We start from the raw sequence: 119,851 nt of genomic DNA, 5'->3' as shown, positions 1-119,851 counted from the left end.
TATATATATATATATATAATTTTATTAAATTTAAATTAGTTTTTAATCCGAAAAAAAAATAATTAGTTATACATACAAATTGATATTATTTTCGACACTTGAAGTTTCATCTATGAATTTGACTGACATTATGTTAATTATTTTTTTTAAATAGAAATAAATAAATAAAATTATTAATAATTTTTTACTCAAAAAAATTAACAAAATTTACACTATATTATGATTAAACAATGTATATAACATTAATTTTTATGTTTAATAGTTTGATATTTCTTTCTAAAATATTCAGTAAGTTTTAAATAAATGAAATTTTTTTAACAAAACTTTTTATTATATATATAAAAAATATTTATTATTTATGTGTTGTTTTATCATTTAGGTGTTAAATGAGTTCTCAAATCAAACACCTGATATATATAATGTATAATAAAATCTTAGGTAATATTTTTCATATAATAATCCATAATTAATAACAATTGTTTTAATAATTATCTATACTATACTAAATATAAGTAGTATAAAATTATACAATATATTATTTATAATATTAATGTACTGTTATCTAAACATATACTGATATCATAAAAATATCAAATAATTATTAAAACAATGAGTTCTCTTATCTATCAAAAAAAACAAACATTATTTTCTGTGTCTATTTCTGGTATATTTTTTATGTGTATTATTTTTCTTATATTATTATATTATCATAGATGATGAAACTTTCAATAGAAATTGAACAATTTTATTTTTATTTATTTGTTAAATATTGCTATAAATTTGAAATAAATTTCATTATGAAAATTATGATAAAGCCTATAAAATATAATTTCATCTATAATAATCATAATAATAATAATACCTTTTAATTTTGCTATTGAATTATTGATATGATATTAATGGTATTTAATTTATTTAAAAAAATATTTTTTTTTAAAATTAAAATCTGTAATATAATAATTGAATATTAATTTAAAGTGTTAAAAAACCAAAAAGTATATAATTAAAATTAAGACAATTGTTGAACATAATTTTGTTAATAAATAGTTATCTACTTATTATTAATTAACATATAGTTATTTAGATAATTACACAAAATGTAATTATTGCAATTATTCAGATACAATACAAGTATACTTATTGAACAATTTAAGTTAAAATTATTATTTTTTAAAAATTGTTATGTATTAAAAAAACAAAATAAATGATTAATAAATTAACTAACAAAAAAACATACTAACAATATTACTGTCCATTAGATATCCTCTTAAATATTTATACATATCCTCTATACCTTATTTTTGTGTCTATCATGGGATTTAAATTTGAAAGCATCGTAGGTTAAAAAATAAAACTGTTAGCCCATTAGTAAGGAATGGGATGTCATTTAACACTTGTGCACAAAAATTGATATATTAAGTAATATATTGAATTTTTTTCACAAATATCAATATTACTATTTTTTTTAAAACATTTACGGTAATAGTAATAATTTATTTAAAAAAAAACAATCACTCTTTTTGTTGTCAATTAACTTTATTATAATATCTGTTTAATTTCTATTTATTATATATGAATTAAAATTAACAAATAATTAACATTAAAATTTTTGTTGTGTGTCTTTTAAAATAACAATAATGCCATTAATTAATAATCACAAGAGATATCATATTGTGTTTACTTATTAACAATTTTTTATATATATCTTCAAATAACATTAAATTTAATAATTAACAATTTAGTTATATAACAATAATAATAATTTATGATTTAACCATTAACAACAATAATAATAATAATGCATTAAATTATTTAATATCACTCTAAGTTTATATGTATGTGTTTGTGACCATAAAATGGGCTAAAAATTTCAATATAATAATATTAATAATTATATTAATTAATTTAAAAACTCATTTAAATTATTTAACTTATTATGAAATAATTATCCATCACTTTGAATGTGAATATTATTTTTTTTTTAACAATTATGTCCTAAAATAACAATAAAACATTAGATAAAATTATATATAATAGATATCTGATTAAAATCTGTTAACATTTCATATATCATTTGCTTTAACAGAGACTAGAATTTTCCACAAAAAAAAAATCATTTAAAACTTTGAATAAAATCGTTTCATCAGTTTTTTTTTGAAAAAAAATCATGACTTCAATGTAACTTATAATTAGTATATAAGTATTGAAACATTGAGTGCATAACTTAACAATTAATTTAATATAAACATTTGTTATTATATTTAATAACAAATAATTAACAAATAATCTTTTGAATCGATTCAATGGCACTGAAGTTATTGACTTAGATTTTGTTTGATTTTTTTGTGACTAATTAATTAAAATGTGACTAAAATAGTTGAGGGAAAAAATAATTGACTTAATTATATATATATATATATATATAATTAATTGGTTTATGTGTTTGGTTTAATTTTTTTTTTCGGAGAAACCAGTGGCAGCACCGGTAGTTTTTTAGAGTGACTTCTCAATTTTGATGAGCTCAAGGATGCCGTCCTGCATCTCCCGGACCGCCTGATACTCGGTCAGACCCATACGTCTCTTGTTGGAGATATCATAGACGCCTCCCTCGCTTTCGGTGTGCTCGCCGCGGGTGCCGCGAACCTGTAGATTGTATTTGCCGGCCACTTCTTCCAACTTTTTCAGATCGGCCGCCAGCTTCGGTAGAGCAATGTGAACACTGGCCCGGATAGTGGTGCCCAAATTGGTCGGGCAAAAGGTCAAAAAGCCGAGACGATCGTCGCGCGAGAACGGAATCTTCTGTTCGATGGTTTTGACTGCTGTTACCAATCGGGTGAACACCTCCTTCAAGTTGCCTCCCTTTTGCATACTAATGATACGCAAGTGATCTGTTGTGATATTGAGACAATTAAATATTTTTTTTAATTAGCTATTATTTATAATCCAATTAATTGAAAATAAATTTATTTTTTTTAAAAAAAGCAAACCCTCTTCGTTGACCCAAACAAGGAAAGTCTTGGCGTCGTTGTGGTAAATGCCGCGACCAGTTGGCCAGTATCGGCAAGCGTTGGCAGCTTGCAGGAATCTATTTAAGTGGGGGGGGGGGTTAATAAGATTTTGGTGATTTAAGATGAAATGGTTTGGTGTAATACCTGTCACCCTCTTTGAACAGGAAGTGATCGTCGATGAGCTGCTGTTGAGTCTTCTTATCCATTCCTGTCAATGGAAAGTAAGTTCCCTTCAATTCTCCGTCCATTGAACTCAACTGTGCCTTAACTTTGTCCTCCATTTCTTGGTATTGCTATGAATAATAATAATAATAATAATAATAATAATAATAATAATAATAATAATAATAATAATAATAATAATAATAATTGATTTAATAGATAAAAAAATTAAATTAAAAAAAAGTCTAACCCCTTGAGTGAGACACGGGTTGAATGGATAACCCTTAAGACTGCGACCGCATCGGACACGAGTAGAGACGACAAATTCGTTGTTTGGATCGACATCGACAAGAGTGCTGAGGTCACCGAAATCGGATTGCGGGTGTTTGTCGGTCGGCTTAAAGCCCTGATGGTAGTCATCGATGACCGGATCAAACAACTCTTTGAACAGAGTGTACGACTCGGCGTCCTTTTTGTTGATAATAATAATAATAAAAAGTTGTTTTAAAAAAAATATTTGATTAAAATGTTTAAAGTATTACATACCGGTGCGTACAATCCTACTCCAGAGTCCAAGTTCTCAACGCCTTTTATTAAAAAAATAAAATAATTAATATTTAAAAAATACTATATAAATATAGATTAAAATACTATAAACTACCGGTAAATATTAAAAATAAATATATTACTTATTATTTTTATTATAGTATTACGATTTTTACGCTATGATATTGTTTGTATAATTAATATTAAAACTCATATTAATTTCTTTATTCAAAACTAACGATAAAAATAATTTTATTATTTCTATATCTTATTGACCGAAACTAAATTGTTTTCAACTATTATTTAAATTAACATTTAATATTGTATTATATATATATATATATATATAATTTTCTTTATGCTATAAAAATAAAGCTTATTTTTGTTTAATTACTTTAATTTGTTATACAGTACAGTACTTTACAATATAATCTATAGATTTAAAAATAAATAAAACAATTATTATAATTCCAACACATTTGCCAATTCTAACACTTGTTTTTGTTAAAAGAGAGAGAGAGAGAGAGAGAGAGAGAGAGAGAGAGAGAGAGTAGGAATCGTAAATAACTGGGACATTATCACTACCTCTACAAAACTACTACTACTAATTTTTGGCACTGTTTGCCAAAAATATTTGATTACTGTTGAGTTGCTTAGAGTAGTAGTCTATTTTTCATTGGCTTCTCCTATATTAAAAATAAAATAAATTTTAGACCTATTTTCTTCTAACATTACAATTATATATTGAGAATAATTTGCAAATATTCTTTAAATAAACTCATTAGTTATAAGCGTATTATAAATATATATTTAAATATATACAGAATTTTCAGAATAACTACTAGTAGTTTAGTTAATAGTTTGTACAATATTTATGTTCAATTGTAGTTATATATTAATAATTAGTTATAGCAAAAAAACTATTGATTAAATATTATGCTAATATATTGTAAAAATAAAATAAAATTAGATAAATCATGACTTATATAGTCATTTAAAAAAATTTGAAAAATAATATTCATGTAATATATTCATGTCTTAATATAAGATTGTCAAATATAATCATTAAAACAAATTACAAGTAAAAAACAAGTAAATAAAACATTTATGTTAAAAAATATACTACTGATATAAATATTATTTGTTTGTTAATATTAATATAATATATTAAAATTGTTTTTAATGTATAAATATACTTAAAAATTATTTTTATTATAAGGTTATAAATATTCAATACAGTTATACAGAGTAAAGGTTACTAAAAAATGGCAATTGTATGTATATGTAATATATTTTATAGTCAATTAAATTAATGTAATTATCTATTATATATTTTTTTAATCTATTTCTAGCATCATAAGTACTGTACAGTATATTATTACAATAAGTAGTATTTTCATTTCATTTCAATGAATATTTTATTGACATTATAATAAAACTTATTTATGATACTGTATATGAAAATATGTTATATAAAAATTTCCTACAATAAAAAAACTAGAGATAATAATTATTCAATCTAATACTTTACTTATATGTATAAAATTAAATAAAAAAATAGTGAGTAAATAACATAATTGTGATAATAATTGTAAAATAAAAATCATATCTATTTAGTGTCTCTGGGAGTCTATGTCTGCAAACAACTGTTATCTCAAAAAACTGTCTAAAGAGTTATAAATATAACCCTTTCCTCTCCAATGTCAAGGATTTTGAATTCAATACAATTGTATAAAAAAATAAAGTTATGTAAACTAAAGCTAAATTTTTTTAACTGATGTGAAACACAGAAAAAATTTAAAAAAGATTTAAAAACGATTTGCAAAAAATAATTTCAAAAATATCTTTTTGACAAAAATTTTTATTATTAGCGTTTAGTAATTGAAAAAAAATTCTCATTATATTTAAAAACACAATTTTTCTAAATTATTTTTTTAAATGTTTGTTTAAATATTGTATTATGTTTTTTAAATTACATTTTTTTAAACGTATAACCAAATACTAACTAAAAAATTGATAGAATAGAATAGATAGTAATTATTGATAAAAATAAAATAAAATAATAGATTTTAATCTAAAGAATATTCTTTAAAAAATAGTAATATATATTCATTAATAATAATAGAATTGTTATTATTTTTTTATATAATTATTCAGATATTTGAACAACAAATAAAACACACAAATTAAATATTAAAGCAAACATATCAGCAAATTATAATATTTATTTATATAAATATTAATATATATAATATTTAATTTAATATTTCTAAAAATTTATAATAAATATTTAAAAATCCTTAGTAACGGAGCAGAAACAAAAATTTTATTAATAAAAATAATAACAAATATTTTTTTAGATTAGTAGTGGTTTTGTTAAATATATATATAAATATACCAAAAATATATATACAATATAATGCTTTGAATGAATAAAATCAATAGTTTCGAGGCTATAGTGACTACTACTCAGTGGAAGTAATACTATAGAGAGAAATGGCATCTAATGGCTAACCCATTGATGTAATAATATTTAAGTAAAAGTAAATAATAACTTATATTATTATCTCTCAATAATGACTTTCAATATATTATATAAAACATGGCTTTAAATATATGTGTTGAATAGTATACAATAAAATTTTTTTTATAACTTATCATTAATCTTATCACTAAAAATATAACTGTATTACTTATAACCGTTTTTTGTTTTTCTTTTATAATTATATACTGGAAACTATTATTACATTTATTTGTTTCTTAAAAAATAATTTCTATGCTAATAAATATTGTTATAAAAAATTATATTCCAATATAATAAAAATAATATTAGCTGCTAATAATAATAAAAATAATTTTTTAATTATTAAATATAATATCAGTTGAGAAAATCTAAATTATAGACAATTTTTTCTAAAATAATAATTATTGTACTCTAGTATTGTATTCACAGATCAATTAGAGAAATAAAATCAATTTTTTCAAACAAAAATATGTAAAATATTTTTTTTTTTAAAAAGGATAACTGTAATACAATTTTTAATACTAGCCATAATTTTATATTAAATTGTTTTGCTAACCAATTGTTTTTGATAAATCAATTAAACAAATTTACTAATTAGTATCAATCATACAATTATTAATTTTATCATTTATTGTTATAATTATTTATATTAAAAAATTTAATTAATTAATTAAATAATTAGTTTTTCACACAATTGAATACCTGATTGAATAACATCCAGAAGTGTTGCTCCCATTGCTGTCTTACGTGTCTTCAACTGGTCGAAGACATCTTTGCTCAGATACTTCTTGAGCAGTGAATGGCAATTGTTGGCCTCCTGGAGCTTCTTGAAGCCGGCATCAAGTTTGTCGAGAACTGACTGATCAACCATTTTGTTTCGGTATCTAATCGGGAGGTGGTTTGGGATTTAATCAATCAATTAATTAATCAGATATCAAATCAAACAAAACAACAAATTCTTGTATTATAATATGTAAAAAATATAACCAGAATTTGATATAAATCGATAAATTAATAAATCAATAAAAATCAAGAGATATTTTTTTAAAATTATTATTAATATCAATATATTGATAGCAAATATGAGAGAAAATATATGTTGAGATAATTAGTTTTGTAATAAAATAAAATCAAATAAAAATGTGGTTTTTCGTTATTAACGATAAAAATTATAGCAATGGTTAAGTATCAGCAAAAAAAATTGTGAAAATGTGAAATGTCTTACAGTTTTAGAGGATTTTTTTTGTTGAAAGAAAGACAGACACAATAGGTCTACTATATTAGGGTAGCACTGGACGACTGGTAGCAGGACTGGCAGTGAAGTCAGATTTAAGATACCGTTTTTTTGGAAGAGGAGGTTCTCTCTCTCTAAATAAAACACACAACTGTTTTCTACAGTAGGTTGGCTTTTAAGACATGGAAATAGACAGATATTGTATATCAGAGATACATATAATATCATAGAGAAAGTGCACGTATTTATTGACTCCCGACGCGCGCGCATACATTCATTGGGAAAAATTCATAGATTCTTGTGTTTAGGCCTTTTAGGACATATATGTGCGCTTAGGTATAATCATTATCTCAGGGGGTTGTTATACAATATTGTATTTAATACTGTTTTTTTGTATTAAAATTTTTTTATTAATAAAAAAATGTTATATAATTGATATAAATAATATATAATACTAGTATGTATGTTATCCATGTCTTTTAACTTATATAATAGCGATAAACACCAACACAACTATTATATATAACTTATATACACTATAATGATATCATTGATTAATTGCAGAGACATTTCTACTAATACTAAACAGTAATTAACATTTTAATAAATTATCAGTAAAAAGTCCAAAGTTTTTATTATAAAAGTATTATATGTGTGTATAAACTGTGTGTATTGCAATTAATGGGGGTAAATTATTTTTTTTATCAATATATTATCAATATTAATACTTTATATACGCCTCTAGTTTTCTTATTGTTTTATATTTTATAGTTTATATTATTTTTAATCCTCATAATTATTTTTAAATATTTATTGTATATATTTTTAAAAAATTTAATTAACACTTAAATAAATATTATTTTAAAATAGTAAAATATTAAAATATGTTTCGATAAAAAAGTAAAAATAAAAATTTAATTACAATAACTACTTAAAAATAATTAATTTTCTAAAAAAAACAGTATATTAATTATTAACCATATATAATTACAGTATACAGTATATTCAAGCTATAAAAGTAATTTAAAACTTTTTGTATTAAATTAAAATCTCCTTAAGTTTAGAAATTGAGAACACATTTGATTGAAATACTAGAGATTTTGTTATGCAATCATTTCTAACAGTTACTAATAGTTAGATTAATTTTAATTTCTATTAATAATTGTAATACAATGATGAAAATCAGCAAAAATTATTTGTTACCAAAATTATAAGTACTTTTTTAATCAATATCATAGTCATACAGACAGACACACACACACACAACATAAATATAAAAATATAATAATAAGTAGTAGTTGTAGTAATACTATTAGTAGTCTATCGCCAGAATTAGAGGACAATTCAAGTTCACTCAAGAATTTCCTAACAAATGATTTTCAGAGAGAAAGCAGAATAAAGTCTTTTGGTTTGACGCATGTCTTCAGTCATTGAGAGAGAGAGAGAGAGAGAGAGAGAGAGAGAGAGAGAGAGATTCTGTACAAGAATAGCATCAATTGATTATAATGGGCTTAAAACACACTACTCTTTATATATGATATCTAAATCCGTGTAACTATTATCCTATTGATTGATAATAATCAATCAATTAATTTAAAAAGAAAGCAATTTAATATATTATTTATTTTAAAAATGTTTGTTTTTCTCCCCTAAAAATAATATTTATTTTTAATAAAAGACACTTTTATTTGTTACACTTTTGATTTGAAACTTTTTCTTTTACAAGTTTTATATTAAGATTAATAAATATATCGCAAAAAATACAAATAAAATAAAATTATTTAACAGATAACAGATTAAAAAAATTTCTATTTTATAAAACTATAATAACTTAGTAACAAATTAATTTGATGTAAGTTTGCCCTGATAACATGATAACTTAGTTAATAATTTTTATACTAAATTATACAGTAAAATATTATACTGTATCTTATTGCATGTAGTGGTACTTATGGTTTAAATATAATTTATATTAGATCTAATAATAAATTTGCTAAATTTTAATAACTAAATTAAATATTTATTATAAATAAATAAACTAAAAAAATAATTAAGTTATTTAAATTTTAGCAAATAATTTATATAAAAAAGATGTTGATTAATTACAATACATATTTTTATTTAAAATAATATAAATTATAAAAATTAAAGTTTAAATATTTTAATATATTTAGAATAGTTAGTAATAAAAAAATATGATAATAAAAAACTATTTGAAAAACTTTTATTAGTATTCATTTATTAATATTACAATTTATAATTTATACCGTATTTAAGTAATCTAATAAAAATAGAGATAAAAAATTAAAATAAACTAAATAGATAAACTTAATGGCTTATATATTTAAAATAATAATAATAAAGTTTATTATAATTATTAGTTGTCTATTAATTAATATAAATAAATTATTTTCGAATAATTTTAAATTCAATTAATTTTTCTTGATTAACAATTTATTTTTTAAAATAAATATATTAGAAACAATTAAGACATCAATTGTATGCACTGTATATTACAATCCAATGTTAGTCATACACACAAAAAAACTAAAAATATCTACAATATTATACAATATAAATGTCACATTGTATAACACAGTTAGCTTAATAAAAAAAATTGTCTAGGACGTTGACTAGGTTATTTATTTTAATACTACTAATAGTAAGCGGAAATGAGATTTAACCGTTATTATAATAATGATGCTGAATGGGGACAGTCATGTCCACATCATCATCAACAACAATGGGTCATACCTGGGACAGGAGGTACGATAGATCAAGTAGCCGGCGATGGCCGCCGCCGACGCTCCTATTAAGACCTTTTTGCTGGCAATTGATGTCATGTTTTTGGCACTGAATTTCTTTTATATAATGTTTTAATGTAAATTCTGCGGCAGTTATGCGCAAATAAACTGATACTGAAATTCTGGTATTACTGGTGTAGTCGTCTCCCAGAAATAAAAACCAAATAAACACACAATTCAATGCTCGTGTATATCAAGAAAATTAAAATGTGTATTACTGTATGTGTGTGTGTGTTTGCACTTCAAATTGTAGGTTATAATAATCAATCTATTTTTATAATAATATATATATATATATATATATATATATAAATATATTTATATTTAATTCAATTAATAATATAAAGCCTTCTATTGACTATTTTATTATTTAATTGATAAGAAATATTTTTTTATTAATTATTAATACTATATATATAATAAAAATATTCACTTATATTGCATTTACAGATTTGATAAGAAATATATATTTAATATATGATTACCGAAAAATATATATATTTAACAAAATAGTCGCTGTTTTTCAAACACACACACAGAGTATTGATGATATTGTTATATCAAATTTAATATTAATAAAATTTAATATTAATATTACAAACTCTCCCTTTTAATCAAATATAGTAATTTGATTTCAAACTTTCAAAATTAAAACTGTAATCAACGTTATGATAAAAAAATACTGTATTTATTACTTACTCTTTGACGAGTAAAGATATGCACCAAAATGAGATCATTTTATATCTTTCAAAAATAAGTCATAAAATTAATATAAATAAAAAAAATTAAACAAAAATTAAAAGCCAATCCCAGTGTCGGGCATTTGATGTCAATATATGATTCAATGCATTATTTTTTTGGTCAGATTCTGCGCTCCTATTGTTTTTTGAATACAGAATATACAGAATATACTGTTTATATATATAAGCTGTAATATAACCATATTGTTGTATACACTGGTTTCTAACATACCTCCATGTCCTCTACGGATGCGCTCAATAAACTGTATCTCATATATACAATATATAAAAATAATCTCATTTTATCCCTATTATATCAAATGTCCATTTTACAGTAGCATTTAGTGAATAATGTTAAATGATATTTATATATCGTATAAAATCTATAGTATCATATATTTATAATATTTTTTTATTTGATACTGTAATAGGTTTAGGTATTACTAGAAATTGGTATTTATATAGATTTTTATAATGATTTAATAAGTTTGAAAAAATATTTTTATTTAAATTTTATTTATTTTCAATTTTTAATTAAACAAAATAAAAACACATTTTAAATAAAGTATAATAATAATTGGTGGTATAAAAATGTGTGCAAACAACTAGTGTAGTAGAAATTATATATTATATATATTAATATAAATAAAATTAAAAAGAGTAAAATTTATATAATAATAATAAAAATTAAAAACTATTAGCTTAATTAGTAAGCTTACTAATTATAGTATTTTTTTAATAAATACTATATTTAATTATAATTAATAGTAACAATCATTTTATACAACAAATTATTCACACAATCATTCATTTCATTCATTCATTCATACAATTCATATACATTACGGTGTATTAGTATTATAATAATTATTATTATTAATCAATTTAGTTATTCAACTCTCGATGGCTTATAATAATCAAATAGATAGCCATTACATGTCTGGGATTTTCTGAACAAACTGTTCTCAAATGTTTGCAACTCTTGGATATCGGAAAAATCTGATACTTTTTTGTAGCCATAGTTCTGGCGATTTGTCATCAGATAGGACTCGCTGGACATGATTTCGTCAAACCATTGTTCACAGTTGATGGCACCCGATTGGCCACCAAATTCTTTGGGCAATATATCGGGTGCCAGTATTTGATGCAATTGTGTCAGATCTGAGCCGTGAAATGTTATCTTTTGGCGCAGTTCTTCGCTCAGAAATGGTTTCAATATTGTGAACGCAATGTCGGCGAGTGTCGACTCGTGGACAATGTGTATGGCTTTGAACCGAATTGGCAGACATTCGTCGATAATATGGACCATCTTTTTGGCCTGGGATGGCCCAAATCGGCGTAACTGTGACCAACCGAAATCGGTCATATCGATGACACACAACAGACCATTGATTTGGACGACCTCATCGATGGCCGCCTTTTCCAGTGTAACAATACTGGCCGCTACTAGCGAATCGAAATTAAATTTTCGGGGATTCCAACGTCCGGCCCGTATGGCGTAAACGGCTTCACCGGATCGACATTTTTTCGGTAAAACACACATCGTTTGCGAGTCGAACACACATTTCAATTGTTTCGGCGGTACAAACAGTTCGGGATTGTTGGCCATCAGATAGTAGTATTGTTTGATCAGATGCAGGGCTTTGTCGTAATCAAACATACGGGCCCTCAGATAACGTAATAGAAAAGCGTCGTCGCTCTGGGAGTTAAGCAACTCTTCATCTGTTTGTTTGATGAAACAGAATAATAATAATAATAATAATAATATTAAAATAAAAATTTAGTGATTAAAATAAACACAAATTTTTTTAAATGTTAAATCAGACGTCAAATTGTCTTTTAAAACAAAAATTATTTATAAATTTTAGGATAAATTATATTTAATTCATCTGTTTTTTGGCAAACAATCACATACTCTGTACGATCTCTCTCAAGGCCTGAATGTCCCGTTCCTTCCAATTCTCCTTTTCGTTGACCTCTACCTCAGCTCTATGTATGAGCTCTGGTGTCAGTTTGGATATCGCAATGTTCTGGTTGTCGCCAATCGGCGGTAAATCATTGCCCGACGATTCTGTGATATTTATATCATTCATATCATCATTAGTTATATCGTAGCACTCATTCATAATTTACTGTATTTTTTAATTTATTGTATATTAACCGCCAATTCTGCGTTTGCGTCAAAATTCTGTATATTTTCTGGTTTTGTTTGTTTGGTTGGTTTGGTTGGTTGGCTCGCATTTGACAACAATTTAAATATCATATTATTTACAGTAATAGTAATATAAAGTATTATCCTATGGTTTAAACTACAATCAAAAAATTGCCTAAAAGTTATTTATATATTTATATTTGAAAGACATTTATTTTTAATCTATTTTAAGTGACATTTATCCTAATTGTTTGCATATGTTATTATATTATTTAACAACTCATTTATTCAAACAAATATGATTTGATATTTAAAAAAAACAATGAAATTATTATTTTTTTATAATAAAATTATTTTATTGTGTAATTGATTAAAAAAATAATTTTTTAAAAATTAATTATTATTATCTAATAAAAAATAAGATACTAATCTGTATAATAATTTTTAGCTAATAATTTAGGCAATAATTAATTATTTTTAATCAATATCTTTAGCTAACCAGAAATGTTGATATACGGCACCAATTGTTACGATTGCATAAATAAAGCCATCGATCACTTGTATGTAATCTATGATATATGAATTTAAAAAAATACAAATTAAATATTTTTTATTATTAATTTATATAAAAAAAGGTAGTATTTATTTACTAAAATAGTTGACAATAAGCATAGCTATCCAAATGGTTGCCATTAGGCAACTGATGGCAAATGTTAGCCAAATTGCGATTTTATTAAAAACAAATAGTAATACAATCAGTGAAACAATTGCCGATACGGCCGATGAAATACAAACTATAAGATATATGAGATCTTTTTGTGGCAACGGATTGTCAATAGTTTGTATACATTGGTGAACAACCAGTGAAACAATAGCCGAGTTTAACATAAGTACCGGATTCTTGGTTATTGTCATTAGTTTTTTTAATTATTATAATTAGTTTTTTAAATTAAAAAATTAGTAATAACACACAATATATTTAGATTAGTTTAATTAATTTAGATTTTTGAAATTAGATTTTTAAAATTTTAATTATAAATTGATTTAATTAACTTATCACGCGGACAATCGCACAATTTATTATTAACTTTTTAAACATATAGTATATTGTATATCAATGAAAATGTGGAGTTAAAAAAACTATTTAAAAATATTACTTATTTTTATAGCAAAAATATTATATAATATTTAATATACTCTATATTTACATAAATTTATATAACTTACAATTAAGACTAGTGAAATATTTTTTATTTATTTTTTTAATATTTGCTATAATTTTTATGAATATTTCTTATAGTATACAGTATATCATTACTTTTTTATAACTATTTATTAATTATTATGTAAAAAAAATAATATTTATTACAATAAATGCACACTTTTGTATGCTTTAAACTTATATTTATATGAAAAAAATTTAAGATAATTTAATACAAGTGTGCATTTATTGTAATAAATAAAGTTATAATATCAACTATTATTACTTTTTATTAAATATTTACATATACAATAGTACTATTATGTTTACTTAGCATATTTGATGCATATTTTTTAAAAAAAATATTTAAATTAACTCAATTATATTATCTGTATTACAGTATTTAATCAATAAGTTAGCATAATTTTGTATATAAAATCTAATTAGCTAAATTGTAAATTATAATATTCAACTTAAATGCATAAATGATCATGGTAATTCAAACATGTTTATCATTGATTTTGTTGATTTAAAAACTGTTTTCATAGAAATAGTCCCAAATTGAAGGGTATATATGGGTTGTGGGGTCTGTTGACTATTGAACTGGTGATCCGATCATTCATGAGAACAGTGATAACAAATACACAAAACAAAAAGCAAACTCTAAAACCTAAACCTTATAAATAATGTGTGATATTATATATATAGTTGGCTTCAATCTCACAGATAGAGACTCATCCAATACTTTACGTTTATATATATATCTGAATGCATTTAAATACATATAAATATACTAAACTATATGGGATAAAAAGATTAGCCTAAAATGTCAATTTACCCGTAAGTTATAGGATATATATACATGTATATTAATGCTATAGATTTATAATAAAATGTTAAGTATGAGAGAGAGACTACCCTGAAGAACGAGTACACACTAATAATACATACACACATCTATTGTAAGAAACAGGTGGTCGACCAACTAAAAAGGGTCGACCACTTGCTATAACATAAGGTACTCTATGAGTGAATAATGATCATCAGTTTTTTTGTTTGTTTTTTTAAATTAGATTTTATATTAATTTAAACCCTTTAGTACTAATTAATATACATTAAAATTTTTAGTAATTTTTAAAAAAAATAGCATTTATAGTATAAAATTTATATCATTTCTAACTGTATATTTACTGTACAACTACAGTACTTACTTTATACTGATACTGTACTTACTTTATCAGTATATATATATAACTGTTAAAAAAGTTAGAAAATAAAAAATCTATTGAATAACCGGTAATTTAAAACAAAAAATTATTTATTACTTGTTGTTGTTATTCAGCCGACAATAGTATAGACATAGTGTTTGCGCCAATGGATGGCCAGAGTCTTGAAGAATCGATTCCATAGTAGAATACATGCTAAACAACAGTAAATTTGTGTCCAAATTTTTGAATAGAAAATCTCTGATTTGTTTAATGGTTTGAATCCAAACCATCGGACTCTAATGTGGTTACCCATCAGTGAACCGTAAGTCGTCAATAGATATTCTAGACAAACAACTACCAGTGTCTGGATTATGACAAAAACTATTGGTTTAGTATGACTTGCCATAAATCGGAACAGTTCGGGTGCCGTACGCCTGAACCGGCACCTGTAGATCGACCGACAAATATTGCACCGCAACCTACTGGTTGTATTCACCCATTGTTGTAGACACTGTTTGTGTATGTATTTCAATGTACCTGAACATCGACATGGATTTATCATTGATTCCCGGTTCTCATTGCTTAGACATATACGGCATTGATTCCTATTTGCCGGTTGAACTACCTGTCCTCTACCACCAGCTTTAGTCATGATGTCTATTATATAACATTTGGGATAAAAACTTTTCAAACTTTTGCAAAAAATTTCAAAAAAATTTTTAATTAAATGTTTTTTTTTAAAAAAAGTCTACTACAAATTGTTCAAAGTTTAATAAATAGACCTTGCCCAGATTTAACCGGCATCTATTGTAAACAATTTTAAAAATTACTATTTTTAAAAAAAATTGCATATCATAGGATATTTTTAAATGGGATATTTATGTAATAATTTTATTTATAATGTATATATACTATATATTATAATATATACTGTAGTAGTAATAGTAGTAGTAGTGAATAACACAAACAGGTTAATAATAATAATAATAATAACGATGACTACCAAAGCAGCGATTAGGCATAAAGTTTGGTCCTATTTGGAGGACAACGATTTAGCTCTACCTCCCAGACCCGTGTTTGACAGGATTCCCAACTTTAAGGTATTATTATTATTATAAATAATAATATTAGCATTTATTATACATTTTTTAAAAACATTAAACTATTATCACACAGAACTCTGACATAGCCTGCGATAGAGTTGTCAAACAAAAGGAGTTTATTAACGCACGGGTTGTCAAAATAAATCCCGACAGACCTCAGCTCAAGGCCCGGTATCGGACACTGGAGGCACTGAACCCATAAAAAATAACAACAAAAATTATTTAAACAATTAATTAGTTTTTTTTACAAAAAATATAGTCTAGAAAAACATTACTGGTTCCGACCCCTCGTCTCACTAGCGGTTTGTTCAATGAAATAATTGTCAGCGACTATAGTAAAGAAGCTCTCAGGACCTGTGCCTCATCGGAAGGGGTCAGAAATTTTAGTAAACCAATTGATTTGCAATCAAAAATCACTATCGATGTCATTATTGTCGGTTCGGTGGCTGTTTCTATGCAAGGTTTGGGCCAACCAATCAATATTGCTTAGTTGTGTCCAGTAATTAAAGTGACATTTATTGGTTACACCTATTTATTTTAGGTCACAGAATAGGCAAAGGCGAAGGTTTTGCCGATCTCGAGTATGCAATGATGGTCAGTCTGGGCGTAATAGATCCACTCAACACACCAGTCATCACAACAGTTGACGACTCGCAGGTCTTTGACAGTCTACCCGAGAATCTGTTTGGTGAACACGATCTGACTGTCGATATCATAGCAACGCCGACACGACTGATCCGCTGTGAGCCGCGACTATCGAAACCTAAAGGTATTATTTGGTCACTATTGACACCGCAAAGATTGGATGAAATGCCGATACTGAAGACATTCAAAGATTGGGAAAAAGATAACAAAAAGACGGGAAAAAATGTTCATTTAGTCTCAAATTAGGATCACTATTACAGTTACCCTAAATATATTGTAATTTTAATTGAGACAACAATTTTCTGATATAAAAAAATAAATAAATATATTTTTCCTAATGATATCAATTGTTATGTAATAATTAGTGAAATTAATTAATAAATAACTATTTATTTTATAAATAAACGAAAATATTGATTTATACTATTTTTTTTAAACAATGATTTGTGTTTTAATAACAAGATTAATGTGTCGATCCTTTAATCGGACAGTTAAACTCAACGACTGGTCAACTTCGAGAGCTTTGTAGATATCTTCGACAGATGTGATCGTCAGTCCATTGATTCGGGTAATGATATTTCCCGGTTGTATACCTCCACTAACAAAAAAATGATAAATATATATATATTTGAAAAAATCACTTCATATCATAGTTGTTAATAACAACTATGATATGACATTACAGATGAGCTGGTAATTCCATGACTACTTTACAGATATTATTTAAATTACCGTAAATTAAATTATATTATCTATATTACAGTATTTAATCAACAAATTAGCATTATTTTGTATATAAAATCTAATTAGCTAAATTGTAAATTATAATATCCAAATTCCTAAATGATCATGGTAATTCAAACATGGCTATCATCCCATTACTTGATTTAAAAACTGTTTTCATAGAAATAGTCCCAAATTGAAGGGTATATATAGATTGTGGAGTCTGTTGACTATTGAACTGGTGATCCGATCACTTATGAGAACAGTGACAACAAATACACACAAAAAAAAGTAAATACAATATCCAACTAATAAACCTTAAAAATAAAAACCTTATTTAAATATAACGTGTCATCATGTGTTTAATTACAAGTTAACGGTGTAGACACTTATATTGTAAGGAATAGGTGGTCGACTAACTACAAATAGGTCGACCACTTTCTATAACATAAGGTACTCTATGAGTGAATTAATGATTATCAGTTTTTTTTGTTGTTTGAATTACACTTTACATTATTATTACTAATATTTGATTATTACGGTAATTAATTATTAAACATTTTAAAATTTTTACCATATCCGACCTCTGGCTAACAAATTGAGTATAATGCCTATATCAATTTGATCTATCTCAATTTTGGGGTGGCGACTATACGGTAATTATAGAAATTTTATACCATATTCACAACATATAACAACTTATTGATAGATCACTATTTCACAGTTAAATATAGTCTAATTTTAATTAAAACAACGAATTTCTGATATAAAAATATATATATTTCCTAATGATTTCAATTGTTATGTAATATTAAGTGAAATTTACTAATAAATAATTATTTAATTAACAGTTTCTTTTTTTTATATAAATAAATACTATAAATAAACAAAATTATTGATTTATACTAATTTTTTTCGTTAAACAATGATTTGTGGTTTAATAACAAGATTAATGTGTCGATCCCTTCGTCGGACAGTTAAACTCAACGACTGGTCAACTTCGAGAGCTTTGTAAATATCTTCGACCGATTTGGCCGTCAGTCCATTGATTCGAGTAATGATATCTCCCGGTTGTATACCTCCACTAAATAAAAGATGATAATAACAAAAATATATATTAAAAAATCATTTGATAACAACAGAGACATGACATTGATATTACAGATGAGCTGGTGATCCCATAACTACTTTCCAGACTAATATCCCAGTACTAACATCGGGAAAGTCGGGTTCTCGTGTCCGCAATTCTTCGATAAGAGTCGGTGTCAGCGATAACATTGTTAGACCAATAAAACGATTCCGTTTCGACAACTTTTCCTCATTCTTGGCCGTCTGTGTCTTACGAGTGAATCGATTGGCTCTTTCGATAAATTCTTTGTTTTAAAATTTTCAATTATCGGTAATAATAATAAAATCAATTAAAATATCGAAAAATAGTATTTTTAGCAAACCTTTTGCATAATCACTAGGAATGGCAAACGATATGCCGGCCGTTACTTTCATTGTATTAATACCGATGGCCTGTCCATCGAGATTGACGAGCGGTCCACCACTGTTACCGATATTGATGGGCGCATCGGTTTGAATGTAATCGATTTCATTACTATTTAAGCCCAACTCATGCGACTTTCTCTTCAGCGAACTGATCACACCTACGGTTATGGTATTACTCAACGAGAAAGGGCTGCCCATAGCTATAACCCATTCGCCGGTTCTGGACTTATTTGAATCGCCTAACACTATGTACGGGAACTCATCGCGCGAGTCCAGTCTAATAGTGGCCAAATCGAGCCTATGATCGACATACTCGACACGTCCGGACATAAGTCGGCCATCGGGTAACTTAACCGAAACAGTCGATGCATTGGCCACAACGTGTGCGTTGGTCAGTATCTGACCGGACGGATGTACCAAAAATCCCGATCCACTACTAATCGAGACGTTTAGTTCAGAAAAGAACGGATGTCTTCCCTGAACTTCGATGAAGACCAGAGCCGACGATACAGTTTCGGTGACGTCGGCAATAAAGTTGAACCTCTTTGATAGTGGCAGTGATTTGTCGTCAATTTTATTGTCATTTTTTATGAATAATTGAACAGTTCTTAAGGGAACAAACTTTTGTATGAAATTTTGTATCCATTGTGAAGATTGTGACAGTGATTGATCTGATGGCACATAATTATCACCAATATTGTCACCGAAGCTGTTCTTTGATTTACTGAAATATTGTCTAATTAGATAATTTGATCCAAAGATGGACACAATTATGATGACGTAATCTTTAAACATAAGACTTCTTGGATGAATAAATCGGTGTTGAAATGGCTGAACAACTTGTGGACATTTGTTATGAAATGTCTGTCTCGTTGTCCGCAATGTGTCCACTGATGTCCGATTAGAAAAAAGTCTTAGCGACCAAAAACATTGGATCAGTCGAGCCATCAGTTTTTTTAAGACTTGAAACAACTGTTTGTTTACATCACAACACAAATGACACGTGACTTGAGGTTCAAAAATATATTGCAGTCATTGTACTCACAAATGATGTAATCAATCGTTTGGTCATCTCTTTGAATATCGATATGATAATCAAAGACTTGTATAATTTGATCCATTAATTGATTATTAATTTTTTTTGAATAAAATTTTTTTATTTTAAATAAAACAAATCAAAAAATTCATTAAACTTTTGTCTATTGGATGAATTAGACGGTACTAAATGTCCGCCGGAATGATAGACAATGTATGGATTCTTGAAAATGTTTGACAATTTGACGCTTTTTTCTTTGGCAATCACCTGATCTGATTCGCCGATTATATGAAGCGATGGAATATCGATAAGTTGACTGTCGAGTCGGTCAAAGAGTTTCAAATGAGATGCAGATAGACTTTGAAAGCCAGCGACCAATACGACAAACTTGAGGTCGTAATTGAATTCTAGTTTTTTTTAAAAAATGAGAGATAGTCTGATAGTTAACCCAATATATTATCATAAATAGATAAAAAAATACCTTTAAGTTGTTTAAGACAACAAATCAATGCCACCAAAGCTGATCCCTGACTAAAACCTAAGATACCATCGAATGGTCCCTAAAAATACAATGACTTTACGTTTTAAATATATTTAACGAAATTAAACCATTTAATAGATATCTATTATTTAAAAAAACCTGTGTTTCAAATGTATGCCTAATTAGATCTACTGACTGATCAAATCCTTTACATATATCCGACTCTTGTGCTGAACTAAAGTAATCGGGATCGACATCAGAGAACCACCAGCTTCTGGCTATTAATTAATATGAAAAGTGATATCAATTGGTAATTAATATGCAATCAATACATGATTAACAAATTGCTTAATAAATGACAAATTACAGTCATCTGTTCCGTCAGGATTTTGCGGACCCGTCGGCACCAAATGTGGGCCATCGATGAAAACTGTGTGTTAATTGTAGAGATAAAATACAGTATTAGTTTAGATCTAAACAATTGGATCAATTGTTGATTAATATATTCATATATAGATATATAAACCAAAGTCCAATTTGTTTTTCAAGAGTTTACGAAATCCTCCGCTTTTTGATTTGAATGCAACGCTTGTCTGTCGATATCCATGAAGACATAGGACCTGTTATTTTTGTGGCGATAATAATAATATGATAAGTGATTATAATAATAATAATAATAATAATAAAATACAGTATCTATAGTTCAATTAATCAGTTATTTATTTAATTAACTTATATTTCTTTAAGACTTACTTTAAGTGGTGGTAATTGTTGTCGACCTTTGCTTGAAGTCATGTCTCTCTCTCTCTCTTTCTCATCAAAAACACTACAAACTGTATGCAAACCATGTGATTGACTGATGGCTTCACTACTACTACTGTACTGTCAATGCATTACATCACACAACAGGTATTACAAAATAAATAAACAATTTTCCAACCAATCAGACAATCAATTTAATTGATATTATACTTGACTTTATTAATAGTAATAATTACGACTACAGTATATTGAATATAATAACCAAATTGTTTTAACTAAATTTGCATAATAACTCATATATATATTGTTATAAAAAAACTACATATAATAATTTCTATCAAAAATTGATTAAAACATATGCTAGGTGATAACATAAATTTATATTTAAAAATTATTATCAGTGTAAATATTTTAATGTATTATTTATTTTTAGTTAATTTGCAATTAAAATTTTTGTTGTCAAACAAGTAGTTGATTATCACCAATGAATAAGAAAAATTTATTTATTTTAAACAAAAAATATTATAATATTTATGTTATACTCTCTCATCACTTGATTATATAATAATAATAATACTGTAATAATAAACATTGACTAGAATTACAGCAAATTTTTGTTTAGTATCTCAATCTCGCTATTGGTTTTTGACATAAACTTGTATATCAAGTGTAGGATTTCGATAGCATAGGTGTCCGGTTTGAAAAAATAAAACTATATTATTGGGTCACAAATTCATATACAGGTAATATGATTGCAAACTTTTTTTTTATATGTTTTGTTGTTTTTTTAATTCAGTGATGACAAACAATTTTTTTGATTATAATTTTTATTTGTTATATTTTGATTATTAATAGTAATAAATTAGTAAAAGTGTGCAAAACTTGATATAAATTATTATATTATTAATCTAATACGATAAATGATTGATAGCATAGTTGGTCCACTAATACTACATCTGGTCATCACTTACTATACATTTAAGCAGAAGCATCAATGATAGGATTCATTGGCGCCGGAAAGATAGCCCAGTCTCTGATGAAGGGATTGGTAACAGCGGGTAGGGATGGGTTTGTCTAAATATGTGATATATTTTTAATTAATATGCGATGTTTGGGCATATATTTTTTTAAAAGGCATTTCTAGAGCTGATAGGATATTGGCCAGTGCTCCCAAAGCTGACTTCAAGTGCCATCAGGACACTCAGGTATGTTTGTGTGCATCCATATACAGTACATGTATAACTACCGGTACTTTAATTGTTAACTAAACTCAACATACATTTGCATTTCAGTCGTTGGGCTGCAGAACCACTTACGACAATAAAGATGTGGTAAACAATTCAGAAATAGTTATACTGGCAGTTAAGCCGCCTGTGATACCGGCGCTACTTCAAGAGATTCATTCAAATGTTTCGTCTAATCATTTATTAATATCAATAGCATTGGGAATACAGATAGAAACCTATGAAACGGTAAGATTTATAACAAAATTATTATTATTATTATTGATTTAATTATATACAGTATTCCTATATAATTATATTATGTGAAATGTCATTACAGTTTTATAACTTAATTATTCCGATTTATAGGCATTACCCGCCAATAGTCGAGTTGTTAGAGTAATGTCAAACACACCGGTTCTCATTAGAGAAGGGGCGTCAGTCTTCTCGTGCGGAACTAAAGCTACCAAAGCTGACGCACAGACAGTCAGAAAGTTGTTTACAAGTGTCGGTATGTGTGAAGAGATACCTGAATCGCTTATTGATGCGGTTACTGCACTGAGTGGTTCGGGACCAGCTTATGTATGATAAGTTTTTTTTTAATGACAATTTATGATTTTGTTTTAATTATTAATTATATATATATATATATATATATTTACACACAACTAGTTGTACACTTGTATGGAAGCACTGGCCGATGCCGGTGTCCTCCAAGGAATACCCAGAGATCTATCGCTAAAACTAGTGGCGCAAACACTAATTGGGTACGATTTTTGATATATAAATATACAGTACCTATACCTCTATATTCAATTAAGTAATACAAATAATAAATAATATTAATTGATTTGTTTTTATCATTTATCAAACAGAGCCGCCCGTATGGTTCTCGAGACAGATAAACATCCGGCAGCTCTTAGGGTATAATCTATTAGTACTACTTATCTATACTAATAGCTTATCGATTGACATTACAAATACAAATAATACTAATATAAAAATCAATAAATGTTTTTTTTAAACAAACAAACAAAAAAATATTAATAGGATGACGTGTGTTCACCGGCCGGCTGTACCATTCAGGCTATGTATCACTTGGAAAAACACGGTTTACGGCCACTGCTGATGGAGGCCGTGGCCAAAGCTACCGATGTTTGCAAATATAATACTAAAACTAATGGTTATAGTGTTGCTTAGTGGGGGGAAAAACAACACACAATCAATCGATCAATAATTATAACAACAAAAAACAACATTTTGATTGTTACCGGTAATGGTTTAACAAAAAAAAAATCATATTTAAAATATTGATGGACTTTAATATTGATAATTTCAATATTGCTTTTTTATATAACTTAACTATTGTGACATATTGTGATAAATGTTTATATTATGATATATATATATAATTAATATTTAAATTATTTACAGATACTATAATCTCGCATATAATTAAGATAAGATAATTATACAGTAGACTATATATATATATATATATATATATATATATTATGTAATGAATCCATATTTACTTAAATAACGTACCTGATTATATTTTGCAACCAAAAAAACAAACAATCTTATAATAAATAATTATTGTCATAATCTATATTTATCAAAAATAAATTATTATTAATTAATTAATATAGTCTAGTGTTGTTAAATTTCATGTGCAATTAAATTGTTGCAATTATTGTAAAAAATTAATTGAATAAATAAAAAAAACCAGTTGAGAATGCTATAAAGCATTCCCAGATACAAACTTTGATGGCATAAATTACATATTTTACATGTGTATACTAGACATCAAGTACTATCTGTCTATATCACACCCCCCCGCCTCCGGTGTGGACCAAATAGTAAAGTGTAACCAAAGTAATAAATATCTCATGATATTAAAAAAAATTGTAATTTTATTTTAATCATATCAAATATTAAATACAAAATTAATATTAATAAACAAATATTAAATATAATATATAAACAACTGATTTATAATATATAGTATATGTCTTGATTAGGATCAACACACTTTGTGCAAATAAAATTTATAAATTTTACCATGATCATTGGGTATTTTGATTCATCATTTTTACCTTAACATTATGTATATATTTATTCATTATTTTTACTCTAAAATTTATATCAAGTTTTGCAAACTTTTACTAATTTATTACTATTAATAATCAAAATATAACAAATAAAAATTATAATTAAAAAAATTGTTTGTCATCACTGAATAAAAAAAACAACAAAACATAAAAAAAGTTTGAAATCATATTAACTGTATATGAATTTGTGACCCAATAATATAGTTTTTTTTCAAACCGGACACCTATGCTATTGAAATACTACACTTGATATACAAGTTTATGTCAAAAAAAACCAATAGTGAGATTGAGATACTAAACAAAAAATTTGCTGTAATTCTAGTCAATGTTTATTATTAGAGTATTATTATTATTATATAATTAAGTGATGAGAGAGTATAACATAAATAATATTTTTTTAAATAAATAAATTTTTCTCATTCATTGGTGATATAATCAACTACTTGTTTGACAATAAAATTTTTAATTAACTAAAATTAAATAGTAATACATTAAAGTATTTACACTGATAAATTTTTTAAAAAAATATATTGAAATATATTTTAAGTGAATGACTTTTTACAATATTTAAAAATGACTTATTAATTATTAATATAATATTATTAATATAATATAATACAATACGATATCAATCGTAGAAATAATTATATTAAGTATGTGTCAGACAATTATCTCTAAAAAAAAATATTATTAAATATTATTAACAACTTTATCGACATTATATTCAGGGTTTTTAAAACGTTTTTCTTTATTAAACTGAATCGTCTCTTCACGAGATATACCCCATGTCTGCAACTCTGCCGATGCAAACACTATATAAACTAATGCACTGATAATATATATAACAGCGGATAAGTAAAAAACATACGACCAGTTGGTTAATGTGTGCTATTGTGACAAACAAATACAGTATATTATTATTATTTTTTAATTTAATAACTATATTATTAAATATATTTTTTTGATTACCCCTTTCTCATAGAAAGCTTCGGCAACCAACGGTGCTATAAAACCGGGAATGTTTCCAATACTGTTAGTAATACCCATTAAAGTGCCAGAATATTCTGGTGCCATATCAACGTGTGTTGAATTAAAGCCGGGATAATTGCAACCATTCAAACCCATTCCCAATATAAACAGTGATATACTAAGAGTTGTGTTGCATCGGGCAAATGCTACACCTATTAGACACAGAGCCGGACCCATGAATGCTATAAATAAGATTAAAACAAAAAGATTAATTGTTTGTTAATTTTTAAAAAATCTATTTTATGATTACATACCAATTGTATTGTTAGTCTTGCGGATGACATTAATACTAACGGTTCCTCTTTGTCTTAGTTTATCACTTATGAAGGATGCAATCCAAGCAACAATTGCCTGACAAAGATAGGGCAGTGCAGACATCAATGCATTCTATTCAATATATATATTCAATTTGTTTTAAACAAATTAATTAATATATTATTATTATTACTTCAGTTAAACCTAAGAAAAATTATTACATTTTTAACTTCAAGATTCAGCACTTTCTCGAAATATGTGGGCAATAATGTTAATATTGTTAAGAATCCCCAGTTCTGACCGAAATGTGTTATTATAAGTGCATAGACAGGAACTGACGTCCATATGTCCTTCCATGGGGTGACACTTCTCTAAATTTTTGTTTAATTTTTAATTATTTTTATTTAATTATGTTTAATAATATAGGTTTACTTATTTGTATAATTATTATACATAATAGTAAACAAACCTTTTTATTTCTATTCTGTTGTTGATCTGATATAATATATTCATACTCTTCAGTAGTGATGTACGGATGAGATTCAGGACTTTCATGTATGAGAAGTGCCCACAAAACAAACCAAACACAGCCTGCAATACCCAACACATAGAAAATGGATGGCCAGCCGTCTAAGAAATCACTGTCACAGAGAACTCCAGCCAATGGTAGAGTAATAACTGTTCCAATCGGTGATCCCGTGAATACAAGTGTTGATCCGCGACTTCTTTCCATTTTAGGCATCCATCGCGATATCATTGCATTAATACAGGGAAACAATACTCCCAGAGCTAATCCCTGACCAATTCTTACGGCAATAAATAGTACATAACTGACGCGTGCGGCCATTGGACTTAACAACGATAGTATAGCTGCAACTAAAATACTTCCGCCGAAAATCCATTTACCACCAAATTTTTCGGCCAAATTTCCGGCCGGCAGTTGTGTTATAATATAACCGTAAAAAAATGCGCCCAAAATGATGGCCTGTGTGTGATCATCCCATTGACTAAACTCTCCCACCTTATGATCACTTTTAGCTAGAGATGCACTGAAACTATCATTAGTCCAACACGTGTCGTCCAATCGGCTCCCATTTGTCTTCGGCTTTTCGCCGGCCATTGACACGATGGCCACACTCAGCACCACTTTGTAAGCATAAGCCAACACAAAGCCGAAGAAACTGAAAAATACAAATACAAATCGCGTCGGGATTTGACTGTATATCCAATGACTCTTTTTTATGTCCATTTCGATTGATGTCCTCTCGATAGAAGTCATCGCAAAAATCATTCACATTATACCTTATTATACACTTATATATATATATTTTTTATTATATGATATAATCTGATTAGTTTTAAAGATAATAATTATTTTCAACAATTCCCAACTTATTAAATAATGATTATATTACAAAAAAATATATTTTTTCAATTCATCACAATTATTAATTTAGCTAATTTAAACTAATAGTACACCAATTAAGTGTAAACGCAAAATTCACATTTCATTGTACTTTATTTCAATTTAAATCAATTGATTATTAAATAAACAATTACTTAATAGTGTACTTGAAATATACAGTACATGTACAATATATTCTGTACTTAAATAAGCCATTAAATATATTATCAATTGTTAATATTGTAATCAAATAATTAGATATTTGAAAAATGCGATTTTCATTAAAATATCTAAAATACTTGTAAATGATAAATACGCCTCATATACCGTATTACTAATATTTTTTTAATGTTTAAAAATTAACATCAATGATAATAATGTAATAGTGATAATTCATATGTAATGTAAATCATAATTTTAAAATGAAAAACTAATAAATTGTGATAAAAGTAGATTTTATAAGCAATGGTTTATGAAAAACTATATACAGTATTATTGACTAAATTTTTATAGTATTTATCAAATTTGGCAAATCATTCACTATTAAAATTGTGTACAATATATTCAATTAAATAATTTGTAACCTTAACATCAATTTATAAATAAATATTTAATAATAATAACATAAAAACATAAAATAGTATCATGGTAATAAAATAGTAAAATGTTTTTTAATTATTTTAATTAAAGAAAAATATATTGAATTAATAAGCACTCGTCTGTTTGAGTTAACACTTGTGATCAATAATTATTGTTTTTTATCAATAATGTGTAAAATGTATGCTTAGGTACAATAGGTTTGTATTAGTAATAATTTAATTAGTTTTGTAAATACAGTTAATTAATTAAAATTATCTACTTTTTAACGATAATTTTTTAATTAAAATACTGCAATTGATTTTCGGTAATATTAATGTACTGTACTGTAAATATTTTTATTTATACTATCATTTAGATGTCACTAAAAAATTATTTTTATTATAAATTAAATTTAAAGAATAAATTTAATATAAATATACAGTAATATTAGTATAAATAATGTAATTTAACGGTGATTTGTCAATATAAAGTCATCTATAGTTATGTGAGGTATCAAATCACTCAGTATGACAAAATAAATTCAACTATAGTCATGTTGGGTATCAAATAATTCAGTATGTCAAAATAAATTCAACTAGTCCTACTATTGCTGCCATTTTTTTGAAAAAATAATGTTTATCTATTATCTTATTTTTGATGCTCTATACAATTCTAAACGTTAAAATTTTTATCAATTTACTTTTGCCGCCATTTTCTAAGAGATATCAGAATTTTAATGCTAATCCCCTATACATTATTTTTAATGATATAACCGAATCTGAAATCATAATTTCGAAATTCGCAAAAATAAATGCTACAAACACACAGACAGACACACAAAAACGCTTGTATAGATTTCAGTAAACTAAACTTTTTCAAAGTTTGTTTGAAAATAGCAATTTCTTTATATTATTTTTTATCATCACATTTATTAAACTCATATATAATAACAGTAACACTTATCATCAAAATTAAATAAGTGATTCAACTTATGATATATTTAAATTTATTTAATAGTTATTTTTAAAAATTGTAATTTTATGCAATTGCAAATTAAACACAATAATTGCCAAAAACAATGAAATCAATTGCAAAATTAACAATTATTATTATATAACAACACTAACTAAATGCCAAATATTTTATATAAATTTATATATATATCGTGTTTGTAGTCATTATATAGATATACTGTATATATGATATTTTTAACATTAATATAGAAAATCAATATATTTGATTGCCCAGATAATTATTATAAAGTATAATTAGTAGTTACAAAATAGATACACGCACACATACACACACATACACATACACACACATACACACACATACACATACACACACATACACACACATACACATACACACACATACACACACATACACATACATACACATACACAAACACACATACACACACACACACACACACACACATACTGTACATATACACAATCAATATGTATCCATGTCAATTAAATGAGTTTTTATTTTATTTTTTTGACAAAACAAATTAATAATTATCGTGTAATACAATATTTAGTTTTTTAAATGTATTTAATAATTATCATTAATATAATGTACTTAAAAAATAATAATAATATACAGTATAATATAAATTATGACACAATGTATTTTTTTAAATTACAAAAATCACATTTTTTAAAAAAGTTAATATATATTTATAAAATGATAATGAATGGAAAAATGTTGTTTTATTTAATTTGTAAAAAATAAAAAATATCAAAAAACTGATTCTTTTTTTTAAAAAGTATTAATACTATTTTATTTTTAGAGATTCCTAAACATTTAAAATATCAATTTATTTAAGTGTATTTAAATAAAATAAAATCTTAAATCTAATTTATTATTTTATTTTATGAAATCAATAATAATTAATCATATTTATATAGATTTATAGATTATATATTTGTATAAACTAATCTTTCATACAATATATATATATATTTATTTATATATTTATAAAATAAAGATAACAAAAAAAAACAATTTTTGGGCACTTTTCCTAAATCTTAGCACAAACGAGTCAATTGAATTAATAGAGTATACAGTTTTTTTTGGCTCAGATTTTTTTTATAAATATTTATTTTTAATTATAGATAAGTATTCAATAGTTCATTCATTATACCTAAAAAAATCATATTCATATATATATAATACCATTTTGAAAGCCAATATATTATAGTACTATAAAGGGGTGGAAAAGAGAGAGATAGATATAGACATATATATATATATATCACAAATTGATTATCACTTCAAAAACTTTCAACCGATGGTCAGAAAGTCATCCATAAAAATATAGCTATTGTTTTGTTTGTTTGTTTGTGTCTTTGTTTTTTGATAGCATTGCTTAAATGCAAATTGTCTTGAAATGATTGTTGTTAAGTATTGTCAAGCAGTCATCAACAACAACAACAACAAAACCCAAACTAATCAAATCAATCAAATTTAGTAATCAATTAGTTATGGTTGGCGGCGGAGACGGCGACTCTTCAAGTCGATGATGAAAAATAGATCCAATTTTCCGATATCTTTTGCCGAGTCCACAAACCAAAGTCTGGCCAGTTATGGTAGACTAACATAATTGCTATTAATAGTAAAATGCTAGACACGATTCGTAATCTTAAAAAAATAATAAATTAAATAAAATGTTATTTTCATATACAGTATATAAAGATATATTATTTTTATGTCATTACCTGGTTTGTAGAAACGGTGATATTATGTTTGCTATGGTTGCCACCAATAATAAGACAACCTAAATGTATTTAATGAATTTAATTATTAATATAAATTATTATTAATAACAACAGTGTGAGTGTGTGTGTGTGTGTGTGTGTGTGTGTAGAGGACAAACCTGAAGTATAGTTAGCACAACGTTTATGAGCTTTAATACCAGTGCTCTGGCATTGGAGTTCTCTAGTGAATCGAGATTAACGAGTTGTTGTAGATGTTGGTGCTGTTGGTGTTCCATACGTGAGATCTAATGACATACATATATATATATATATATATAAAACATTTTAATTACCATTTCATGTCACACTAACTATGACAAGTAATAGACACACAAAATAAAGAAATAAATACTAATAATAAACATACCTTTGTTTGACAGCTCTCAAGCATTTCGTGTACATCCCGGAGCCGTTCCTCGCTCTGGTATTGGACCTTCTCCTCCATGTCGACCATATTTTGTTTAAGATTTTCAATTTCGTTTTGATGCAATTCAATTAAGTCATTCATCTGTTCCTCTAATCTCTGTGTGAAATAAATGACAATAAAAAAATAAATAAATAAAACTAACAAAAAAAAATATAATAAATAGCATACAATAAATTCAAAAGTTAACAAAAATAAAAATTCAAAAAAGTTTTTAAGTGTTGAGAAAGATTTTTTTTCTTTAAAATATTCATTATATATATGTGTGTGTGTGTTGTCTGTCATCTAATGATTATATATTTTTATTATATTTTTTTTGGTGCCTTTACTACAGTTTAATTACACGTTAAGTCCAATGTACTGTGAAATCGGGCGATAATATACCTCAAACCGATACCGTTCCTCTTGCAATGACTGGTGAAAGGCTGAACACTCGTTTTGCAATTGGCTTTTCATCGACTCGACCTCTTCAGCCAGACATCGACATTGTTCTCGGCGTTCTTTAAGCTCAATCACAATTTGTTCAAAATCAGCCATCGATGTCGGCGTAACAGCTGTCCTCTCGGACGACGCAGTCACTACCGGTATATGACTACTCTGATGAGCACCGGTACTGTGCAGTACGGTATTCTTGCGTAGCGGACTCGACGAACTGTCCAAACTGGCAGCGGCGGCCGCAATAATTTGTTGTCCTACACGACCAGATCCGCTGGTGATACTGGAACTATCGTCATCATCGGTAGTATATTTAGTACTATGGCTATGACTTTGACTATGACTGTGTGCTAAATGATGCTGAGCTGCTGCTGATGCCGTAGGCTGAGCTCCGCCCATACCATTCTTCACTACAATCACTTTGTGTATATTATCTCCGCATTCATTGTCAACAGTTGAAGTACCACTTGTTTCATCGTTAACTTCTTCAATGAAAGAAAAAAATAAAATAAATAAATAATTGGACCAAAAAATTATTTGTAAAGATTTTTTCTTTCTTTCTTTTGAATTAATACTAAATTATATATATATTTAAAAATAAAATAAAAACATTTTTCTATTGAAATAAAATGTGCAATATTTTCATGATTTAAATCATGAAATGAATGGAAACATACTTTCAGATGAGTTAACATTTTCAGAGCTCGTGAAGCGATTCTTGAAAAATTCTTTCGGTTTTGTCATAACAGTCCTGTAATATATAAAACATAACATTATATATAAGTTATATATAAATAATATTTTTTTAGTAAACTGTTTTGTGTGTGGATTAGCGGTTGAAATACTATATCATTGAACTGAAAACTATTTCATTCAATTTTCATTCATTCATATACTGGTGTACATACACTCTCTATACATGTATTTATTTATATATTTTGTATTTTTGAGATTTTTTGAAAACATCTTATTTTTTTGTTTTATTTGAGTGTATGTATTATATGACAAATATTTATAGCATTTTTGAAAGTCAAGTTGAGGGTCGAGTTGAAAGTCTACTTATATTTATAAAGTATTATAATAATAATAATGATGACTACAATTGCTATGAAAAAAAACTATTTATAATATCAGACACACAACTTATGCAGAAAATATGCAAATAATTTTAATTTTAATAATTAATTCTAATTAGTCATTAAATTGCAAAAGCAATAAAAAAATCAATTAACAAATTTATATACAGCATAGTTGTCTTAATACTACTTACTCTCCGGCTGAATGAATACTGGATTTGATACCACCGATGACACTGCCAGACACACCGGTCACTCCTTCCCTGATATTGACGCCGACATCCTTTAATCCCTGTCCAAAATCACGTATTATTTCTCGTGTCTGTTTGTGATGGTAACCAAATTTTTCAGTTTCCTTAATCTTTTTGCTATAATTGTCTAACTTTTTCTGCAAATGTGCGATAGTTTGGGCCGACTTTTGGTTCTTCTTTTCGAAAACACTCTTAATTCTTTGCAATTGATTTTTGTCGGCATTGGCCGCCAGCTTAAGATATTCGTTGACATTTTCGTCCCGCGAATTCTGTTCAGTTTTGATGGCCTCTTTGGTGCGAATTATCTTTGATTGGAAGTGCTCTAAAACGGCACGAGTTCTTTGGGTGGCATCGGATGAGTGGGGTATCAGTGAATCCAATTCGTCAGTTGAACTGAACTGCTGGAGATTCGACTGATTGGATGGGCCGCCGGCTTCGGCCCCACTGGAACTGCCATTGTTGTTGTTGTTGGCCAAGTGTGTGGTGTGTGCTGTTGTCGTCGTCGACGACTCTTTACCGGAATCATCGTTAAGATAATCTTCAGTGGAACTATTGGAAGTGTGGCCTACTATTGTTTTGGCGGCCGAAAACTCGTTGTTGTGTGCGCTGCTCTGTGTGGTGAAGGTGTATGAGCCCTGACTAAGGCCTCGGGAGTGTTGTTTGATTCTGGAGTTGTTCGCTAGTTGTTTCGGTTGTATATCATTACTACTGGAACCGCTTTCGTTGGACGATACGTAACCTCTCTGTGAAATACCAGGACTTTTGTTGTTTGGTTTCATTTCATATATATATATTTAGACTCTTTCACTTCAATAATAATAATAATATCAATAATGATTTTATGATGAATTTTATGAGAAAAAAAAACAAAAACGTATGAAATCTCTTAAATGCAGATATCAGTTGTTTATATCACAAATTCAAAACGTTTTGTTCATTCATCCAATCGGTGATAAATAAAAACTGAACTTTGATTTCATCAAAAAATCATATAAAATCCGCTTTTATGAAGAAAATTCATTCTTCATTATATATATGACTGAAATAATAATAATAAAAAAAAATCAAATGATAAAAATAAAATAAATTACTTTTTTCTTGTATATACTCTGTATATATTATATAATATATTTATATATCACTTTTGTCACTAAAATAACTCAAATATTAATGCCTATTGATTTTATTATATATATATAAATATCGCTAATGTTTAGCCAATATATAATATATAACATATTAAGTACAATAACTTTTGATATATAACTTATACTCAATGTGTGTGTATATATATATAACTATATTAAATACTATGTATAGAAAGATTATTTATAAATATATTATTATTATTATATTATATGATAGTTAATCATTGAAATACTTCACAAATATTAACAATAGCTTAGAGCTAATCGTAAGTGATTTTTTTTCAAATCATTATCTCATAACTCTACTCAAGGATATATAATTTGAAAATTAAAAAAATAATATTATTAGCAATAATTTCATACATAAATCTATAATCTAGGTGTAAAATAAATTATTTATGTAATTTTTATAATAATAAATATTAAATTATACATTAACATATTGGTTTGGATTTTTTTCTCTCTACCCTTATTTGTACTCAAAAACTATTATTTTTTTTGGCATCGTTTTTCATTAATTTCATTAATTACATTAAATTTTCATAAAAATTGAAATAAAATAAAAAGTAATAAATTTATATTTAGAAATATATATGTATATATATGAAGCATAACTTATAATAAAAAAATCGATTGCGAGCATTATATTATATTAAATACAATCGTGTATACAGTATTGTATTGTATAATATACAGTATATAGTATACAAATTGTATGTTACAAATTGAATGTATGTATAATTGATAGCATGTTTATAACAACTTTGTGTGTGTGTAAGCAATAGGTGTCATAAAAATTGTTTCAATTTAATATGTAGTCTAGCTAATACTTATAATAAAATATATACTCTCTATAATATAGTCTATAAATATATATATATATATATAAATTATAAATGCTAGATTTATAGACACAAAAAACAATTGAAAGCCCTATTAACAGCTGGCTATAAGATAATAAATATGTTTTTTAAATGTCATTTTAATTACATTGACAGCCAACATATAAATATATATCGTATATACAGTATATATAAATATGTGCTAAATTATAAATTGCTTAACTATACAAAATAATTTTATATATAATATAATAAAATTTATTACTACTATTATTATAATATAATTAGTAGAATATATATATAATGAGTAAATGAGTTTCAACTCAATTGTAAATAATTATATGAATAAATTAAAATAATAATAATACTTTATATTATATTATTTAAAAAAAACACTACAAATTTTCATGTAATCCAGGTCTATGTACTTTAGATTAATATAAATTTAAACTAATTTTTAAAAATAAAAAAAACTTAAAACTTGTCTAACTACTATTTTTATTATTATACAGTAATAATACTATTTTACTAAAATAAAAGTTACATTGATGACAAAAAATTATTTCCTCAAACCTCATCAAACAATCTTATATAAAGTATATATAATTACTTATTTTAATTTTTTTGTTGTTGAAAAATATCTATGACTAATAAATGTTGTAAACGATGACATTTGTTAATATATTATACAATTAAAAAAATTTGATTATTGTATTGATTTCATCAAATCCAGTTCAATAATACACAATGATATAAGCAAATTATATGTTTAATTATACAACAATTTATTATTAGTGTCTATACAACAACAATAACAAAAAATAGATACAATGATAATGTATGGGAACTAATTGGTGACTCATTTAATTGATTTTGTTATTATTTTTTTCATGTATTTATATTATATAGGATATCAAATATACATATAATGTAAATGACAAACATTTTTATTTATTGTTGACAAATATCAGATCATTCATTGATTCATTCAATTTGTAATTATAATATATTGTATACTTGTATTGTAATATTTAGCACATTACTAGTAATCACATTGTGATATATTATATTATAATATATCAATAATATTATAAGTTATGCTTAGAGTATATAAAAAAATAAATAAAATTTAAATATATTATACAATAAAAATATTATGATATTGTAAACAAAAATCAAAAAATCACATTTAAAATACATACGTGTTATTGATCGGCAATTATTTCGTTATTATTATTATTATTTATATTATTGATGTTAACATTATTTAACAATTAAAATCAAATGTCAATAAAATAAGACAATAACAACAACAAAAAAACTAAATTTAAAAAAAAATCAATAATAAATATAATATTAATAACTAATAATAATAATTATTATTTATAAAAAAAACAATAATAACTGAATTTTTGTAAACATTTTCATTTTGATTACAACAACAACAATAATAACAGCAATAAAAAAAACTTTTTGACAATCAATTTAGTGAATCAAAAAAATCATTGTTTGTTTATCACTATAATTGAGTCCATAAATGTATCACTCATTTGGTGTCCAATAATAATAATATTATTGTCTTTTTTGTCAATCAATTGTTGTCCACTAGAAAAACATTGCTAACCATTCATCACAACTGTTTCTATCGTATTGTAGTATTAGTTATAGTATTATATTATATACTGTAGTAGTGATCAAAATAACAACAATAATAATAATAATAATAATAGACTCAAAACCATAGGTTCACACATAAAATCTATGATTGAATTTGTGAGTCGAGAGTCTATGACTACAACACAACACACAACACACTAAACACAACAACAACTGCAACACCACTACTACTACTACTACAGTACTATCTAGTGTTTTGTATACACAAACAGTAGTAGTAGTAGTGCTAAATACAGTCAAATCAATCACTCACTCAGTGACTCACTTATGCAACACATATATAGTATTGTTAATCACTGCTCACACACTCACACACTCATACACACTGACTAAACAACGCATGCGTAACACAACCAAATAAGTGACTCAATCGATGCATACATACTGTACATACAGTCAATAACCGATATTATGGACTATATATACATATATACAGTACAGTATATACCGGTATATACAGTATATGTGTTGATAACGATATCAATATTAATAAACAATTAATATAATCGACGAAAAATGTTTTGTTTAATTGTTTTGTTATAATTATAATAAATTAATAGACATTTCTATATAAAGTATTTACTATTAAATCAATCCATATATGTATTCAACACTACTATAAATCTGAACTTCAATTAAAGGTAACGTTGTTTATGAATACAATTGTTGTCCTGTATTTCATCACAATTGACGGCTAATACTGTAATACACTGTAAATAAAGTGTGGTTTAAGTTATAAATGCCATTCATTTGATTGATTTAGTCATTGATTGAATACATTGTTATTAAAACAGTAAAACATAAACAATAAGTTGTTTGTTGTTATTATTATTGATTGATTGTATCATTTGGTCAGACATGGAGGACACGGTTATGTCAGACAACACAAACATACCAAACAGCCATCAAATCGACATTACTGTTACCGAAGAGGACACAACAGTTCCGCCCCAACAGTATGAATGTAAGGCCCAATCAATTGATATGTTGTTGTTGTTGAATAACTAACTAATCCCACAATTGTTTGTCTCTCTCTCTCTCTTTTGGTTGGTTTTTTGACTGCAGTCTTGGATCACACGGCAGATGTCCAGTAAGTGATTGTCAATGCTTTGCATATGATTTGATTGTTTGACATTTTTAAAAATCTAATGAATGACATCATCTTCTTCTTCATCTTTGATCACTGAACAGAATCCACGCCTGTATGTCTCACTCGCATCCAATCTGATCCGTGTAATCAGGTCTTGTAATCTGATCCGTACAGAAGTGGTAACCACTGGTTTTTTTCTGTTTATTTATTCCCATCGCATGTGTTATATATTTAGGGGGCGCCTCATTGGCTGAAGCGTTTGAACAGTCGGCAGTAGCAATGTTTGCTTATATGACCGAAATATCGACGGTCGACATGACGGACACGCACGACATCGAAGTCGCCGGCGATGACTTGGAGTCACTATTCTATCAGTTTTTGGATGAATTTTTGTTTGCCTTTTCAGCCGATCCCTTCTTCATTGGCAGAGTTAGTGTCAAAACATTTTATTTTTATAAATTGTGTTTTTATGGATCAACTTTTTAAAAAAAATTATTTATCAATTTGATTACTGAATTGATTTCAGAAAATAAAGATCACTGAATTTGACAGACAAAACAATAGGATCAAAGCCAAAGGCTATGGCGAGACGTTTAGTCTCGACAAACATCCACAGGTATTATGAAAAGTGATTTATTTGAATTTGATTTAAATTTAAAAAAAAGAAATGAAAAATAAGTGATTAATTTTATTTATAAATTTTTATGTAATTTTGTATAATATATATTAGGGAACTGAAGTAAAAGCCATAACTTATTCAAATATGCAAATCCATGAAAAGGTTGGCAGAAGCGATGTCTACGTTATTATCGATATTTGAGTCGATATTTAAATTTTTCCATATTATGGATATTATTGATAATAATTAATTCATATATATATTTTATTATCTTTTATTTTATTATTATTATTATTATTTTTTATAATGAACGAAAACAGATACCTATTATGTTTTAGATCGTTTATTTAAATATATATATAGACTTTATTATATAACAATTCATTATATATAATTGATAATCAATAAAATTGATAAAAATTGTTTATAAATATTTTATTTTCATTCATTAATTATCATAATAATATAGCATGTTATGCAAAAAATAATGATAAATACTTTATATAATAATTTATATAATTGTATGGTATTGTTGTTGTTGTTGTTATTGACAAGTTTGGTTGAAATTGTTTGATAAAAAATAAAAACAATTACTATTTGATAGAAAGGTAATCAACATTTACCGGTAAATTAATTTAAATTTGTAGAATCATTGTCAAATGTTTACAGTAAATCCTATTACCGGTATATGTTTTTTTTAGTACTATACTATAATTTTATAGTTTTTTTATATATAAAAATAATTGTTGATTGAAAAAATGTACCGGTACATTAAATAAAATTTATTCTTATAAAATTATATAAAACTTATTTTTAGTAGACATAGACTATAATAATCTGTATTCAGAATTGACGTCAATCTATACTGTCAAGCGTACAGTGATTAGTATAGTTTAGGAATATTTTTTGATTATATAATATATATATATATATTTACTTATAAATTATAAATTAAATTTTTAAATTAAATATTTTTCTAAATATATACCAATATATTCAGTAGTACTACAGTAATATATATTTATACAGTAAATACATTTTAATGAAAAATAACTAAAATTCACAGAATTATTGGCTAAATTAAATATTAATTTTATAGTAATAAAATTATATATATATATATATATATATATATATATATATATATATATATTAATATATAGATTCAGTAGATTGTTGTTAAGTAAAAGATTGAAAATAACTTATATTATACCTCTATATAAATTGTTAAATAAATTCTAATAAAAATATTGTAATAAAATATAATAATTTTAGTATACTTTTTTGTAAACAAAATTATATAAAATAATATTATATAAAGATTATTACTTAAAGTAATAATTTTAACTTTATAAACGTTATAATTATATTAAAGTAATATATATTTTATTCAATTATCAGATTATTAAGTTAAGTAAAAATTAGATTTTTCCATTATTATTATAGATAAATAAATAAATATTTAATTGACTTTTCTAATGACCTTTTGGTAAATATTTATCTAAAATCCAATGATTATCATTAAATTTATGTTTATTTTTACTAATAATTAAAGGATTAAATTAAAATATTTGAAAATAGAATAATTAGTTTAATATATACTGTATATATGTATGTATACAATTTTTGTTTTTATTTATTAACTTTGAATTATATAATTTATATATAATCCTTAATAGTATTATTTATGTAGTTGTTTATATAATCCACTCAAAATTCAATACATAATTAAATTATTTAATACACGTTTGTTATTAAACATTTAGTATTGATTAAATTACTGATTGACAAACAATAGACTTAAAAAAACAAAAATAATTTGAATCAATAGCATTTTTTTTTGTTAATAAAAATTTTTAAAAATTAATTTAAATTTAAATATTAATATCTTTATTAACTATGCCTAATGTATCAATTGTTTATACTGAATAAAGTTATAAACTAAAATTGTAGTTGATTGATTGATACTATGATATAATAATATTATTCAATATATGTTAAGTATAAATATTTAAATAAAAAATATTTTAATATTTAAACTTAAACTATATAATATATAATATATAGTTTTTATATTTTATAGATTAATAATTTTAAAAATGTATGACATTTTTTTAAAGTATAAAATTAGTTTTTCGTTTCTCAAAAGTCAAAAATGTTTTAAACCATTCAAATTCAATTGAAAGCAATAATAATAATAATAATAATTATAAAGTTGTTTAAATACCGGATGAAAGGTTGAAAATATAAGGTTTGAAAATTTATGTAATTTTTAAACAAATATTATTATTAATAATAATTTTAAAATTCTAGGCTAGAATTACCACACAATATTTTTTAATTGAAATTTTTTTAACTGCTATTTAGTATTTATTATTAGTATTTACTATACAGTGATAAATTATATAAACTTAAACTTAAAATATATTAAAATATAAAATAAATTATATATATATATAAATTTATTGATAATATGGTAATTAAAAAAATTCCAGTTCAATGCTATATAATATATTGATGATAGGATACCGTATACTCAATGACTCCCCGGTATGTAAATTGAGCCGTCAATGTGTGCATATGTGTGTGTGTGTGTGTGTGTGTGTGTGTGTCTTAATGTTTCAATGGGATCACCTGTTGGTTTGGGTTATTAGAGAAAGTGATTACTTATTATTATTTTTGAAACTTATTGAAGAAGAGCAGAGAGCAGACATTAGGGGAATGCGAGAGAGAGAGAGTGAGAGAGAGAGAGAGAGATACTGTTTTTGACTGGTTTTTCAAAATTGAAAGACGGATTGGCAGTGCCTTTGCTTATTATTATTAGTATACCTCTCCGTAAATGCCTTCTCTCTCTCTCTCTCTCTCTCTCTCTCTCTCTCTCTCTCTCTCTCTCTCTCTCTCTCTCTCTCTCTCTTAAGATAGACGTGTGTGGCTTCAAAAAGGACTGTTTATTAACGTAGAAGTACTACACTTATGAACAATCAGTTAGTTGGATGTATAGGAGCTGAAAGGGAAGCCTGTTTTGCAAGTTTTTTTTCTTTTGCTTATTTAGTGCGAAATATATTTTTGTGTAAAAGTAATACGGATTTTTGTGTGTGTTTTGTGTATATATAATATTATTATTTGGGATAATATTTTTTTTTGTTGGACAAACAGAGAGCACAATGGCTGCCAAAGCCATCATCGCTTGGTTTGTCTCTCTGCACATCATATTATTAATATTAGCCACCAATCTGTGCCAAACACTGTCGCCGCCGACGCTGGCCTACTATACGGATAACAACCAATTGGACCAAACCATTGCATACAAATATTTGCCGACAAAAGATAGGAACGAAATGCAAACCGAAATACTTAGTCTACTGGGTCTTCATCACCGGCCGAAGCCTAGACAACCCGGTTAGTCGCCCCCTACCCCCCTGACAACTATATGTAGTAATAGTAGATATCTATCTATGCTATTCTATGCTATACAGATAATAATCATTTTAAAAAATTTGTTTAATCCATTAATTAATTAATTATTATTGTTGTTTTAAAGTTAAAGACAATTCAGCGCCAAAATATCTGATAGACTTATATAAATCATTGCTGGATAAAGACAGCGGTAACTTAAAAATCGGTAACAATTATAAAGAGCCGGTAGTTCTCGAGGGAGAAATGCTAAGCAATAATAGTTTGCATGCAATCAACGATTCAGATATTATCATGAGTTTTATCAACCAAAGTAAGCCAATTATGAATCAATATTATATGACAGAAAATTTTTCATATTTGACTATTTAAAAAAAAAATTATTTGTATGTTTGTCTCGGTTGGGATCAGTTGACCGCAAGCTTCGCCACCACTCGTCTCGCCATCACTACAACAACAATAACAAGAACCGATACTTTTGGTTCGATCTGAGCCAAGTATCAGCTGGCGATGAAAGCCTATTGGATGCCGAGATGCGTGTGTTTCGGGATCTGTCCAAAAGTCGACTACCCGTTAACCAAACCTATCGATTGACTTTGTATGCTCTATCGTCCCGGTCTGATGATGACAACGACGACACACAGTTAGTATATTATTATTAATAGTATTTAATAGTTATTATTATTATTATTACAACAAATTTATAATTATTGCTCTCTTTTTTTCTTATGTTTGTTTATATTATCCGAAAAAATTTATTAATAGTAACTGTTTATTAAATTTTGATGCATATATACAATATTATATATAACTTTCAATGTACTGTACTTTAATATAGCATTTTTTTTCTTTTTGAAAATTCAGTACATTATTACAAACAAATCATAACATTTTAAGTTATCGCTAATATTGTACTTTTATTTTTTGGAAGTTTTATTTTTTATATATATTTTTAAAAACTAAAATTTTTCAACTAATTTCTATGATTTACTATTATCCACTTTTTATATGTTATATAGTTTTGAGTGTCAATTAATTATTTTTTAAAAATATTATATATAAGTTATTAAATTCTAGTCAACTTTATAAGCCATAAAGTTTTCTTTTTTTTAGTTATAATAATTATTATTTTACAGTAAAATAAATACTGGTAAAATAATATTTTGATATATAAAGTAATGATAATAATAATAATGACTTATTATAACCAAAAATTACTGGTACTTATTGTATTATAATATTGTATAACCACTAAAACTTTAATAAGGACTTAAAGGTTAAGTACTTATTTATTAAGGAATGTCTACTTTTTAATATTACCGTTAATAATATATATATATAAATACAGTATATATCTATATATTAATATAAGGTTAGTTTGACTTATAAAGTAATATTATGTGCTGTCTCTCAACAAAAAAAAATAAAAATAATAAATTATAGAAATGTCTGGAAGTATAATAATATGGCGCAATATATATTATTTTGATTAAAAATTTAACATAATCATGATATACAAAACTTTTTCAAATGAATCAATTTCTTTAACAACAACAAAACAAATATATAAATTTTAAAATTATATATTGTAAAGCTATATATGTTATTTGATATTATACTTTTGTATGGCTTATATACTGTAATATACAGTACTACTATATATATATATATTGTACACCAAAAAAAAATATTATTTTAGTATGAGCTCAGAATAAAATATATTTATTTATATCAAAATCACATATAAACATATATATAAATATTTTTCAAATATAATAACTTTCCAATCATAATAATAAAAAACATAATAATATATAAACAGTATATATTTATATATATAAAGCAAGTGTAGTATTTTATTATATAAATATATTGTTTATACTATCGATATATATATATTATAAATTCAAAAATGCTATTTGCAATGATCTTATTGTTTTTTTTATCAGTAAGTATTGTACTTTACTTTACTTTACACACATATATATAAAATTTAAACAACAATATAAATATTTGTCTATTATTGTCTATATATCTATAATATAAATATAAAATTTAAAAAAATTGGTTTTATATTTTGTTTTATAGAGATAGGCTATTAAATTACGTGAGCGATCAGTTGATCACGTTTGAAGACGGATGGATTACATTCAATGTTACCGATCCTATGATCACATGGATTGCATTTCCCAAACAAAATCTTGGACTGTATTTAAGGGTCACATCCGATCATTTGGGTATTTATTTTTTGATTTAAAAAAATAATAATTACTATTATTTTTGATTTTTAAAAAAAGTTGTATTTAGCTTTTTATAGTATATTTTTTTATATAGAATTTTATTATAATTTAAAATATCATACAATGTTAATAATAATATGCGCTAATATATACAGTATAATGAAAAGCTATTGTACTGTAAAAATATAATAATAATAATAATAATAATAATATAAATTTAAAATTTTTAATAATCATAATAATTTTATAGAGTCTAGACATAAAAAACTAAAAAAAGATACTATGGCAATTTATTTGATATGTTTACTATTTTATTTACAAAAAATATTAACTAATTTTACAGGGGATTAATCAACAAAAAATAATTATATATATATATATATATATATTGTATTAAAAAACTTTATTCTTTAAAAAATAATTATAATTTGATTTAAAAAAATACTATGTTTCCGCCCGGGATCGAACCGGGGACCTTGCGCGTGTGAGGCGCACGTGATAACCACTACACCACGGAAACCAGTTGAAAACATAGCTATTTATTAGTAACCTTAATGCTATACTGTCTACACAAACCAGTTATATGCTTGCTAATCAAAAAAAAAATAAAACTACAGTATAACTACATTATAAGTTTATTTAAAAAAAAAAACTAATTATCCAAAATTTTTTTTATTATTATTAAACAGATCGCGACATTGATCCCAATGAGATCGGCATAATCAGTGGTAAGTCAGCCAAACACGTACAGGCCTTTACCATTGCCTACTTCAAGAACTTGGCCGCAGTGTTCGGTTCGGTACGTAAACGTCGCGACACATCCACGACCTCCGACGCCAAACCTGTACTGCGAAGAACCAAAAAGAGAAGCGATGTGTCCTACTATGAACACGACGAATGGAATCCATATCTTAGTAAGTGATCCAATCGGTGATGTCTTAATCTTGAATTCTTCTGACAATTTATATTTTTATCATAAGATTTTGTTTTCTTTTTTTTTAATTTCTCTTTCAAACTGATTGATTGTCAGATCCCAGTGATCGATATGCTTCCGGAAGAAGTTGCCAAAAACGGACACTTTATGTATCGTTTCGAGACCTCGGATGGCAGGTTAGGCATTAGTTTTTTGTTGTTGATATATATATATGATATTTATATTTATATTACGGTATAGCATATCTGGGAAATGTTTTAGTCATTTATTTTTGTTGTCGGTGTTGTAATAGATATGAGTTATATATATATATATATATTTATTATATATATTGTTTCCTTATATTCTATCATTATTGAAGACATTTTTTATCATAGGTCATATATCATATATATTTATATTTATATATATACAGTATTTATTTATATATATATATAATATAGATTTAGTTGACTTCAGTTACAATTTATATGACTGTATTAATTATATATAAATATATTGATATATATATACACTGTATATATCTTATTGAAAACTTTCATTTCATTTGCTGTTTTTGTTTATTTGTTTTTAACTTAACAATTAATAATTGATTCCTAACTGATAGAAATTCAATTGAATTAATATTATCATTGAAATACATTATATATATATATTGAATAATTTATTTAAAAAAAAGGATTGGATTATAGCACCTGACGGTTACGCTGCCTTCTTCTGCGACGGTGAATGCAGTTTCCCATTGAATGCACACATGAATGCCACAAATCATGCCATTGTCCAGACTCTGGTCCATCTAATGAATCCATACAATGTTCCTAAGCCTTGCTGTGCGCCCACTAAACTGTCGGCAATTATGGTCTTATATTTTGACGACAACTCCAATGTTATACTGAAAAAGTACAAGAATATGGTCGTCAAGTCCTGTGGTTGTCATTAAGGCTGCGTTTATTGACAATCACTTTAAACAAACAACAAAAATGTTTTCATATATTTTATATATATATATATATATATATATCATATAAATATAAATCTCATTTCATTTTTTTAAAAATTTCATTTTTATTTTCATCTTTTATTTTGTTTGTTTGTCTGTCTGAGTGTGTGAACAAAAAAAATCACTATTTTTAAAGTATATGTTTATGATCTGAGGAGTAGTACTGAACTATACTGTTATTATTATTTTATTATTATTATTATTATATCAAACAATTTTAAATGAGATCATATAATTTATTGGATTTTATATATATTTTTTCAAAAAAAAATTGATAACCTAAAAGTCTAGCTATAGAGAAAGTTAAGTATAACTTTTCAACAAATAATAATAATAATAAATATGTCTTATATAATAAGTTTTATAATCAAGACTCACATAATTGAATGATATATATATATACCGTACAGTATATTATATAAGAAGCAAACTTTATATAATAATAATAATATTAAATTTAATCAAAAAAAAATTTTTTTTTATATAAAATGCCAAATCAATATACAGTATAGTATTATATATAAATTTTTTTTATAAAACTAGAATTTATTAAATTGATATAAAACTATACTATACTATACTATTTAGTGCCTTATATTTTTGTCAAAGTTATTATTTTATTTTGTATTTTATTTTGTATTTTTTAATCAAATGCCATAACATTACTGTTTTTTTATAAGACAATCTGTTAAACTATTTAAATAAGAGACCGATTAGTGACCGGTAATGATATTATTATGTAAATATAGATTCACTTAAATATATCGCCAAAAAAATCCTATTGATTTGAATCGGTAAACATTTATACATAAAAATATATAAATAATAATAAAAAAATTTGAAACTATAATACATTATTTGAACTCTAGTTGTTTAAAAAACATTATTAAAATCTTGTATTCAATTATATATGCAATTAAATTATATATATATATAAATATATTTAAAAATAACTCTCAAATGAATTGTAAGAATGAAATAAATGAATTCAAATATTTGTAAAAACAATTAAATAGATGTTTGAAATAAATTGAAAACAAAAAAACTTTAAATGTATTTTTGTTTTATTTATTTAAAAAAAAAATGATACAAACATTTTTGTTATATTATATTATATTATTATATGTTATTTTTCTACAACAAACAAATAATATAACATTTTTTTTGAAAATATAAATTTTAGATTAAATAATAAATAATAAATAAAATTTTTGACACATTAATTAAATTAGGGCTAAATATAGAATTTTTGATCTAGCTATTATTATTAAAAAAAATAGTTAATAGACAAAAAAAATTGTACCTGTACATATAAACAATAATTTTTAGAATTACCAAGTTAGAAATTCGATAATAAATTTTCTCAAAATAACATGTTTTTAAAAAATTTATAAATATTATAATGTTATATATTTTCAATAATTTAATTTAACTTTAATTAGAAAATATTTTAGGGAGGGGGTGGGGTGGATGGGGCGGGAAATACCAAAAAAAAAATTTATTTATATGAATTGACCTGGACCCAAATTAATGTACAGGTGAACTCTACTACAGTGTAGGCAAATTTGGTTACTATACTACACTTAAAAACTACATACAAATCTAGGTATTAGTACATATAAAGTATATTAACTATAATGTTATATCAAATTCATGTAATAAAATATATATAATATTTTTTAAGTAATAATTATACTATTATAGAGAGAGAGAGAGATATCAACTATTTTATTGAGAAAAACAAATAATTAATTCATTGGTTAAACATTTTTTTTCGATCAAATATTTGGATACCGATTGTCATTATTATTATAATTATTAGTCCATAATATCGGTTATCGACTGTATGTATGTATGCATCGATTGAGTCACTCATTTGGTTGTAACGCATGCGTTGTTCAGTCAGTCTATGTGTGTGAGTGTGTGAGCAGTGATTAACAATACTGTATATATGTTGCATAAGTGAGTCACTGAGTGATTGGAATGAGTGAGTGATTTGATTGTAATGTTTAGCGCTATTATACAACACTACTACTAGTGCTGTACTGTATTGTGTTGTGTAGTAGTAGTAGTGTTGCAGTTGTTGTTGTGTTTAGAGTGTTGTGTAGTAGTGATAGTCTTGACTCACAAATTCAATCATAGATTTTATGTGTAAACCTATGGTTTGAGTCTATTATTATTGTTATTATTATTATTATGACTACTAATAGACATAACATAGCATACGATAGTTTGGACGAAACGCCAGTGTTTTACTGGTCGGACAACCAATTGTTGTGACAATTAATATATATTTAATTATTTGGACAACAAATAAGTGATACATATTTTGTTTTTGAAGACAAATTGTGGACTTAATTAAAGAGACTTAAAAAATATATTCAATGAATTCAAAAACGATTGGATTCACTACTAATTGATTGTCATTTTAAAAACTAAATAATATTTTTTTTTTGTTGATTGCAATTAATATTATTATTATTTTAGTGTCAAAAAAAAGTTTTTTTTTCATCAATAAAATAAAATGTTTAAACAAATTCAACATTCATTTGATGTTTTTATTAATTATTATATCATATATACTATCGTTTAATCATTAAATAATAATAATTTTCTAACTATAGAAAAAAGTTTCATTTTTTAATATTAATTGTATATATATTTAAAAAAATAAAATAAATATTTTATTTAAATTGTCTGATGATTAACAACAACAACAACAAAATGTGTGACATTTTGCGGTAATTTTTATTTTATTTATACCAATCAATACACGTATGTATTATTTATTTATTTATTATTATTATTATTGAGTTACTATTAATAGTTAGTATTATTAATAGTAATAATATTCATTGAATTTCCATATCATTTGCTAAAATAGTAAATAGTATTAAATGGTATTAACAGTTAAAAAACATATGATTATATCATATATATATATATATATATATCTATATATATGGGTTTTACAATATCATTGATATAACTAATACACACAAATTAGTATTGGATGACAAACACATAGTATAACATTATATATATCATGTTTTTTTTTATTGTATTGTAATACTAATCCAAAAAAAGTCTATTTTAATTAATTTATATCATGTTTTATAATGTATGATATATGGTATATACACTATACCAGTATATATATAGTTATCTATGACTTGTATTAAGACTTATTGGCTTTTATTTGCTATATTTGCCGATAATATTGGCTATTAATGTGTACTGTAATTACAATACATTTTAGCAAATAGTTTCTAATATTAGATGCAATTAATTACATGAAACACATTTGACAATAGACACTGTATTTTAATTAATTTTTTTTGTTTAACTTAAAAACTATATAGTAATAAATACATTTGTCATCACTTTTTTGTTATTATACAGTATATACTATAGTAAAATGATATATAAATATATATTTAATTTATGTGTAAATATCGTAAACATATTTTATGGCATAAATTATTTTGCTATTAATATATATATATTATATTCTAATAATTTCTTAAATATAACTGTATTTTTTATTGCATTTGTTTTAAGCCATAAAAACACTGTATACTAATACAGTAGTGTAGTATAGTTATAGACAAACAAAATTGATGACAAGTTGTCTGGTAATAGCTATATTCAAAATGCAATTAATTTTTTTGTTGCTATATATTTAGTCATTTTAAGCTTATATTTTTAGATTTGGCCTTTAAATTTATATCAAATATATATATAAAATCTCAATACAATCTTTTTTTATATTAGTTTTTTTGTATGTGTATAAAATTCTGTGTTATATAGTATATAGAATAATATATATATACAGTATATTTGTAATAAAGAATATTCTTTATATACAGTATTATATATATATATATAGATTTTGAATATAATAAAAACTGCATTGAATTTGTAGCAGAAATGTATGAATTCATAACATATATTAAATTGAAAATTCTTGCATAACTCGAGTTTATAGCCGTATAATACATATATATATATACAGACACACAGAGAAAATTGTTTTATTATATATATATATTTTTTCTGTATTTCAAGTGATATATCGGTTTTGTGGAGATGATGGTAACTACTGTATAACACACACACACACACACACACACACACACACACACACTCAAAAATGTCTCATCATATTTGAGGGCACAAATTGTATGGTAATTGTTAGACCAGAGAGAGAGAGGAAAAAACTGTATTTAAAACTAATAGTTGTTGGCATTAATATCCATTGAAGTATATAATGCAATATTGAGTGTAGAGAGAGAATGAGAGAAAAAAAGAGAGAACTTATAGTTATATAAAGCAATAGTAATTGTGATTCTCTGTTAGTACCACTGAATGTGTGACTCAAATAGCAGTTAATATGACAGCAATCAAGCCGTTGGCAAATGCAATGCCTTATATAATATAATATAAAGTTATATATCTATATAATAAATATACTGTATATAAACTAATGTATAATGTGTGATATATATATATATATAAAATAGTATATTAAATTGTAAGTCAAATTCTTAGTTATATATAATTTTTTATGACTACAATTTTATTTACTGTATTTTGATTTTTACGACTTATGGCTCTTTTTTCTCTTTAATATTATTCAAATTAGTTTTTCTCTTTCAATCACTATCCTATCCATTGCTTTTAATTTATACTGTATTATACATGTATTGATTAGTCAGTCGCTTGTGTTTTTAATTATTTGCCTTTTAAGTTAGTAGTAGTAGTAGTTTAGTCGTTTAAATGCACTTTTAATGTTAGAAATGCTTTTAATAATGTATGTCTATGTGTGTCTGTATGTATGTGTTTGCCGTGTATTTAAATAATTATTTAATTACTAGACGTTATGTTCGGATAATTAATCGGTGAATTAAATAAAACAAAACAGTTTTTCAAAAATTACAAGTGTGTGTGTATGTATATATATATATATGTGTGTGTGTGTGTCTATGTGTGTGTGTCTATGTGTGTGTGTGTATATGTGTGTATTTGTCTGAATTATTACTGTATTATCATAAAAATATATGACAATAATTGTTGTTGTTGTTGTTGTTGTGTGTGTGTGTGTGGAGCCTTCAAAAAATTATAAGTCACTATTATAGTTGAATTACATGTCCAACTGTTTGTTGCAAATATTATCAGCAATTAATCACTGAAGCAATACAAGAGGACTAGTAGTAGTAGTCGTAGTAGTAATAGTAATACATTAGTGTTTAGTTTAGTATAACATGTCATCCAAATATTTGACTGGAAAGACACGAACACAACAACAATAATAGCAAAAACAACAACAACAACGACGACTATGAGGACTACCAAAAATCTAATACATGTTTTATATGCCTCTCTGTGTGTGTATATATGTAACACTCAAATCGTTTTTTTCTTTCATATGTTTCCATATTATTATTATTATATAATGAAATTATATTACCTAACTCTCACTATGTATAGACAGTATTAGACTCAAATATACACACACTCACATAAAAAACACAACTAACACACACACATATATATAAAATAATGATATAATGCTTTTTTATATGATGACCAAGTGATGATCATTTATTGATTAGTCGACCAAAAAAATGATAGTTTTATTATTAAAATAGTTTATTTATTTCTAATAATGTTCATATCTGACAATTTTATTTATATATATATTATCACATGAGATATTTTATTTTTAAAAAATCTATGCTATAAATTATATGATGTAAATTATTAATAAATAACTTAAAATAATTTATTTATTTAACATAGATTTAAAACATTTCTATGGCTATATTATGAAATATTTTGTTGTTATTGATGACAAACTTTATTATATTTAATGCTAAATTATAATCTCATTTGTAATAAATATACTAAATTGAAAATATATTATTATATTTATATTTAATATATATATATATATATATAGATTCTGTAATATATTTATAAATATGATGCCCTCATAATGTTTTAGTGTTAAATAAAATTATAGTTTTGCTCACAACATTATTATTATTATATTGATTTGATAAACCTATAAAAGTATAGCTATTTATAAAAGATGGTTTAAAAATTGTTAACAATGTTTGTACTATCCATAGATAGTATCCATAATAGTTATATAACAATTTTTGCATAATAAACATGATTGTACTGTATGTGAGAATATACAGTATATAAATGTAATGAATTTTTAATTAATATTTTTATGTCCATTATTTAAAAACAATAGACACATACATACATACATTATTGATCAATAGTCGCATAGACTCTAAAAAGTATTAAATATTAAAAATACAATATTATGTTTATAAAATTAAGTACATTATTATTCAAAAATGTATCTCTACGGTATAATACACAATGTTTTTAAAAATATTTTAGATTTCTAAAAGTATTTGTTTTATAAGTCAATTTTGAAAATATAATTTTCATTTTAATAAATATAAATGATTGTGTGTGTGTGTGTGTTTGTGTGTGTGTGTGTGTGTGTGTGTGTGTGTGTGTGTGTGTGTGTGTGTGTGTGTGTGTGTGTGTGTGTGTGTGTGTGTGTGTGTGTGTTGTACAGTACTTGATGTTTGCAAACTTTTTGAAATAAAGTTATTAAAAAACTAAAATATTGTATAGCATTAAAATGTTTGCTATTTATAGCACTCATACCTCTCTCTTGCTCTCTCTCTCTCTCTCTCTCTCTCTCTCTTCATATTATTAATAAAAGTATAGCGAATATTACAGTTAAGCATTTGTTAACATTGAAGCAATTCTGGTTTTTATATAATATTTCAATATATACCGTAATATTATTAATGCATACAATAATATAACACACAGAATAACATTAGATTTAAACTGTATATAACTATACAGTATACTGTATATACTATATAGTGTTGACTAATTTTATATAAGCAGTTATATTCAATACAATTATAGCTTTAGAAATAACACACACACACACACACACACACACACAATGTTTCAATGAATTCAATGTTTTTTTGTTTTTTTAACATTAAATTCTTGTATTTTCGCTATTCTTTTAATTTGTGCTGATTTTTGTTGGGCAACCATTTTATCGGTGTGTGTGTGTGTGTGTGTGTATGTGTGTGTGTTTTATTTTGTTTAGTTCACTTGATTTAATCAACAAAATTGACTAACACATTGACGGATATCAATTTTATTACTACTACTCTTATTATTATTATTATATAATGTTATACGATTGCCACACAATTTACAGTATATTTATATTACTGTAGTAGCCTACCCCCAAATAACATGTCATTAACATGTTTAAACACACACATACACACACACCAATAGTATTGCTAATTTGATACTAATTTTAAACATCATTTTTTTCAAATAAGTTATTTTTAAACAATTTATTTCTAACTAATATATATATATATATTTTTCTTGTAAATTAAATTTCTGCATAACTGTATTTGATTGTTTAATATTTACATTTGAAAAAAAATTAATATTGTTTGCAATAGAAATGTCATTCACAGTGCAATTATAGTGCACTTAAAATGAAAAGTCAAAACAGGTGTACTGTGTATACTCTAGTATTGAGAATTATATTTACACTGTTTTCATAAATAATATAACAAAAAATATATACAATATATATATATATAGTTATTTGAAATTTTTTTGTTTAAGTTTTCCAAATGTTTGTAATATCAACAATCGATTTGTTGAATTCATGACAAGTTAAGCAATGAGAGTATTTTGTATATAAATTTTTAAAATATTTTATATATAGATATACCATATATATACTATATACTGTATATATATATATATAATATTTTCTAAAAGTTATTTTTTAATAATTATATAAACAAACTGTCTCCGATATGTAATGATATGTATAAATTTAATTATATATTTTAAATGCCTGTTATCACACACACACGATAGTCAATTAATTAAAGCGATTTTTTGATAAAAATTTTAAACATATCGTTCAGCAAATAGTTTTTCGCCGACAAATAAAATAATTAAATTAAATTTATATGTTCTCTCTCTCTCTCTCTCTCTCTCTCTCTCTCTCTCTTATTGTTGTTGATGTGCTGCTACTAATAGACGAAATTGCCATTAGAGAGAAATATAATATTTGTACTGGTGATATATGATACAGCAATAATATAATTTATATAGTTGTTTGAAAAAATGTCAAAACTATAGATGATGTTGTTATAAATTGCTACTATATATATATATATATATATATATATATATATATATATATAAATTTATATATTGTATATACGGTATATATAATATACCATATACAATAGATACACATTTTTCAGGATATAATTAAATTAACCCAGTTAGAAAAATTATATAGTGTTATACTATGTGTATGTGTGTGTGTTTTGTAGTCTATATTGGCTCTCATGTAAGTGAAAAATGTGAACCCATAGTGTATATTATATAATATATATATATATACCTATTATAATTGAATTGAATTGATGTCTATGTATGTATGTATGTATGTGTGTTTACTTTGCGCAATTGACAAACGCCCAAAACAATATTGTTTTAATATTATAATCAATAATTGTGTTACAATATATAGATATATACGATATATATAGTCTAATTCAGAATATTCTATACATTTTCATAATATATGTATATATTTTTCTGTATAGAATTTTATGATTATATAATATTCTGTATGCATTACAAATGCGGCAAATGATTTGCATTGCAGTTATATTTATATATATATACAATAGATATATATATTAAATACAACAAAGTAAACAATAATTTGAACATTAAAATCCTTAATGTTTGTATCAATTTAGGATATATAAAAAAAATTATATTTATTTGAGCTATTTTTTCGGTACATTGAATGTAATTTATTTTATATCTCAGAAAATGTTTTATTGATATAAAATTGATTAGATTTTTGTGTTATTTGACAGAAATTGTTGGCATAACACACACATACAGTCAAACTAGAAATACTATAAAATAAATATATTTATCAAACATAGAAAAAATATGGATTGAAATCGATAATAAAGTTTTTTAAATAAAACAAAACAACACAACAAAAATGACAAAACGGACTATTGGTAGTAATGGTGTAAAAGAGTTGACCGCAATTGATGGCCAACAACAACCATACAGTGATGACCATAATGTCGACGACCAAGACATGGACGACAACGACATGGACGACAATGAACAGCTAAAGCCGATCAACGGTGACAACAATAATGCAGCCAAAAATCGGTTTAGGCCTCGAGTAAAACGCCAGTCACTGCTATTGAAAAGAGGTGACACCGAACTGAGTATCGATCACTCGGGTGTCCAACGATTTCTACCGAAGTGTATGCACTTTGCTTTTGCCGATAGAGACGCCGAACATCTATACCGTGAATACTATGAAAATGAAAAACGAAGTGACTTTAATACCCTAATAGTGATCGTCTTATTTGTTAATGTAGTACTGTTCCTATTGTACTCACTGTCCTATTCATCCCGACATTTACCTCAGATGGCTGTACTATTCGTAACATTTGCTTTGACATTGATATCATTAGTGCTATGCCTTCAGCGAAATAGTCGCAAATCGTCGCCAATGGCCACTAGATTGTGGACAACAATACCATTTGTAGTCTGGACGGTACAAATGGCTCAGATATTCTGTGATGCCTGGATGTTTCCCATACCCGCCCAACCCACCGATTCATTAGCTTTGATACTATTGTATACCTACTCATGCTATGTTATACTACCGTTACGGCTGGGCATATGCAGTACATTAGCAGTAACGATGGCGTTGATACACTTCGTGTTGATTACTTGTGTCAGCGGCAGCGGTAGTCACCGACAAGATCTGTTTGGCCATCAGTTGGCCGCCAATCTCATTATATTTACCGGTACTAATCTATTGGGTACAATGTCTTTCTTTTTCTATGAAAGACAACAGCGAAGAGCCTTTCTGGAGACTCGTCAGAGCCTTGAAGTCAAGTTAGTACTCGAAGAGGAATCGCAGGAACAGGTATGACGACATCCATCAGATATATATATATTTATATATATATTATATTTTTAGATTATTACTGTATTTATTGCTTAAAATATATACTCATATCTATATTTTTTTATCTTTGCTTATATTAATATATGATATATATATACAGTATATGTTTATAATTAGTAATTTTATTAATTACACCATTATTTGTAGTTTTATATAATCTCTATATATATATATATATATATATATATATATATATATAGAAATATTATCTCTTTTTTTTTCTCTCTCTATAATTAGTTTTAGGTTTTTAAAAAATAATATTTTAGTAATTATTAAATTTAAATTAAGTTTCTGTGTCATTGCAATAATATTTTAAAATTTGATATTTTTGAATATTTATTATTTCCAAAATAATTTATTTTTAGGAGCGCTTATTGCTGTCGGTACTGCCCAAACATGTGGCCGCAGAGATACGCCAAGATCTCGGCGCTGTAGTCGAGGGACAGTTCCATAAGATCTATATGAGCCGTCACGAGAATGTTAGCATTTTATTTGCTGATATCGTCGGTTTCACTGCCATATCATCGACATGTCCGGCACCAGAGCTCGTCAGGACTCTTAATGAACTATTTGCCAGATTTGATAAATTATCGGATGTAAGTCTCTCTTTCTCTCTTTTCATCCCCTTTACATCCCTATCCAACAATATAGTAATTTGATGCTATATTTATAATGTAACGAAATTTGAATATAATAGAAATTTGTTATAATAATATTATTAGTTGTTTATTTTTGCAACAAATTAATTGAATTTTTTCCTATGAAATGCCTCAGTATTTATCATTTTTACCGCTAATACCAGTGTTAGTGTAGATATATATATATATATATATATATATATAAGTACAGTACTTATATTATACAGTATAATAAAATGGTTTTATACCAGAATGTAGACCTCATTAAATGCTTGTTATAATTGGCTCCGACTGTGAGCCTCTCACTCCTATTAAAATTATTCCGTAATTTTTTTCTGGCATTTCATTACAATTTAATTATCTTATATTTAGCTTTATATAAATGCGATACTTTCATACAATTTTTCTTATATATAAAGAGTATACAGACTTTTAATGTTATAATTAAAAGTTTAATATATACTGTATATGTATATAAATTATTTTCGTTGCGATATAATTATCAGAAATATCATCAGTTGAGGATCAAAATCTTGGGCGACTGTTATTACTGTATAAGTGGCGCTCCGGAGGAACGATCAGATCATGCAGTACTGTGCGTTCATATGGGCCTATCGATGGTCGACGCCATCCGATCGGTTCGGGAGCAGACAAAATCGCCGGTCGACATGCGAGTGGGCGTCCACACGGGCGGCGTATTGGCCGGTGTGTTGGGCCAACGCCAGTGGCAGTTTGATGTCTACAGTCGCGATGTCGAGTTAGCCAATAAAATGGAGAGTGGCGGTTTGCCCGGGTAGGTTTTATTTTAAAATAAAAAAATTATTTTATTTATTTTAAATTAGTTACATATAATTTACATATAAAACAGATCTACTTAGATATACAGTATATATATTAATATATATATATATATATATATATACATTATCGTAATGTATGCCTAAATTACAACTACAAAAAAAAATTAATTTTCTTTTATTTTTTAAAAAAAGAGTTTATATTTAATTTAACTTTTATTTGTCTGAGTGTGTGTGATATCAACTTTTTTTTATATTATATTTTATTTTTAGAACATTAGGTTTTTTTTAGTATTATTATTATTTAACTCATATCGTATATAAATTTTATATATAAACTTTGTATATATATATATATATATACTGTATATGAAAGACAGTAATGGTTTCAACAACAAAAAACGATATAAATTTAAGAAAAATCAGACTCAGAGGCAATAAAAATAACGGTAAAGAAAAACGGTCGGTGCAATCAATATTGTTGTTGTTGTAGTAGTTATATATACATATAAATTGAATGCCAAAGTTATCTATAAAAAACGGAGGCGATCTTTGAGTTATGAAGTTTAATACGATAAAAACGATATATACAGTATATATATATATATATATATTTAAGGTAATGTCTATTGAATAATAACTCAGACATAGACATAGATAACCCATAATAATCTATACTAAAAATATAACCATAGAATTTTAAGTTAGAATTTATGCTAAAAATTTATGAATTATGTATATATATATATATATATATTTATATATATGATATTCTGTATATATATATATTTAGTATACATTTAAATACAATGTATCTCTGTGTGTGTGTGTGTGTGTGTGACCTAAAAAAAGTTAATTTTTTTAACTTATAATTTTTACAAGAATTGCTGATGATTTGCAGTGAATTTTATATGAAATGTTAGGCAAAAAAACTCTTTGTATTTTTTGTGATATATATACTGAATTATTTTTTTTTGGTTAGATATACAGAATATATCTTCAATTTTTTGTGTGTTGTGCTCTGATTCTGCAAAATAGATAGTCTTTTTTTGATATTGAAGACTTAAAGAATACTAAAGAGTGAGTGAGTGAGTGAGTGAGTGAGTGAGAGAGAGAGAGAGAGAGAGAGAGAGAGAGAGAGAGAAAGAAAGAAATTGAGAGGAAATAGTATTAAAAGCTTTTTTCATGAATTTTTATCTACAAAAAAATACTTGTGTTTATTAATAGCATTTAGCGTTTTGCGTTCAAGAATTTATTCATATATATATTTTTAACATATTTTCTTTTTTTTGAATTAAAATTACAGTATATTTATATTCGTTGAGAAAATTTGCAATCATAAAGAAAATATATAAAAGTTAGTGGAAATAAAAAAATGCTTGAGTGAAATATAAATATTACTAAATCTCTCTCTCTCTCTCTCTCTCTCTCTCTCTCTCACTTTCTTTCTTACTCACCCACTCACTCACTCTCGCCCCTTAGTGTCTCATAAAAAATAGTAGATTTATAAACAATATTTTAAACGATAAATTGATGCCATTAATAGTTTAGACACTGGATTTATTTAATGCCTGTATACACAGTGTGTTTATCTATATCTGTATATATATATATACCGTATATACTGTTATACTCATAGACTACCATTAGTATTACACATATTGTATATATATTATACAATTTATACGTAACTTACATATAATACTAGTATATAATAATAGTATATACCCACATATATCGTATATAAATGTATATACTGTATAAAAAATATATAATATATGTTTTGCTATTTATTTGCAACCATTCATTTGTTATATCTTATTTGCGTCAAGATTTATATAGACTTTTAATACTAATTTATATTAATATCAGGGTTAAGTAAGGGGGGGGGGGGGGTAAGGCCAAAATACCCCCCCCCCCCCCCCCCCCCCTAAGATCGAGAAATTGGGATTTTACCCCCCCAGACTTTTTGACCAAATTGAAAAAATTGTCGCTTAAAAACGAGGAGAAATGACCCCCCCCCCTAAAATTTCGGCGCCGAAGGCGCCGAAAATTTTTTTGAAATTTATAAAAATTTTAATTTTAGTTGATACTATTTTAGTAAGTGTTTTTATGTTTATAATATTTATAAAAATCTAATTATTGATTAAAAATAGTTAAAATAACGTTAAAAGTCATCAAAAAATAACATTATTTTAATTAAAATAAACTAAAAAATTAAAAATTACCTATTTGTTGAAAAGAGTAATCATATTACAATTTAAATATAAGTTTAAGAAGTTAATAAAACAATAAATACTTATGTTTTTATTAATAATTTTTAAATTTTAAATAAAAAATTTAAAAATATTTTCAATTTTGTACTTAATATAATTAAACTTTAACGAAATTTGAGTTAAATAAGTAGTATTCAGTCAGTATTTGTATAAAAATAAAAATATATAACAAACTATAAACATTAAGTATTGTTTAAAAAATTAATTATGTTAAAAGTTAAAAATTATTAAAATACTAAAAATAACTCATAGTGTATCATTAATGCTTTTATCAACTATTTTTAAATCTTAAATACATTATTTTATTTTTTTTGTTAAAATTTAAGTTTTTATTAATTTTAAAAAATTTTTTTAAAAAATATTTATTTTTTGTTAAAATTTAAATTTTTGTTAATTTTTAAGTTTTTTAAGTTTTTTTTTATATTTTTGGAAATTTTACCTATTTTCCCGGGAATTTATACGGGAACTTGTGGGAATTTTATTGAATTTACATGGGAATATTCGGGAACTTAAGGAATTTTTAGGGAATTTTCTCTAGACCCCCCCCCCCCCTGATTTTGGATTTTTGAAAAAATTGCCGTTTAAAAATGCAATAAAAATCTTACCCCACCCAATACCCCCCCCAAGATTTTTTGAGAATTTTGTAAATTTTACCCCGGTCTACCCCCCCCTAAAATCCAAAACCTTGCTTAACCCTGATTAATATATATATATAAATGTATGGATATTACGTAAATATATATTCATGACATGAATTAAATTGTCTCTCTCTTTCTCTCTATTATTATTATTTTTTGTCTATTTATTCATATTTATTAATACAAAGCTCCACTCATACTGTGATTTGCATAACTTTTATTTAGTGTTAGAAAAATAAAACTTAAAGATTTTTTTGTTCAAATATTTAATGACATATTTTTACCTTTTATTTGCACACAAAAGATCACCGAAAGAGAAAAAAATTGTTTGACTCTCTCTCTCTCTCTCTCTCTCTCTCTCTCTCTCTCTCTCTCTCACTCTCTCTCACACACACACACACTCACTCACTCACTCACTCACTCACTCACTCACTCACTCACTCACTCACTCACTCACTCACTCACTCACACACACACTTACTATCATTTTGTCACTCACTCTTTGGTTTATATATACTGTATTTATTTGCGAATCTATTAAATGTTAAGAGAAAATTGAATCTTATGTTAATAATGGCAAACCTTTGTTACCATTTAAATGGATAATACGATTCAATACTAACCCACAATATAACAGAATATAAATCTCCTTTTCTTTATTTACACAATAATAAACTGTACTATAGTTCAACCAATTGGGAAATTTTCCCGGAAAAAGTTGAAAATTAATTAATTAGTTAAAAGAATTTTGTTATTTTTGCAATTAATTAATTAATTTTTTGGTTTAAAAGTGAAAAATGGATTTTTATTAATAAAATCTAAACATAACATCTAATTACTACTGTATGTGTGTTTGTATGTAATTTTTGTTGTTGTATATAATATATTAAATGTCATCTTAATTGATGATATACTGTACACTATTTGTGATGTATTTTATAAATATATAATTTTTTTTGGTGATATATTATTACAGGAGAGTTCACATATCAGAAAAGACATTAAGTTTTTTGAACGGCGAGTTTGAAGTGGAAGACGGCGACGGCGCCTCCCGTGACGAGAACCTTCGTATGGCCGCAATTAAGACCTATTTAATTGTTCGGGTCATCAAACCATATCCTGAAGGAACGTTAGATATGGTTCAACCTGTCAGTACAGTCGCCGCCGTCGACAACAATATCGACGACCCGACATCAACTGACGAGTCGACCAAATTGCGGCAAAAATCGTACGACAGTGCGGCAGCTGTTGCGGTGGCGGCAGCGGCGGCGGCATCGACGACCATCAACTATTTGGACGAAGTAAAAGATCCCGAAGAATATAAGCGACGTCTCTATCAAGAGTTGTTGAGCCGAGACGGAGACAAGAATGTCTCTGAACACACCCAAACATTTTCATTGCACTTCAAAGACGACAACTTTGAGCACCAGTACCGCAACAGTCGTGATATAACCAGTTGTGTGTCATTAGTAGGCCTTCCGTTGACATTGTTTTGCTATTTGATAGCTTACTTACTCGTCGGCGCCCCGTAAGTGATACATCGGGTTTATATAATCAAAATATTGTATTTTATATTATATTTCATTATTATTTAGTATTAGTATTATTATTCTCTATTAAATATTTACATTTACTTAAGTTTCTCTAACTATACAAATAATTACTGTTTTCTCTCTCTCTCTTTCTCTAGTCTTTTTTAGTTTAGTTTTGCAGCTATCGATAATATAGTATCATATAATTGCAAATTAATATTAATTAGCAAATATTAACAAACATAACACTAATATAATATATAATATATATATATATATATAAAACACTATTTTATTATTTCAAGGGATAAGTAATTATTGATTAATTTTATTTATATATCAAATATAATTAGCTGCTAAAGCTATTTAGCAATAATAAAACATAAATACAGTATATATATACAGTATATGTTTTATACATGTATGACATAATGTAATATAATATAATTTATATAAATATTTTATTTATTAAACAGTAATCATTTTTTGTGTGTAAAATTTTGTGTTAAAAATAGTGTTTTAATTTTTACTAAATATTATCCTTTTTTAAAAAAGAAAACCCGTTAAACTAATTTATTTATCATAAACTTATTTTAATGTTTATATAATTTATATATATTTTTAGGCGATTATCGACTTATTTGGTATTATTTTTATGCGTAACTCTATTGATAGCCAAAGCTGTCGTTTGCACGGCTCCTATAATATGCAATGTAAGTGTAAATATTATATATAAATAATCATTAATTTTAGTTCAAATAGTTATATATATATATATAAATAATATAAATTTCTCTCTCTCTCTCTCTCTCTCTCTCTCTCTCTCTCTCTCTCAAGTATACCCGAGCTATAATAATATTATTAATGGCCAAAAATTTTTATATTATGCACACATTAATGCCATACTCTAAATGCTATGGTGTTTATCACAGACATGTTTTGTTGTTGTGTTTGAGAAAATAGTGTTGTTTTCAAGAGAGAGAGAAAAAAAAGTATTAATATATTATATCATTTATATAAATAAATATGTGATTATATTTTATATGTATTAGTATTATATATATATATTAATATTAATATTATTTTATTATTAATAATAATAATAATTCAAATCCCCACAAATGGTTTAGTCATTTCCAAAGCCAATCGCAACGCTGTCACAAGCAGTCCAAGAGAAGGCATGGATCAGATTAGTGATAGCCGGCAGTATGATTATCATATGGATTACGGCCCACATTCTCGTCAATGTAAGTAATGATTTTGTTTTATTTTATTACTTTTGTTTATTTTTCTTTTTTTTAACCACTTATTATAATAAAATGAAAAGTTTTTATATATCATTTATATTGCATATAAACTAAAACGTTATAGACTTTAACGATTGATGACTTTTAACAGACTCTCTCTCTAACTATTTTCTCACTAATTCTAGTGTTATGTCTATTGAATGATTATTTGTCTCTCTCTCTCTCTCTCTTTCACTCACTTTCTTTCTCTCTCTTACTCTCTCTCCTCTCAACTCTTTTTTTTGTCTCTCTATTTCTTCTGCAGGTATTCTATCAAAAGGATTCACTGACTGAACAAAACATTAATCGATCGATACATACACTACTATCCAAACAACCAGAACAGCCCTCAGAAACAGTTGAAGCGCTCGGCAACGGCTACGATGACTATCCATTGCCACACTTTCTCTGCTATTTTAGTATTTTAGGCCAATTAGGTGTGACAGCTCTAACCAGAATCAGCTATTTGGTCAAAATGTTTATAATCATTGCTCTAGTCATAGCCCAGTGCTGTCTAAACGTTTTTAAATTAGACCTATCGTTCAAAATGTATGATAGGATAACATATGACAATAGAAAATACTTTTTAGGCCACGAATACTATCTTTCAATTATCATAACAACTATTGCCATCGCTTTATTTATAATCAATAGACAGGTTTGTTTGATTGTCGTTTATATATTTATATATACTGTATATCTATTTTTCTCATTAAAATGTCACACAAAATTTCAAAGACAAACACAACATTTTTGAAAATACTTGTCTGTATATACTGTATGTGTGTTGTGTTTGTCTGTCTAATGCAAACATAAAATCAAATTAAATGTCAAATACTTATTTGATTTGCAAAGTTTGAACTCATGTCTCGGCGACTATTCCTCTGGCAAAAGGATGTCGAAGAGCAAAAGGAAAAGGTGGCTGACATGAGACGCAAAAACGAGGCACTGGTCTATAATATACTACCTCCTCATGTGGCCATCCATTTCCTGGGCAAACGCAAAAATGATGAGGTATTTCAATCAGAAACAAATTGAATGAATGAATAAATGAATGATTAAATAAACACTTGAATAATGCCTAAACAAATAGCAGACTAATTAAAAATCTGGAGAGAGAATGCACTTAAAAATCACTTTTTCATATCATTATTATTATTATTATTTTATAGGAATTGTATTCAAAAAGTTACGATTCTGTGGGCATATTGTTTGCCTCAATGCCTAACTTTGCCGACTTCTATACTGAAGAATCAGTCAATAATCAGGGCTTAGAGTGTATACGGTTTCTAAATGAAGTGATATCCGATTACGACGCCCTACTCGATCAAACCCGGTTCGCTAATATCATCAAAATTAAGACGATTAGCGCCACATATATGGCGGCCAGTGGTATCAATAGTGAAGAATCATTACCAGCCAATGCTAGCTTTAAGGAGCGATGGTCTCATTTGGCACAACTAACTGAGTTTGCATTGACTTTAAAGGATACGCTTAATATGATTAATAAAGAAAGTTTCAACAATTTTGTCTTAAGAATGGGTATAAAAAACATTTAATCATTTAATCATTATTTAATCATTACTATCGAGTTATTTCATACATTTTTTGTTGTTGTTTAAGATAACATTTTAATTATAACAAATAGTTTTATTTTTGTTAAAAACTATACTACCATTTACTTGTGTTTTTTTGTTTGATTATCTCCAACTAAATATAAATAGGCATAAATCATGGACCCATCACTGCGGGAGTTATCGGCGCTCGTAAGCCACACTATGATATGTAAGTTATCTATTAGTCTCTCTTTCTCTCTCTCTCTCTCTCTCTCTCTCTTGCTTTTGAACTCCCATTTCCCATACGTTAACACCACTCCAAACTAAACGCGCCTTAAATTACTTATCGATTATTAATTTATTTTTACTATATATATATCAATATATTACATATACAATATATATATTTAATGTACTCTTTTAGGTGGGGAAACTCGGTAAACGTTGCGTCCAGGTTTGTCTTGTATTTTGTTATTTATTATTATTTTATATATATATATATATCTATTAGAAAATAACCTTGGTATAATAGATAAAAATGATAATGTCTTTTTATTATTTTATTTTTGGGTATTGGTAATTATTCTAGAAAATTTGCAGACATTAAAGTTAATTACACGCATTTTTCATTTAGCTGTATTCATGTAAAAGTATTATTGTAGTATATGTTTGCCATTTAACCCATTATCTAATGATGATATTTAAGGGCCCCATTTGAAAGCAGTGTACTGTTAATAATAGTCATGAATTTTATTTTTCTAACCTATAGTTTAGACTTAAACTATGACATTACAACTATTATCTCTCACTATATATATATAATATATATTTTTGTAGATTCCTTATATTATTGACAATACAATACATTTTATTATTAGTAGTATTATTGTCAGTTATCGTCAACTTATTAATAATATATATTATAATATTAATATTATTATAGGCTTAAGTTTTATCTAAATAATTTATACTATAGTTTTTAATTATAATTTGTGTCTATGTGTGTGTGTGTGTGTTGATTGTGAAACAAATTTTTTTGATTAGTATAATGTAAATAATATATAAATAGTATGGCTCACTAATGCATTATTAATTATAACTTTATATATATATATATATATATATTGTATATTTTATTTTATATATCATAGGATGGAGAGTACAGGAAAAGCTGGTAGTATTCAAGTAAGTGTTAATTTAATATTTATTTTTTGATTTTTTGACAGCACTTGTCATCACACTTGTGGTTGACATCAATTCATACGAGAATATTCTTGAACTTAAATTCTATAAGTTTAAGTAAAACGAGTTTATAAGTCTAAAAAAACTTTTTCATAATATTATTATTAATATTAATAGTAGTGGTGGTAGTAGTAGTAGTAGTCGTATGCTAATTAGCAAACTATATCATACATTACTAATTAAATTATAAACAAATTCATTAAAATATGTTTACTAATATAACTTTAATTTAAATTATATTTATTTTACAAATAAAATAAATTATTTTACTCTACGTGTATGTATTAATAAAAATGTATAATTATAATTATGCAGTATTATATATAATTTATTAACTATTGTACAGTAAATATATATATATATATATTGAAATGATATAATAGATATAAAATTTGTTATTATACATTATATAGAGTCTATAATTTATAAGTAACATTATTATTATTATAGCAAGTAATTTATAGTAATTGAAATTTATGGTCATAAAATAAATAGGCGACTCATTAATGATCAATACATTCAATACAATAATTTAGATGTTTTTTTGTTGTTTGGTATCACTGCTCTATCCGTGAAAATTGTAGCCATTTTTATAGCTCAGAGAGAGAGAGAGAGAGAGAGAGAGAGAGAGAGAAAAATAGCTGTAAATAAAATATTAAATATATTTTTTTCAATAAATATAAAGTACAGATAATAAATTGTTGTTATAATTTTTAATGGATTTTTAATGTATGCTTTTCCACATATAAACTAAACTCTTAACACTAATGTAAACACAAAATATATATTTTTTAAAAATTATTGTTATGTTTGGATAATATGGTATTAATTTTTGTTTGTCTATCGTTTAATTTGATGGCCAGGTAGTCGAAGAGACAGCCCATATACTCGAAGAGTTTGGCTATACGTTTGAACAGAGAGGTCTGGTGACTGTTAAAGGAAAGGGTCAATTGAAAACATTTTACTTAAAATCGTCGCCAAACAGAAGGGATTCCTAATATTATATATAATTTAATGGAGTCGTTGACTAAAAAATATAATTTTTGTTTTTTGTTGTTGGATTCATTTGGTGATATATATATATATGATGTGTAATGCCATTGATTTATTAAATCAATTTACTAATTAACTGATTTATTTTGATCACTTCTACTACTACTACTACTACTACTACAACCTAACCACTCCAGTAGTAATAGTAGAGAAATAAAAGTCAAGTGATTTAATTATATACGAGTCTTGCAAACGAAAATCCTCTTTAGATCACTATCTCTCTCTCTCTCTCTCTCTCTCTCTCTCTCTCTCTCTCTCTCTTTCTTTCTTTCTTTCTTTCTTTCTGATCCGTGGATTAAAAACACAAAAATGTTTTCAATGAAATAAAAACAGCAAAAAATAAAAAAAGTCTCATTTTTGATGATCTCTTTTTTGTCTCTCTCTCTCTCTCTCTCTCTCTCTCTCTCTCTCTCTCTCTTCTTTATTAGACTTTTTTTTTGTTTTTTATTATTAAATAAGATTTTTTAATATTTTAGTGAATTTAAATGGGTTTTTTATAATTAAATAATATTAATAATAATTACGGCAAACAACAAATTATGATAATTACAACATTAATACTAATAATAATTTTATTAATGGAGACAATTTATAAGGATGATGATGTTGATGATAACGTTATTAAAAGTATAATAAATTTTAGACATAATTATATCATATTATAAAAAAATTAAAATATTAAAACAACAAAAAATTTATATATGAAATCTAATATAGAAATTCCTCAATCAATGAAAATCTAATATATAATTAAATTGTTAAATAAATTCTAAGTTTATTTCCTGCCAAACAATACACGTAAATAAATACCATAAATACCACCAAATCATTGTAATTAATATTTATTATATCTCATTATTTATAAATAATATAAATATATATGATTTTACTGATGATATTATATATATATATTAAAAAACATTGCATTTTTATTTTGCAAAATGCACACATCATTTCAAATCATGCATATTATCACTTATATATTATTGTTATTTTAATTGATTATTATATTATATATAATATGTTAAAATTGATATTTTATATTTATTGATATAAATTATATATATTTATCAAAGAGAATTTTATTATTTAATAATGTTATTTTAAAAAATTGATATTTTAATTGTATAAATTTATTGAATATTTAGTAAAATTTAAATAATAATATTAAATAAATAAATACCAATTGTTAAGGTGTTTTAAATAAATTGTTTAGCAATTATTATAAATAATTTTTTTTATAAAAATAATATTGTATAACAACTAACAACACTATTTGCCTATTTGTTAATTTAAGCAAATATTTAAATACATTATAATTATTAAAATATTGTAAATTATTTTTATGCCATAATTTATAGTTATAATGAATTAATAATTAATAAATTATAATAATAATTTAAGAAATTTGTTAATAACTCATAAACTTAATGATTATTACGTATGTGTGTGAGTGTATGTGTGTGAGTGTATGTGTGTGTGTGTGTGTGTGTGTGTGTGTGTGTGTGTGTGTGTGTGTGTGTGTGTGTGTGTGTGTGTGTGTGTGTGTGTGTGTGTGTGTGTGTGTGTGTGTGTGTGTGTTAGTGATTGAATACAAAGTGATTACAATAAATGGAGCAAAACTTTTTATAACTAATTTATATGTATATATCATATGATTGACTCATTTATTTCGATGACAATACATACATACCAATCAAGAGAGTAATTTATATTAAATATTTATAATTATAACTATAAAAAAATTATAAATATTTATAAAGGGTATAATTATATATATATATTTTTATTACAATATTATAATTAGACAATTACTTATTCTAACAATTTATTTATTTTAAATAAAATAAATTAATTCAAAATAAATTAATTTCTAGTCGTTTTTATTTATTTTTTTTTTAAATAATTATATTATTAAAAATCAATTAAATATCAACAAAAAATTATTATTATCATCATTATTAGAAAAATAATAAATGTATTCAAAAAATTATTTATTATTTTAAACCACATTTAACAAGTATTAACCCGTTTGAAAGTTTCTCGTAATATAATATCAAACCAATGACAGCCATTATCCAGCAATAAATCGGGATTTCATTTATTATTACATATGAATGAATGGTTATTATTATTATTATTATATATATGACTCATATATATATATATATATATATATATATATATATATATATATATATATATATATATATATATATATATATATAACATTATATTTATTTATAAGGATATGATTAGTTAAATAAGTAAAAAGTCACACATAACATTAATATTATAAATAATAATAATAATAATAATAATAATAATAATAATAATAATATACATAAAAATTTATACATGTATTTAATATTATACGCTGCATTAAATTACAGTACTATTAATATATTAAAAAAATTGTATTATATTTTCTGTATTGCATTTGTGCCGCAATAAAAAAAATAATATGAATAGTAATAATGAAATACACATTAAATTAGCCAAATACTCAATTTTATAACTATAATGATAATAATGCTAAAAATAAATTTTAATATATATATATATCCTATATTTATATTAATAATATTTTTTTAAATGATTGTCAATAATTTTATATATATTTATAATATAATATAATTTATATATTAATAATATATATAGTTTTATATAATGTATATACATATTATATATATAATTGTACATTAATTTGAATAATAATAATTATTTTTAAAAATTTATTTGAACTAGGTTACAATTATAAAATTACAATTTACAATTAAAAGTACAATTACTGTATTAAATAGATATTTTTAATATATATATATATATATATATTTAAAAAATATCTATTTAATACAATAATTTGTATATTTAAAAAAAATTAAATAAATAAATAATTTATTTTGTAAACCAATTTTGCACTTTTAATATATCATAATATCATAAAATAATAGGACAGCTCATATTGGTGTTTGATTATTGCAATTATTATTATTATTATTACATAAATATTAATAATATTTTTCACAATTACCGGTACTTTAAGTATATATTAAGTTATACTGACATCTAATGAGTGATAAAAGCGAATCAAAAAAATATATAAAAATATAAAACAATTTTCAAAAACAAAACAAACAAATCGTTAGATTAGATGATGAAGTGGTCGCTGAAGACTTGGTCTATCAAGTGATCAACAATTCAGTTCCCAAAAGAGTTCATACGTCTTGTTATTATCCATCCGATTGATTGACAGACCGATAGACAAACAATGGCCGACGCATTGAACCAATTGGTAGCGCCGACCGGTCAGCCATCGATGACCGGCGGCCCTCCGTCACAGCCATCGCCGCCGGCGGCCCCGAACATAGCCCTAGTTTGTCGATTGGGCGACGAAACCGTACAGGAAATTGTGGCCAAAACTGGCGAACTGTTTCAAGCGTTGCGGGCAATGCCGCCGCCGAGTGGACCGCAACAGCAGCTGATCAACGCTCAGGAACGACAGGTCCGGACCAAAGAACTGCTGAAGACTATCGAGTTTTTCTTTAAACGATTGAGAAAATCGTACGAAAAGTGTAACGAATGTTTGTCGGCCATGGATTTCATACAAATCGAATCCGTAGTACCGATGAAAGCCGACGGCCAGGACTGTGGTGGACACGGAAACATCAACAACAGCAACAAACTGGACGATAAAAAACAATCAAATCCTAAAGCCAAACAACTGGAGACCGAACACCAGGATCTGGTGGATCTGTTATTGTTGAAGAATAGGCAAATCAAAGAGATTATCGATAATCTTCGGGCAATTGTCTGGGAAATCAATACAATGCTTGCAATGAGACGGCCGTAATGTTTGTGGTGACCGATGAGGAAGACAATGAAGAGTTTACTGAATCATTGCTGTTGTTGTTGTTGTAATCAATCAATTGATCTAACATTTTATATACACATCACTATACAGTATTGTAAACTGTATATCATATAAATTAATTTATATATAAGTTTATATCACATTTTATATCATATTTTATAACTTACCGGTATATAAATGAGATAACAATTAATAACTGACAAAATTGTGGTTAAATTAAAGTTTTTTTTTTAATTATAATTATTTTTTTTTATATATATACTGTATAATTACTGTCTTAACATTGAGGTGTTTGGCACTGTTGACAATCGCTCATCTCTTCCCGGTATTCCTCCACTTGAATGGTCAGCTCATAGATACTAAATTGTTTCCTAATCTGTTGCGATGCCATACTTAAGATTTTTGTCGGATTTTGACCCTTGGCTATCAAATTTTATTTTCAAGATAATTGACATCAATTCAAGTTTTTATGTGTGTTTAATGGGAGAGGGGGTGGGGTTAACCTCCTCGATATGATTGGATTATTATTATTTTGTTTGTTAACTTACCAATGGCCAGATGTGTGGACAGTGCTGTCTTATCGAGACTGAGTGACCAGATTCGCAGATTATGGACCTTAAGTACTCCGGGAATGTCGAATAGGGTTCGCTGTACTTCTAGAAAGTCGACGCCACGGGGTTTGCCTGTAATTTTTTTAGAGAAACAGTCGATTTTTTAAATAAAAATTTTTTAAGTATGAATTTCGATTACAAAGTTTTACTGATAAAATCATAAAATAATAATTTCTAATTAATAAAAGCTAAAAACTTTTATAATAATAATAATATAATATCAATAGTATTATATTGTTTAATAACTTTTTATATATATATTAATAAATATATTATATTTTCGAGTATATATATTATCACAATTGATAACAACAACACACAAAAAATAGTCAAATATGTGATAATATATATTAATAATAATAACTTCAATTATAGATACATATTAATTGGTGATTACACTAAAAACCTAACCAAACAATTACTATAATATAATTTAATACTATATATAACTTGCCTTCCATTAGGACGTTGAGGACGTCTTTAATTATATTGAATGTTGTGATCAAAACCAGTGCCGAGAATAGGAACGTACAAATCGGGTCAACGATTCCGTACTCGGGTTTGAAATATATTATCAATGCGGCCACTAATACACCCAAACTTTGAAAAAAGTCGCCGATAACGTGTATAAATGCTGCCTATAATTAATATATAAATTTATTAATGTATTTATAATACCCGATATATTAACCGTTAACAACAAACAAAAAAAACGGTTATTAAGATATTATTGTTGTTTACTAGACATACCCTAACGTTAATATTTTGGCGTTTCTTGTGACTATTCTCGACATCGTCATCATCATGTGAACCATCTTTTTCGTGGTGATGATGGTGGTCGTGGTCATCATGACTATGACCACCACCAACACCACCGTGACTATGACCGTGAGGTACGCCTCCTATTTGTAGTGAAACTCCCATTCTATAGATTGAAATAGATTATTATTATTATTATTGTCGATCAAAGAAGTTGGGATCTAATGGGGTGTTATTATATACTGTACATAATATTGACGATAACACCGATGGCGGCCGTAATAAGCATAATGTCGGCCTCGATCTCATACTCTTTGCTGATAATACGTTGGACAGCCATAAAACAGAGTATACCAGTGACCACCCAAATCATTAATACCGATGTCAGTGCACCGATAACTTCGGCCCGATGCCAGCCAAAGCTCATACGACTGCTGGCCGGACGTGTCGCCACCCATAGAGAAAACAAACTGATCATAAAACTGGCAAAATCGGTCAACAAATGTGCCGCATCAGTGGCAATGGCTAAACTGTTGGCCAATAGTCCGCCAATTACTTCGATCAGCATAAATATCAGACACAAAATGCTTGCAACGATCAGCTTTCGACGGGCGCTGCGATCGACACCGGCATCGACGCTGCTGTCCATTGAGTGACAATGTGACCAATTGACCGGTTGTTCAACAGGTATGCCATCCTTTTTGCAGCAAATCTTTTCATTGTTGCCGTGACTGCAATAAACTATAGTCCCGTCGGCACCGGTCGTTGAATTTGCTATAATACTATCGTATGAGACAACTGTCTCTTTATTATTATCTCTTAATGAACTCAATCTAAAGAAAAATAATTTTTTAAAAATTTATTATTAGTAATCAATTATTACTTATTATTTGTTTTAGTATTTTAGTATATTTAGGATTTTTAAAACAATATAATATAGAAATATAAAGTAAACAAAATTATATAAAACTTTTTAGTAACTTTTTATTCACTTATTATTATTATTATTACTTACAATTGAGTTTTTTCATTTTGTACTCCTATTGAGGTCATTTTATATCTATAAATTTATAATATTATTATTAATAAATTAGTAATTATAAATTAATTAATAAATAATTATTTAGTAGTAAACTTGAGGATTAGTTTTGGTTATTAAAAATAAAACATTTATTTGTTGGAGATTTATAGGAAAAACTCCATAATATGACTTAAATTGTTATCACAATTTCATATACATATTATTTATTATAAAAATTATAAGTAAAAATTAAGTCGAAATAATCAATACTAAAAATAATATTCACATAAATATCTTTAATTAATTAATATATACTATCGTCTAATGCAATGCACACGTCTCTCAAATTTTTAATAAGTATTTCAATTTCAACAAACAATTTGTTGTATTATTTTTATTAATATTAATATTATTAGACAATTGGTATTTATTGCACTCAGTCCTAAAAGTTTGTAATAATTTTTGCGATAAATTTATGTGAAATAAATTTATATTATTTATATGTCTGAAAATTTCTAACCATTTTTCTTTTAACTATTTTGTTTCAAAGTAAATATTTATTATTTATAATTTATTAAAATTCATATTTACTGTATATATACTGTTAGAAAATTTCATTAAACTTATCAATGTCTACAAAAAAATATGATTCTCTGTGTTATGTAACATAAAACTTATGTTATATAAAAAATATTTTTATTTGTATAAACTTTTTAATAAATTAACATGCACACATTTTATAGTATTAATTATTATTAGAATTAATATATATATATATATATATATATATATATATATATATACATTGTATATATACATTATAAATTAGATATATATATATATGTATATATATATATATTTCTTATATTGGATTCACGTAAAATGTTTTATCAAATTTTAATTTTGAGATATATTTTTATCAATTGTTTACTTTAAGTCACTATAATAATGATAGGATAATAGTGTATATTAATTGTAAATTTTTATTTAAAAAATTATGATATAACACATACATACAAAGTACAGTACAGTTATAATTAGTTTACTTATTAATAAGTTATTTAATAGTATACAGATTATAATTTATATATAATATATTTTTTATATTGGATATAATTTTAAGATTAAAATTTCAAGACATCAAGTCTATGTATTTCTTTTAATTAAAAAAACTAAAATAAAATTAGTTTCACTAATCAGAGAGAGAGAGAGAGAGAGAGAGAGAGAGAGAGAGAGAGAGAGAGAGAGAGAGAGAGAGAGAGAGAGAGAGAGAGAGAGAGAGAGAGAGAGAAAGTTATATTTGAAATGTAAATTTAGATTTAATTTTTACATATGTTTTAAATAATCACACAAATATTTATTTACAAAAATAAATTTTGTTTTAAGATTTAGTGTCATAAATCTTAATTATATAAACTATTCATTCAATAATTTATAGCCAATATATTATTATTGTATAATAAAAATTTGTATGCATAAACAAATATTAGATTTACAATATATATTATATAATTTCTATAAAAATATTATCTATAATTTTAATGTACTATACAGTAAATAATATTATTAGTTATTTATATTAGGTTTTTACTATACGTAATATTGTAATAAAAATAATCATAAAAACAAAATTCCCAGTAATTTCCATTACATACTGTTTGTCTATTTTGTTGTCTATATATTTTTTAGCCACTTTTAAAGTTCAACTTATTTTGTTGTTTAAATTTTGTTTATCATTTTGTCTGTTTATACATGTAATACCGGTTAACCAGTAAATGCAGTTAATTTTAGTGTAATTATTAAATAAAACAAAAAATAATTCATAATTAAATGGTTGAATCCCATATATGGGCTTATCTTATAAGTCACACATACTTATAATATTAAGTTTTATTTTATTTTTTATTTTTGAAAACTAAATCATTGTTTAGTTTATTTCTATACAAGTTTTTTTCTGTGGCTAATATTGTTTTATTATATGATATATTACTTGAATGTTATAATGACATTAAAAAAGATTTTTTTAATGTTGAAGTTTATTAATAAACTTCTTTTAAAATATAAAATTTTTATTTTTAGGGAGTAATTGGGTCGACTTTAGTGGTTAATTTAGGTACACATTTGTTGTTTAGTTTATTTTAAATATACCAATTAATTATATATGGTATATGCAGTATATATGATATAAGCTACTTGTTCTCATACAATGATTTTCCAACTATAAAAAAATTATATAAAAATATCAAATCCTATACTAATAATAACTAATAAAATCTCTCTCTCTCTCTCTCTCTCTCTCTCTCTCTCTCTCTCTCTCTCTCTGAAAATTGCTTATAATTTTAAAAAGATTTTTTTTGGACAGAAATATTTTGATTGAATCTTTAAATTATTTTTTGTTGCATACATTGAATACATAATAATACAGCAAATAATACTTAATTTCATGGACAGTAAGTACTACACACACACACACACACACACACACACTACAAGTATTTTCTTACTGTATATCAAATTGCATTTCAATTGATAATAATAATAATAATAATAGTATAATAAATATAAAAAACCAGTTGATTATATAATACATCAATATATTCATGTATGGGATAACAACTACAACGAAAAAAAAATTGTATTATAATATTAACACCAATAATACCTGTAAACTGAGTGTCAATTATTTATATACATACATAACCACAACCATAGCAAAAAATTACTGCTATTATTATTATTACAATATTATGTAACTTATTATTTTGTATAGCATTTTATACATATATATATATATATATATATATATATATATATATATATACATACAGTACAAGTATAGTACTTATTATATTACAAGTTATATTAAATGGTTAAATAACATAACAATGTTGTTATGTAATGCATTGCATACGAGAGTATTGTATGAATGTATGTATGTATTAGAGACTACAGTGTATAGTATAGTGCTATTTGAAAGACTGGTATTTTGTATGTATGTATAGTCAGAGTCAGACAGTCAGTCAGTTTGTGTACTAAATAATACTAAACTCTAATAGCATTACAACCAAACACTTCCCCATCACTGGACTGACTGAATGAATGACAAGACATATATAATATTAATATATATATCCCGACAATAATAGCCAAATATGGTGGCCATCAATGAGTGTTGACACCCGACGGAAGCGATGATAATGATTGACAATAGATTTAAGACACCATTAGATGATAATATGAAAAGAAAAGACAATGCATTTCTCCATTAGTGACACTCAACTCATTAAAGAGCAAAACAATTCATATGTGGTAAGTGTTTGTTGTTGTTGTTGTTGTCGATGATTATCATAATCTGATCCCAATCTATGTTTTTATCCCAATATATATCATATATAGACATACAGTATTGCCATCAATGGTGTACATCACTGTTCGTTAAGATACAGACAATTGTTTAATTTTCACCAACAGGTATGAATCAGATGATGATTGATGTCTTGTTTGATAGTTTGATCATCAGATTTAAGTGATTTATATATTCATAAATGATTTAATATTAATTAACAATTATTGATAGCTGAAGAAGACATTCGGTACCAATAGTTTGCCATTGTTTCCGCCGAAAAGGTTTCTTCCGTTGACGGCATCGCAAACTGAAGAACGAAGGGCTCAGATCGAGAAATACATACAATTCGGTAATAATTTTTTGTATTATTCATCTATTGTTTGTGATGTTTATTATCACCTCAATTGGTTACCAACTAATATAATTAGACACCAATTAGACAATTAAAATATGAGACCAAATTTTTATTTTACTAAAATCTATATTTTTTGCGGTAATTATATTTACCGTTAATTATGTTATACTTAAAACAGTTAGTCAAGACCAGAGGATATCAAACAGTGAACTATTCAATGGATTCTTCCTAAATGGTCAACAAGAGAGCCAATCGGTGGCAATAGAGGAAGTGATTCTGGATGTATATCATCCGAATCTGCACTCCATTAAAGTGAAAGTGTATTCAACGGATCGGACGGATGTGGTCTTAGATGCTGTGGCAAAGTCTCTGGATTTGTCACCGCAATTGGTTCCCTATTTCAATCTATTTGTTGTCCAACGATTGGACAGCGATTGTATTCCCAAACGAAAACTTCATAACTTTGAGTCACCTTATCTAACGATGAAGACAATGAATTCCGTGGACAACAATCACGTTATTATCATTAGAAAGTCTTATTGGGATCCGGTTTTCGATGACGATCTCATCAGCGACAGGATTGCCATCAATGTTCTGTATTTGCAGACATTGTACGACATCGAGAAAGGCTTGATTGAGGCCAACAAAGATATCCGACGACAGTTGTCTTCACTTCACGCCAAAGGTTCCAAACAAGATGTAAGAATTTTTTTTAAAAAACAAAAATTGGATTTTATTTATCGAAAAATATTTTACCACTTCTTCTTAAAACTTATTATTATTCGTTTGTCGTTATTATGTCCAGTACTTGCAATTGGCGCGAACTCTCAAGTATTACGGATATATACACTTTCAGCCATGTTTTTGTGATTACCCGCAAAACAATACTCGAGTATTGATAGCGGGCGGCGGTAGAGAATTAAACCTAAGAGCTTATACACCATCGGTTAGTACCAAAAAAAAATTATTTCATTGATCTAAAGATTTCTAATGATTACCATAAGTATTGATTATTATTAACTTTTTTTTGATGAATTTAGGAACAAATGAAAGAATATAGTTTCCGAGTAACTCGTATCCGGTGTTGGCGATTGACCACTTCATTGCAGGACAATCTGAACGGCTGTGCGCTCAATGCCAACGGCAGCGACAGTAATGGTGTTGGCAGTAGTAGTAGTAGTAGTGGTGGCAGCAGTTGTCAAACAAATAGTAGTACATCCACTACAAGATATGAGCTTTCATTTGAATATCTTCTAAGTAAAGACCAATTACAGTGGATTACAATAATCAGTGATCAGGTATTTGATTAAAAACTAGTGTTATTTTTTTAACGATACTAACGATTTAAATCAATTTTATTAAAAGGCTATTTTAATGAGCGTTTGTCTACAAGGAATGGTCGAAGAGTTGCTAATGAAAAGAAATGGTAAGAAATTGTGTCGTCAGGATATGACACACAATAGTGGTTGCGTTAACGGGAATAATAATAATAGTCGAAGGGGTTCCTGGAGTTATATGAAACGAGACGGCAGTAGCCATCAAATATCGCTACCGAGAAGTGTGTCCACTGATACTGATCTGACAAACAATTCAAGTGCCGCCGACTTTCGTAGCCGAGTGAGTAAGTCGTTGTCTTCTTCTTCATCGACGGCTTCTTCTTCTACATCGCGTACCAACAGTTCGCACTCCAATGGTTTGCCTGTAAAGTCGCGACACTTTGTTGAAAACGATGCCTTCAATGGTATCGGTGATATCGGTGACGACGACTTATAAAAAATAAAGTCAAACCATTTGTTTTATATATTAACTAAATGATAATTTTTGCATTCAATAACTGTTGGTTTTAAAATAATGTAAGAGAGAAAAACAAAGTATTTTTTAAATTAATTTTTTAAAAATATAATTAGTAGGTATTTGCGGCCATACATTACATACAGATGCAGACACACACACACACACACACACACACATACGGTACATAAAATTATACATAATTTACTGTAAATTTTAAAGGTATTTACAGTAGTATATATCCTTGAAAAATATCGACAAAAATAATTTTAGTTTTTTTTTTTTAATAATTAGTTTAGATCTACTTATTTACACACAATCTTACAAAGATTTTTTAAAAATGTTTTTTATTTTGAATGAAAATTTGGTTCATAAAGAGAAAAAATAATGAGAATATATTTTATTTTCTGTGATTTATTATTATTATTTACATTACATTTTTTTAAACAATATTTGCCAAATCAAATAAGCGTAGCTTTTTAATTAATAAATAAGTAAAAAAACAAAAATGCTTGTAAAATACATTATATAATTTTATTTAATGTAAATTTCTTATACTGTATTTTTTTAGTTGAATTTTTTTATTTTATTTGTAAGCAATTCCTTTAATAATTTTTTTTCAAAAAATAAATATACATTTATATATTGACGATAATAATAATATATGTTGTATATATATATATATATTTAAAAAATGACATTAAATTATTTATACAAAACATTCAAAAATAATCGCATATTTAATATACGTAACAGTTTTTTTTAAAAACCGTCTTCAAACCGCTTCAAACGATACAGCCGTATCGTTGCCCATATAATAGGGGCCCTCCTTATAGAAAGCACGCAATTGGATGACCGCTTCTTTGGTAAACGATTCGCTTATGAACGGCGAACCAACCAATTGTTTGACAATCGAGTATTTGGCTTCTTTGCCGTGTTTGGTGGTCTCAGTTGATCTGTCCAATAGGTATTCAAGAAAGCCGGCCGTAGCGGCCAACTCTTTCTGTCCCCAACTAAATGTGGTCACCACTCGGATGCACTCCATAGCAGCCAAACGTAATTCAATGAACGGTTCTTTAGCTATATGAAGAAGTACTAATATTTTGTTGTCGTTCGGCGAAAACAATTGAAACCATTTATAGGAGAAATTGGTACTCAAATCGCTATTATAGTCGGACTCATTCAGTTTCAACAGATTTGACAATCCGTTCAATGCTCTCATCTTGTGTTCAGTACTTCCATTTGTCAAGAAATTATTGATTGTCGACATAAACACCTTCGATATATCGTTGTTCTTATCAACCATTTCTTTGCCGGTATTTCTATAGCACATAACAGCAATACCATCGATGGCACAAAACACTAGAGATGGATCCACATCAGTCAACAGTGCTTTTAATTTGGTCAATACTGAGGGATATTTGGCCAATATTTTCGGATCACTTGCAGCCAATGTTGCGACTATCTTGACATAACCCGGTATCAATAGATTAGCAAAGATATCGCTGTCACTGGTGTCCAAACAGCGTACAATTGTCTTCAATATCTCCGACGATTGAAGATAATCGTTGCCAAAAGTGGTTGCACCCAAATCTGTCAGTATTTGCAATATATTAAGCGTCAACAGAGGATCAGTTTTTGAGCAGACATTGAAATCGGTCAACAAGTTTGCCAAATGGCCGAAACCTTCGACTTTATAGAAATTGGTGTGCGATGTGCTGGCAATGGCCACCAATATATCATATACTCTCATCTGAACGATATCACTGACCGACTTTGTCACGACCAACAGTTCGTGAATGTCTTTCTCGAAAAATTTGTCGCCCAATGTATTAGATTTGGCAATATTCAGGACAATTGATCGGCAATGTTTGGCAATGGATGTCTGCTGTTTGGCAAACAATCGGATCACTTTTATGAGCACCAAATGAACATCGATTTCCGTATTTAAAGTATGGTTGAGAGCCAACTCGTGAGTTAGAGATCGGTCCAGAGTTCGGAGCCATAGTTCGACAAACGCATCATTTTTGGCGTCCAAACCGTTGACAATGTCTTTATGCAAATTGTTTAGTATGTACTGAGCAGACAGTGTCTCAAATACAATGTCAAAGACACCGGCAATCACATCGGTATTTGCATTGTTTTCGGCGTTATTCAGTTGTTGACAAATTTCGGTAACATTTACCTCACGAACAATGGTCTCCATCTGCGAGCTGTTAACCGACGCCAAGTATGTCTTCAACTGATGCAAAACAGCTTCGCTATCTTCATCCGAGGCATTGTTGTTGGCCATCAAATCGTTGACAAGTTTGGCCACATTTGGAGGCGATTGATCTGTCATTATTGCAGTCATAGTAAGCACACAATTATTATTAATACAAATCAATTCAACTTAGAGTACAAAAAAAGTTTTGAATGATTTGCAAAAAAATATATTCATTATAATAATCACAACAACAAAGTCAATGTTATGAATACACACACAGATATTGTGTTACAAATTTCACATAAAATATATAATCCCTATTGCTTTTGGGGGTCAATCCTATTGTTAAATCAATACGTTTTAATTCTAACTGAATCACTGCAGTGTGCGGTCCGTAACGTTGTTTATGACTAGTTATATATGTGAAAAAAATCACGTTATGTTTACTATTATTAATACTAAACTAAATCACTGACTGTTATATATGACTGACTACGAGATGTCTGTATTGTTTGCAATGTTATAGTAGTAGTAATACAGTACTGTATAGCAGTGTTGTTACCAATCAATGGGATGGTTAGCTTTAGGGAAGAGCTGTATATTCAGTGTTATTCTGTATGCCATTCACTGACTCAGTGCTCTCTTAGGACAACACATATTGCTATGAGAGTCGATATCTTTTATATTATTAATACCTAAACAGTGTTTTGTAAACTCACAGTACATAACATATCAACCATTTATTTAATGTCGTTGTCGTAGTTGTTATTGTGTTTGTAATGACCATCAAATGCCATACTATATATCATAGTCGCCGATCTGTCCACTAAAATAATATCGCCGGGTGTATAGTCTATCGGCGCGCGTTTCGTCTCTGATGGCCAAACATTGTCTGGTCAACTGATCCATTTTTTTTTAATAATTTTTCTTTTGGTGTCCACTTTGTTGTTGTTGTTGTTGTTTACACATACCGTACCAAAAAACAAGAGGACATTAACCAAAACCATACCATTTATCATATCGTCACACAAGTGTTGACTATAAAATTGATATCAAATTATGTATTATTGTAATCATTTGGTCGTACTATTGGTAGTCCTGAGCCTATTGTGGCCGACCATCAGTGCCCAACATAACAAGGTTTGTTGTCTGGATGTCCACCACTAATATATTGATAATATTATCATCAGTTTTATGATTATGATTATGACAACAGCGCCTCTCCTTTCTCTCTATAACTGTGTCTCTGATGTGATGTCAAGTGATCTCAAAGAGCATCTAATGATATGATTATCATTTTATTATTATTATTATTATCACATAATTATTATTATAGTAAATACTAGTTATTATTACAGTATTATTGATGAGATATGTTATTGAATGCAATGTCAGTGAGTATTACGCTATTAATACTAACAGATTGTATGATTTTTTCCTAATCATATGTATCGCTATTATCAAACAATTCATATCAATTGGTTGTATAGTTTGTTTTGATAGACTTTGAGATTTTATTAATATATCATATTATAATTAATTAATTATTGATAACATTATAATTATTTCAGAATCTGTATATTTTAAAAAAACTGAATATTTTTTTTTAATTATTAGTTTTCAAGTTTTTTTTTATTCAATGATATCATATTTATATATATTTAATTAATTAATACATTAGTTGATGAGTTATTATGATTTTTAGTCACCAGATTTATTTGCTAACAATAACAATTAAAAAAAATTGTTAGTTTAAAGTTGTTTAATGAGAAATTTATTATTACTATTAGTTATTTTTATGGTTATATAATATGTTGTTTGAATTGTGTGCACACAGAAAAAAACAAAACAAAAAAATGTTTGTCATTTGCATTATATACCAGTTTTTTAAAAATAATATTTTTTTTGTGTAGACATTTAAAAAAAAAGTTTTTTACCCTTATATGTGTACTGTTGCTGTTGTTATGTTTATTTTATGATTATTTAACTTTTTTTCTTTAATTTCAAACTAAAATATACTGATTAAAACTTTTTTAAAGTAATTATTGATTTTTTTTATTAAAAAAAATTATTTATCGAGAAACTGTGAATTTTATGTGTAATTTTTTGTTGTTGAGTTAAAATGTAAATGTATATAAAATTTTATGCTAATTTTATGAGTATATATATTGATTATATTATGTATTTGTGTTATAATTTATATACATTGACAAACATATATACTGTATATTTACAGTACAGTATAATTTTAAGCAAAATAGGTTTACATTGAAATTTTTAATGAAACAATTTTCGATACACACGATATTATTGCTGCAAATTCTGGGAAAAAGTAAAATAAAATAAAGTAAATGAAAATTTTTGTGCCGAGAGTTTTAGCTGTAATTAGTTGCTGTGAAAATGTTTGCCAATTTAATGAACAATACGTTTACTTTTGTTTAGTATAATAACTAAACATTTGAAGAGAGAGAGAGAGAGAGGTCTTAGTTTGTTTGGTGTATTTCACTTAAGACGACTGATAGAGGACAGGCAATAATGTCGATTACTTTTTGAGTTATGGTTCCCAATAAATGTCTTTATAATTATATTGAGCCCAATATTATTATACATCTCTCTCTCTCTCTCTCTCTCTCTCTCTCTCACACACACACACACACACACATTAACAATAGATATACCGATGCCTTTCCTAACAACCCAAGCAATACCTTTGGTTGTTTGTGTGTGTGTTGAGTGCCATAATCAAGGGCTAACTGTGTTTAATTGATACATGTCTTCAGGCAACTCCATACCATTGCCAACAATTTTTGAGTGAGTAAGTGATTGAAAGAAAAAGAAAGAGAGAGATGCCTTGTGGCACAAAAAGCGTCCTTTTGGTAGGAAACTCCACTGAAAAGGCACCGACCGTTTCAAAAGAGGCCTGAATTACCAGCTGAAGGAAATAGCAATCTCTCTCTCTCTCTCTCTTCATTGAAATTTCGCCAAAAAATTTTTAAGTCAATGGAAATGGCTGTAAGTGTGTGTGTGTGGTGTATGTGTATGTCAGATGTGATACAACTGGTGAACCATCTCTATGCCTTTAGCCGCAAGTCGGGACCCCCTCTGGTCCAGCTATCCTCAATGTCTGTCCCCCTCTCTATCATTCTCTCTCACACATACCAAACCCATGCCATACCATACCATACGTGTGATCCGCATTACTCTCTCGTGCACTTAATGTAGTGTTGAGTATGTATACACTGGTATAGCCATAGCATTGCATATGTCTATTGTTGTGTTGATCCCCACCCAATGGTAACTCTCTTGAGTACTACTCCTCCAGTACTCCTCCTTTCCTGTATTTTTATAGAGGCATTTGAAAAGCATTTTTCTGTCCAAAAACTCAATACTCTTAATACCGCTTTTATAATGTATATATAGTACAGTATAAAAGCTTTGTACACTAAAAACTGTACGTCGGGTCATAAACTGGTTCGTTGTACTATCGACTCGGTTAGAGAGAGAGAGAGAGAGCACATACGGTATAGTAATACCGGGTATACTCTCTCTCGATTGTCGACACACACAAACTTATGCTCCAAGTGCTGGCACACTGTAGTAGTAGTGGTGGTGGTGTCTTGCGATTAGTATGGAGATGGCAAATGCCTGTGCCGTTAATGTCTATTTAGACACTGGCAGGCAGTCCAACACTATAAATATATATCTGTATTCTGTATATCTATACACGACTAACAACACATTATATACTGGGGGTATATATAACTTATGTATGTGTTGTTATCATTGTGAATGTTGTCTAAAAATCTGACTGACATTTTAATTTTTAGGTTTATTGTATAGACATTAACACACAAAGAGCAAAGTCTCTCTCCTTTAACATAACAACACCATACATATCATTACATATACAGTACAGTACCAGACAGGCCTTCCGATTAAAAATAAGTAATAAAAATGTTTTCATATCAGCCCTCCTTTCATGTTATTATTGTTATAAACCAAAAACCATATACATATTCAAAGCGTGTATTAACTAAACATAACTTTTAGTTTTATATCATCTCATAGGATATGCTAAATATAAAAATTTTACGTTAAATACACTAACAAACATATATTGAACCACACATACACATCAATTACCCCAACATTTTTAGTCTAATTTGAAACCCATATTTGCCAATGGATTTTTGAATTTCTTTTATTTACTTTGAATTAGTTTTATTACTACTATTATATGACATTTAGTTTTATACACTAACACAACATATAACAGTATTTTACATACAAATTTTTTTTTCATTAATACCAGTTCAATGATTTATGAAACTAAAAGCAAGCAAATTAATGGTACGATTAGGATATACTAATATTTTGGGTGGTATTTGTGTTGAAGAAAAAAATATAGTAAAAATTTATGATTGATTTATATATATATATATATATATATATATATATAATATAATTTATCTTAAATACTGTAATTATTATAATATTAATTTGTTTATAAGTTATATTAAAACAGTATATTTATATATAATTTATCTTAAATACTGTAATAATTATAATATTAATTTGTTTATAAATTATATTATAACAGTATATTTATATTAATAATGATTTGTCTATTTGGAGGCGACATTCAAATTAATTAAAATAATCTGTCAGTTGATTAGTGACATCTAATTTTTTGTGACCTCAATTGTGAACATTTTATTTCTATGTATATGTTTTTAATTTATTATTTATCAAATGACATATATATATATAAAATAAAATTTCAAATTATAGAGAAAAAAATAATGTGAATTGAAGCAGCAATAATTTATAATGTGTAATTTATTTTATGTTATAATTTATAACTTATAAACGATAAAGTGATATAATATATTTATATACATTATATATATTTTCTCTATATTTAAAAAATAACTTTTATTTGTTAGATATATGAGCTATCGATACCAACAACAAAATACAATGTGTTAAATAAAAAATATATCGGCAAAAAAATAGTTAGAAAGTTATTTATATTATATATTATTTATATATCTTTTTATTTTGGCAATAATAAAAAAATTTTGAACGACTATATAATATGTTTGTAAACTATTTATGTTTTTTGTTGTTGTGTAGACTATTTTGTAGTAAAATAAAACCTAAAAGTAAAGGAATGCACGATTCCGGCTGTATATATGTATGTGTGTTTGAAACATACAATTACCGAAGCGTTCACTACTACTTTAGTATAATAATAATAATACCTACCATTCCTTATTTTACCATACCTTTCCCCAATAGCTAACACACACACACATTGTATATGATACTACTTGCAAATACCTACCTCAGTGTCTCTCATAAAATACTTGAGAGAGAGAGACGACGGCATATGTATTATATACTCAGTTTAGTAGTTATTTCTTGAAGAGAGAGAGAGAGACAGTGAAATTGTTTTCTTTAAGATTATCCCCCACTATATTCCGCTTTCTTTTATGTATTATATATTAGTAGCGTATATATGACCACAAATACCACAAATCCATTCACTTATTTTTTTTGAAGTAAAAATAAAGTAAAAACATTTCAAACAAAATATGTTTTCAAACAAACAATCATATATATTATGGTATAAATATTTTTTTGTCAGAGAGAGAGAGAGAGAGAGCCTTAAGCAATATATAGCTTATTAACTAAATATTTTTATTTTATTTTTGAAATAAAAGGCAAATACATATTGATTTTTTTTGCTATTGAATTTTATTTATTTATTTTTTAATGTTGAAATATTTTAATTGAGTCGGCTATACTTTGTTGTTGTTGATTTGTCTAGTGTGTGTAATTTTTTTGTAATTTATTATTTAAAATAAAAAAAAATTTAATAAAATAAATCAAAGTCTATGTGTATTTATGTAGAGAAACAGTAGTCTCTGTATAGTCTGTATTACATATAATATTAGTCAGAGTATCTTAATATAAATATTTTTAAAGAAAATTAATGATGAATTCAGATTTTTATATATACAGTAATCATATGGATATGCAGTATATATATATAACTACTGGTATTATCTATATATTACAGTATATCCTCAAATATAATTTATATATAAATTTAGTTTAACTATAATAAGTACACTAAATAAGCGCACATAAACTAAACTAAATATATAAAGTGTTTAAACACATGTTTAAACGGCATCCACTGTTGTTAAGACTCTACTACAGTACAGTACTGTATATAACATGAAAATGTAGTTTTTTTTTATTAATAGATTTAAAGTCTTAAATCTTTTTTTTCTGTCTCTAACCATATGTTTATTTTTATACACTTTTAATATATCCTATAGTTTGGTACACCAACGTCACCGAAAATCAAAAGTAATACACACATAACGCACACTAATAGTAGGGCAAACGGTAACAATAATAATGGGGGCATCTATTTCTCGGACATACCACTCAACGATGATGATGAGGGCAGTGCCGACGGTCCCGACGTCGACGACTTAGAGGAAAACGCCTCGGGAAAGGGCGAAGACGACGAAGACAGCAAACATAGTTTAGATAAGGAGGGCTCCGGAAGCAGACCCATCATCAGCGGTGGCAGCAGTGGTGTTGACAGCGATGATGACTCATCTGACGATGATGAAGATGATACGGATCTGGAGCTCGGCTCAGGAGGTAATCATCTTTTTTTGTGTTTATTATGACTAACAAATAATATGGTTAATAAAAAAATAACACTCAATATATATAAATGCTTTCTTTTTGTTTAGACGATACATCATTATTCATATCATCATCAACTGAGAGGCCAACAACGAGACCAGACGTTACCAAACCATTGGTGACGACGACACCGTTGCAAGACTTTAAGGTTTTTATTGATTTTATTAATCTTATATTTATTTGTTATTATCTTTAATTTAATTTTTTGAAAAAATTAATTGTTACAGCATAAACTTAAGGATCCAATTGAAGATCCGATTAACAATAGAGTGCCTACAATACCACCAGTAATGGTATCGCCAGTGGAGACGTCGACCAGATATACGGTGGTATCGTCGACACAATGGACACCGTCGGGTAAAGATCACGATAGTGATGGTGACGACGATGATGATGTCGATGATAATGATGGCGGCGACGATAATAATAGTTTAGGCAATGAAGTGTCGATTATGGGTCACAAACAGATGACGCCGGCCTCGTTCTTTGCCCGACCCGGTATTCTTGCAGGTAAATTGAAAATTAAAAAAAAATTGCTTATCGAGAGACTAATTGGATCTATTTCTTTGTTTTTTTTCTTGTCTCACATATAAACAGCTGTGATAGGAGGGGCTGTTGTCGGACTTCTTTGTGCCATTTTATTAGTTATGTTTATAGTGTACAGAATGAGAAAGAAAGACGAAGGCAGTTACGCTTTGGATGAACCCAAACGCCAAACAGTCAGCCCATACGCCAGGGGCGCCTCCAAAGAGTTTTATGCCTAGAAATAAACCCCAATATATATATATATCTAAAAAATTATTTAATTGGAAATTAATAATTTTCAACAACAAAAAACTAGACATTTAATTAAGTGGTGTTATTTTGATCCTACAATTAATGATAATAATAATAATTGAAGACATTGTTGGTGTTCAACTCAATTATACTGAAACAATACAATACAAACAAACAAACAAAATTAGACAATGATATGAACGACCAATTTTTTTAAAAAAGAAAAAATAATTATTTGTTAATGTGATTACAAATTGTGTTGAGACAAATGTCGTCAAAACTTTTTTTAAATTTTATTTTATATCAATGTATTCAACGTTTTGGGAGATATTTGTCGCTAATTATGTGTTTTTCGTCATCACTTATGGTTCACTATTATTACTACAACTACTACTACAACTGCTGCTAATACTACTACTATATATCAACATAATTACTAAATTGGATAACATATACATTGAAATATTATGATAATAATAGTAATAAATGGATTGTTTTTTTTTTTGTAATTTCATAAATGATGCAAAATCAGCCATAAAGATAATAAATTATAAATAGATGGAAATTATTAATTAATATATATATAAATATAATATTGTATAATATAATATTATTATATTATATATATTCAGCTAAACTTCTATTATCTATTATTTAAATCATTTTGAAACCACACACACACACACACAAACATTTAAGCCTCAAATATATATATATATAAATATATATCATTTTTATTGTCAAATACTTATAACTACTTTTTTTGTTGAAAAAAGACGTCAAGTGCCCATCGATGCAGCTATTGATCTATTGATTGATTGATTTTATATGTTTACTCTAATTGTATTATTATTATTACTATTTTTTTTTATTTTCAAACGTTTTATGATCTTTAGGGTTTTTTTAAAAAATAGCGAAAATATCAAATTTTTTATAACTAATAATTTATTTTCAAATTAACTAATAGAGATTATAGTTATTATTATTAGATTAATTAATGATAACACACTCGCAAACTTTCATATCGTATTGAAAAATATCAAATTAAAAAGCTAACAATTAGTCCAAACTTAATGAATTAAAAAGAAAAACTAAATCATGAAAACAATTATCAAATTTATTACTAATTATTTAAAAAAAACTACATATATTTGAAATACATTCCAAAAAATTATTAAAAAAAAAACATTTTTATATTAAAATAGTTTTTCATTATTTATATTTTAGAAATTTAGACATTTTTTCCAATCAAAATTAATTATACAATTATAATAATTGAAAAAATATGATTTTTTTCTAATTTTGAAATGTAATTTGTATGTAATTATGCAATATTTATAGAGTACAATATGTTTTATACAATTTTCACATAAAAACAATTTGAAACTCTGAAAACAAAATCACTTTGAGGTACCAAAAAAATTAGGTGCAAATTGTTTATACAAATAAATAAATGAATAATAGTTACTAATAATAAAGAAATTAAAAAGTAATAATTGAATCAATAAATTATAATTTGATTTAATTTTTTTTATTTAAAAACATAGACAAAAACTTGTTAAATATAAATAAATATATATAAAAATAATTTATATGATGTGATGTCTATACACAACAATAATTGCTATAAATATAATTATTATTAAAACTCCTTTTGTATTTATACTCCTGTTTTTCTCTTAACTTATGTTTTTTAAATTATTATTATTTACAACAATGTGTATAATAAATATTAGTTTTAATTATCAATAATAATTTAAAACAGCCATATTTTTAAAAAAAAAATTAAGTTGCAATTTATAATTAATTAAAAACAAATATTAATTTAATTCTAAGTTCTAGTCCTCAGAAAAAAATTATTAAATACTAAAATGTGGACTCAAATTATTTCATAACTTTTTTTTACAACAATTATTGATATATGACTTTTTATTTATCTTTATATGTAAATTATTATTATTATATAAAATATATTATTTGACTCAATTGTTTTTTTGTTTGTTTGCATATATTATAATTTATTTGAAACAAACTAAACTAAAAAAAAAGTAATAATTATTTTATTTATAATAATTTTGCAGCTTTTTATTATATAATATGACAAATTGTTTTTTGACACAGTTTTTATTTGTTACTTGGTAATAATAATAAAAAATTATTATTATTATTTAAAAAATCACAATTCAACAAAAAATAATAATAATAAATGTGTAAATAATGAAAATATTGTGTGAAAAAAATAAAAGTAAAAATTTTATAAAAATATTTTACCGAAAAAAATGTTTTGTTTGATTGAATGTTTTTTTATTGTCATTTATTTAAAATTTTATTGTTCATTGAATTTTGTTTGGGTATGAGATATTTACTCCTATTGTATTAATAATAATAATAATCAATTTATTATTATTATTACTAAATATTTGTTTAAAAATAACAGTCAAATAATAGAAGAGAGAGAAAAAAAAATACAATTGAAATCTAAAGCCCCAGAAAAACTGTTTGCTTATACAGAGTACTTACTGTCCATAAAAGGATTGCAATTATATAATATTGTATTACATTATTGAATGTTGTTTTTAAAAAGAGAGGAACGCCTATTATTTATTTTTTGTTGGCACTACAGGTACCGGTATTTCATATATATATTTATAATTTACATTATTTGATCATCAAAACTATTTTTAGGTAAATACAATATAATGTATTACAGTTAATGCATTATTGTTTAGTTATAAATGTGTAGTAATTTATTTTAATTTTATTTTTTTCAATATAATCTTTAATATACGGTAAGTATAGTCTCTCTCTCTACTAATAAACTGTACTTTTAATATGTCTAACAATACCGTTGAGTATGAAAATATATCATTAATAAAATTATTAGTTAATTTCATTATTATTTTTTATTATTAATAAAACAAAACAAAATATAGTAATATACATATTTTATCTATTATATAATTAACATATGATGATAGTATTGAGCAATGTTTTTATATACAGATATATAGTGAAAATTCAAACCCTTGTAGTATATTATATATTATATAATATATAATAATATTTTAATATATAATATATTTAATGCATAAATTTAATATTATTTAATATTAATATTTTTACAGTAATAATTAAATCAACTTGAATTGCTTTTATGGGTATATTATACCTGTACAGTACATTTAAAAGCAATTTAAAGTTTGATTTAATTAATATTACTAATGAATAATGTTATATAGGATACTATTAATATATTTACGGTATATATTATATTTTAATTCCCATTAAGTTCAAAGTTTCTATAGACTATCTTAAAGATTAATATTAAAGTAATAACTCATATATTAATTTTTATCTAAAAAAAGAGTTATTCATTTCATGGAAAAATTATTATTATTTTTGTCATTCAATAATAAAATTTCTTCATTGAACTAAATTTTCTATACATACACACATAAAGTTTTATATATAAATACTATACTGTTATAATATATTTTAAAAATCAATCAACATTTACTTTTTTAGATTTTTTGTTTTGTTTATTTTAGTTAACAATTTTTGAAGTTTGATATGTTTATTATTATTAATAATATAACAAATTGTGTATTAGTATTACCAATACTGTACAGTATTATTATTATTACTATTTCAAGTCATTTCTTAGTAATCCTAATTGATTGCTGGAAATAATTAATTAATAAAAACTAATAAAATTTTTCAAAAACATAATTTTTATGACCTTAAAAATTACACCAATTTTCTGTAGATAAACATTAATCGTAAATCTCAATTACTCAGATTGATTGCATATTTTTTAATTAAAATTAATCGATAAAATAATTATACTGTAATTAAATGATATAAACAGACATATCATAATCACGACAACAACGACAAAAAGTTTTAAAAATATTTTTCAATAATTAATTTATTTAAAAAAAAAAAATAAATTATGTGAATAAATAAAATTCACTATCATTATCGTTAGACTAAATAAATTACTAAATTAAATTAAATTATTAGGCATAGATAAAGATATATATATATATATATATTGTATAAAAATATATAAATTAATCTAAATTATTATTATTATTATTATTAGCGAAACTATTATTATTATTATTGAAAAGTGTATTAAGAAATGAGGCGCACGATAGCCGACAGAGACCAGACTGAGTGGTTGTCAATAACCAGAGACATGACGTCAGGTTTGGGTTCCAGAAGACCTAAATAATTATAATACAGAAGTCAACCGAAAGAGAGAGAGAGAGAGAGAGAGAGAGAGAGATTACATAACAAACATTTAATTAAATAGTTTAAGTGATGAGAGAAAAAAACGACAATTTTGTTTGTTTGTTAATATATAATATATTATATATCATTCACACCAAACAAACAAATTAATAATAATATACTGTAGTAGTAGTAGTAGTAGTAATACATACTCTATTGATCGATAGGATGGGATAGTCGCTGAGTCGCTGGTATTGCATATGTGTTGGCAAACGGATACGATTTATCTCTTCAATAGGTATGTCCTTCAAGTTTGACTAAATAATAATACCAAGAAAATGATAATAAATTATTTGATTTAATTAAATTAATGTTTATTTTTTTGTCTGTCATTAGAGATGTTTATATATCACATCATTAATAAAATGTGACATTAAATTTAAAATTAATTATCTAAATAAAAAAAAATAATACCAAATCATAGTCGTTGAATACGAGTCCGTATTTCATTGAGAAATCATTGTACGATCTGAGAGGTAATTCATCTTCAGCTATGCCGATGTCCGTCAAGATTTCATTTTGTTTATTATTAGATTTCTTTGATTTGGGACCACTTTTTTGTGATTTTCCTGTTGTCGTTGTTGTTGTCGTGGTTTGAGTCAATGGAAGAACAGTTATGTGATAGAGTGGCTAAAGAGTAATATTTATAAAATAAAAATTTAATTAACATTTTTGGTTACAATGTTCAACACAATTATTATTTTGTCTGATCTATCCGTACAATCCTATCGTAGGGTTTCCTTTTAGGATCGGCTTTTAGTTGAAAATCTGGGAAAATAGTGGCCTCGCCGGCCGCGTCAACACTAGCAGTGGCCAGTGTCCACTCTGATACTGATAAATCCTATAAATATAAATAAATTTCATGTAAATAAGATTTTTTTAAAAAAAACATTAATATTAATCATAATAACTGTTTTCAAATACAAACCCAAACACATGTTTTATGACAGTTCAGACCATTTGCACCGAAATTTTGATAACCAAAGTCTTTAAAAAAGACATTGTTTTGGAAACCTCTGGAGATTATAATTACCGGTAAAACAAAATAATAATAATAATAACGATTAGTATACTAAATATACTGTAATCTAATCTAAAAATATATCCCAAAAAATCGGACGGAAATAACATACAGATAACAGTCGTCGTTTGCTAAATACATTCCACTCCATTGCAAATGTGTGGCCACGGATGTAAACAATCCTTTCTTGACGTTTGTGATTGGAATCACTAATTTTTTTTAAATAACAATTGAAAAACAAAACAAATAAATCAATTGAATTCAATCAAAAAAATAATACAAATATGATTAGATTTTTCATCAAATACCAGTATCTTTGATATTCCACAGTTTGGCCGATCGATCAAAACTACATGAGATTAGAAATCGGTCGCTCGAATTGTCACACCATTTGATCCGATTGACAGCCGCGCTGTGAGCCAACCAACTGGTCAATGGTCTTAATATGGTTTGACTGGGATTTTGTTCGACTATTAGCAAGGATGAGACAGTAGTCAAATCCCAGATTGCTATTACTCCGCTACCATAGCCAGCGGCTACCAAACGTTGATCATTGGATTTGATCCATGAAACACATTTGCATATTGTTTCCTCATTGCCAACAGAACTACCGGTTCCAGGTGGATTCAATATGATAATTGGTTCGTTATAGTACAGTGTATAGTCATATGAATTGTCAAGCGATTGTGGATATGGTATACTATGTATTCGTACATAACCATCACCGCAAGCCACAGCTAACAGTCCCAGACGAGGCAATGAATCTAAATTAGTTAAATGATGGCCGGAAACTATTTCATCCCATGTAGTACCGCCGGGACACCATTCCATGTCCCAAACCATTCCGCAACAGTGAGCAATACTGAAGGCTAATCGTGGTTTGATTGACCCATCAAATTGTTTGACTAGTTTTCCGATATTCCAGATCTGAATTAGTCCGCTCTCGATATCAGTATCATTGAGTGTATGAGTTGTCTCCCAATTCATGTTCGATGCAATAGCCAGAAACTGGTCACTGTCGGTAACACTCAGGGGTACAGGGCACCAGGCGGCCGACCAAACGGGACCACCGGCGTAAAATGTTACGCTATGTTGACTGGCGTGCGAATCAAACAAGTTCAAGAGTTTCCATGACTCCTCATCATCGGTAGTTGTCTTGAATTGTGCCGACACTTTGGGGTTCGGTATGTAAGTAGAATGTTCCCTGAAAAAATTTTAATTAAAAGTTTTTTTTATCAAACATTGTAGTAGTAGTAGTAGTTATTGTTGTTGTTAAACAACAAATTACTTACTCTAAAGACAGGGGAGTCCAGGATTGCATTTGTGGCACATATGATGCAAATGACTTTTGTCTATAGAATCTCTCGTGGCTTTCAATATAATTGGGAAAATAAATTAAAAATAAATAAATTATAATATCAGATACGGTAATCAAAAAAAAAAAAAATACTAATCAGATTATTATTATTTTTATTATTATAAAAAAACATAACTTACAATTCAATGGCATAGCTAACGGTTCCGATTCTTTTAATCTCATTTTTAGCAAATCTTGTCGTTGCTATCTCTTTATAATTTTCAATATTTACGACAACAAACTCTTGTAAATCACTATCCAATTCAGTGGCGGAAGTCTATATAAATTTGTAATAATAATTGTTTTTGTTTTTTATAATTACAGATAATTAATACCTTATGATTGTTCCAAATGTGTTGAATAATGGTTTTATTTCCTTTTTGTGCTTCAAATCCGCATAATTTACATTTCCATAGAAATTTGAATTCAATTCCACACCTTTGATAGTGATACTTGAGTCCATCTCTTGTGGTAAACTCTTGATTACATCCCTTATTGAGATAAAAGAGATATATATATATATATATATACAATATTGATTCAATATTGATTGATTTTAAGAGAGTGTAACTAATGTTATTAAAATACATACTTTCAGTGGACACTTGACTTTACCAGCCTTAGCGACATCATAGGTCCACGTATTGTCTTTAGGCACTTGTCGTAGAAAATCTTTGACCGATAGCATCAAATCACTCCATGTGCTCAATATCTTTCTTAACATACTCTCGGCAGTCATTTTCGAATAATTAGTTTCTTTAGTGAGTTTTTCTTTAGGTCTTTTAGTTTTTATCTTTTGTTGGTTTTCCTCCTCTTCTCGGTTATCCTCTTCTTCTTGTTCGGTCTCTTCATCGTCAGTCTTACCATTCCATTCGTTGTCAGTATCGCTAAGACTGCCGCTTATGATAAGCTCTCCTTTTGTACTCTTTCTGATGGTTTTCGAGGCTCTGGAAATAAAAAACAAAATTCAATGATAACTACCGATAACTTTCAAGAGATATTTTATTTGTATATTCAATGAACTACTTTATAGCAGACTTTCTCTTTCGGCTGTCTATTATCTCATTGTCCGTATCGTCGTCACTATCTTCTGGTTTGTTGTGTGTCTTCATATGCGATACCAACGAATTCTTCTTGAGACGTCTGCCACAGATATCACAATCGGTTGTCAATTCGCTCTCCTAATAGAAAAAAGTCATATAAAGAGATCAATTAGATTTGGAAATCATTGATGATATTAGTATCAAATAAAAAGACTAACACTTTTGCCGCACAAATCCCAATGCATTTTCAATCCGAGACCACTCTTGAAAGTACGCGAACAGCCGGTGTTCTGACATTTTAAGACTTTCATCACTTTTTGGGCTTTGATCAGTGCTTTGATGATTTCGTTTTCGGTAAACGGTGTCCTCTTGTCGTCATTGATGCGGGCCTTTAAAAAGTCAAATATAAATACCGGGAACTGTTAAAAAGTGATGTCCTTTTTTTAAATATCATCTTTAATTATATTATATTACGAGTCCATAATGTATTTTGAAGATATGTTGATTGATGTCATCGTTAGTATCAAAACTGTCCGTACATTCGCTACATTTGAACAGACTTTTGGTCATCGATTCCTTCTTAATATTCTTCTTCTTCCTCGTCGTCGTTGTCGTCGTCGCTGTTTTCGTCGACCTCTTTGGCCGCTTGTTATCGTCGACAACACTGACATCGGTAGCCGTTGTCGTCGACTCTTTGTTTGGTCGCTTTCGTGGCATTTGTTATCTACTATAGTATATTATCACCAATTGATTTGATCCCAAACATTGACCACACATTCATAGCCTGTGTTTCAATAATAATATAAAAAAAACAAAACAAACATTTAGTTTGAAACACATTCACAAATAACGTAACAAATATTTATTTACTATTAATAATGTATAGAAATGTATAGAAATTTTGTTTTGTTTTTGTTTACATAACAAACATTACAATTAAAAAATTATTTATTTATTTGTTTACTTAAAATTGAATTTCAATAACAATGTTATTATTTGTGAGAAAATTATTGTCAATTATATTATTATTATTATTATTATTAATTAAATTCAATGATATAAGTTGTTTGGTGGCCATCGATGGTGATAATGATGTCAATGATTTTGGTGAAGACAACCGATTGTTGCCAACCATTCAATTGGTTTTATTAGTTCATCCGTTTAATAAAGCAAATTATTTGCCGCACACTTTGGGATCAATTGAACAACAATTATATCCGAAACATCGGATCAAACTATGGATTTCAACGGAACAGTTGCTGGAGTTGTCGTCGACCGATAAAATTACTGAAGACATGATTGATATGAATCAGTTGACAATCGATATGCTGAAGAAGTGGATTCATCACAACCGACGACATTATAGTGACATCGAGTTAGTATTGGGACGACGTTATCAACCCATTGATGAAGAAGTGTTACCCGAAGTCGATGGCTATAGATATTGGACTACTAGTCGTTTTAAACTATTAGTCCAATTGAAGACATTGGCAATGAAGACGGCCCGACAAAATTGGTCACAATATGTCCTATTCATTGATTCGGATGTTATCCTAACGAATCCAAATGTATTCATGACTTTATTGACCACTAATACGGATGATATGATAGCCGTGGCACCGATGCTCTACTCGTTAGGCACTTATAGCAACTTTTGGGCCGGAATTACCGATAAGGGTTACTATAAACGAACCGATGACTACATACCGATACTTGAAAGACAACGTATCGGACAGTTTGTCGTACCGATGATTCATTCGTGTCTTTTCATTAGTTTAGTACACAAGAAGTCAATGAATTTGACATTTGATTCCCGAAATATTATCAATGAGTCGTCGGTTATACCATTTGACGATATCATAGCATTTGGCAAATCGGCTCAACTAAACCATATAGATCTCTATGTCGACAATCAACAAGTCTGGGGTTATATACCACCGCCACTTGATTTAGTCAACCAATCGTTTGACTCATTAAAACAAGATCTGATTGATTTAGAATTAGAATCACTAATCGAAGGATCAGAGTTTCCCATTTCTTCAGCACTCATATCGTATGTCACTAATGAAGAAAATAGTGATACATTAAATGTGGATCAGATATATGTGATTAATTTAGTCAGAAGAACTGAGCGACGAAAACGAATGATAAAATGTTTAAAAATTTTAGGCATCAAAGCTAGCATTTGGGAGGCCATCGATGGCAAACAATTGACTGATGAGATTATTCAGGCTAAAGGTATTCATCTAATGGATGGTTATTTAGATCCGTATCACAAAAGGCCGATGACTTTCGGCGAAATCGCGTGTTTTCTATCGCATTATACCATTTGGGAGGATATGATTGGCAAGAATTTGTCGACAGTTATTGTTCTCGAAGATGACGTCCGATTTGAACGAAATTTCAAGAATCGTTTGAAACAACTGTTATCACAATTTGATTCAATTAGTTACGACTTTTTATATTTGGGTCGAAAAATACAACATAAAACTAATGAAACAGTTATTCAAAACGGTTTGTTTGTTGAGCCCACCTATTCTTACTGGACTATCGGCTATTTGATTACCAGATCGGGTGCACAAAAACTATTGGACACCAAACCATTGGAACAATTGATTCCCGTCGACGAGTTTTTGCCAATAATGTATGACAAACACACTGACCAGTCATTGAAACTACAGTTTCCGATACGTAATCTCAAGGCATTGAGTGTCAATCCATTGCTTATACATCCAACACATTATGTCGGAGACGATCAATACATTAGCGATACTGAAGATTCAAATCATATTAACAGTGGATTAAATACAAACCAATTTATTAATGGTTTTCATCCAAAACATACAGAATTATAGTTTAATTGTGTATTTCAATCATCAAAACCAGTCATAAATTTCTAATCATTTAGCTATTTATAAGTCAACTTTTTTTTAAAGAAAAATTTATTTAATTAAATACTCATATTTATTAAATGTTTTATGGGAAAAATATATTGTTTTTTTTTGACAATTTTTTATAGTATTTAGTCATATTGTACTTAACTAAGTTCTGGCTTGATTTACAAAAATATTTATATTAAAAAAATAATTAAAAACAATTTATTTACAAAACAAAATAATAAGTCATAAATAAAAACAACAACAAAAAAAGATTTTTATATTATATTAATATTATATGCAATATTTAAATATTAATAATTGTAAATTTGAATTGAAAAAATCAATTGAGATTTTTTTTTAAATAAAAAAATAATTAATGAAAATAAAATTTGAAATAAAATTAATAAATATAACTGAAAACAATAAAATAGAAAATAAATATATCATTAAATTGAAAACAATTAGGTTTTCTTTTTTTTGTTGATCAATCAATTTTAAACATCGATGCATTTTGAATTGGTTTGAATACATTTTTGTAGTGTTCATAGTTAATGTTACCTCCGGGCCAGTAGGTGCATATCATGGTAACACATTTGGTCGTATAGTTTTGAATGACAGAACATCCCAATTCAACAGATCCGAGCCAAACAACTTGAGTGAAATGGTTGATCAGTTTGTCTTTGAATTGTGGAAATGGGTTTTCAGTTTTGTAGTTATAATATTTCAATTCGTCATACCAGGCCCAGACAGCTGAATAACAGTGAACATTGTTAGCCATGAATTCAGGTGACAATATCTTTGAATTACAGAAAAACCATATATTATCTCCGGGTCGGTTCGGATGCCAGTTCGGGTGCTTTAATGAATTACATCCCTGTGCTCTCAATTCAAGCGCCCGTTTCCACGAATAGTCAATGAGCTGTAGAGTCATATAGATTCATACATATGTGTTGTTAATATACTGGTTAAAAAAAACATCAATTGTTTCATACAAACTGAGAGAGTGTCAGATTGGGAACCTTATGAAAGGACCGATAGTAGTTATGTGCCTTCAGACATGACCGACTAAATTTAGTCATATTATCGGGTGGGACGGGCAGTTTTTTATACCAATCACCAGGAGCTGTCATACCGTACGGTATTTCTGTGATTCTCTTACGAGTCGTACTGACAGTCAAAGCACGGTTGACATTAATGACAGCAGTTGTGGTACTGTTAGTCGACTTATTACTTGAGTCGGGTGTCAACCAAACTATTTGTTGCAAAAAAAATCAATTTATTATGAAAAAAATGCAAAAATATTTTTTTTGTCAAAACTTACTGAAATATACGCCCAATACTACAAGTCCACTGATGACCAGTACTGTCATAACTACAGCTGCGATTATGACTATTTTTAAGGCCATTATTTTATTATATAATGTATTGCAATGCAATTACTACCGAATGGAAACTTTTAAAAAAATATATTTATTTAATTTTTTTTTTTAATAATTGAATTCATTTCACGATCTAATCAAACAATTATTCGCTTAACTCTAGGATTATAATTCTCTACTGAAATACATTGTTGTAATTCATGCAATCAAATACAATGCAAACAATACATATTAGACACGAGACAATAATTGTTAACTAAAATATTAAATGTTTTTCAAATTTATTTTATTTATCTTTAGTTTAGGTTAGGTTAGTGGAAACGTTAAACTTAGAGAGCGTTTTTTTATATTGTTTGCGCGTGCATTACAACACTGTATTAAATGTATTAATAATACTATTTGCACGTGTAATCACTCGATTGTATTCCCATTAGAAATCTATAAAAAAAAATTAAAATCATAATATGACTCCACACCACCACTACCTAACACACTACTATCTATAGACTTATTCCCAATTATTAATTGTATTTTATTTTTTTGTCTACACTATAGCGCAATATCAACAATATTTATAATAATTTCGAAAATTATTTCAAATAATTTATTTTTAATTGTTTTTTGATTGATTACAGTTAAACAATAATTTTTTTTTGTAAATTATTAAACTAAAGTTTCTCAACGAATATTTAAACAAATAGTTGGATACAAAATAAAAACGAAAACTTTTTTTTGCCACATTTTCCCCCTTTTTATTACAAAATGAGTACTAAAACAGATGAAACTATGGCTAACAATAGTGAGGACAAGGATGTCAAAGATGTCAAAGATGTCAAGGAAGCAGTGTCTGTACGAAAACCAGTCAGCTTTTTCTCACTGGTCTGTGTGATAGTCCATAAATATCTGTATAATTAATGCTATTATTATTACTATTATTTATATATTATATCTATTAATATGTCTTAAATAAATAGTTTGCCTATTCCTCTGGTTTCGACAAATTTCTTATGCTTATCGGTATCGTAGCGGCTATAGCTTTGGGCGCCGGACAGCCGGCAATAACTGTGTTTATGGGCCGACTGACCGATACTTTTGTTGACTTTGAATTGTTTAGCAAGATATCCAAGTTGTCATCGGTTATCAATAGCCAGAATAATAATAATAATAATAGCAATTATTATGAAAACCAATTGAAACCATTGAAAGCCAGCGAACCGGACAAATATTTAAGCAAATTGTTTACCGATTTTCCACAATTGAAACTAAATGTTATACAGAAAAGATTTAAATTGGATAACAAATCATTTGTCGACAAATTTGATAAAACGGTATTTCACGGAAACAGACAATTCGTGGACGACTTCGAAGACGGCGCAAACCGATGGAGTTTATTGATCTTTGTTTTTGCCGTAATCATTTTGGTGGCCGGCTATGTAATAGTGGCCACTTTTAGCGCAGCGGCCAACCATCAGAAACATCGCATTCGGATACTATTTTTCAAAGCCGTCTTAAGACAGGACATCACTTGGTATGACACAAAAACTACGGGAGATTTTGCCACAAAAGTGACGGCGTATGTGATATCAGTTTATGATTTTTAAAAAATGTATTGATTTCAATGATTTCAGTTAATAATTAAGTTTTTTCCGCTACTTTTTTTAAATAGTGATTTGGATAAACTTCAAGAGGGAATTGGAGATAAGGTATAGATATATATCTATTTTATAAGTAGTTATAATTATCAATATTTTAATTAATTAATTATCGGTAATTACTTTGAAGTTTGGTTAGACATTGTGTTACTAAGACATAAAATAAATATATTTTAATTAACTAACAAAAATTGAGATAAAAGATTATTAATAACTAATATTTATTTATTATTATAATTATCTAAATAATAGGTCGCTCTCTGTATATTCTCATTTTCAACCGTATTGTGTTCACTGGGAACTGCTTTTTATTATGGATGGGAACTAACATTAGTTATACTATCGCTTACACCAGTTTTGGTCATTTTATTTATAATTATTGGAATAGTTAGTGGAATTTATTTTAAATAAATATCAAAATAAATTTAATTAATAATATTATTATTTTTTAAAAAATAATTTCAAATAACAGATTCAGGCCCGGTATGCGACAACAGAAGCCGAATCCTATAGTAAAGCCGGTACTGTTGTTGAAGAAGTTTTGGGTGGCATTCGCACTGTCTATGCATTTGGTGGTCAAACTAAAGATATTAAAAGATATGACCGAAATCTGGAGCCGGCAAAGAAAAGCGGAATCAAACGACAAGTGTATATCGGTTGTGGTCTGGGAGTCATGTGGTTTGTCATCTATTTGAGCTTTGGACTGGGATTTTGGTACGGCATCCGACTAATTATCAGATCCATTGACAACAACGACAGTCTATACGTAGCCAGCAATATGACTATAGTATTCTTCTCAGTACTGATTGGAACCTTCAGTATCGGTCAAACCGTTCCCTATTTCGAGGCATTCGCTCAGGCAAGAGGTTCGGCGGCACTTATATTTGAAGTCATGAATAGAGTACCAGAAATTGATAGCAGTTCTCAAAGTGGCGACAAAATTGACGACTTTAAAGGTCAGGTAGAGTTACGTAATGTTCATTTTGGATATCCAGCCCGATCTGGTGTACAAGTTTTAAGAGGACTTAGTCTAGTGGCAGAGCCGGGAGAAACGGTAGCTCTGGTCGGTCCCAGCGGTTGCGGTAAAAGTACTGTCATTCAATTAATTCAACGGTTTTACGACGTCAAAGATGGAGAGGTTTTGATTGGTAGCAGAAATATCAAAGATTTGAATGTCGGTTGGCTTAGGGATCAGATTGGACTCGTTGGACAGGAACCGGCATTGTTTGGCTGTTCAATAGCTGAAAATATCAAACTTGGTTACAGTTCAGCAAATAATAATGATATCGAGTCGGCGGCAAAAGATGCCAATGCATATGATTTTATAATGCGATTACCGAAACAGTTCAACACTCTTGTGGGCGAAAGAGGTTCACAATTGTCTGGCGGACAGAAACAAAGGATAGCCATTGCAAGAGCTTTAGTTAGAAAACCAAAGATTCTTTTGTTGGATGAGTCGACCAGTGCTTTGGATAATCAAAGTGAGTCCATAGTTCAGGCGGCACTGGACAGGGCTAGTGTCGGACGAACCACTTTTATTGTGGCCCATAGATTAACAACCATAAGACAGGCCAATAAAATAATTGTTATAAATCGTGATATTGTTGAAGAAATTGGAACTCATGAAGAGTTAATGAAGAAAGAAGGACTGTATTATAAATTAGTCAAAAGTCAACAAAGAACTGATGGAGAGAATAATAATTCTGAAAAAAATAAATCAAAAGACTTGGATAAAGAAGTTACAAAACAATTAGAAACAACTACAAGTGATATTGAAATTAATAAGAAAATGGATAAAGAATTATCTCTCAGAAAGAAGTCCAGTGGTGTCAGTCCTCTGATACTACCTGATCCGTGGTTACGATTTTATATGCGATTGTTTAAACTTCTAAAACCAGATAAATATCTTGTATTGACTGGTCTTTTGATGGCATTTCTGATGGGACTATCGGTACCGGCTTTTGCTATTGTTTTTGGCGAAATTTTGGCTACACTTTCACTGACATCGACTGATAAAATGAAAGAAAAATCACTTTTTTATGCACTATTATTTGTCGGCATCGGTATTATGACCGGATGTGCATCAGCCTTACAGGTGATTATCATCTGTTAAATAAATGTTTTTAAAAAAAAAATATATATATATATTTAATCATTTATTTTCATTATTAGATCTATGCTTTTGGTGTTTCTGGTGAACGACTAACTATGAAACTAAGACTACAAGTTTTTACAGCTATGCTAAACCAAGAGATCGGTTGGTTTGATAGACAAGAGAATAGTACCGGTGCTCTCTGTTCGCGACTATCATCGGATACATCTAGTGTTCAGGGGGTTAGTAGATTTTGTTGTTATTGTTGTTATATTATATAGAAAACTAAATTTTAATAAATTAAATCAAATTAATTGTTAATCAATAGGCTGGCGGTTCTCGTTTGTCAACCTTAGTCCAGGCAGTGTCGACACTAGGTATTGGTGTAGTCATAGCAATGTACTATAGTTGGAAACTGGGTCTCGTTACCATGTGTTTCATACCACTAGTCATAGCATCGACTTATTTTCAGATTAAGATAACCAGTGATCAATTGGTTAAAGATAAAGAAGCACAGGAGGAGTCATCAAAGGTTAGATTTACTTTTAAAATAACCAAAAAAAATTGTATTTTATCATCAAATCTAATCCACAGATTGCCATCGAAGCTATTGGTAGCATACGGACAGTTGCATCCTTACATCAGGAGACGACATTCATTAACAAATACCAGAAATCCTTACAACCGCCGTATAATAAATCCAAAATCCAGGCCCATCTACGGGGTATTACTTATGGTTTGGCCATAAGTATGAGTAACTTTGCTTACGCTATTGCCTTGTTTTATGGCAGCAAACTTATTATCAACAATGAGCTAAGTTATGGAAATCTATTCAAGTAATTAGTATATCTTTTTTTGTTGGACTAAATTAAAACTAAATATTAGTTTTTTATTTAATAATTTTAAAAAAATCTATTATTAGGTCCACTGAAGCACTAATTCTCGGTACTTCAATCATTGGACAGGCAGTTGGTTAGTCATGTTTTATTTGTTTATTAAAAATAAAATAATTTATAATTAAAACTATTATATAATTACAGCATTTGCGCCAAACTTTCAAAAGGGTAAATTAGCAGCCGTTTATATATTTAAACTATTGGACAGAATACCCAAAATTATTGTCGACCCACTCAAAGGTGATAAACCATTAAGTTGTGAGGGAAATGTCGATATCAAGAAAGTGGAGTTTACATACACAACCCGTTCGGATCAGAAAATATTAAATGGATTGTCTTTCGATGTCTTGAAAGGACAAAGAGTAGCTCTGGTCGGTTCAAGTGGTTGTGGAAAGAGTACTATAATTCAATTAATACAACGATTTTATGATACAGATGCTGGTCATGTCGTAAGTATTTATTTATATATTTATTTTAATTAACATTTAAGTTATTAAATATTGTTAAATCAGATATTAGATAATAAAAATATTGTCGATCTAAACATTTCGTGGCTTAGAAGCAAATTGGGAATCGTATCACAAGAACCGGTACTTTTTGGTTACAGTATCGCTGAAAATATTGCTTATGGAGATAATAGTCGTGTTGTGCCAATGGATGAGATCGTTAGGGCCGCAGAAAAGGCTAATATTCATAATTTCATAAAATCTCTTCCAATGGGTTACGAGACACCAGTGGGTGATAAGGGAACACAACTGAGTGGTGGACAGAAACAGAGGATAGCCATCGCCAGAGCACTTATCAGAGATCCACAGATACTACTTTTAGACGAGGCTACCAGTGCTCTGGACTCGGAAAGTGAAAAAGTGGTACAACAGGCACTTAACGAGGCCCAGGAGGTAGATATTATTATTTAAAATTAATTATTAATTTTATTAATTATTATAAAATCTGGATTTTAATTATTATATTTTAGGGCCGAACCTGTATAGTGATCGCACACCGACTCTCAACAATAGAAAATGCCGACAAAATAGTTGTCGTCGATAAAGGAAAGGCAGTCGAAGAGGGAACTCATCAACAATTGTTAGACAAAAAGGGTGCTTATTATGGACTCTACAACATTCAAGCTTTAGCTAATAAATAACAGTATTTATTAATTTTTTTATCATTTATTTATTTATATTCATTCATTATTTATAAAATATTTTATTTATTATACAATTTATATAACTTTAATACTCTAATATACTGTAATAAATGTATACATCATTTACTTTATAATAATCCATAAATAAATATATTGTTTATTATAAAACTTGTTATTTATTTTGTAAATTTCATATAATTTTGTGAAAATAATTATACAAATTTGTGTTTTTTTTGGTGTCAAACATATCATATATTATTATTATTTTTTGGTCCAAAACCTATCATCACTTAATAGTAATAAACTTATGCTCGACTTCATAGATACCAACCGATTGTCGACTGTCCTCATCGTAATCAACCCATTCTTTCTCTTCGAGATTTATATCATTGAATTGTCGGCCGCTGTCCACCGATTCGCAAGCGAAACCAATGCGCGGCGAAAAGTCAATTATGGATAGTCCGCGACAGTCAAAGCCGATAATAGTTTTGAATTGATTTGAATCGTCACTCGTGTACATGGATTGCGTGTCCGGAAGAATTTCTGTGATAAAAAAAACAAACAAATATATCATTAAATTAATTGTTAATTAATTTTTTTTAAAACTAAACAACAAATACAACTACCGATTGACGACTCGCGCGAACACAACTTGCATTTGGTGACCAAATGTGCCGATCCTCGACTGCCTTTAATCGGGAACTCCTCCTAAAAAAATAAATAAAGACAATCCAAATAAAAGTCTGGCAATTAATACACACAAAAATATATCTTCCGATATATATAAACAAACCTCGAGAGACAAATAAACCCATTTATCCGACTCTTCGCCGCAATTGTTGCACTTAAACTAAAAAAACAATTACCCGATAAAACACATTATTATTAGTAGTAGTATTATTATGAAGACAACAGTTGGCCACCAATTGGCTGGTCATCTACTGTTCACAACACAAAACCAAACAAAATCATACCTTTATATACCATCGAAAGTCTTGGCCACTGGCCGTCAAATTTGTCACATTTTCAAGATTTGCTTTTAATTGAAGACACGTCTTCTGCATTAATAAAAAAATACGAAATTATTAAATTAATAAATCAAATCAACTGATTATACCATAGTTGGACACAACAATAACCAGATGGTCGGTCAACACCACCGATGATATGATAAACAATAATATATTATTAATTAGTAAAACAACTGTTAGTTTTGTATAATTGATTACATATTGAATATTAATAATACTATACTTATAATAATAATAATAATAATAATAATATGTTTGCCAGCAATAGATGTCAATACATGTAATGTGCTATCAATACATTGTATAGTAAATACTGTATTCTTGATATTCATATACTGTATTATATATATATTCTGGGTTTTTATAACATTATATATAATATGTTGTATATTATATGAGATTCTCTGTATTAATGTATTGATTAACAAAAATGAAAATATAGTATTATATATATAAATATATATATTATATTAATTTTCTATGTGTTTACAGTATATGTAATAATTTGAAAGCATACTAAATATAATATAAACACTCATTGACTTTATTATTATAATTATTATTACTATATGTGTAATTTGACATTTTAGTATTGTATATACTGAATATATTGCTGATATTTGATATATTTTAGCCACCAATTGAAGTCCAACAATAAAACGTCCAACAAATTAGTGTCTTGAAATTGAAATGATAATTATTATTGTTATATAATTAAATATTAATAGTATTCAGTAATATATAAATTATATATATATTTATAAAATAATATTTTTTTTGTGATAAATTCCGGACAATCATTATTACTATTCATTATATATATATATATAATGTTGTTAATTGTTAATATTAATCTTAATAATTACTGTTTTTAAAGCTCAAAGTTATTGAGAAAAAAAATTATTTAATTTTCTAATATAACAACAAAAATTATATTTTAAATGTAAAGAATAGTTTAAATAATAAAAATTTTATTTTTTAATAATTTAATAATCAAAGATATATATTAAGGTTAGTAACGTTTATATTGTTTATATTTTTTAATTATTATAATATTATATACATTATATTTTTATGTACTATTAAATGTATACATTATTCAAATTGTTTTAGACATTGCACATAATTATTTTTTCATAAATATTGGAATATTTTCTAAATATTAGTATTTAATATTGCATTTGTATAATTATTTTAATTTTTTGAACTTTATAAAGTTTTTTAAATAATAAAATTGATTTTTGTCTATCAAATTTTCAGTTTTAATATAGATAAATTAACACACTATTTGTTTTTTTTTAAATATAATTATCGATTGACCCATATATATATATATTAGATATATAATTTGTTAATGTTTGTTTTTTTCATAAATTCAAGTTTATTGTACATATTATTATTGAAAGCTAATCCATTAATTTTTTTTATTATCGTAAATAATGGTTTTAGTCAAATATTTGTAAAAAAATGTTTCTATTTATATTGTTTATACCGATAATTATATATATGTTTATTCAACTTTTTTTTGTAAAACATACATTAAAACGTTAAATCACTTTAATAAAAATAATTTTTATATTTATAAATAAATTGAAAATTATAATAGTTATACAATATATACTAATACATGTATATACTGTATATGTCATTATATTGTACACTTATATGTTAACAAATAAAAGTATCTATCAATACATATAATATCTAAAATTATTTATAACTTTTTTTGTGTCTATAATTTTTAGTAGTTATCTAAACTTTTTTTTAAAAAATATATGATTTTAGTTTTTATTATAATCAAATTTGTTTCCATATCTTATTTCATAAATATCTAATTACATTAAATATGCTTTATATATATACTACTACTACTGTATCTAAAAAAATTGACTACAATTGTCATTATAATTGTCAGAACAATAAACAGAAAAACTAATTTATTTTGATTTACATTATTTTACAGTTAAATTACAATATATTATATTATAGTATATATTAATTTAATAGATATTAATTTATTTTAATGCTCTCATCATAAAGAAAATAGTAGTTAATTAAATTTTATTACTTATTTTTGTTTGTATATACATTTGGTACAAAAAAAAATACTAATACTGTAGTATTCATAGCCATCATCATTGGCTTCAATGACATCTTGAAGAAGTACAGTATAAGTAATAGTAATAATAATAAGTAATAAATTTTTTTTAAGCGCCAATTCAGAGGTCTCCTCCATAATCCTCTCTCTCTCTCTCTCTCTCTCTCTCTCTCTCACACACACACACACACACACACACACACACACACACACACACACACACACACACATACACATACATACATACATACAGATACACATCAAATACAGTACAGTAATATTCATACATATTATTAATAATATATAAATGATGAGCAAAAATTGTTGTCATTGAATTATATTACAATATAGTTATATATTTAATTATTATTTCTTTATATTAATAGAAACTATATAAATTATATAATCAAATATATTTATATAACTATATAAAATAATTTTTAAAACATTTGTTTTATTATTATTATTATTATTTTTTACTTAACAAATAAGTGATGAAAAATAATAAGACAGATAATAACACCATCAATGGTGTTAACCATCATTACACTCCAGTACCAGATAAAGACAGTGATAAAGATAATGTGTAAGTATATATATAATTATAAAAAATAAATAATAAAATTATATATATATATATAATTAGCAATAAGAGTGGCAATGATGAGGACAAGGAAGAGCCTAAACGAGAACCGGCAGCTTTCTTCTCAATGGTCAGTATTTTATATTTACAATTATTTTTTTAGATTAAATTATTAAAAATGTTAATAATTATTTTTGTATTTATGGTTTTTATCTTATTTAAAAATTTTATGCCACAATTAAAAAAAACTATATTATATATAATTTTAAATTAAAGTGAATATACTGTATATATATAGTAAGAGAGAGAGAGAGAGAGAGAGAGAGAGAGAGAGAGAGAGAGAGAGAGAGAGAGAGAGAGAGAGTATTCATCTAAATATTTCAATAAATATTTCAATTTTACATTATTATAATATTTTAGGTTAGTCAACTATATTTGATAAAAATTATTATTTAAAAAAATTATTTTATGTGAAAAATTATTGAACTAAATGATAAAAATCAATCATTAAATTGTTATTAAAAAAAAGAATTCAATTATTTCAATTAATCAATAAATTATTAATTATTAACTATTATTATAATATAATATTAACTTAATTATAAATAGTTTGCCTATTCCTCTGGTTTCGACAAATTACTGATATTGATTGGAACTATAGCTTCGATAGCTATTGGCGGCGGACTGCCGGCACTAATCATATTTATGGGCGAACTGACCGATACTTTTGTCATATACGAGATGTATAACGGAATGTCCAAATTGTCGGCCGTAATCACCGAAAACTATTACGACACACATTTGTATCCGTTTATACATTTAAATGACTCCCAGACCTACTTAGACAACTTGAACCGAGATTTTCCACAATTTAGTCTAAATATAATACAATTGAGACTTAAATTGGATAATAAATCATTTGTCGATAAGTTTGACAAAACGGCTTTCCGTTCGGACAAACAATTTGAAAAAGATTTTATATCAGATGCCTATACAGACAGTTGTTTTATGTTAGTAGTGGCCGGCGCTTTCCTAGTGGCCGGTTATATAATGGTCGCCACGTTTAGCGCTGCGGCCAACAATCAAACCCATAGGATTAGGATATTGTTTTTCAAAGCAATTTTAAAACAAGACATCACATGGTATGACACGAAAACATCGGGAGATTTTGCTACCAAAGTGACGGCGTATGTAATGATATTATTAGTTAATAAAATTAAATAAACTAATAATTTTTTAGTTATGTTGTAATTTAATTAATTAATTATTTTTTTTTAATTTATAAAATTTTAGTGATTTGGATAAAATTCAAGAAGGGATTGGAGATAAGGTAGTAATATATTTATATATAGAAAATAAATATTTAAAGTAATTTATCAATTAATTGCTTAGTCAACAACAAAAAAGTTAATATTATGATTATACTGTATAATATACAGTATATATATAGGTATAATAAATCATTTTATAGAAAATAGACCTAAAAATTTTCCAATAAGTGTATCAAAAAATAGAAAAATTTTTTAGTTAATAGTTTTAAATACAATAATAATTTTGTATGTAATATATTGTAGAAAAATTTGCAGACATTGAAAAAAAATTTCAGAAACATAAAACTATTTTAACTTAAGTATTGATGACTATTTTAAAAACTAACTTAAATTAGTATTAACCGTTTATAATAAGTAAAAAAAATAAGACAACAAAATCAATAATGCACTAATGAAATATTAAATACCCAACCAAACTAATTTTTTTTAAAATTATTACTATCATTAACAATTAATTAATAATTAAAATTTATAATAGTTTTGATGGTTATAAAAATTGATGATTAAATTAAAATTATTATTTTAACTTAATAATAGGTCGCTCTCTGTATATTCTCGTTTTCAACCGTATTGTGTTCACTGGGAACTGCTTTTTATTATGGATGGGAACTAACATTAGTTATACTATCGGTTACACCAGTTTTGGTTGTCTCGTTCAGTATTATAGGAAAAGTTAGTCATAATAATCAATATATATATTATTAAATAATTCATTCACTGCTATTATTATCATTATTATCACAATTAACAGATTCAGGCCCGATATTCAACAACAGAAGCCGATTCCTATGGTAAGGCCGGTGCTGTCGCTGAAGAAGTTTTGGGTGCCGTTCGTACAGTCTATGCATTTGGCGGACAAGAAAAAGAAATTGAAAGATATGACCGAAATCTGGAGCCGGCAAAGAAAAGCGGAATCCGACGACAATTGTTTACAGCATTAGGTATGGGAACGATGTGGTTGTGTATGTACTGTAGTTATGGACTGGCCTTTTGGTATGGCGTCCGACTGATTATCCGATCTATTGATAACCATAACAGTCAGTACGAGCCGAGCACTATGTTGATAGTGTTTTTCATGGTCTTAATGGGAACCTTTAGTATCGGTCAAACGGCTCCTTATTTCGAGGCTTTCGCTCAGGCAAGAGGTGCGGCGGCACTGATATTTGAAGTCATGAATAGAGTACCAGAAATTGATAGCAGTTCACGAAATGGCGAAACATTTTATGATTTTAAAGGACGGGTAGAGTTACGTAATGCACATTTTAATTATCCGGCCCGATCTGATGTACAAGTTCTAAGAGGACTTAGTCTAGTGGCAGAGCCGGGAGAAACGGTAGCTTTGGTCGGTCCCAGTGGTTGCGGTAAAAGTACTGTCATTCAATTGATTCAACGATTTTACGATGTCAGCGATGGAGAAGTTTTGATTGATAATAAAAATATTAAAGATTTGAATGTCGGTTGGCTTAGGGATCAAATTGGTGTCGTTGGTCAGGAACCGGTATTGTTTGGCTGTTCAATAGCTGAAAACATCAAACTTGGTTACAGTTCAGCAAATAATAATGATATCGAGTCGGCAGCAAAAGATGCCAATGCTTTAGATTTTATAATGCAATTACCGAAACAGTTTGATACTCTGGTGGGCGAAAGGGGTTCACAACTGAGTGGTGGACAGAAACAAAGGATAGCCATTGCAAGAGCTTTAGTTAGAAAACCAAAGATTCTTTTGTTGGATGAGTCGACCAGTGCTTTGGATAATCAAAGTGAGTCCATAGTTCAGGCGGCACTGGACAGGGCTAGTATTGGACGAACCACTTTTATTGTGGCCCATAGATTATCTACTGTAATAAATGCCGATAAGATAATTGCCATAAACAATGGTATTGTCGAGGAAGTGGGCACTCATGAAGAACTGATGCAAAAAGAAGGACTGTATTATAATTTAGTAAAAAGTCAACAAAGAGTTAGCGAAGAAAATGATGATTTAGATAATGAAACAGAAGTTTTGGACACAAATTTGGGTGAAAAACAATTGCTTTTACGAGAGTTTAGTATTGATAGCGAAAAAAACAACAATGACTTAGATTTTCGACGAAAATCAAGTGTTATTCGTCTACTAAAACCTGATACCGAATCGCCATCATTGATACGATTGTCTCAATTGTTAAAACCGGATAAATATATTGTAATCATCGGTGCATTCATGGCATTTATAATGGGTTTAATTATACCGGCGTTTGCCATAATATTTGGCGAAATATTGGGCACTCTTTCCAAGTCATCCATCGAAGAGATTCAAGAGGACGTACTCTTGTATTCACTGTTATTCGTGGCAATGGGTATTGCGTCAGGAATTGCATCCTTTCTACAGGTTTTTCGACAACAAATAGAAAAATATATTATATTTTTTGAAAATTATTTATTAATATACTCTATAATTAGCTCTATTTGTTTGGTGTTTCCGGTGAACGGCTAACAATGAGACTGAGAAAAACGGTATTAACAGCTATGTTAAAGCAAGAGATCGGTTGGTATGACATGCAAGAGAACAGTACCGGTGCTCTCTGTTCCCGACTGTCAGCGGATGCTTCCAGTGTTCAAGGGGTTAGTTATTTAAAAAAATATACAGTAAATTACCGGTAATTGTTCAAATCAAAATCAATCAATCAATCAATCAATAGGCTGCCGGTTCACGTTTGTCTACCCTATGCCAAGCAGTGTCGACACTTACTGCCGGTTCTTTCATTTCATTCTACTATAGCTGGAAACTGGGAATAGTTATCTCGTTTTTCATACCACTGGTCATTATATCGACTTATTTTCAAATGAAGATCATCAGCGGTCAGGCAACGGATGACAAGAAAACACAAGAAGAGGCCACAAGAGTATGAGATTTAAAAAAAATATTTTTTTGTTATTCATAATAACAATTGATTTTCAATTTATATACTAATAGATTGCCGTCGAAGCCATAGGCAGTGTCCGTACCGTTGCATCACTACATCAGGAGTCGACATTTACAACCAATTATTCAAATTCATTGCAAAAACAGTTTATTAAATCGAAAATACGGGCCCATCTCCGGGGTATCACTTTTGGTTTGGCCCAAGGGATGGGCAACTTTGCGTACGGTATTGGTTTGCTTTATGGCAGTAAACTAATTGTCGACAAAGAGCTAACTTATGGAAATCTATTCAAGTAAGTATTGAAATCAATTTTTTTTGAAAATATAAAATATTTTGTTGTCTTATTAGATAAAAAATTATTTATTTTTTTGCTGCTAAATATTAGAGCCGTCGAAGCAATTATTTTCGGTACGGCAATGGTTGGACACTCAGTCGGTTAGTTAAAATGTTCAAATGTTGGGCAATAATAATAATAATAATAAATTTATTATTATTTGTTGCTATAATCTAGCATTTGCTCCCGACTATCTAAAGGGAAAAATAGCAGCCGTTTATATATTTAAACTATTGGACAGAATTCCCAAAATTATAGTCAACTCTTTAGCTGGCGATAAACCGGATAAATATGAAGGAAATGTTAATTTTCAGGAATTAGAGTTTAAATATCCGTCCCGTCCGGACCAGAAAATTTTGAGAGGACTGTCTTTCGATGTATCAAAAGGACAAACTGTAGCACTGGTCGGTTCAAGTGGTTGTGGAAAGAGTACTATAATTCAATTAATACAACGATTCTATGATTGCGATACCGGAAATGTGGTCAGTATTTATTGTATATATATAGTGTTGTTTGATATTTTCAAAAACTAAAAATTAATATTTTTTTCGGTCAGATATTAGATAATAAAACTATATTTAGTCTTAATATTCCGTGGCTAAGAAGCAAATTGGGAATCGTATCACAAGAACCGGTACTTTTTGCTTATAGTATCGCTGAAAATATTGCTTATGGAGACAATAGTCGTGTTGTGCCAATGGATGAGATCGTTAGGGCCGCAGAAAAGGCTAATATTCATAATTTCATAAAATCTCTTCCAATGGGTTACGAGACACCAGTGGGTGATAAGGGAACACAACTTAGTGGTGGACAGAAACAGAGGATAGCCATCGCCAGAGCATTGATTAGAGATCCACAGATACTATTGCTGGACGAGGCTACCAGTGCTCTGGACTCGGAAAGTGAAAAAGTGGTACAACAGGCACTTGACGAGGCCAGAGAGGTATTAATAGTTTAATAATCTAATAGTTTTATAGAATATTAAATTGGATTTCAATTATATTTTAGGGCCGAACCTGTATAGTGATCGCACACCGACTCTCAACCATACAAAATGCCGACAAAATAGTTGTCATCAATAAAGGAAAGGTTGTCGAAGAGGGAACTCATCAACAATTGTTAGCCAAAAGGGGTGCTTATTATAAACTTTATAGCTTACAAAGTGCTTCAAATTAATACTTAAATATATATTTATATATTTAATAATTCAATATTTAAATGCATCAATTTTAATGTTATGTCAATTTTAATTGCTAAGTTAGCAATACTAACACTAATTGCTTATAATATACATTAATATAAATTTATTATAAAAATATATAAAAATTACATAATTTCAATAGTAAACAGAAATGAGATTAATATATATTATTGTATTATTACTTTATAATTATTATTTGTTGTCATCACTAAATAATGAATTAATTATTAATATAATATGTTAAATGTTTTCTAAAAATATATATTGTTTATATTGTAATAATTTTATTATAATGTTATTTTTTTAAATTGTTTATTTATTAATAAAGTATACAATAATTTAATATTTATTCATATAATTTATCAAGTTCTATTTTTAAATATATTAAAGTTAAATATTTTTATACTACATTAAATTACAGTATTTAAAATTATTTTTAAATATAAATTTACAATACATACTTGTATGTATGCATATGTATTATTATTATAAATTAAATTTATATATTATACAAATTAAAAAGCTTTAATATATATATGTATAATGCACGTGCATCTAATTAATTGCTGTAATAAATATTATTTTTTTTAAAAGTCATATACTAAATTAAAAAAATTTATTTCCATACCTAAAATGTTTTAATTTCATGAACACTCATTTGCATCATTAGCTATAAACATAAATAATTTTTTTTTTAAATATTCTAATAATATATAAGCTTTATATACAGTATATAAACTTTATATTATAAAGCTTATATATTATAGTTATAAGAATTATATATTAATATAACTATTATGTATTACATTAGATTTTGTAAAATATTTATTAATAGTTTGATTAATAAATTCTGTGTTTATATTTATATGTGTTTCTACCTGTAGTCTAGAATCTGGTAGTCAAGTAAACAATTGTTTTTCTATTATACAGTATATACAGTATATATTATATTTATACGTATTGATAAATATTTAATACTTTCATTTTGTTATTATTAGTTAATAATTTATAATCAATTGTACGATAACTGTGTGATAACTAAAAAAATACCATTACTAGAGAGCTATCGCCAGTCAATCAATAATATAATAATTGTTAAATAATAGTTTAATATCATTATCATTGCTAATTCAAAAAATCATAATAATTATTTTTTTTGTTAAAAAATGGTTTAATAAAATAAATAATATATTTTCTATTATTTGTTAAGTTTGTTTAATATATTTGTTGTTGTTAAATATTTAATATTACTGTTATATATATATATTATCATTATTTGTTAATAGTTTAAAATGTAAGTCATATTCATAAAACAATTATATTCCGATATAAAGGTCAGTAAAGTTTTATTTATTAAACATTAAAAATAATTTTTATATTTGTAAAAATGCATTTTAATTATAAAATTGATACAATTTTTAGGCTACTATTAAATGATTACTTAAATATGTTTGAACAATATTTTATTGACTTAACAAAGTTTAAAAATAATGATTATTTATTAACTTTTCAAATGATATTTTTAGTGTTATTTTCAATTATAAAATAAATAACAATTAATTAGTTGGGGTTTTTGTGTGTACATAATAATCATATTTTTCTATAGCTCTTCAAATTAATTTTATTAATTTTAATCATCTAATTAAATGTTAGTATAGTTATCGATTGATATATATATATATATATACAATATACTAACTGTAAATATAATAACTAATTATAATTTGGTTTTTACTAAAATTATTGTTTTTAATTATGTTTTATTAAATTTGAATATACTGTATATTAATATACAGTATAAGTTTATTGAAATAGATTATTATTGTTATTATTGATATAAAATATTATAATCATTTTTACAATAAAAAAATGTTTTTTTTTTTGTTGACGTCAACCCAATCTTATTTTATTTGTTTGACAAATTATTATTGACTATACAATACAGGTAATATGTATATATACCGTATATATATATACTGTACATAATAATATTAATAAATATGCATAAATATCAATATTTTCACTATAATTAGATAATATATCTATATATCTATAAATCGTAGAAATTATTATAAATATCTATTGAAATAATATGTTTTATTAACTTAACGATATGTTTAATATGGTTACTGATAGTAAATACGATAAAAAAACTCTTATTAAATAAACAGAATATTCTGCTATTAAGCAAAACAAAAATATTAATATATTGTATTAAAATAGTTGACATTGAAACGTTTATATAGTTTAATAATAATAACATTATACTATTGTAATAAAATTAAATAATTTTATTTATGACTACCATAAATGCTTTAAACCTTTTTTTAAGATTAAAATAATAATAAAAATACAATTTATAATTTAGTTATAGTTACAGTATAGTACATTGCGTAAAAATTTCATTATATGTAATAATATTAAATTTAATACCAATAATGATGATCACAATATAATAATAAAATTTATAATATTAATAAAATTATTACTGCAAATTTGATTATTATTATTACTATTATTACAAATAGTCAAAAGTACACATTTTTGGGAACAAATGGTTCCAGATGTCCCTAAAGTACTTATTATATCAAACAAATTAAACAAATTATAATTATTTATTATAATAAATATTGATATAATATCATCTAATATTAACTAAATGTACGTAACGTCATAAAAATAAAATAAAAGTGTTAGAGATTAGATAAATGTTAAAAACATTGTTAACTTTCTTATAATATATTAATAATATTAAGTTTTATAGATATAAATTATATATTATATAGAGTATTCATACTTGTATTTCAATATATATATATATATATACAGTATATATGATATATAATATAATGGTTTGCGCATAAAATTATTAAATACTATTAAATTATAAATAAAATGTTGATTAGTATTTATTTTTTCAACTCTTTGCACTTTTATTTAGTTTCAATTGTTTTGCACTAAAATTAAGTTATTTTGGTTCAGAATTTTATTATTATTATTATTATTATTACGACTACTAATACTATATTTTTGTTATAATACGAAACAAAAATGTTTTTTAAAAAAATTGTTACTATAATTGAATGCAATATTTATTTATTTTTGTGAACAAATTTCATTTTAAAATTAATACTGTATTTAATTATAGACCGGTATTAATATTATTATTATTTGTATAATAAGTTTTGCCCATTTATTAACACGTGTTTGTTAAATTTAAACAAATATAAAAAAAATTATGTTCAATCAAAAATATTTTATTTGTTAACACCTTGAGCACTTTTGTTATCATAATAAAATATATATATATATATAAATGTGCGCTAATTGTTGTGATTGCAAAATATTTACTAGTATTAATTTATATATTGTATGATATATATATAAATATATTTTCATATATAGATATATGTATATATATTTTTGATAATTTAAGGAGGTGATATCATATAATAAATTAATTAACACCTATAAAAAACACCATACGATTACTAGTAATAATAATAATAATAATAATATAATTTTATATAAAAAGCGATTTTATTTTTTTTAACACTTTGTATTTTGTCTGTAGTATTAAATGATAAGATTTTTTTGTGTTGTGTTTAACAAATAAAATGTTGAATATTTGAGACAAAACTATAAACTTTTT

At 26.5% G+C, this 119,851-nt stretch overlaps 22 protein-coding genes and 1 non-coding gene across 30 annotated transcripts; 11 read left to right on the top strand and 12 right to left on the bottom strand.

Moving 5' to 3' along the window:
* Positions 1-2,235: 2,235 nt before the first annotated feature.
* On the bottom strand, positions 2,236-10,498 carry LOC128955467 (arginine kinase-like). 2 transcript variants are annotated; one of them, XM_054301141.1, is made up of 7 exons: positions 10,229-10,498; positions 6,943-7,124; positions 3,717-3,757; positions 3,421-3,639; positions 3,153-3,301; positions 2,988-3,085; positions 2,236-2,888 (listed from the first exon to the last, which is right to left on the bottom strand). In XM_054301141.1, the coding sequence occupies exons 1-7, from the start codon at positions 10,315-10,317 to the stop codon at positions 2,494-2,496; spliced, it is 1,173 nt and encodes a 390-aa protein (XP_054157116.1). In that variant the 5' UTR covers positions 10,318-10,498; the 3' UTR covers positions 2,236-2,493. The 2 variants fall into 2 exon arrangements, with proteins under 2 accessions (XP_054157116.1, XP_054157117.1); XM_054301142.1 differs by lacking the exon at positions 10,229-10,498 and adding an exon at positions 7,466-7,685 and having other exon boundaries at positions 2,239-2,888.
* A 1,370-nt stretch (positions 10,499-11,868) lies between these two features.
* Positions 11,869-13,146, bottom strand: LOC128956204 (alpha-tocopherol transfer protein-like). Its single transcript, XM_054301891.1, has 2 exons — positions 12,934-13,146; positions 11,869-12,740 (listed from the first exon to the last, which is right to left on the bottom strand). The coding sequence occupies exons 1-2, from the start codon at positions 13,142-13,144 to the stop codon at positions 11,908-11,910; spliced, it is 1,044 nt and encodes a 347-aa protein (XP_054157866.1). The 5' UTR covers positions 13,145-13,146; the 3' UTR covers positions 11,869-11,907.
* Positions 13,147-16,544: 3,398 nt separating this feature from the next.
* Positions 16,545-17,574, top strand: LOC128955456 (methenyltetrahydrofolate synthase domain-containing protein-like). Its single transcript, XM_054301128.1, has 4 exons — positions 16,545-16,679; positions 16,756-16,869; positions 16,942-17,143; positions 17,224-17,574. Exons 1-4 carry the CDS (start codon positions 16,575-16,577, stop codon positions 17,571-17,573), a joined length of 771 nt encoding a protein of 256 aa, XP_054157103.1. The 5' UTR covers positions 16,545-16,574; the 3' UTR covers position 17,574.
* A 1,388-nt stretch (positions 17,575-18,962) lies between these two features.
* Positions 18,963-20,603, bottom strand: LOC128955303 (serine protease HTRA2, mitochondrial-like). 2 transcript variants are annotated; one of them, XM_054300965.1, is made up of 4 exons: positions 20,590-20,603; positions 19,502-20,516; positions 19,213-19,423; positions 18,963-19,134 (listed from the first exon to the last, which is right to left on the bottom strand). In XM_054300965.1, the coding sequence occupies exons 2-4, from the start codon at positions 20,490-20,492 to the stop codon at positions 18,969-18,971; spliced, it is 1,368 nt and encodes a 455-aa protein (XP_054156940.1). In that variant the 5' UTR covers positions 20,493-20,516; positions 20,590-20,603; the 3' UTR covers positions 18,963-18,968. The 2 variants fall into 2 exon arrangements, with proteins under 2 accessions (XP_054156940.1, XP_054156939.1); XM_054300964.1 differs by lacking the exon at positions 20,590-20,603 and having other exon boundaries at positions 19,502-20,543.
* Positions 20,525-21,928, bottom strand: LOC128956052 (esterase OVCA2-like). The gene is made up of 7 exons (XM_054301732.1): positions 21,815-21,928; positions 21,588-21,681; positions 21,429-21,491; positions 21,221-21,339; positions 21,062-21,140; positions 20,738-20,987; positions 20,525-20,618 (listed from the first exon to the last, which is right to left on the bottom strand). Exons 1-7 carry the CDS (start codon positions 21,854-21,856, stop codon positions 20,525-20,527), a joined length of 741 nt encoding a protein of 246 aa, XP_054157707.1. The 5' UTR covers positions 21,857-21,928.
* A 497-nt stretch (positions 21,929-22,425) lies between these two features.
* LOC128955228 (pyrroline-5-carboxylate reductase 1, mitochondrial-like) lies at positions 22,426-24,357 on the top strand. 2 transcript variants are annotated; one of them, XM_054300877.1, is made up of 8 exons: positions 22,426-22,566; positions 22,760-22,881; positions 22,958-23,028; positions 23,116-23,295; positions 23,416-23,628; positions 23,719-23,813; positions 23,922-23,970; positions 24,097-24,357. In XM_054300877.1, exons 2-8 carry the CDS (start codon positions 22,818-22,820, stop codon positions 24,244-24,246), a joined length of 822 nt encoding a protein of 273 aa, XP_054156852.1. In that variant the 5' UTR covers positions 22,426-22,566; positions 22,760-22,817; the 3' UTR covers positions 24,247-24,357. The 2 variants fall into 2 exon arrangements, with proteins under 2 accessions (XP_054156852.1, XP_054156851.1); XM_054300876.1 differs by having other exon boundaries at positions 22,755-22,881.
* Positions 24,358-25,850: 1,493 nt separating this feature from the next.
* Positions 25,851-27,705, bottom strand: LOC128956051 (sialin-like). The gene is made up of 5 exons (XM_054301731.1): positions 26,914-27,705; positions 26,666-26,815; positions 26,444-26,576; positions 26,130-26,371; positions 25,851-26,048 (listed from the first exon to the last, which is right to left on the bottom strand). Exons 1-5 carry the CDS (start codon positions 27,691-27,693, stop codon positions 25,851-25,853), a joined length of 1,503 nt encoding a protein of 500 aa, XP_054157706.1. The 5' UTR covers positions 27,694-27,705.
* Positions 27,706-30,589: 2,884 nt separating this feature from the next.
* Positions 30,590-36,668, bottom strand: LOC128954873 (transmembrane and coiled-coil domains protein 2-like). 2 transcript variants are annotated; one of them, XM_054300477.1, is made up of 8 exons: positions 36,575-36,668; positions 33,326-34,421; positions 32,733-32,806; positions 32,005-32,537; positions 31,564-31,719; positions 31,316-31,441; positions 31,158-31,216; positions 30,590-31,080 (listed from the first exon to the last, which is right to left on the bottom strand). In XM_054300477.1, the coding sequence occupies exons 2-8, from the start codon at positions 34,159-34,161 to the stop codon at positions 30,951-30,953; spliced, it is 1,914 nt and encodes a 637-aa protein (XP_054156452.1). In that variant the 5' UTR covers positions 34,162-34,421; positions 36,575-36,668; the 3' UTR covers positions 30,590-30,950. The 2 variants fall into 2 exon arrangements, with proteins under 2 accessions (XP_054156452.1, XP_054156451.1); XM_054300476.1 differs by having other exon boundaries at positions 30,593-31,080; positions 32,005-32,540.
* Positions 36,669-37,710: 1,042 nt separating this feature from the next.
* Positions 37,711-38,959, top strand: LOC128956367 (protein archease-like). Its single transcript, XM_054302097.1, has 7 exons — positions 37,711-37,842; positions 37,906-38,013; positions 38,115-38,139; positions 38,241-38,251; positions 38,375-38,568; positions 38,666-38,755; positions 38,870-38,959. Exons 2-7 carry the CDS (start codon positions 37,908-37,910, stop codon positions 38,957-38,959), a joined length of 516 nt encoding a protein of 171 aa, XP_054158072.1. The 5' UTR covers positions 37,711-37,842; positions 37,906-37,907.
* Positions 38,960-41,373: 2,414 nt separating this feature from the next.
* LOC128954943 (bone morphogenetic protein 7-like) lies at positions 41,374-46,354 on the top strand. The gene is made up of 9 exons (XM_054300559.1): positions 41,374-41,417; positions 41,681-41,834; positions 41,915-42,157; positions 42,300-42,485; positions 42,584-42,815; positions 44,261-44,409; positions 45,102-45,326; positions 45,443-45,522; positions 46,026-46,354. The coding sequence occupies exons 2-9, from the start codon at positions 41,732-41,734 to the stop codon at positions 46,284-46,286; spliced, it is 1,479 nt and encodes a 492-aa protein (XP_054156534.1). The 5' UTR covers positions 41,374-41,417; positions 41,681-41,731; the 3' UTR covers positions 46,287-46,354.
* On the bottom strand, positions 44,860-44,932 carry Trnav-cac (transfer RNA valine (anticodon CAC)). Its single transcript has one exon. It is a non-coding gene; the product is annotated as a tRNA-Val (tRNA).
* Positions 46,355-55,336: 8,982 nt separating the features above from the next.
* Positions 55,337-67,905, top strand: LOC128956231 (adenylate cyclase type 3-like). Its single transcript, XM_054301922.1, has 13 exons — positions 55,337-56,421; positions 56,829-57,059; positions 57,608-57,894; positions 61,789-62,340; positions 62,970-63,057; positions 63,475-63,591; positions 63,896-64,288; positions 64,486-64,644; positions 64,803-65,172; positions 65,355-65,415; positions 65,611-65,640; positions 66,338-66,371; positions 67,292-67,905. The coding sequence occupies exons 1-13, from the start codon at positions 55,471-55,473 to the stop codon at positions 67,424-67,426; spliced, it is 3,408 nt and encodes a 1,135-aa protein (XP_054157897.1). The 5' UTR covers positions 55,337-55,470; the 3' UTR covers positions 67,427-67,905.
* Positions 67,906-70,580: 2,675 nt separating this feature from the next.
* On the top strand, positions 70,581-71,527 carry LOC128955359 (mediator of RNA polymerase II transcription subunit 30-like). The gene has a single exon (XM_054301024.1). The coding sequence runs from the start codon at positions 70,753-70,755 to the stop codon at positions 71,332-71,334; it is 582 nt and encodes a 193-aa protein (XP_054156999.1). The 5' UTR covers positions 70,581-70,752; the 3' UTR covers positions 71,335-71,527.
* A 50-nt stretch (positions 71,528-71,577) lies between these two features.
* On the bottom strand, positions 71,578-73,783 carry LOC128954974 (proton-coupled zinc antiporter SLC30A2-like). Its single transcript, XM_054300597.1, has 6 exons — positions 73,741-73,783; positions 72,974-73,558; positions 72,717-72,891; positions 72,421-72,604; positions 71,904-72,038; positions 71,578-71,778 (listed from the first exon to the last, which is right to left on the bottom strand). Exons 1-6 carry the CDS (start codon positions 73,776-73,778, stop codon positions 71,633-71,635), a joined length of 1,263 nt encoding a protein of 420 aa, XP_054156572.1. The 5' UTR covers positions 73,779-73,783; the 3' UTR covers positions 71,578-71,632.
* Positions 73,784-76,732: 2,949 nt separating this feature from the next.
* Positions 76,733-79,549, top strand: LOC128954955 (sorting nexin-17-like). Of its 2 annotated transcripts, XR_008484493.1 has the most exons (8): positions 76,733-77,055; positions 77,143-77,217; positions 77,324-77,441; positions 77,626-78,146; positions 78,253-78,393; positions 78,488-78,745; positions 78,813-79,300; positions 79,355-79,549. XR_008484493.1 is itself a non-coding variant. In XM_054300573.1 (7 exons), exons 1-7 carry the CDS (start codon positions 76,999-77,001, stop codon positions 79,218-79,220), a joined length of 1,578 nt encoding a protein of 525 aa, XP_054156548.1. In that variant the 5' UTR covers positions 76,733-76,998; the 3' UTR covers positions 79,221-79,549. The 2 variants fall into 2 exon arrangements, 1 of the variants encoding a protein (XP_054156548.1); XM_054300573.1 differs by having other exon boundaries at positions 78,813-79,549.
* Positions 79,550-79,975: 426 nt separating this feature from the next.
* Positions 79,976-81,684, bottom strand: LOC128955220 (26S proteasome non-ATPase regulatory subunit 5-like). The gene has a single exon (XM_054300868.1). The coding sequence runs from the start codon at positions 81,589-81,591 to the stop codon at positions 80,014-80,016; it is 1,578 nt and encodes a 525-aa protein (XP_054156843.1). The 5' UTR covers positions 81,592-81,684; the 3' UTR covers positions 79,976-80,013.
* A 320-nt stretch (positions 81,685-82,004) lies between these two features.
* On the top strand, positions 82,005-89,510 carry LOC128954862 (syndecan-like). Its single transcript, XM_054300462.1, has 5 exons — positions 82,005-82,584; positions 87,795-88,128; positions 88,224-88,324; positions 88,404-88,686; positions 88,774-89,510. Exons 1-5 carry the CDS (start codon positions 82,504-82,506, stop codon positions 88,938-88,940), a joined length of 966 nt encoding a protein of 321 aa, XP_054156437.1. The 5' UTR covers positions 82,005-82,503; the 3' UTR covers positions 88,941-89,510.
* Positions 89,511-92,989: 3,479 nt separating this feature from the next.
* On the bottom strand, positions 92,990-97,508 carry LOC128954983 (general transcription factor 3C polypeptide 2-like). Its single transcript, XM_054300606.1, has 14 exons — positions 97,145-97,508; positions 96,889-97,059; positions 96,654-96,808; positions 96,220-96,574; positions 95,963-96,118; positions 95,768-95,904; positions 95,563-95,640; positions 94,579-95,474; positions 94,383-94,479; positions 94,178-94,265; positions 93,971-94,090; positions 93,664-93,879; positions 93,402-93,506; positions 92,990-93,182 (listed from the first exon to the last, which is right to left on the bottom strand). Exons 1-14 carry the CDS (start codon positions 97,385-97,387, stop codon positions 93,027-93,029), a joined length of 2,973 nt encoding a protein of 990 aa, XP_054156581.1. The 5' UTR covers positions 97,388-97,508; the 3' UTR covers positions 92,990-93,026.
* Positions 97,509-97,728: 220 nt separating this feature from the next.
* Positions 97,729-99,624, top strand: LOC128956050 (glycosyltransferase 25 family member-like; the record flags this gene model as incomplete). The annotated part of the gene is made up of 1 exon (XM_054301730.1): positions 97,729-99,624. A coding segment is annotated over one exon (1,797 nt), but the record flags the coding sequence as incomplete, so codon positions are not given.
* Positions 99,625-100,033: 409 nt separating this feature from the next.
* LOC128956049 (uncharacterized) lies at positions 100,034-100,991 on the bottom strand. The gene is made up of 3 exons (XM_054301729.1): positions 100,871-100,991; positions 100,542-100,801; positions 100,034-100,468 (listed from the first exon to the last, which is right to left on the bottom strand). The coding sequence occupies exons 1-3, from the start codon at positions 100,953-100,955 to the stop codon at positions 100,034-100,036; spliced, it is 780 nt and encodes a 259-aa protein (XP_054157704.1). The 5' UTR covers positions 100,956-100,991.
* A 607-nt stretch (positions 100,992-101,598) lies between these two features.
* On the top strand, positions 101,599-106,715 carry LOC128956300 (ATP-dependent translocase ABCB1-like). Of its 2 annotated transcripts, none has more exons than XM_054301999.1 (12): positions 101,599-101,807; positions 101,903-102,501; positions 102,595-102,631; positions 102,833-102,967; positions 103,053-104,675; positions 104,753-104,914; positions 105,001-105,204; positions 105,267-105,508; positions 105,595-105,644; positions 105,713-106,017; positions 106,081-106,467; positions 106,545-106,715. In XM_054301999.1, the coding sequence occupies exons 1-12, from the start codon at positions 101,691-101,693 to the stop codon at positions 106,713-106,715; spliced, it is 4,032 nt and encodes a 1,343-aa protein (XP_054157974.1). In that variant the 5' UTR covers positions 101,599-101,690. The 2 variants fall into 2 exon arrangements, with proteins under 2 accessions (XP_054157974.1, XP_054157975.1); XM_054302000.1 differs by having other exon boundaries at positions 101,771-101,833.
* A 219-nt stretch (positions 106,716-106,934) lies between these two features.
* Positions 106,935-107,952, bottom strand: LOC128955372 (CXXC motif containing zinc binding protein-like). Of its 2 annotated transcripts, XM_054301038.1 has the most exons (5): positions 107,836-107,952; positions 107,693-107,776; positions 107,512-107,568; positions 107,345-107,426; positions 106,937-107,261 (listed from the first exon to the last, which is right to left on the bottom strand). In XM_054301038.1, exons 1-5 carry the CDS (start codon positions 107,836-107,838, stop codon positions 107,005-107,007), a joined length of 483 nt encoding a protein of 160 aa, XP_054157013.1. In that variant the 5' UTR covers positions 107,839-107,952; the 3' UTR covers positions 106,937-107,004. The 2 variants fall into 2 exon arrangements, with proteins under 2 accessions (XP_054157012.1, XP_054157013.1); XM_054301037.1 differs by lacking the exon at positions 107,836-107,952 and having other exon boundaries at positions 106,935-107,261; positions 107,693-107,782.
* A 2,431-nt stretch (positions 107,953-110,383) lies between these two features.
* On the top strand, positions 110,384-116,174 carry LOC128956221 (ATP-dependent translocase ABCB1-like). The gene is made up of 13 exons (XM_054301911.1): positions 110,384-110,433; positions 110,494-110,560; positions 111,040-111,617; positions 111,724-111,760; positions 112,299-112,433; positions 112,513-114,129; positions 114,201-114,362; positions 114,440-114,643; positions 114,715-114,956; positions 115,050-115,099; positions 115,176-115,480; positions 115,555-115,941; positions 116,007-116,174. Exons 2-13 carry the CDS (start codon positions 110,558-110,560, stop codon positions 116,172-116,174), a joined length of 3,888 nt encoding a protein of 1,295 aa, XP_054157886.1. The 5' UTR covers positions 110,384-110,433; positions 110,494-110,557.
* Positions 116,175-119,851: the final 3,677 nt, after the last annotated feature.

This window comes from Oppia nitens, unplaced genomic scaffold, assembly GCF_028296485.1.
Source record: "Oppia nitens isolate AA-2021 unplaced genomic scaffold, nextdenovo-longstitch-racon4-pilon3 scaffold2_pilon_pilon_pilon, whole genome shotgun sequence".
NCBI lineage: Eukaryota > Metazoa > Arthropoda > Arachnida > Sarcoptiformes > Oppiidae > Oppia > Oppia nitens.
The sequence above is the reverse complement of the archived record's forward strand: the minus strand, read 5'-3'. Positions and strand labels throughout refer to the sequence as shown.

What these genes read in the sequence shown, in the direction of transcription:
- LOC128955467 (XM_054301141.1), bottom strand. Translation starts at nt 10,317, where the DNA reads ATGACATCAATTGCCAGCAAAAAGGTCTTAATAGGAGCGTCGGCGGCG. An exon ending in ACCCGTGTCTCACTCAAGGG is followed by an intron (nt 3,302 to 3,420) that starts GTTAGACTTTTT and finishes TATTATTCATAG; the next exon opens with CAATACCAAGAAATGGAGGA. An exon ending in TGTTTGGGTCAACGAAGAGG is followed by an intron (nt 2,889 to 2,987) that starts GTTTGCTTTTTT and finishes ATATCACAACAG; the next exon opens with ATCACTTGCGTATCATTAGT.
- LOC128956204 (XM_054301891.1), bottom strand. Translation starts at nt 13,144, where the DNA reads ATGAATGAGTGCTACGATATAACTAATGATGATATGAATGATATAAAT. An exon ending in CTTGAGAGAGATCGTACAGA is followed by an intron (nt 12,741 to 12,933) that starts GTATGTGATTGT and finishes TCAAACAAACAG; the next exon opens with ATGAAGAGTTGCTTAACTCC.
- LOC128955456 (XM_054301128.1), top strand. Translation starts at nt 16,575, where the DNA reads ATGACTACCAAAGCAGCGATTAGGCATAAAGTTTGGTCCTATTTGGAG. An exon ending in ACAGGATTCCCAACTTTAAG is followed by an intron (nt 16,680 to 16,755) that starts GTATTATTATTA and finishes ATTATCACACAG; the next exon opens with AACTCTGACATAGCCTGCGA. An exon ending in CCCGGTATCGGACACTGGAG is followed by an intron (nt 16,870 to 16,941) that starts GCACTGAACCCA and finishes CAAAAAATATAG; the next exon opens with TCTAGAAAAACATTACTGGT.
- LOC128955303 (XM_054300965.1), bottom strand. Translation starts at nt 20,492, where the DNA reads ATGGCTCGACTGATCCAATGTTTTTGGTCGCTAAGACTTTTTTCTAAT. An exon ending in TCCTAGTGATTATGCAAAAG is followed by an intron (nt 19,424 to 19,501) that starts GTTTGCTAAAAA and finishes TTTAAAACAAAG; the next exon opens with AATTTATCGAAAGAGCCAAT. An exon ending in ATGGGATCACCAGCTCATCT is followed by an intron (nt 19,135 to 19,212) that starts GTAATATCAATG and finishes TCTTTTATTTAG; the next exon opens with TGGAGGTATACAACCGGGAG.
- LOC128956052 (XM_054301732.1), bottom strand. Translation starts at nt 21,856, where the DNA reads ATGACTTCAAGCAAAGGTCGACAACAATTACCACCACTTAAA. An exon ending in AACAATTACCACCACTTAAA is followed by an intron (nt 21,682 to 21,814) that starts GTAAGTCTTAAA and finishes CAAAAATAACAG; the next exon opens with GTCCTATGTCTTCATGGATA. An exon ending in TTGTCTTAAACAACTTAAAG is followed by an intron (nt 20,988 to 21,061) that starts GTATTTTTTTAT and finishes AAAAAAAACTAG; the next exon opens with AATTCAATTACGACCTCAAG.
- LOC128955228 (XM_054300877.1), top strand. Translation starts at nt 22,818, where the DNA reads ATGATAGGATTCATTGGCGCCGGAAAGATAGCCCAGTCTCTGATGAAG. An exon ending in GAAGGGATTGGTAACAGCGG is followed by an intron (nt 22,882 to 22,957) that starts GTAGGGATGGGT and finishes TTTTTTTAAAAG; the next exon opens with GCATTTCTAGAGCTGATAGG. An exon ending in AGATAGAAACCTATGAAACG is followed by an intron (nt 23,296 to 23,415) that starts GTAAGATTTATA and finishes TCCGATTTATAG; the next exon opens with GCATTACCCGCCAATAGTCG.
- LOC128956051 (XM_054301731.1), bottom strand. Translation starts at nt 27,693, where the DNA reads ATGGACATAAAAAAGAGTCATTGGATATACAGTCAAATCCCGACGCGA. An exon ending in AACAGAATAGAAATAAAAAG is followed by an intron (nt 26,816 to 26,913) that starts GTTTGTTTACTA and finishes ACAAAAATTTAG; the next exon opens with AGAAGTGTCACCCCATGGAA. An exon ending in TGAATCTTGAAGTTAAAAAT is followed by an intron (nt 26,577 to 26,665) that starts GTAATAATTTTT and finishes TATATTGAATAG; the next exon opens with AATGCATTGATGTCTGCACT.
- LOC128954873 (XM_054300476.1), bottom strand. Translation starts at nt 34,161, where the DNA reads ATGAAACCAAACAACAAAAGTCCTGGTATTTCACAGAGAGGTTACGTA. An exon ending in AGGAACGGTATCGGTTTGAG is followed by an intron (nt 31,720 to 32,004) that starts GTATATTATCGC and finishes TATTTCACACAG; the next exon opens with AGATTAGAGGAACAGATGAA. An exon ending in TTGAGAGCTGTCAAACAAAG is followed by an intron (nt 31,442 to 31,563) that starts GTATGTTTATTA and finishes GTATGTCATTAG; the next exon opens with ATCTCACGTATGGAACACCA.
- LOC128956367 (XM_054302097.1), top strand. Translation starts at nt 37,908, where the DNA reads ATGGAGGACACGGTTATGTCAGACAACACAAACATACCAAACAGCCAT. An exon ending in TCCGCCCCAACAGTATGAAT is followed by an intron (nt 38,014 to 38,114) that starts GTAAGGCCCAAT and finishes TTTTGACTGCAG; the next exon opens with TCTTGGATCACACGGCAGAT. An exon ending in ATCCCTTCTTCATTGGCAGA is followed by an intron (nt 38,569 to 38,665) that starts GTTAGTGTCAAA and finishes AATTGATTTCAG; the next exon opens with AAAATAAAGATCACTGAATT.
- LOC128954943 (XM_054300559.1), top strand. Translation starts at nt 41,732, where the DNA reads ATGAACAATCAGTTAGTTGGATGTATAGGAGCTGAAAGGGAAGCCTGT. An exon ending in GCCGAAGCCTAGACAACCCG is followed by an intron (nt 42,158 to 42,299) that starts GTTAGTCGCCCC and finishes GTTGTTTTAAAG; the next exon opens with TTAAAGACAATTCAGCGCCA. An exon ending in CATGAGTTTTATCAACCAAA is followed by an intron (nt 42,486 to 42,583) that starts GTAAGCCAATTA and finishes GGTTGGGATCAG; the next exon opens with TTGACCGCAAGCTTCGCCAC.
- LOC128956231 (XM_054301922.1), top strand. Translation starts at nt 55,471, where the DNA reads ATGACAAAACGGACTATTGGTAGTAATGGTGTAAAAGAGTTGACCGCA. An exon ending in GCAAACGCAAAAATGATGAG is followed by an intron (nt 64,645 to 64,802) that starts GTATTTCAATCA and finishes ATTATTTTATAG; the next exon opens with GAATTGTATTCAAAAAGTTA. An exon ending in GAAAAGCTGGTAGTATTCAA is followed by an intron (nt 66,372 to 67,291) that starts GTAAGTGTTAAT and finishes TTTGATGGCCAG; the next exon opens with GTAGTCGAAGAGACAGCCCA.
- LOC128955359 (XM_054301024.1), top strand. Translation starts at nt 70,753, where the DNA reads ATGGCCGACGCATTGAACCAATTGGTAGCGCCGACCGGTCAGCCATCG.
- LOC128954974 (XM_054300597.1), bottom strand. Translation starts at nt 73,778, where the DNA reads ATGACCTCAATAGGAGTACAAAATGAAAAAACTCAATT. An exon ending in GCCAAAATATTAACGTTAGG is followed by an intron (nt 72,605 to 72,716) that starts GTATGTCTAGTA and finishes TATTAATTATAG; the next exon opens with GCAGCATTTATACACGTTAT. An exon ending in CCTCAACGTCCTAATGGAAG is followed by an intron (nt 72,039 to 72,420) that starts GCAAGTTATATA and finishes AAAAAATTACAG; the next exon opens with GCAAACCCCGTGGCGTCGAC.
- LOC128954955 (XM_054300573.1), top strand. Translation starts at nt 76,999, where the DNA reads ATGCATTTCTCCATTAGTGACACTCAACTCATTAAAGAGCAAAACAAT. An exon ending in CGAGAAATACATACAATTCG is followed by an intron (nt 77,442 to 77,625) that starts GTAATAATTTTT and finishes TACTTAAAACAG; the next exon opens with TTAGTCAAGACCAGAGGATA. An exon ending in TAAGAGCTTATACACCATCG is followed by an intron (nt 78,394 to 78,487) that starts GTTAGTACCAAA and finishes TGATGAATTTAG; the next exon opens with GAACAAATGAAAGAATATAG.
- LOC128955220 (XM_054300868.1), bottom strand. Translation starts at nt 81,591, where the DNA reads ATGACTGCAATAATGACAGATCAATCGCCTCCAAATGTGGCCAAACTT.
- LOC128954862 (XM_054300462.1), top strand. Translation starts at nt 82,504, where the DNA reads ATGTATTATTGTAATCATTTGGTCGTACTATTGGTAGTCCTGAGCCTA. An exon ending in TCTGGAGCTCGGCTCAGGAG is followed by an intron (nt 88,129 to 88,223) that starts GTAATCATCTTT and finishes CTTTTTGTTTAG; the next exon opens with ACGATACATCATTATTCATA. An exon ending in CCGACCCGGTATTCTTGCAG is followed by an intron (nt 88,687 to 88,773) that starts GTAAATTGAAAA and finishes ACATATAAACAG; the next exon opens with CTGTGATAGGAGGGGCTGTT.
- LOC128954983 (XM_054300606.1), bottom strand. Translation starts at nt 97,387, where the DNA reads ATGCCACGAAAGCGACCAAACAAAGAGTCGACGACAACGGCTACCGAT. An exon ending in GTTAGCTATGCCATTGAATT is followed by an intron (nt 95,641 to 95,767) that starts GTAAGTTATGTT and finishes TTATATTGAAAG; the next exon opens with CCACGAGAGATTCTATAGAC. An exon ending in TATTCAACGACTATGATTTG is followed by an intron (nt 93,507 to 93,663) that starts GTATTATTTTTT and finishes ATTATTATTTAG; the next exon opens with TCAAACTTGAAGGACATACC.
- LOC128956049 (XM_054301729.1), bottom strand. Translation starts at nt 100,955, where the DNA reads ATGGCCTTAAAAATAGTCATAATCGCAGCTGTAGTTATGACAGTACTG. An exon ending in AGTATTGGGCGTATATTTCA is followed by an intron (nt 100,802 to 100,870) that starts GTAAGTTTTGAC and finishes TGCAACAAATAG; the next exon opens with TTTGGTTGACACCCGACTCA. An exon ending in ATCTGACACTCTCTCAGTTT is followed by an intron (nt 100,469 to 100,541) that starts GTATGAAACAAT and finishes ATGACTCTACAG; the next exon opens with CTCATTGACTATTCGTGGAA.
- LOC128956300 (XM_054301999.1), top strand. Translation starts at nt 101,691, where the DNA reads ATGAGTACTAAAACAGATGAAACTATGGCTAACAATAGTGAGGACAAG. An exon ending in TTTGCCACAAAAGTGACGGC is followed by an intron (nt 102,502 to 102,594) that starts GTATGTGATATC and finishes TTTTTTAAATAG; the next exon opens with TGATTTGGATAAACTTCAAG. An exon ending in ATACATCTAGTGTTCAGGGG is followed by an intron (nt 104,915 to 105,000) that starts GTTAGTAGATTT and finishes GTTAATCAATAG; the next exon opens with GCTGGCGGTTCTCGTTTGTC.
- LOC128955372 (XM_054301037.1), bottom strand. Translation starts at nt 107,782, where the DNA reads ATGCAGAAGACGTGTCTTCAATTAAAAGCAAATCTTGAAAATGTGACA. An exon ending in GGGTTTATTTGTCTCTCGAG is followed by an intron (nt 107,427 to 107,511) that starts GTTTGTTTATAT and finishes TTATTTTTTTAG; the next exon opens with GAGGAGTTCCCGATTAAAGG. An exon ending in TTCGCGCGAGTCGTCAATCG is followed by an intron (nt 107,262 to 107,344) that starts GTAGTTGTATTT and finishes TTTTTATCACAG; the next exon opens with AAATTCTTCCGGACACGCAA.
- LOC128956221 (XM_054301911.1), top strand. An exon ending in GAATTGCATCCTTTCTACAG is followed by an intron (nt 114,130 to 114,200) that starts GTTTTTCGACAA and finishes CTCTATAATTAG; the next exon opens with CTCTATTTGTTTGGTGTTTC. An exon ending in ATTGCGATACCGGAAATGTG is followed by an intron (nt 115,481 to 115,554) that starts GTCAGTATTTAT and finishes TTTTTCGGTCAG; the next exon opens with ATATTAGATAATAAAACTAT.